The sequence below is a fragment of the Somniosus microcephalus genome, chromosome 2, assembly GCF_052327205.1.
Source record: "Somniosus microcephalus isolate GS21.2 chromosome 2, FLI_Smic_1.0, whole genome shotgun sequence".
Lineage (NCBI taxonomy): Eukaryota > Metazoa > Chordata > Chondrichthyes > Squaliformes > Somniosidae > Somniosus > Somniosus microcephalus.
In genome coordinates, this window is record NC_140988.1 from 59,852,802 (window position 1) to 59,996,980 (window position 144,179).

At 45.5% G+C, this 144,179-nt stretch overlaps 2 protein-coding genes across 7 annotated transcripts; one reads left to right on the plus strand and one right to left on the minus strand.

The window, feature by feature from the left end:
- Positions 1–27,504: 27,504 nt before the first annotated feature.
- bbs12 (Bardet-Biedl syndrome 12) lies at positions 27,505–52,170 on the minus strand. 5 transcript variants are annotated; one of them, XR_015081460.1, is made up of 4 exons: positions 52,002–52,170; positions 51,784–51,892; positions 34,763–37,379; positions 27,505–34,674 (listed from the first exon to the last, which is right to left on the minus strand). XR_015081460.1 is itself a non-coding variant. In XM_086009689.1 (3 exons), the coding sequence occupies exons 2-3, from the start codon at positions 51,814–51,816 to the stop codon at positions 35,226–35,228; spliced, it is 2,187 nt and encodes a 728-aa protein (XP_085865815.1). In that variant the 5' UTR covers positions 51,817–51,887; positions 52,002–52,170; the 3' UTR covers positions 27,505–35,225. The 5 variants fall into 5 exon arrangements, 4 of the variants coding, with proteins under 4 accessions (XP_085865815.1, XP_085865782.1, XP_085865805.1 ...); XM_086009689.1 differs by having other exon boundaries at positions 27,505–37,379; positions 51,784–51,887; XM_086009656.1 differs by having other exon boundaries at positions 27,505–37,379.
- Positions 52,171–52,180: 10 nt separating this feature from the next.
- Positions 52,181–111,148, plus strand: cetn4 (centrin 4). Of its 2 annotated transcripts, XM_086009700.1 has the most exons (6): positions 52,181–52,422; positions 94,806–94,961; positions 96,353–96,481; positions 96,607–96,744; positions 107,508–107,654; positions 110,089–110,258. In XM_086009700.1, the coding sequence occupies exons 1-5, from the start codon at positions 52,420–52,422 to the stop codon at positions 107,616–107,618; spliced, it is 537 nt and encodes a 178-aa protein (XP_085865826.1). In that variant the 5' UTR covers positions 52,181–52,419; the 3' UTR covers positions 107,619–107,654; positions 110,089–110,258. The 2 variants fall into 2 exon arrangements, with proteins under 2 accessions (XP_085865826.1, XP_085865835.1); XM_086009709.1 differs by lacking the exon at positions 107,508–107,654 and having other exon boundaries at positions 52,190–52,422; positions 110,089–111,148.
- Positions 111,149–144,179: the final 33,031 nt, after the last annotated feature.

Consider the following 144,179-nt stretch of genomic DNA (forward strand, 5'->3'; position numbering starts at 1 on the left):
CATGCATCTGCCCAATCACCCAACCTGTTCAAATCGTACTGGAGTTTCTCTGCATCCTCCTCACAGCACACACGCCCACCCAGCTTTGTGTCGTCTGCAAACTTGGAGATATTACATCTAGTTCCGTCGTCTAGATCATTTATATATATTGTGAATAGCTGGGGTCCTAGCACCAATCCCTGTGGTACCCCACTACTCACTGCTTGCCACTCCGAAAAAGGCCAGTTTATTCCAACTCTTTGCTTCCTGTCTGCCAACCAGTTCTCCATCCAAGTCAGTACCTTACCCCCAATCCCGTGTGCTTTAATTTTGCATGCTAATCTCTTATGCGGGACCTTATCGAAAGCCTTTTGAAAGTTCAAATACACCACATCCACTGGTTCTCCCTTATCTATTCTACCAGTTACATCCTCAAAAAATTCCAGTAGATTAGTCAAGCATGATTTACCTTTTGTAAATCTATGTTGACTTTGTCTGATCCTGTTACTGTTTTCCAAGTGCTCTGCTATTACATCTTTTATAATGGACTCTACATTTTCCCCACTACCGACGTCAGGCTTACCGGTCTATAATTCCCCATTTTCTCTCCACCACCTTTTTTAAATAGTGGGGTTACATTAGCTACCCTCCAATCCATGGGAACTGTGCCAGAATCTATAGAATTTTGGAAGATGACCAGCAATGCATCTACTATTTCTAGGGACACTTCCTTAAGTACCCTAGGATGTAGATTATCAGGCCCTGGGGATTTATCGGTCTTCAATCCCATCAATTTCCCTAACACCATTTCCCTACAAATACTGATTTCATTCAATTCCTCCCTCTCATTAGACCCTATGTTCCCCGACATCTCTGGGAGGTTATTTGTGTCCTCCTTTGTGAAGACAGAACCAAAGTATGTATTTAATTGGTCTGCCATTTCTTTGTTCCCCATTATAAATTCCCCTGATTCTGACTGCAAGGTACCTATGCTTGACTTTACCAATCTTTTTCTCTTCACATATCTATAGAAGCTTTTACAGTCAGTTTTTATGTTCCCTGCAAGCTTACTCTCATAATCTATTTCCCCCCTCTTAATTAATCCCTTTGTCCTCTTTTGCTGAATCCTAAACTGCTCCCAATCCTCAGGTTTGCTGCTTTTTCTGGCCAAATTATATGTCCTCTCCTTGGATCTTATGCTATCCCTAATTTCCCTTGTTAGCCACGGTTGAGTCACCTTTGTTGTTTTATTTTTATGCCAAACTGGGATGAACAAATTCTGTAGTTCATCCATGCAATTTTTAAATGTTTGCCATTGCCTATCCACCGTCAACCCTTTAAGTAACATTCCCCAATCCATCCTAGCCAACTCGTGCCTCATACCATCGCAGTTTCCTTTATTTAAATTCAGGCCCCTAGCCTCTGAGTCAACTACTTCACTCTCCATCTTAACGATGAATTCTATCATATTATGATCCCTCCTCCACAAGGGGCCTCACACAACAAGATTGCTAATTAATCCTTTCTCATTACATAATACCCAGTCTAAGATGGTCTGATCTGTAGTTGGTTCCTCGACATATTGGTCCAGGAAACCATCCCGTATACACTCTAGAAATTCCTCCTCCACAGTATTGTTACTAATTTGGTTAGTCCAATCTATATGTAGATTAAAGTCACCCATGATAACTGCCGTGCCCTTATTGCATGCGTCTCTAATTTCCCATTTAATGCCATCCCCAACCTCAGCATTATTGTTTGGGGGTCTGTATACAACTCCCACTAACATTTTCTGCCCCTTGGTATTTCTCAACTTTGCCCATACAGATTCCACATCATCAGAGCTAATATCCTTCCTTACTATTGTGTTAATCTCCTCTTTAACCAGCAATGCTACCCCACCTCCTTTTCCTTTTTTCCTGTCCTTCCTGAATATTGAATACCCCTGGATGCTGAATTCCCAGCCTTGGTCACCCTGGAGCCATGTCTCCGTAATCCCTATCATATCATATCCATTTACATCTATTTGCGCAGCTAATTCATCCACCTTATTACGAATGCTCCTCGCATTAAGACACAAAGATTTCAGGCTTGATTTTTTAACACTCATAGTCCTTTTAGAATAATTATTTACTGTAGCCCTGTTTGATTAACAGCCTTGATTCCTCTGCCTTCCACTTTTGCTTTTCTCCTTCCTGTCTTTTGTTTCAATCGTTGCTTCCCTTTCCTCTGTCTCCCTGCACAGGTTCCCAACCCCCTGCCATTTTAGTTTAAACCCTCCCCAACAGCACTAGCAAACACTCACCCTAGGACATCGGTCCTGGTCCCGCCCAGGTACAAACCGTCCAGTTTGTACTGGTCCCACCTCCCCCAGAACTGGTTCCAATGTCCCAGGAATTTGAATCCCTCCCCCTTGCACCATTCCTCTAGCCACGTATTCATCTGAAATATCCTTCTATTTCTACTCTGACTAGCACGTGGCACTGGTAGCAATCCTGAGATTACTACCTTTGGGGTATTTATTTTTTAATTTACCTCCTAACTCCCTATATTCAGCTTTTAGGACCTCATCCTGTTTTTCACCTATATCGTTGGTACCTATTGTGACGAATGGAACTTGGTGAACCCAACTGCAGGAAGGCAAACTGAGGCAGAGGTTGGGTTGCAAAAACAAAGATAGACTTTACTTGAAATAAACAAAATAACAACAGCACAGATACAGGCTAGCAGGCCGGCAAGAGGATCACAAGGCAGTGAAACTCAAGACTGAGCAATGAACATAAACTAAGCACCACTTAAATAGCAGGCATATAACCATGCACAGGTGAGTACAATTAGGAATAAAGAAGGAAACAATTAAGAGTTCATGGTGCCCTCTGGTGGCGAGGCGAGGCAGAACCTGGGTCATTCCTGACAGGGCCCCCCCCCCAGGAATGGCCCCTGACGTTCCTCCAGAAGGTCCATGGCGACGACGAAGAAAGTTCTGCACTAAATCGCGATCCAGGATGTTCCGGTCCGGGACCCAGGAGCGTTCCTCCGGACCATATCCCTCCCAGTCCACCAGGAACTGGAGGCCCCCGCGAACCCGGCGAGAGTCCATCAGGCGACGGACCGTGTAGGCAGGCTGGCCTATCTCGGACAGCTTGGGTCTTGCCAGGGTCCATTTGGATGTTGCCGCTGGAGATGATGAAGCCCAGGAATGAAACCGTGGAAATGTGAAACTCACACTTCTCAGCCTTGACAAACAAGAGGTTATTAAGCAGACGTTGCAGGACTTGCCTTACATGCTGGACATGATCGTGAAGAGTTTTGGAGAAAATGAGAATGTCGTCCAGGTAGACAAAGACAAAGCGATTCAGCATGTCTCGGAGGACATCGTTGATGAGCGCCTGGAACACAGCAGGGGCATTGGCCAATCCAAAAGGCATGACCAGGTTCTCATAGTGCCCGGTAGGTGTGTTGAATGCCGTCTTCCACTCGTCCCCTTCACGGACGCGGATGAGGTTGTAGGCGTTGCGGAGATCCAATTTTGTGAAGACTGTGGCTCCCTGTAATAGCTCGAAGGCCGTCGACATGAGCGGAAGAGGATAACGGTTTTTTATAGTAATCTTGTTAAGGCCACGGTAGTCGATGCAGGGGTGGAGACCTCCATCTTTCTTACTCACGAAGAAAAAACCGGCACCAGCAGGAGAGGTGGACGGACGGATGAAGCCAGCGGCGAGGGTGTCATGGATGTAATCCTCCATGGCGGCGGTCTCTGGAGCCGAAAGGGAGAAGATCCTACCCCTAGGTGGGCATGTCCCAGGCAGGAGGTCAATGGCACAGTCATATGGCCTATGAGGGGGAAGTGATGTGGCTCGAACCTTACTGAAGACTTCTTTTAAATCATCATACTCGGGAGGCACTCGGGACAATTCAGAGTGCGATGGGGGCTCCTGGGGCTGGGAAGGAGACTTGGAGCGAAGACAGGTGGTATGGCAGGCAGAGCCCCATTCTGTAAGCCGGCCGGCGGCCCAATCCATGCGTGGATTATGGCAGGCCAACCAAGGATAACCCAGAACTAATGGAAACTCGGGAGAGTGGATAAGGGAGAATTGGATGGTCTCGAAATGTTGTCCTTCCACGCCCAAACACAGGGGGGCAGTAAGATGGTGAATAGTTCCGGAGCCCAGGGGTCTTCCATCCAGGGCGATAACAGTGAGGGGGTTAACTGGATGGGTCAGGGGAATCTTGAGCTGTTTAGCTAAACCCAGATCCATGAAGTTACCATCGGACCCAGAATCCACCAGGGCCTTAAGATCATGTTGTTGTTTACCCCAGAAAAGGGAGGATGCCAGCAGCACCCTAGAAACAGTGGGGCCGGGAGGGACGGTTACGCTCATCTCAGGGTCCTCCGTCCTGGACGAGCCCTGGCTTTTCCCACCAACTCTGGGCAAGAAGAGCGAAAATGGCCCGGTTCCCCACAATAGAGGCAAGATCCATCTCTCATTCGGCGATCACATCCAGGCTGCGAGAGACGAGTTACTCCCAACTGCATGGGCTGCTCTGAATCAGTCAAAGATGGACTCGGGATGGCTCGGAGGTTCTCGGATGGCTTCGAAGCAGGGAAGGCTCTTGTCTCCGGAAGTGGGGTGAAAAAGGAGAGGCGTTCTCTTCGCCTCTCACGGAGACGATTATCCACTCGAATGGAGATATCAAAGAGAGACTCCAAATCACTCACTGGATCTCTGGAAGCCAGTTCGTCCTTGATTTCATTCATGAGACCATGGCGAAAAGTGGCGATGAGCGCCTCCGAATTCCATTGGCTCTCCGCAGCGAGAGTGCGAAACTCAATAGCGTAGTCCGCAACGCTACGAGTCCCCTGGCGAAGCCGAAGCAGTTTGTTAGATGCCTCTCTCCCACTGACAGGATGATCAAAGACCCTTCTCATTTCCTCAGAGAAAAGTTGGTAGTTTGAACATGCCGGAGTTTGCTGTTCCCAGACGGCCGTAGCCCAGGTAAGTGCTTTGCCGGTGAGCAGCGAAATGATGTAGGCTACTTGGGAACGGTCACTGGGAAATAATGAACCTTGCAGTTGGAAAGCCAGGGAACACTGAGTTAGAAAGCCTCGACATCCTCCCGGGTTACCGTCGTAGCGCTCGGGTGCAGGTAATCAGGGTTCTTTCAGAGGGGGAGGCGAAACCAGAGGAGTGGGTAACGGTGCTGGAGTAGCTTGGGTCGCCTGACTCTGGCTCTGATGGAAAGCAATGAAGAGGGCATCCAGCTGTTTCTGGCTTCGGGAGAATGACGTGGCGAGGCACCGCAGTTCGTCCAAGACCAGTTGTAGCTGTTCAAAGACTTGTCGTAGCCATTGGTCCTTCTCTGCTGGGTCCATGTTTGGCTCAGTCTTGATGTGACGAATGGAACTTGGTGAACCCAACTGCAGGAAGGCAAACTGAGGCAGAGGTTAGGTTGCAAAAACAAAGATAGACTTTACTTGAAATAAACAAAATAACAACAGCACAGATACAGGCTAGCAGGCCGGCAAGAGGATCACAAGGCAGTGAAACTCAAGACTGTCAAACTAAAGAGTAGTATAAATACTCACCTGGCCATACTCACCCAATCAGCTGGTTCTTCTTGCTCGCGTCCCTTTTTGAATCGTGACGTGGCTCTAGAACACCGCCGCCAGTCTGTGAGATTGGTAAGCCTCTGAAAAAACCCGCAAAAGTGAGTTTAAATACTCACTGGCTTCTCCTGACACTGGGACTCTGAAAAAAGCCCGCGAAACTGAGTATAAGTACTCACCTTCTTCTCCCGACACTGGGTCTCTGAAAAAAAGCCCGCGAAACTGAGTATAAGTACTCAGCGGCTTCTCCCGACACTGGGTCTCTGAAAAAAAGCCCGCGAAACTGAGTATAAGTACTCAGCGGCTTCTCCCGACACTGGGTCTCTGGAAAAAAAGCCCGCGAAACTGATTATAAGTACTCAGCGGCTTCTCCCGACACTGGGTCTCTGGAAAAAAAGCCCGCGAAACTGAGTATAAGTACTCAGCGGCTTCTCCCGACACTGGGTCTCTGAAAAAAAGCCCGCGAAACTGAGTATAAGTACTCAGCGGCTTCTCCCGACACTGGGTCTCTGAAAATAAGCCCGCGAAACTGTGTATAAGTACTCAGCGGCTTCTCCCGACACTGGGTCTCTGAAAAAAAGCCCGCGAAACTGAGTATAAGTACTCAGCGGCTTCTCCCGACACTGGGTCTCTGAAAAAAAGCCCGCGAAACTGAGTATAAGTACTCAGCGGCTTCTCCCGACACTGGGTCTCTGGAAAAAAAGCCCGCGAAACTGAGTATAAGTACTCAGCGGCTTCTCCCGACACTGGGTCTCTGGAAAAAAAAGCCCGCGAAACTGAGTATAAGTACTCAGCGGCTTCTCCCGACACTGGGTCTCTGGAAAAAAAGCCCGCGAAACTGAGTATAAGTACTCAGCGGCTTCTCCCGACACTGGGTCTCTGGAAAAAAAGCCCGCGAAACTGAGTATAAGTACTCAGCGGCTTCTCCCGACACTGGGTCTCTGGAAAAAAAGCCCGCGAAACTGAGTATAAGTACTCAGCGGCTTCTCCCGACACTGGGTCTCTGGAAAAAAAGCCCGCGAAACTGAGTATAAGTACTCAGCGGCTTCTCCCGACACTGGGTCTCTGGAAAAAAAGCCCGCGAAACTGAGTATAAGTACTCAGCGGCTTCTCCCGACACTGGGTCTCTGGAAAAAAAGCCCGCGAAACTGAGTATAAGTACTCAGCGGCTTCTCCCGACACTGGGTCTCTGGAAAAAAAGCCCGCGAAACTGAGTATAAGTACTCAGCGGCTTCTCCCGACACTGGGTCTCTGGAAAAAAAGCCCGCGAAACTGAGTATAAGTACTCAGCGGCTTCTCCCGACACTGGGTCTCTGGAAAAAAAGCCCGCGAAACTGAGTATAAGTACTCAGCGGCTTCTCCCGACACTGGGTCTCTGGAAAAAAAGCCCGCGAAACTGAGTATAAGTACTCAGCGGCTTCTCCCGACACTGGGTCTCTGGAAAAAAAGCCCGCGAAACTGAGTATAAGTACTCAGCGGCTTCTCCCGACACTGGGTCTCTGGAAAAAAAGCCCGCGAAACTGAGTATAAGTACTCAGCGGCTTCTCCCGACACTGGGTCTCTGGAAAAAAAGCCCGCGAAACTGAGTATAAGTACTCAGCGGCTTCTCCCGACACTGGGTCTCTGAAAAAAAGCCCGCGAAACTGAGTATAAGTACTCAGCGGCTTCTCCCGACACTGGGATCGATTTTCCTGGAGCCGTCAGGCGGGGTTTCAGGCGTGTGGGGGGGGGGGGGGAAATCCCGAATTTGGGGGTCCCAACACCATCCCGCCCAAAACCCCGCCCCACGCAAGTTTCAGGGGCGGCGGGTACCCACCCCGCACTGGGACCCGCCGAAACCAGGCGGGAAGGGATTAGTGCCAATTAACTGCCTGTTAACAGGTAGTTAACAGGCAGTTTTTAGCCTAATCCCTATTTTGGGGGGTTTCGTGTGGGTTTCCCGACGGCTCCAAACCACGCCAGGTTAGAGCAGGCGGGCCGTCGGGTTGAAGGAGTTGGAGGGGTCGCGATGTCAGTGCTCAGGCGAGTGATGGGTGCATGAGTGCAAAGGTAAGTGTGTTTGCTATGTCTAAAGTGTGTAAAGAACTTTTACTTACCTGTACTTACCTTAACAGCCTTTCTTCCTGTAGCCATCGGGAGCCCATCACTCAGCCGGCACTTAAGGCTGAACGCTGCGATCTGTGAAAAGTGACAGCCTTCAGCTTTGAGTGCTGCTGAGAGTTCTAACTGAGTCTGTGCAGAAGGACTCATGTTAGAACTCAGACTGTCAGTGTTTCACAGCCTCCTATCGGAAATTACGGGCCAATAAGTTTAACAACAGTCAGGTCAGAGCAGTCTGCTTAAGCAGCACTCCTGCCACTGGACTCAAATGTAAACCCACTATTTAAGTAAGGAGGGAGAGAGAAAACAGTGAACTACAGATCAGTTAGCCTGACATCAGTAGTAGGCAAAATGCTAGAATCTATTATTAAGGACATGGTAACAGGGCACTTAGAAAATAATAATAGGTTTGAGCAGGGTAAACACGGATTTATTAAAAGGAAATCATGTTTCACGAATCTGTTAGTGTTTTTTGAGGTTGTAACTAGCAGAATATATAAGGGGGAACCAGTGGATGTGGTGTATTTGGATTTTCGGAAGGCATTCGATAAGGTGCCACACAAGAGGTTATTAAACAAAATTAGAGCTCATGGGATTGGGGGTAATATACTAGCATGGATTGAGGATTGGTTAACGGACAGAAAACAGAGAGTAGGAATAAACGGGTCATTTTCGGGTTGGCAGGCTGCAACTAGTGGTGTACTGCAAGGATCAGTGCTTGGGCCTCAGCTATTCACAATATACATCAATGACTTGGATGAGAGGACCAAATGTAATATATCCAAGCAACTTTCTAATTCTCTTTTTAAAAATAAATATGGACTTGGTTCAACAAAGGTTTGTGGCAGAGCATTCCACATTTAAACTACCTTCTGTGCATGGAATTTATTTTTCTAACCTCCTCCTTAATTCTTTTTGCGATTATTTCAGATTAGTAAAATAAAAACCTGAAAATTTTGGAAATCTGAAATAAAGACAGAATTTGGTGAAAATACACAGATCAGATCAGTCAACATCTTTAAAGACAAATATCAGGTTATGACATTTTGGGTGTGTACCCTTCATCAGCATGAAGGCATTTTATTAAGGTTGGAAAAATAGAGAGATAAGGGGCTGGAGGAAGAGGGCGAAGAGGAGGAGGAGAGACCAACACTGTGGGAGTTACTGTGTTAAATGACATTCAGATGCTAAATTTGTGTCTTCTCACTACCATCTTGCTGGCCAGTGGAAGCTATCATTATGTATCTTACCATAACCAGAAGAAGCCATATGCTTAAGAGATGTGTGCACATTTCATCACAAGAGTATCAAACAATATTCTTGAATTTCTGTAGTGCTTTATCATATTTGTTAGAAATATCTCAAAGCACTTCATAGAGAATGACAGGACCGCCATAAACAGCAATGAAATGAATGACCAATTAATCTGTTTTTGGTGATCTTGGTTGAGGGAGGAATGTTGGTCAGGATAACAGGTAAATGCCCTGCTCTTCTTTGAAAAGGGCTTTGGGATTTTTAACATCCACCTAAACAGGCAGACAAGGCTTCGGTGTAATGTCTCATCTGAAATATAGCACCCTCACCAACCCCAGAACTGCATTGGAGTATCAGCCTAGATTATACACTCACGGTCTGAAGGGGAGCTTGAACCGAACATGACTCAGACATGAAAGTGCTACGAACTGAACCAAGCTGACACTTTATTTTAGTGAAGCCAGAAAGTGTTCACTACTAAACTACTTGGTGTATTAACCTGTTAAACTGTATACAATAATCTGTATGGAAATTGACTTGAATAGTTAACTCAGTGCAGGTATTGTGGAATAAGTCTAGTATTTATCTTAGTACTTCTCAATCATGTTGAATATTTCAAATAAAGAACAAACTTTTAATTCTATGCACTATAGTACTTTGTAGCAGAGGGAACAGCAGGAATGATTATGTGATCACAATAGTAAAATCAATTCAATTACAACGTGCATTTATGTAATGTTCATGTGCAGGAAAACATCTCAGAGCACTTTATAAGGAGGATAAGAATACTAATCATGGTTGTCATCGTATTGTATCTTTACACTCTTCCCTGTCACAAGACTACATGTGCCTTGGCACATTATCATTGTATTTGGCAAGGCCAGTAGCATTACAAGATTCAGACAGGCGTTGGCAGTGGAGCAGATGGTCAATCGTTTGCAGCTCATCATCACAGTTACACATCACTGAGTTACTGTTATTGTAAGCCCATTCCTGCATCACTACTTTTGAATGACCGGTACCAGTGCGTAAGCAATTGAAGGATTGCCTTATTGGCCATGGTTCAGAGGTCCCAGTTGAGAGATGCTCATTGCGTTCAATATCCAGACGATGTGGCTTATTCTGTACATATGTTCTCCAGACGTTAATTCTCCATTGTTGCACACTGGAATCAAAAGGGTTGACAGAGTGCAAGAAGGTGGAATGCACAGACCTTTGTCTTATCCGGAGTGACCCTCAGTTGATTGGAGGTATAGTATTGTGTCAGGCCAGCTAGGGCATTGCTCAGTGTTTTTTCAATCCTATCAAAAGTCTGACTTTGGGCCATTACATAAAGATAATCTGCATATAGGAAACTTCTGGGACCTGGATGGATGGATTGGTCATATAGGACCAGCCAGGTCAGGAAAAAAAAATTAGGATAGGATGGGGAACTGAAGATACAATGAAAGAGAATAATTTTGAGGAGGATTTTGAAAGCACAGAGGAAAGCAGCAGTGAAGAGATCTAGATGAAGCATTTCAGAGGCCATGGCATAGAGTCTGAAAAAGTGGCAGCCAATGGTGGAGTGGAGGAAGAAAGAATGGAGTGAGCAGCAGCAGAGACATAAAGCAGAAGATCACAAAGATAGGGTGGTGCAATGTCATTTGAAAACAGGGATTAACATTTTTTGTTTGAACTATTTTGACATGTTGGGGCATGGAGAATCATTGGAGCTTCAAAAGAATGAGGAGACGGAAGTATGGGTGGGGAAACAGGCTGCAGTGTTTTGGATGAATTAAAACTTGTGAAGGGTTAAGAGAGGTTGATTGGCGGGTTTCTGTCCCGCTGCCGATTTAATCCGCACTGCATTAACTATTTTCCCTCAACTGGGCTTATTAAACCCATCGTGCGCGTTGCCCGGCCCAATCAGTGGGTTCGGGTCTGCTGTTTGCTTCTGCTGATGTCTTCCATTCAGCTGCATTTAAGGGGCCCATGCAGTCTTGTGGTTTTTCATTCATTATCTGATGCTTCTCAGTGTGGCAGTTAAAGAGATGAGTGGTTCAAGATCAAAGGCCTCTCTAAGATTTGATGATGACTCCCTCCATGCTCTTGTGGAGGGAGTGACAGGGCGCAAAGAGGTTCTGTTCCCCTCAAATGGACGGAGGAAGCCTCCTCAACAATTGGATGCAAATTGCTGAGGAGGTGAGCGCCAGGTCTTTGTGCTCACGCACCTGGGTTCAGTACCGCAAAAGGTTCAATGATCTGCTATGCTCAGCAAAAGTGAGTATAACATCACACTTACCTTCAATCTGCTCCCCATCCCCTCTCATCACCAGCACTCTGCATTCTCAACCTAATCCTGCACATCCCAACTTACCCTTACATCCCTTGCACCCTTAACCATTCCTCTCTCTCTATGTACAGAATCACTCCACCTTGCTACTATGCACCCCTCACATTCGCTATCACTGTTTTGCAATGGCAACAACTAACAATGCACAGGGAGGGCCCTTGGTATTGACACCTCACTCCATCTTTGTCTCCCTCTAAACATCTATACTATGGATTCTCTACACTCACTCGAACATTCTCACTCAAACTCCACTTGTGTCCCTCATTGCAGAAAAAGAGAGCCCACAATAAGAGGGAGGTGTTGAGGAGCTGGAAGTGGGGGGACGGAGAGACGGGCGCAGTAGAGCAAGCTAGTGAGAGAATAGATTTGCAACCCTCTCATTTAGATTGCATGAGAGTGACTGATATGGCATCTGATGTTCATACAGATTGAGTTCTGATCATCTGCACAATGGGATGTGTCTGCTACGTTAATATCACATGTCTAACTCATGCCTTTACACCCCCATAGGACCATCGAGAGCCCCCCCTCCCCACTGTCCAGGAGGAAGAGCCGGAAGACTCCTTAGAGGAAGCTGCAACCTCTGAGGGTGCAGTGTCAGCAGAATTGAGCGCACCCAGCACCAGCGCAGAGACGCGCACCTCGGTGGGTCATTCGTGAGATAGTTTTGTGTTGTCACCTGGTGTATCACAGCTCACAAGTGAGCATCAGCAGACGGTGGGGACAGCAGTGGAGAGTCCTTGTCGGAGGGCGCGGGACGCTCCTAGCTCTGCTCAGCTACATGTGGACGCTGTGCCTCTGGGGCCATCCAGAAAGAGAGCGGTCCTGGAACTTTAGGAACAAATGCAGGAGGCTTTGACAGGGTTTGCAACCACTGTAACTGCGAGTGTGCAGAGAATGGAGGAGTCCATCTCAAACATGAGCAATGCCGCGGAGCACTCAATGGCGAGTGTAAGTGCTGCCATGGAAAGGATGGCAACCTCCATGGAGGACATAAATCGTCAGATATAAATGAACATGGTGACTCTTCTAAATAAATGGTCTGCTATGGAGGATAGATGGGCATCTATTGAGGAGAGGAACCAGAGGTACATGAACATCCCCATTATGAGAAGTGTCAGTACAGAGACAGGTCCTCATGGTCCCACTGATGTACAGCAAGGTGCTCTCCATCTACTTGCTAGCAGTGAAGTGCGGGTGACCCATGAGAGGGATGTTAGTAGTCGACATCAAGGAAATGTGGGCTTCTCTCCAAGCGCTCACACTCCCATGCCACTGCGGAGCCCTCAGTCAGAGCCCCAGATTCCTCACCCAACTGAGATGGACGTCTCAGCCCCTGCACAGCCGCAGGAGGTGCAGACTGTTGCAGAGCCCTCCCAGGCTCCCAAACCCAGAGGACGCCCGCCAAAGGCATCGAAGCAGGTGCAGCATGAAAGTGAGCAAGGTGCCTCAACATCTGCTGAAGCCACAGGGGAAGCACGCGTAAGAGAAAGTTAACACACAAATAGTCACAAGGGTAGTCACAAGGGTGCTTTGATATAATACAAAGTGAAGATTTTCATCATTATTTCAATTGTAATAAAGAGATGCGATGGCAAAGATTCAAAGAGTTGGCCTATGTGTGCTCAGAAATGGAAGTGTCACAGTGAGGGGTCAGGGTGCCTTTCATCTGTAATTATGGTGCTGAGAGTGATAGGACCCCATAGTTTATTGTACAGATGGTGTATGGTGTGTTAAGAAGGTCGGCCAGACACTCATTTCCATGTGCCAGCCACATGTTTGCTGCGTAAACTTATGCGAATCTGGCATGGATTAGTGTATCCCTTGCCTCACGGCCAGCAATGTGCTCACATGCTGGTGGAACTGGCACACGCGCCTCCGCAAGTTCCTCATCTGTATCCTCCTCCTCCGAGGAGGAGGCTGTGCGCTGAGCCACTGGTTCCTCAGGCAGCGGTAAGCTATGCTGCTGTGCGATGTTGTGCAGTGCACAGTAGACCATGATGATTCTGGAGACCCTGGCTGGTGAGTACTGTAGGGCTCCACCAGATCTGTCAAGGCATCTGAATCGCATTTTGAGCAAGCCGATGGTGGAAGTGTGGCTCACATTGTAGCGCTCCTCAGCTTCGTTTGATGGCCTCCTCATCGGTGTCATTAGCCACATCTTCAGGAGATAGCCTTTGTGTCCAAGTAGCCATCCAGAAAGTTGTCTTAGTGGATTGAAGAGCTGAGGCACTGTAGACTGCCGCAGGATGAACGAGCCATGGCAACTGCCAGGGAACTTGGCGCAAACGTGCATAATGTTCTTCCTGTGGTTACAGACCAGCTGGACGTTAAGGGAGTGTAAGCCCTTGCGGTTGACAAATATAGCTGGGTTGTGATGGGGTGCCCTAATGGCCACGTGAGCAGTCTACGACGCCCTGCACCCTTGGCAAGCCTGTCATACTTGCAAAGCCAACCGCACGTGCAGTTATACTTGCTTCATCCGTGGAGAAGTGGATGTAATTGTGCGACTTTACAAAGAGGGCATCGGTAACCTGCGTGATGCAAGTGTGTGCGGCCAACTGGGAGATGCCGCTGATGTCTGCTGCTGATCCCTGAAAGGACCCTGAAGCAAAGAAGTTGAGTGCGGTGGTGACTTTGACAGCCACTGGTAAGGAGTATCCACCCACTCCTCTGGGCTCCAGGTGTTGGTGCAGCATTGTGCAGATGTCAGCGACTACCTCTTGCGGAAGTCTCAGCCTCCTTTGGCACTGCTGCTCACTCATCCTCGGCTTGTAAACCCTGTGTTGGGGGTATCTCCTGCAGCGCGGAGCAGCCCTGTGCTGACGCCCTCTGCCCTGTGCAGCATTAGGTGGCTGAGGAGAAGGTTGGCGCTCCTGTTGCTGCTGATGCTGTTGTGCCTGGTTCTGCTGCTGCCGCAGCTGCTCTTCCTCCAATTCTGAGGACCAGGATGAGAGGGTATAAATGGTTCCCATCCCGCTGGTATATATCTCAGTTGAGGAATAGATGTTATAAGCACTCTGTCAATGTGGGGAGAAGGCTTTCAATAGACCTGCAAAATGTGTTCCAAAACCTCAAAACACAAAGTTCTGGCATCTGAAAGTCAGCCATGTTACAGGCCCGTTTTTATGCTGCAGGTGCAGCTGTCAAGAATTCAGGTAGTTGCTGAACCCGGCACAATCAGCTGGTGTGTTTGTCGCACGATGTGCAACACACTGAAAATGTAGTAAAAATGGGAAGAGCCTGTAAAAATGGAATTATGTGGACAGTTAACAAGCTGTTAACTGCCTTAAGAGCCTCTTCCACCGTTTGGTGTCGGGTCTGATCATGACTCGCAGACCCGACACTTTGCAAAGTTGTATGGAGGCGGGATGGCGGCAGGTTTGCAACCCACTGTCAATCATTTAGATTTTCACTACTGACCCGCCTTCAAACCTACCCTCTGAGCGCCGGCAAAATCGCGGCCTACGCGTGGAAACAGGAGACAACCATGCCTCAGATGTAGACTGCAGGGCAGACAGGAGGAGGAGATATAGGAAGCCATGGTCCAGTTTTACAGGATGTCATTTGTTACTTTGACCAGTACGGTCTTGTTATTGTAGGCAGAAGAACCCAAATTGGAAGTAAAGAGAGGTGAGAGAGGTAGTTGTAAGGTAATAATGCTATTACAAGATTTACCAGTAGGCCTATCAATAAATTATTTACCTCCAGGGTGTGGGTTTAAAGAAAAGACCTCCTGCTATTCTTGATTAAGGGTCATCCTGGCTTAATGGCCCAGGATGAAACAATTGATTCTTTTTCTATCAGTTTGAAATAGACTGGGAGTTGCAACATTCTACAACTTGGCTCATCTGGCTTTAATACATATCTTGAATGCTTGCTGCTTGTGGTGCTTTTTCATTAAAATAAACTTGTGCAAATTCTCTTTGTTTTAAAACACATTTAAATATACTCCCAAATTCTTTTCTGTGAATGTGACAAATGCATTTCAGCACATAGGACAGGAAGGGACATTTGAGATAGTGTGGTTGTTTGAGAGAATGAATCGGTTTCTCAAGGAGGGGAGTGAAAATGGCAGTTATAAAGGAGACGGAGACAGTGTTGGACAAGAGAAACAGGTTGATGATGGGGTTGTGGAGGTGACATTAGCTGGTCAGGAGCAGGAATGGGAGGGGATTGAGGGAGCAGGTGGTAGGCTTCACAGAGGGAATTGGGGAGAACTACAGAGAATGGAAAGGGTAAGGGCATAGTTAAGTGGAGGAAAGATGAGAGAGCAGAGTTTGGGGGGAGTGGGATGGGGTTGGGGCAGTTAGAGAAAGCAGTGATTACTATGTGAATGGTCTCGATTTTGGACACAAAATAAGTCTGACTTCCTCGCATTTTGAGTGACGGTATGGATAGGGCTGGGGATGGTCTTAGGTGGTGGTTTATGGTGTGGAAATGGAATTGTGTTATTTCTGCTCTCCAAGACGTACTTACTACTCCAGGAGTAGCAGGTGGTATTGGCTTGGGAGAGTTGGTTCAGTTGTTGCTGTTCATTTTTGGGATGTACAACAATGGCAAAGCAGCACAATAAAGTTGGAAGTGACACAGAAATGTAGAGAAATGCTGATTAGCAAAGGTAATGAAGTCTATCACAACACAGATGCACTTAAGGAGAAGCTAGAGAAGTACATGAGAGAGAAAGGAATAGAAAGATCTGTTGATAGAGTGAGATGAAGCAAGGTGGGAGTGAAAGGATAATTACAGTCCTAGCCATTTTGGGCTATCCCAGATCAGGCGTATTCCCCAGACGTTCACCCTCAACTTAAGTTAGAGATAGCCAAATTCTATAAAATGCTTAAATGGGTCTAAAGATTCAGGCTATCTCTCCCTAAAGGAAAGGAACGACTAAAGATGTTACCGTCCTCCAGATAGTACTTTTAATAAGTTGAACTAGACTGTAACCTTCTGGGTATTATGAGGGTCTGGAATACCCCCCAGAATTCTGCAACTCCTTACAAAAGAGTGTACAGAATGTGGGTTTGCGAGTTTATACAGAATTACTCTGAAACAATTCCAAAAATATAGTTTTATTTAAGAGCCGACATTCAGTTAACATCTGTTGAATCAGTCGCAACATTAACAATTCAAAATACAATTAGCTTACATTTCTTATTTCTCAGAGATCCTTATTCTCAAATCTTTACTTCGTTACATTTCTTATTTCTTACTTATTTCTAAATCCAGAACATCCACCAAAATCAACCACTTTGACTTCCCGAGACTCATAGTTAAAGACTTGCAGAGATACCTGTGAAGAGTTGAGAAACGCTTTGCCCGTTCAGCTAGTTCTGACTTTCTATTAGAGGTTTTATTTTTATACCCTTTTGGCAGTGGTTTCTTCTTTGAAGTTCTCTGCTGATGTTAGCTAATTGTCTTTATTGATTCCTCTGTTTGAATGCTTTCTATTCTTACTGTCAATTCAACTATTGCATGCATAATTATTTCTCTACCTTTAGGTGTTCCAAAAACCATCATAAAAACAATGACAGCTATGGTTTCTGTTTGATGTCATTCCTACAAAATGCTTTCATTCAATTCTTAATATTGGCTTTACTGGTTTTTTGCAGACATTGTGACTCTGTTCTGCTCCAAGTTTAATACAAACACAATGTAATTGCTTGGTGTATCTATTGAAGTTATATCTTCAAAGTGTCCTTGTTGGTATCATATTTACTATGTCTATAAATTAAAGACACTTCAACTGAATGTTTCATGCATTTCTAGCTATCTCAACTGGTTGCATATTTAATCGTGTTTCCTGTCATCCAAGTTTAACATAAAACTATTTGACCAGCAGGTGTTTCTTTACTTGATGTCATGTTTCAAAGGCACATACCTCTTTTAATGTTTGTATTTCTGTTTTACGCGTTAGTTCTTCACACTTTAAACTGGACATTTTCATTGTGTTCATTGCAAACCGTAGACCTTTCGGAAGCACCAATGGTTTGCTTCAATCTTATATTGTTTTAGTATATTTAACTAATTCCCATTTCAAAGCTTGTTTACAACTTTGTTATCAACTGATCTTATCTCAGAAGCCTGTATTTCTGTTCACAGCCTTGTCTACTGAGACTTTAGATTTTTAAACCCAGTATATTCTGTATTAATATCAGAATTCTGTTCATAGTATCATGTATTTCTCTAAATCATGGCTATTCCTTCACAGGAGGAGGCTCGTGTGGAGCATAAACACCGGCATGGACCTGTTGGGCCCAATGGTCTGTTTCACAACTCAAATACTTCACAACAGACAGAACTTTTGTTGTTTGAAAACTTTGGCTGCAAGTATATTTGTAATGCTGCTGTAAGTTAAGAAATTTCATTTATAGTCTTTTAGTAATTAAAAATGTTAACAACGTTTAGAGTTGTGACATGGCTTGAACACATTAGGCCAGATTTTGCTGTGAGCGGTGAACGGCTAATGACCTGCTGCTCATTAGACTTGTACTTGCCCATAGACGCTCTATGGTGTTTTGCATGGCAATTTGCTGTCAGCCAAACAATGTAGGGCCCTCTATAGGGCATCTGGCACCTGCAAGAACAGGGCAAGCATCTGTGCATCTCCTTAACCAATCAGATTGAAGAATCTTTAATGAGCAATGCAGAATCTGAACCAGGTTAGAATAGTGAATTCAATGTTAAATCAGGTACAGAAAGCGCAATGAGGAGGGAAAGAATGATTGGATTAAGAGAGATAAAAGAGACAGAAAGAAAAATACAGTATATATATTTTTTTAAATCTCCAACAATAATTAAAAGCTGAAGGAATGAGACTCCACATTTGTAAACGTTAATTTTCAGTGCCAGAGTGGTTGTTTGGCAGTAATTAAGACTTACCACACCATTAAAAGGGTACTTAGACTGGAATGGACAAGCCCTAACTTTTTGTGGTGAGTTTAGTCTCTATCGACAATGTCAGTACAGGAACTTCATGCCGTTCAATACATTTAAATGGGGAGCCAGTCAGCAAGATGCCGTTTTTCGCGCAGCTTACGGAAGGGCAGCGCATCTCGGACAGCAACTTATGAATTTTTGCGTTTAACTGCATGTGCACTTGCCGGAAGTTGCTGTCTGATTTGTGCATAAATAGCGGTGAGTGCGGTTATCCTCACTGTTATTTTCACAGCAAAATCTGGCCCATTATAGAATGCTCCATAAATAATCACATTCATTGACTCCACTCTATTTTTGGCAACATCAAATAAAGGTCCCAAAAACATTATGCAAAGGTAAAATTACTACTACTTTAAAATTAGGAGGCTGCTTAATTTTCATTTTTGTAATTATCCCCCCTTTTCACTTTGTGTATTCTCTCCCCTGCATGCTGTGTTTTCTCTAGCAGAGTGCACAGCTGGGGACCTCGTCCTAGGCCTCAGTCAGTGCATCTATAGCTGACAGCTAGGAGATGTGCAAGAGCATCCCAGGCTAACTGTTCCTGTAAACACGCCACTCCACCACGACTGAAACATGGATTGGAGATTCAGGCATGGAGTCAAAGTGGCTAATTTGCATCACTCCCACTTTTCCAGTCAGTTGGTAGCACTCTTGCTTCTCAGTTGAAAGGTCATGGGTTCAAATGCCATTTTAGGTTTTGAGCACATCATCTTCAGTGCAGTGCCGATGGAACGCTACAATGTTAGAGATGCTGTCCTTTGAATTAGACATTAAACTGAGGCCCTGTCTACATGTTCAGATAGATGTAAAAGATCCCATGCGCCACTAATAGAGCAGGAAGTTTCCCTGGTGCCATGCCCAAACTTCAGCTCCCAAAACGACACCATAGAAAACACAGATTAACAACCCATTCATCCCATTTGCTGTTTGTAGGATCTTTCTGTGCATAATTGAATCCGTGTTTGCATACATTGCAACAGTGACCGCAGTTCAAAAGTAGTTCATTGGCTGTGAAGTGCTTTGAGATGTTCAAAGGACATAAGGTGCTATGTAATAGTGCTTTCGTTCTTAAGCCCATCTCACATTAAATCATTTTGTCTAAAAGCCTCGATATTAACCACCCCACGACAGGCAGGAGGGTTGGGGGTGTTAAAAATGAAAAAAAAACATGGACACGACCCCAGCCCGTCGTGCACCGTTTTTATGCGGTGTATTTTGAGGCTTCCAAGGGTCCCGTCGTGGAGAAGCGGGACACTTCATTAAGCACTTTGGGATGTCCTGAAAGGTGCTATATAAATGCAAGTCTTTCGTTCTATTAACATATTTAACCTGGGCTCCCACAGTGTCATTGAAAGCCCAATTTAACTTTTACAGATTCTGCACGAGTTTCCCAGGGGTCGGGAAACCTGGCATTGAAAGGGAGGCAGGAGCTGCCAACTCCACAAAGTTAGTGACTTTTACAGCACTCATTGTGGGCCAGGAGGAGCCGATTGTGGCCTCTCTCTACCCCCTCTCAATTGATACTCTCCCTCCAGGCCCCGATCACTTCTCTTCACACCACCCTCCTGCTGTGATGTCTTCTCTTCCATCCCTCCCCCGCTGCGATGTCCTCCCTTCCCTCTCCCTGCCATGATGGCCTCTCTTCCTCGCCCAGCCACCACTGGTTTTCCTGCCCGGCAGTCAGCCAGGCTGTCAATTTGTTCGGCTGCCATGTGGCAAATGGAAGAAAATGTGTTAATGAGGTACTACTGTTAAATTCGGCAAGGCCTCTGTGAACCAGCCTTGTCAGGTTCTTATACCGCTTTCGCTGTCCCCCGCAAATATTGGGACTAAAGCATCAATTTTATTTTTCTATATATCTGGCAAAAATTATGCTGGAGACCAATGTTCCCTTAATTTTTTTTTTTTGTGCGTGGTCCCTTTAAATTGCTGCGTGACCCATTCAAAATGTTGTGCATGCGCGGCTTTTACAATGCAAAAGCCAGTGAGCGGGCTGCACGGGGCCTCAGACACTGCGCATCCACGCAACCTCGAGGGAATATTGCTGGAGACTTATTATGCTATTTACATACAAGTAACTCTCACAGACATGTATTAATGGGCCGGATCTTGCTGGGGTGGGGCAACTCCCAGTATGCACAGTTAGTTAAGACTTTTTTCTGCACCCTTCAGCTTGAAAAATTTTTGCGCTGTAACTTGCTGGAAGTGCAAGCTGATAATTGAATGGCAAGGACAACGGGACCTCTGGGGCCTTAGTGACTGGCATGATCAACAGTGTATCTCCTTACCCAATCAGATTTAAGGAAAAGGAAAGAAGTAGAGAAACAATGGTGGAGGAGGATAAATTAGAGTGGGTGAATTAGAGTCAAATCAGGAGCAGAAAGGGAAAGAAAGATTGGATTGAGAGAGGGAAAAGAAATAAAAAAAATAAAAAAATTTAAAATGACATTTTAAAATCCCTAACAACAATTGACTACATGAAGGAATGAGATGGAACAGTGTAAATTGTTCCCTTTCTGGGCCAGAGGGGTTGATTGGCATTGCATTAACGATAACGCGCTGTTAAGTTCCAGCCTTAACTTTCTGCAGCAAGTTTAATGGGCAATTAATGTACAAATCCAGCAAGTTCGTAAGAATAATGGGCAGGTAAGGGCAAGATGCCAATCTGGAGATTCGCAACTCATGGTGGATTTGCGCATTAATAACGGCATGCATCATTAACATGCTATTATTTTTCCAGCAAGATCCAGCTCATTAGCATATTTGTGACATTCATGCTCTATGTATAACAGTTATGTTGCGAAATACTGGAGAAAATAAATATCACAGTACATGCCAACTGCATTCATTCCCAGCAACCAGCTGTAACTGCAGCATAAGTTCATCAAATGTCAACTGTTCATCCCCCAGTGTGGACATCTTCACACTTTAACATGAAAAAGGTCGTGATTGATGTCTATCAGAGTATGTGCAGTTGGCAAAGAGAAAAGCACCCAGTGAGAATAAAACTAACCCCAAACTCTGCAGTATATACATTATAAAAATCAGATACATTGCAGAGATTTCAAGGCATGAATCCAATTCTATCAAGACTCACTCATCAAAAGTGAAACTTACTCATTTTGGTTTAAAATGTAAATTATTTTGATGCATCTCCTAAAATTAAACAGCTCCAGGTTTTTAAATGGATTTGTTATCTATCAGCTCTTCCTTAAATCACAGATTTTACTAATAACATTTCCATAATATTAACAGTTCTAATTAATCTCATCTTGGATTCAGGTAACAGTCACAAATTTCAGGAGTTTACAATACCATTTAAACCCCAACATGAGATGACTGCCTGTGGTCAGTTCCGGGTACCCATTATTCTCTGGATTCCCACGTTTCAGCCGATTTTTTTTTGGCTTATATTTTTTTAAAACCTGAAATCCTCTTACAGCAGTTATAAATGATGTACATGTTTTGTAGTGTATGTACCTTTAAGAGCCCCTGTGTACTATAATACCGGTAGTGACCACTCGGGTATATAAGCCTGTATAGTGTCTTGTATCTTTTAGTTCACCTCCAGACTTTGTTCAGCAAACACCTGTTAAACCAACTCCTGCATTCCGTGTCTCCATTAATACACGGATACAACAGTGGCGACGAATTGGAAATGGACTTACCTGCAATTCGGCAGCACCTCAAGGAGATCGATTCCTCAGACGAAGGTCGAAGAAAAAAAACAAGAAAAAAACTGTGGTTTCACCAGCTAGCCGGGCTGGTGGCAGGTACTGCACTAATCCTTCCTGGGCGGCGGGCTGGGGCTCGATCGGGTGGCTCTGCAGCGGGGCTGAGCAGCGAGTAGGAAGGCGGAGGCAAACAGAGACGGAGGGTGGAGCACTCGGGAGACGGCCGGCGCTGCAAAGCAGGTCGGCGTTCGGACCAAGCAGAGGGAGGGAAAAATCCCAGAGAGTCCGGCAGGAACGAGTCTCCAACTATTAAAAATATCTGTGTAAATAAAAACCGCGGAGAACAGCGTTGTCAGCAACGGCAGCGGCGGGAGGCACCATTTTTTCCTTGGCAGGGAAGGAAAGCGCGGGAGGTGCCATTTTTGATTTTCAGGATGCCTAAGACTGGCAATATTACTGCTTTCGATAGTAATATAGAGGATTGGACCACATATGTGGAAAGAGTGGCACAGCGAATGAAGTAGAGGATGATAAAAAGGCATTGGTACTTCTAAATCTGATGGGCGCAAGTACATACGGGCTGTTACGAAACTTAATCACTCCAGTCAAACCGATGGACAAGAATTTTAAGGAGATTGTTGATACCTTACAGGAGCACTTCAACCCAACACCGCTGCTGATAGCGGAACGATTCAAATTCTTCAGGAGGAATCAGCACAAGAATGAAAGTAACGCTGATTACCTCACCGAATTAAGAAAGCTGTCAAAGCACTGCCAATTCGGGGCAGGACTGGCAGATTCTCTACGAGACAAATTCGTCTGCGGTCTCCCAAGTGAAGGAACACAGAAAAGGCTACTTTCTGAGAAAGATTTGACACTGGACAAGGCTTTCAGTATGGCTGTATCATACGAAGCAGCAGCAAGAGGAGCTGCAGAGATACAGCAAAAGCCACAGGACTTCAGCACCCATGAAATGACACGAGGTTTCGAGAGATGTTATCGCAGCGGCAGATCCACCCATGACCAGAGGGACTGCTGGTTCAAGGACAAAGCATGCAGGCAATGCAGAAAGATGGGACACATTGCAGGTGTATGCCGATCTGGAAACAAAAAATCCACTGACAGAAAAAAAATCAATAAGGAAAAGTACAGAAAGGTACAAATGATGACGGACAGTAGCTCCGAAGACCAGAAGAGCGATAGCGACTCCGGAAACAAGAGACTAAGCTGTCTCAAATTACATAATGTAATTGCCAAAGAAGATTACCAGACCATTTGGGTTACCCTCACGATAGCGGGGTCCCCAGTTAAAATGGAGCTAGATACAGGATCAGCTCTGACCGTCATAAGTCGACGGGATTACGAGCGGCTATTTCCGCATATACTTTTGAAAGACACATCCATTATCTTGAAGACATATACGGGGCAGAAAGTATACCCCAGAGGGAAAATAAGAGTGCCTGTTGTATACAACGGCAAGGTAATACAGAAGTTGTATTTATACGTTCTGCAAGATGGTGGTCCACCGCTGTTGGGACGTGAATGGATCAGGAAGATACGTTTAGACTGGCACTCCATTCAGGCACTGACGGTGACCAATAAGAAAAAATGATGATGACGTCATACCTGAACGATTAAAAGACATCTTGGCCAACGCCAAAGAAGTGTTTCAACAGGAACTAGGAACCTTGAAAGGTGTCACCGCCTCAATAAAAGTGGAAGATGCGGCAATTTCCAAGTTTTTTTAAGGCAAGGCCGGTGTCATACGCAATTCATCCAGCAGTTGAGGCAGAGCTGGAGAATTTGGAAAAGGCAGGCGTATTATCCAAGGTAGATTGGAGCGAGTGGGCAAAACCCATCGTCCCGGTCATGAAGAAAACGTTGAATAATGATAAATCTGAAGAAGAGAAAAATTCGCATCTGTGGGGACTTCAAGGTGACTGTAAACCCGGTCCTTCACACGGTACAGTATCCTCTTCCGAGGATAGAAGATATTTTCGCCTCACTATCCGGAGGGAAACGTTTCACCAAAATTGACTTGGCACAGGCATATCTACAGATGGAGGTTGAGGAGGCCTCTAAAAAGTATCTCATGATAAACACACACAAAGGCCTGTACTAGTACAATCGACTGGTTTTCGGAGTAGCATCAGCTCCAGCTATCTGGCAAAGAGCTATGGAGCAAGTCCTCCAAGGGATTCCGGGGACTCAATGCTACCTAGACGACATCCTTGTAACAGGAGAAAACGACAACGAGCACCTTGCCAATTTGGAGCAGGTGCTCACTAGACTGAGAGAACGGGGCCTACGAGCAAATCGCCCCAAGTGCGAATTTTTCCAGAAACAAATATCATATTGTGGCCATATAATTAACGAAGAAGGGTTGCATAAGTCACCTGAAAAAATTGAAGCGGTCATAAAAGCCCCAGCACCTGAAAATGTTTCACAATTAAGGTCGTTCCTGGGATTGATAAATTACTATCATAAATTTTTACCGAACTTGTCAACTGTTCTGCACCCTCTTAACGCACTGCTACAAACGGGAGTGATTTGGAAATGGAGCGAAGACTGTAAACGTGCCTTCCATAAATGCAAAGGCTTGATCACATCCAAGGAAGTGTTGGCTCATTACAACCCATCACTGCCAATCAGACTGGCGTGCGATGCATCCCCTTACGGCGCAGGAGCGGTATTATCGCATAGATTCCCTGATGGCTCGGAGTGGCCGATAGCTTTTGCGTCACGCTCATTGAACTCAGCTGAGCGTAACTACGCCCAGATCAACAGGGAAGCACTCAGCCTGGTGTGGGGAGTGAAGAAATTCAACTATTACCTACACGGACAAAAATTTACCTTATTGACTGACCATCAACCCCTCGTCTCCATATTCAACCCTAAAAAGGGCGTTCCCATTATGACAGCGCAAAGGCTACAGAGGTGGTCCCTTTTCCTAGGGGCACACCAATATGACATAGAATACAAAGGATCAAAACAGCATGGGAATGCTGACGGTTTATCGCGCCTACCGTTGCCAACGGTAGAAGAGGCACCTACAGTGGACCCAGTGGAGATGTTCCACTCAACCATAGTGGAATGTCTACCAGTAACAAATTCTACCATTGAAAAGGAAACGAGAAATGACCCGACTCTCTCACGAGTCTACGATTTAACGGTGAAGGGATGGCCAGCACATGGCGAACCACTGTTGCCAGCGTTCTCGCAAAGAAGAGAGCAGCTGTCAGTGTGCCGAGGAACCTTGATGTGTGGATCCAGAGTGGTGATTCCACCCAAACTCCAGGATAAAGTGCTAAAGGAGCTTCACGAGGGGCATCTGGGTGGAGTGAAAATGAAGAACCTAGCCAGAGCATTTGTGTGGTGGCCAGGTATCGATGGAGACATCGAAGAAATGACCAAGAGCTGTCTAGGATGCCAGAAGGTCCAAAACGCTCCACCACAAGCCCCTCTACATCCATGGGAGTGGCCCTCATCTCCATGGCAAAGGGTACATATCGACTTTGCTGGTCCATTTATGGACTCAATGTTCTTAATCGCGGTTGATGCACACTCCAAGTGGCCGGAGGTAATAAAGATGTCCTCCACCACCACGGAAAAAACCATCACAGTATTAAGGACCATATTTGCCAGGAATGGGCTGCCTGAACAGATCTGTTCTGATAATGGACCGCAATTTGTGTCCGAAGAATTCAGGAAGTTCTTAAAAAACAATGGGGTTAAGCACTACACGTCCGCCCCATACCATCCCGCCACCAATGGATTAGCTGAAAGGTTTGTCCAGACCTTCAAGAAGGCCATAAAGGCCATGGGTAATGAAGACATAAATCTACAACATAAGGTAGATAACTTCTTGTTTACATACAGGAATGCAACACGTGGTTACAAACCAAACTCCCGCCATGATGTTTTTCAATAGAAGACTAAGATGCCGGCTGGATTTGATCAAGCTAAACATCAGAAGGGACGTAGAGAACCGGCAATTTCAAGGCATGAATGAATGAAAGGCCAACTCGAACCTTCCAGATAGGTCAACAAGTTTTGGCACGGGACTACCGTACCGAGAAATGGCAGCCTGGAACTATTTGCACACGACTAGGACCGCTGATGTATACCGTGGACATTGGAGAAAGCATAATAAGGCGCCATGCTGACCAGATCATAGAGTCATCCGAAAAGGGACAACCTACACCACAACTCTATACACCTAATGATGAAGCAGAGATACCCATAGTATCTACCTCCGATCCGGTGATACTGGAACCAGATGAACCTGACACTGGCATTCAAGCCGAATCGACCTTGCCAAAAGAACCTACTACACCACCGAAAACTACTACACCACCGAGGCGTTATCCGGACCGAGTCAGGAAGCCTCCAGAGAGACTGACTTATAATTGATTAACTGCAGCAAATGTGTAGATTATTGTTCTTGTAAACATGTTAATTAATGATTACTTAAAATGTTATGTTCTAATTATCTAAAAGGGGAGGAATTGTAGTGTATGTACCTTTAAGAGCCCCTGTGTACTATAATACCGGTAGTGACCACTCAGGTATATAAGCCTGTATAGTGTCTTGTATCTTTTAGTTCACCTCCAGGCTTTGTTCAGTAAACACCTGTTAAACCAACTCCTGCATTCCGTGTCTCCATTAATACACGGATACAACATGTTTCACAACCATGTGATGTGATAAATACCACCAAACAGATGTAGCAAATCTGCTGAGATGGAATTAGATATAGCCAAACGTGGTGATACTCTGCAAGATTGCTCCTAACTAGTTATCCTTCATTCACAGCTCCTCCTTCTGGCCAAAATGTAGTATTAAACGACAACCACCCTTTTTAAAAATGTGAAATGTATACATTTATTTTAATTATCATCAGTACATAGAAATACTAAACATAACCTCAAACAAAAAATGCACAAAACCCTCCATACTACTTAAAACTACATTTTGTGGAATTCCTTGCCCAAGTAAATGTGGTAAGTTTTTGTTTTGAATTAAACTTCATTGATTTCTCCACACATTTCATTTATTTTTCCCTTCATTAAAATTAAAACCTAATATCAGATAAACACCATGTCATGCATATTTCTGTGATAATTTTTAATGGATTAAAAAAAATCAAATCAATTGATTTAAGGTTTGACATCTGGGTTTTGCAGATAGGTCATTAATTTGTGTTCAGAACAATTTTAAGCCATTATGACATGAGATTATGTACAGGACATGGAAGTGATTGAAAAGTGACATAGTGTCACTTTCATAGCTCAACCTCGCAAAACCCAATTTCAGATGTCAAGCATGTTACTTGTGATTGTTCAGAGGGACTCCATCACGATTATCGAATTGTAAATAAAAATAGATTCATTCATGTTTTTTCATATTGTATTAAGTGAAGCAAACATGAGATTGTTAAAATAAGATCAGAAATATACAAACACTAGGCTGGTGCTGACTCTCATGACAGATAGGGTCGGGGCCTGAGAACCTCTATCTCAAGTACCTCCTTACTGACTGCGATCTGGCAGACCAAACTGCAGTTCACTAGCCAGGCTCGAGTGCGGTTAACTACACCAATAAATCGATTAGTCTAAAGAACTAATTGTTTATTTAGCATCAGGTTTCTCCATATACATAAATATCACTTCAGGTGACTTCGTTCAGCAAAGATAGGCGCATAATAGAATAGTTTATGTACAATATAGCCAAAAATATATTAGATCACCAACAATCAATCTATTGCCCACCAAGCAGGCAGTTGCAGATCATCGGCCCATGGTCATTAACAGCACAAGGGTCGTCAACCCCTAAGGTTCATCGCCCCAGTCTGCCACAGCCATTTGGTTTATATCCCATTCTAATTCCCAGCAATGTCCTATCATATCCGGCAATGCAACCGCATTATTAAATTTGCCCAATCTTCTCTAAGTAAGGTGTGGTTTACTTGCTTATTGGTTTAACCTCATTCATCCCTTACAAGTTTGCTCCCTCTATCATTATCCAAATCCACCAACTATTTGCTTCTATAATCTAATCAGGCTAGGATTGGAGGAGTATTTTCATTATCTATATTTTCTTGTCAATGTGATTTTGTCCACTGCTTAGCATCTGGCTAATTCTAAGTGGAGGGCCCCATTGTGGTCAAACAGTTGTCTGTTTCACGAGGAAATGGCCAATTCGAAGAAGAAAGTGGTCCCATTCATCCACGACACTACACCCTCCTGCTTATGCTCAGTCCTCGTCGTTGTCCTGGCCTTTGTCATCAGAAATGGAGATGGTCTTCTTGCTCCATGTGTAGTCCCTGTTGCTCAGTAAAGTTGTGCAGAATGCAGCATACACCCACACTGCGAGACTCTCCGTGGGCTGTAGTGCAGAAAGCCCCCAGACCTGTCCAGGCAGCGAACATTGTTTAAGCAGTCCGATGATGTGCTCAAGCCCTCTCCGAGCTCATCTTGTCCAAGAGACCCACCTCCTGCTCTCAACCCTCTTCCCACTAAACTGCTGACCAACCAACTTCCTGTCCAGGCCCCTCCCTTGCAAAACTTCATCACCCCACTCCTCAAAAAACCCAATCTCGACCCTTCTGTCCTTGCTACCACCCCATCTCCAACCTCCCTTTCCTCTCCAAAGTCGTTGAATGTATTTTCATCTCCCAAAATCGTACCCATCTTTCCCGCAACTCCATGTTTGACCTTCTCCAATCGTTTTCTGCCCCTGCCACGCCCGAATCAACGTCACAAATTACATCTTCTGTGACTGTCACCATGGTACAATATCACTCACCATCCTTCTCGACCTGTTTGCAGCCTTTGACACAGTTGACCATGGACATCCAACTCCAACAGCTCTCCTTCATTGACAACTTGGTTCCACGCTTACCTACCCAATCACACCAGAGAATGATCTGCAATGGCTTCTGTTTCCACCAGGCATCATTACCTCTGGAGTTCCCTAAGGATCTATCCTTGGCCACATCCTATTCCTCATCTACATGCTGCCCCTCAGCAACATCATCTGGAGACATGGGGGGTAAAATTGGCTTGCGCCCCGTTTGGGTCGATAACTTCACCGGGGTGCTAAAAGTTGCCACTCCCACACCCAAAATTCAATGGTAGCGCCCCAAGCAGGAGGCGGGGTGCTACTGGAAGCACCCCCCCCTCCCTCTTAGGGCGCTCCCATTGAATATCGCGGCGCTATGTGCAGCAGCGCCACACACGCCGGCACATAGCACCGTGGTACTGCAGGCCTCCCTCCCCTGATTAAAGGGGAGGGGCCTAGCGCAGTGCACACTGGGGCCCTGCTGGACCACCGGGGAGCGGGGTGTCAGCAAAAGAACCCGGCACTCAAGGGGAGTGCCGGGCTGATGGATCGCGGCCAGCACCCCGCAGGAGGAGGCTACAGGGGGCAGGTGATGGCAGGCGGCCCAAAACACAGATGGCCACCCGGCACTTGCCCTTTAATTATCACCGCCCCAGCCGCAAAAACGCCACCCTGACCCTGTCGAACATATTGTCCGGTGGTAGGTCAGGGGGCACGAGCCAAGTTTGCAGCCGGGGCCCGAGGGGGTGCTAACGGGAGGCACAAAGCAACTGAATTTTTCCCCCATGATGTCACATTCCACATGTATGCTGATGACACCCAAGACTATCCCACCACCATGCTGTGACCAGAGTTCTAGCGAATCGAATAACTAGGGAGTTAGATAGGGCTTTAAACTAAATAAGGGGGGGCAGGGTCCCGGTGGAGAGAAATCTAGAATGCTAAAAAGACAAGGAAGCAGTGCAGGAAAGTGATTGGGGTAAGGATAACCAGATTGTGTCAGGAAGGGACAGAGCGTACAAACAAAGGAGTGCACTAACAAATAGGGTCCGGGTAAGAAAAAATGTTAATAAGACAAATAGGGCCATAGTACAAAAAAATGTTAAGATGTCTAAAAATGTTGAAAAGGCAAATCTAAAGGCACTGTATCTGAATGCACGAAGCATTCGTAATAAGGTAAATGTATTAACAGCACAAATAGATGTAAAAGGATATGATATAATTGCAATTACGGAGACATGGCTGCAGGGTGACCAAGGCTGGGAGCTGAATATCCAAGGATATTCGATATTTAGGAAGGACAGGCAAAAAGGAAAAGGAGGTGGGGTGGCCTTGTTAGTAAAGGATGAAATCAGAGCAATAGTGAGAAAGGATATTGGCTCAGAAAATCAAAATGTAGAATCAGTCTCGGTGGAGCTAAGAAGCACCAAGGGGCAGAAAACATTGGTGGGTGGTATCTATAGGCCTCCAAACAGTAGTGGTAATGTAGGGGATGGCATCAAATAGGAAATTAGAGATGCTTGTAACAAGGGTACTACAGTAATCTTGGGTGACTTTTGTAATGTATATACCTTTAAGGGGGGAACTACTTTTTACAGCTCATGTATACTGCAGTACCGGCAGTGACCACAACTGTATATAGCACTGAGTAGTAATCTGTACAGGCAGTTCCAGTGTGAGCCACGTTTAGTAAACACCTGTTGTACCATTTCTCCTGCAATCTGTGTCTTATTATACACAAACACAACAACTTTAACCTACATGTAGACTGGCCAAACTAAATTAGCAATAATACTGTGGAGGATGAAATCCTGGAGTGTGTACAAGATGGTTTTTTAGAGCAGTACGTTGAGCAGCCAACTAGGGAACAGGCTATCCTAGATTGGGTATTGTGCAATGAGAAGGGGTTAATTAATAATTTTGTTGTGCGGGGTCCTTTAGGGAAGAGTGACCATAACATGATAGAATTCTTCATTAAAATGGAAAGTGAAGAAGTCCAATCCGAAACTAGGGTCCTAAATCTAAACAAAGGAAACTACGATGGTATGAGGAGTGAGTTAGCTATGATAGATTGGGGAGCTTCATTAAAAGGCATGACGGTGGATAGGCAAAGGCTAACATTTATGGAACAAATGCATGAATTGCAACAGTTATGCATTCCTTTCTGATGCAAAAACATAAAAGGAAAAGTGGCCCAACCATGGCTAACAAAAGAAATTAAGGATAGTATTAGATCCAAAGAGGAGTCATATGAATTTGCCGGAAAAAGTAGCAAGCCTGAGGACTGGGAGCAGTTTAGAGTTCAGCAAAAAAGGACCAAGAGATTGATTAAGAGGAGAAAAATAGAGTATGAGAGTAAACTAGCAAGGAATATAAAAGTGGATTGTAAAAGCTTCTACAAGTAAAAGATTAGTGAAGACAAATGTAGGTCCCTTAGTTAGAAATGGGAGAATTTAAAATGGGGAACAAGGAAATGGCAGAACAATTAAACAAATACTTTGGTTCGGTCTTCAAAGAGGACACAAGTAAGTTTTCAGAAATGCTAGGGAACTAAGGGTCTAGTGAGAAGGAGGAATTAAAGGAAATTAGTATTAGCAAAAAAAGTGCTGGAGAAATTAATGGGACTGAAAGCTGATAAATCCCCAGGGCCTGATAATCTGCATCCCAGAGTACTAAAAGAGGTAGCCATGGAAATAGTGGATGCATTGGTTGTCACCTTCCAAAATTCTATAGATTATGGAACAGTTCCTGCAGATTGGCGGGTGGCAAATGTAACCCCACTATTTAAAAAAAGGGAGAGAAAACGGGGAACTACAGACCGGTTAGCCTAACATCAGCAGTAGCGAAAATGCTAGAGTCTATTATAAAGGATGTCATAACAGGACACTTAGAAAATATCAACGGGATTAGACAAAGTCAACATGGATTTATGAAAGGGAAATCATGTTTAACAAACCTACTGGAGTTTTTTGAGGATGTAACTGGTAGAATAGATAAGGGAGAACACCAGTGGATGTGGTGTATTTGGATTTTCAGAAGGCCTTTGATAAAGTCCCACATAAGAGGTTAGTGTGCAAAATTAAAGCACATGGGGTTGTAATGTACTGGCATGGTTTGAAAATTGGTTAACAGACAGGAAACAGAGAGTAGGAATAAATGGGTCTTTTTCGGGGTGGCAGGCGGTGACTACTGGGGTAACGCAGGGATCAGTGCTTGGGCCCCAGCTATTCACAATATATATCAATGGTTTGGATGAGGGAACCAAATGTAATATTTCCAAGTTTGCTGACGACACAAAACTAGGTGGGATTGTGAGTTGTGAGGAGGATGCAAAGAGGCTTCGAGGCGATTTAAACAAGTTGAGTGAGTAGGCAAATACATGGCAGATGCAGTATAACGTGGATAAATGTGAAGTTATCCACTTTGGCAGGGAAAACAGAAAGGTATATTATTTAAATGGTGATAGATTGGGAAATGCTGATGTACAAAGGGACCTGTGTGTCCTTGTACATCAGTCACTGAAAGCAAACATGCAGGTGCAGCAAGCAGTTAGGAAGGCAAATGGTATGTTGGCCTTCATTGCAAGGGAATTTGAGTACAGGAGCAAGGATGTCTTACTACAGTTATACAGGGCCTTGGTGAGACCACACCTGGAGTACTGTGTGCAGTTTTGGTCTCCTTACCTAAGAAAGGATATACTTGCCATAGAGGGAGTGCAGCGAAGGTTCCTGGGATGGCAGGACTGCCTTTTGAGGAGAGATTGGGTCGACTAGGCCTGTATTTACTAGAGTTTAGAAGAATGAGAGGGGATCTCATCGAAACTTATAAAATTCTGACAGGGCTAGACAGACTGGATGCAGGGAGGATGTTTCCCCTGGCTGGGGGGGGTCTAGAACGAGTGGTCAGTCTCAGGATACGGGGTAGGACATTTAGGATCGAGATTAAGAGAAATTTCTTCACTCAGAGGGTGGTGAACCTGTGGAATTCTCTACCACAGAAGGCTGTAGAGGCCAAGTCACTGAATATATTTAAAGGAGAGAGATAGATTTCTAGACACAAAAGGCATCAAGGTGTATGGGGAGAGAGCAGGAATATGGTATTGAGATAGAGGATCAGCCATGATCATATTGAATGGAGGAGCAGGCTCGAAGGGCCGAATGGCCTACTCCTGCTCCTATTTTTTTATGTTTCTCTTGACACCTCCACTGCTTGTGTGCTGATGGCCTGCTTATCAAACATCCAATCCTGGATGAACCACAATTTCCTCCAATTTAAACACTGGGAAGACCAAAGCTATTGTCTTTGGACCCCAACACAAGCTCTGCTCCCTCGCCACCAATGCCATCCCCCTTTTCCAGCCACCATCTCAGGTTGAACCAGACTGCTTGCAACCTCGGTGTCCTATTTGACCCCGAGCTTCTGACCCCATATCCTCTCCTTCACAAACATGGCCTACTTCTACGTATGTAACATTGCTCATCACTATCCCTGCCTCAGCCCATATGCTCCCAAAACCCTCATTCATTCCTTTTGTCACCTCTTGACTCGACTACTCCAATGGTCTCCTGGATAGCCTCCCACTCGCCATAAAATTAAGCTTATGCAAAGCTCTGCTGCCCGCATCCTAACCCATACCAAGTCACACTCACCCATCACCTTTGTGCTCGCTGACCTAAATTGGCTCCTAGTCTATCAATGCCTCTAATCAAAAATTCTCATCCTGGTGTTCAAATCCCTCCATGGCCTTGCCTCAGTATCTCTGTAACCTCCTATAGCCTTACAACCTCAGAGAACTCTGCAATCGTCCAACTCTAGCCTCTTATGCACTCACTCATTGGTGGTCGTGCCTTCAACTGTCTAGGCACTAAGCTCTGGAATTTCCTCCCTAAACCTCTCCATTTAAGACTCTCTCTAATACCTACTTCTTTGACCAATGTTTTGGTCACCCCTCCTAATGGGGTTTATTTTGACTTGGTGGCCCCCGTGATTTTGAGGCTCTGTCCTCATTTATATTGGCCAGGCAAGCTTCAGGGTGCCAAACAGACGTGTTGACACAGCTCATCAGATTCGGCAAAGGAAAACAGGCTGAACTACCGCCTGGAATGTAATTCGCAGGGGGGCCCCCTGAGGTGGCAGTGACCCAGATTATTTTTGGGCCCCGGAGGTGCGCAGGCTCCAACTAGTTCCTACCTAAAAATGGCAATCGGGGTCCTATATAGATCACAAAACCACAATTTCCATATTAAAAGGGGTCTATTGCCTGAAACAGGTGCGCTCTTTCGGCACCCAGAGGTTTTAAAATGGCGCTGGCCGCATCACCAGTGTTTCTGGGGCAGTAAGGCTACCAACGCCATTTTGAAGCCCCAGGTGAAGGGAGCGAAACATTGACCCAAATATCATCATCTTTGGCTCAGTGTCAATTTTTAGCTGATTACGCATTTGGGAAGCACCGTGGAACATTTTCCTATGTTAAAGGAGCTATATAAATGCAAATTATTGTTGTTGTAAAGAGTATATTTGTTGATCAGATATGTTTATAACTAGTACTGTATTGTGAACATTTTAATAACATTAGTATTCTGCGCATTTACAAGAAAAAGAAAAACTTCCAAGATTAGGAAATATAAAACTAAATTACATCACTAATCACTGGAATCAATTACCAATCCCTTGCCTATCTCCATTTGGTATTAAAAATGTTATCTGCAACCATCAATACAGTAGCAATGGTTAAAAACAGTAGTATATTCTTTTGCATGTTATCCATCACTTCCCAACTACATGACAGCATGTACATCTGTGGAATTGTGGCCTTTCATATACACAGTCACCTTCTCATCCAAATCAACTGTTCCATTTAGAAGTAAGGAGCGGAGATAATTACTTTTAAAAGGAAGAATAAAATGTTGTCGGTTTGTTGTCATCTGTACTGGTAAATAAATCTGTCAATTAAAACAAGTTGGCAAATTTAATGAGTTGTTCATTGTTTTATTTAAAAAATATATATTTAACAGCAGAAAAAAAACTTACAGGGTTCAGCTTCCTGTAGTTCTTGAAACATCTCCTGCGCAGTGGAGCAGACCGCTCAATGAAGCAAGTATCTGCTTCCTTTAAGGAAACACTATCAAAAGAATATCAGAGTCTTTGTGTGGATGTACCACAGAACAATGCTACACAGTATAGTGTTCTTTGCAAAATGAATTCCAGCAGTCAATATTTTTATTATATCCAATTATTAATCAGAGTGTTTTATAACTGCATGTGCAGAGGTGTTGGCAACCCAATAACCAAACTACTGGCAGTGGGTTCAGAGGCACCAAAACCCTCTTGGAATGTGCCTTTGGTGACAAAGGCAAACACCTACTGTCATCAGCACTTGCTGTCCACCTTCATGAGTGGGCTAAGCAGTCAACCTGCCTGTACAGACCTACCTACCTTCCATATTGGGCAAGGTCCTGGCCAAACTGCACATTCGCTGATCTTGCTATTTATGTTATAGAAATGTTCCTTTCCTTAACTGGTCTTCAGCAGCTGTACAAGTTTTAGCTCTGCTGCCAGTGATTATTTCAGCATCTGCCCGGAGTACCAGTAACACTAGATTCAAAGCCCTTCGCCAAGCTTCTAGTTTGACTCTTACATTATCGTAGACCTCATAGTCAACGCAGTCTTCATTCAGACTTCTACAGGAAGGCCTGCATGATACACCAACTTTCACACATTTCTCTGAAATGATAGGAAACACACCAACACCTTTGTGAAGACACTTTTGCACTTCTGACAAAGCATCTAGTGGTGTTCCATACATGCCAGTATTAAACATGGCAGTCACAAGGTACTCAGCCAAACCATCAGCCAAGGACTGCAGGACTTGTGATTTGTACAATACTGCAGTGTCTACAAGCCATGAAGAACAATGTGCACCAATGCAACTTGCTGCATTAATTCCTGGTTTTAAAGCATTTTTTTCTAATATTAGCTGTTTTAGATGATAGAGGCATACAAGTTCAGTGGCTCCTGCACCAGGAAAGAGTCGTCTCTCACTAAGGGCATGGTTTAGACGATATGCACAAGTCCAGAATTGGTCTGCTATTGTCTGCAACTTGCAACTTAAGGGGCTACAAAGCACTATTGTGATCACAGCAGTTTTAAAGGTGCTTATCTGCACAGCAACTCTTTCTCCCAAGTTTGGTATATTTCCAATTCCCGTTTTCCAGAAACAGAGATGTGCTCCAGTTCCCACACAATTTTCCTTTACTTGTGTAATGTAAGTTACAAGGATGGCTCCCATAGTCTCTGCAAACCTTCGAAACACAGGGTCTTTCACTTCTTGAATTATTAAAATATTTTCTTGCACACACTTATCCATTAAACGTGGAGATGTTATTCCCCTTACCAGAATTAAATTAATGTGAAACTTATGAAGTATATCCATTGCTGTATTTAACCACTCTTCTTCTAAACTTTTAGAAATGTCCTTAACAGTCTGAGAGACCATTTTAATATTTGAAATTCTGTTGAACCCTGGATGATGGTACTTATCAGTCAAATCTCCATTTATAAATATAGTATGAAGAGGCAAAGTTGCCAAATGCTTGACAATCATAGACTGCTCTCCTGAGATTAATGTGATGAAACCAGGACTAACACAGGAATAGTGCTCAGGCAGTCCCGGCAGAAAATACGTAACCAACTTACCAATGTCAAATTCAGGGAGAGTTCTGCAAGAATCATTTTCTGCTGAAAAACTTTGAGTCTGAATTTTGTAGGCATCTACTGCTAACTTCATCATCCACTGGTTTCCATGGCTCAGTGATAAAGCCAATGCTGTAAAACTGGCATAATCAGCTGCAGTGGCAAAGGAATCCTCTTGAAAACTATTCGACAAATCCGGCAAAGTTTCTTCTTCTCTGTCTCTATCAGGATTCCTGAAGTGTCGGCTCAGATTTACTTTTGGTTTTGCTTGGTTGCATGTGGAGCTTGGTCTACCTTGGCCAGAAGAGGCATGCGCCATTACACTACTTGAAAAAGACCACATAAAGGAGCCACTCTCATTGTTAGCACAGCAGTTTTTTGTGGAATCCCCTTTTATTGATGTACTTGTCCGAAATCGAGTGTGTCCCTTTGCTACTGAATACATTTCATTAATCATATGGATAGGAGAGCTGGTTAAAGCACATGATAATTTTTCAGGTTTACTTATTTGTGGATTTTGTTTCCACTGTGAGCTTTTTAAAATGCTATCAATGGATATCTGATGTGATTTTAGTACCTCAAAGCAATGTTCTAGGCCTTCATACATCACAGATACTATAGTAGGAATGGGAATCTCTTGCTTTATACAATTTAGAACAGCTTTACTCCATGCTCCAGCAAGGAATAGGAGGGTGGATGTTCCAGATTTGTATTGTTTGTAGTGTGCTTGTATTGCTTCATTCAACAACTGTCCTACTGGACAATCCAACTGCAGATTCTCTAGAAGTCTGAATGCAGAGCAAATCACAGCTGTTTCACCAGTGTTGTCATCTACAATGAACTTGTAGCACTTTTTGGAGCCAAGCAATGTTCTGCCTGATGCAGCCACTGCGGAGATCTGCTCCAGGCCTACGTGGGATTTCCTGTTTAGTAATCCGCACTGTATTCCAACAGACTGTAAATAGAAGAGAGAGAAAGTTAAAAAATACTATTACTTTAGACATAATTTTGTAAATTTAACCCTTTTCCTCACACTCTGTTTAACGAAAAGCTGGAAACCTGTGTCATGGGCATATTCACTGTAGTGATACCAATATGCTCTCAGAAAAATTGCACTTAAGCCAATCTACTTTAATACTCTTAATTCGTCATCTAAAATTGCTTCCACCACCTGTGGTGGTCTTAACCATCCAAGAACTTTGTCCTAATATTGTAGGTTTAAAGTGAGAGAAATGATTAATAAAAACAAATTAAATTGCCTGTATAGCAATGTGCAGAGCATCCAAAACAGTGGAACCGGAGGCAATAATTCATTATGAGGAACCAGATGTGAATGGTAGCATAGTGGTTATGTTACTGGACTAGTACTCGATACCTGGACTAATGATCTGGAGGCTTGAGTTCAAATCCCACGACAGCTGTGGAATTTAAATTCAGATTAATTAAATAATCTGGAATAAAGTATCAATAATGGGGATCGTCATAAAATCCCATCTGGTTCACTAATGTCCTTTATGGAAGGAAATCTGCTGTCCTTACCTGGTCTGGCCTATATGTGACCCACAGCAACGTGGTTGACTCTTAACTGCCCTCTGAAATGGCAGTTGTACCAAACCGCTACAAGAAACAATAATAAGAATAAAACCGGACAGACCACCCGGCATCGACCATGGCACCGGCTTTGGGCACGACAAAGGCACACCTTGTCCAGTTGACCCTGCAAAGTCCTCTTCACTAACTGCCAAAGTGGGAGCAACTGCCAAGCAACAGCCTGACATTGTCATACCTTTCAGCCAATGTCCATAGTCCTCCATCACCTATCCCACCGGCAGGTCAGAGGTGGCAGCACAGCGGTATACAGTTGGGAGTCCTCACCATTATCCAGACCCCATTAAGTCTCATGGCATCAGGTCAAATCATGGAAACCTCCTGCTGATTACCACCAACCACCCTCAGCTGATGAATCAGTACTTCTTCATGTTGAACACCACTTGGAAGAAGCACAGAGTAGCAACGGCACAGAATGTCCACCAAGGGTGACTCGGTAGCACCACCACTGACTGAGCCCTGAAGGACATAGATGCCAGACTGGGCCTGCAGGTGAGAGAACCAACACGAGGGAAAAACCTACTTGACCTCGCCCTCACCAATCTACCTGTCGCAGATGCATCTGTGGAGATGAAGTCCCGTCTTCACTCCATCGTGCTGTGTGGCACAACCTCTGTGCTAAATGGGATAGATTCAGAACAGATCCAGCAGCTCAAAACTGGGCATCCATGAGGCACTGTGGGGCAGCAGCAGAATTGTATTCCACCACAATCGGTAACCTCATGGCCCAGCATATCCCTCACTCTACCATTAACATCAAGTCAGGGGACCAACCCTAGTTCAATGAGGAGTGTAGAAGAGCATGCCAGGAGCAGCACCAGGCGTGCCTAAAAATGGAGGCGCCAACCTGGGGAAGCTGCAACACAGAACTACATGCACGTTAAACAACGGAAGCAGCATGCTATAGACAGAGCTAAGTGATCCCACAACCAAAGGATCAGATCAAAGCTCTGCAGTCCTGCCACATCCAGTTGTGAATGGTGGTAGACCATTAAACAATTGACGGGAGGAGGAGGCTCCATGAACATCCCCATCCTCAATGATGGCAGAGCCCAGCATGCAAGTGCAAAAGACAAGGCTGAAGCATTTGCAACCATCTTCAGCCAGAAGTGCTGAATGGATGATCCATCTCGGCCTCCTTCTGGGGGTCCCTATATCACAGAATCCAGTCTTCAGCCAATTCGATTCACTCCACATGATATCAAGAAATGGCTGTGCGCACTAGGTACAGCAAAGGCTATGGGCCCCGACAACATTCCGGCTGTCGTGTTGAAGACTTGTGCTCCAGAACTAGCCGCACCTCTAGCTAAGCTTTTCCAGTACAGCTACAACATTGGTATCTACCTGACAATGTGGAAAACTGCCCAGGTATGTCCTGTCTAGGGTGGAAAGATTCCGGTAAATTTCCAGAAATTTTCCACGGGAAATTTAACCAAAAAAGCACATGCTAGCATAATTTTTTTTTTGTATTTCTTTAATTATTTTTCCAAAGGTCCTCTCTTAAAATTACTAACAGAGATGGAATCTTAATTAAGGAATTTCTTAATCAATATATGTTTATCTTCTTACTTGGCTTGTTTTAATAATTATACGTTTTGTGTGTGACTGTGAACAAATGTGTCCGGATTGGTTGGATGAGTGATTAGCTCCCTCTATTGGTGATGTAGCGTCGTGCGTGCACAGGTCATGCTTCCATCACATGGAGCATCAGGAAAAATTTACTCACCCTGTTGCAATCGTGCTGATCGACCGCAGTTCGACACAGAGATGAATGCCCTTTATTTCTCTGCATAGAACAATGCCACGTTTTCCGTCGGATGTGTGGAAGCATTTTACCCCAGGCATTAAAGATGGAAAGACTGTATACATGTGCAAACACTGTACAAAGCCATATGTAAAGAATGCCACAAAGATGCAGCAGCATTTATCCAAATGCAACAACTTCACTCAAAGCTCATAGCAGTCAGCCCAGAGTTCCTCTGCTTCCATTCAAGAAGATGATGGTTCACATTCAGCATCAGGCTCCTCATCATCAGCAACTCCTGGCCCACTTGGGGGAAGGTTCTTTGATACAATGGATAACCATAGCCAGAAGAATGCAGATGAGTGCCTTGCTCGAGCTATATATGCAGCAGGCTCACCCCTCATGCTCACAGCCAATGTGTACTGGAAGAGATTTTTCATGTTATTCGTCCTGCATACTGTCCTCCCACCAGACATGCTTTGTCTACTTATTTGCTGGAGGCTGAGTATAATAGAGTCCAAGGAAAGCTCAACAAAACAATAGAGATGGCAGACTATGTTGCAGTTATCTCAGATGGGTGGTCAAATGTACGAGGGGAGGGCATCATAAACTACATCGTCTCCATTCCTCTCCCAGTGTTCTTCAAGAGCACAGACACGAAGGCACATACATTGCTGATGAGCTGAAAGCGGTCATCAATGATCTTGGATCACAAAAGGTCTTTGCAGTAGTTACTGACAATGCTGCGAATATGAAGGCTGCTTGGGCTCAAGTGGAGGAGGCCTACCCTCATATTACGTCTATTGGGTGCGCAGCTCATGGGCTCAACCTGCTCCTCAAGGACATCATGGGTTTGAGAACCATGATGTTAAGTATGTCAGGGGAAAATAGGTAGTTGCAGCAACCTACAACTCCAAGCAAACGACAAAGAACAAGAACACCACATTGAAGTTGCCTAGCAACACTAGATGGGGTAGCGTTGTCATAATGTACAACAGCCTTCTGGAGGGTAAGGAGTCGCTTCAAGAAATGGCAATATCCCAGTCTGGGGATATGGAAACCACCATCAAGAAAATACTGCTGGATGATGTGTTTTGGGAGAGAGTGGTTAGCAGCCTTAAACTACTCTCACCAGTAGCATCTGCAATTGCTCAGATTGAAGGAGATGATGCTGTCTTGTCAGATGTTCTCAGGCTTTTTGCTGATTTAAAAGAACAAATCAGAATTGCCCTACCCACATCCCTGCTGCTCAAAGCAGAGGAGAAGTCAATTGTTCAATTCATACAGACGTGTCAAGGATTTTGTGTCAAGCCGATTCATGCTGCAGCATACATGCTGGACCCAAAGCATGTTGGGAGACCAATACTTTCTGGAGAACAGACCAACAGCGCTTACAGTGTGATTTCTACCCTCTCACGCCACCTCAATCTGGACGTGGGCAAAGTTCTGGGAAGTCTGGCAAAGTTCTCTACCAAGCAAGGTCTTTGGAATGGGGACAGGATATGGGAATCATGCAAGCATATCAGTGCACATACCTGGTGGAAGGGACTTTGTGCATCGGAGGCCCTGTTACCCATTGCATCGGTGATACTCCAAATCCCACCTTCATCAGCGGCCTCTGAACGAAACTGGTCACTTTTTGGGAATACGCATACAAAGGTGCGCAACAGGCTGACTAACAAGAGTGAAGAAACTGGTGCCTATCCGGGAGAACCTACAACTTATTGAGCCAGATACAGAAGTGTCCACTACACAGCTAGACAGTGACACAGAGGAGGAAATGGACACGTCAGAGCCAGAGAATCAGGAGGAGCAATGATGAGTAGAAGACTCAGAAGACTCATGAGTAGAAGACTCAAAGGGACAAAATAAGGACAAATTACAGGCTAAATAAGCTGACGCTCTTTTTATTTTATTTTAGATGGGTCTTTTTTGTGGGGGTTCAATAAAGTTCAAAATTATAACCTAAATAAAGTTTTGAAAGCCTGTTTTTATTTGTGTGGAACAGTATGTCTATTTTGATGACAAAGATAATATAAGGGTCAGAGACAAAAACCATCAGTGTGCAAAAAAACTCTAAATTCCCATGGAAAGTTTCCTCGTTTAAAAATTTCCAGAATTTTGCAACCCTAGTACTGTCCACAAAAAACAGGACAAATTCAATCCGGCCAATTACCGCCCGATCAGTTTACTCTCAATCATCATCAAAGTGATGGAAGGTGTTAAGTAAGTGCTGCTTGTTAGCACTGTCGACACCAATAACCTGCTCACTGATGCACAGTTTGGTTTCTGCCAAGACCACTCAGCTCCAGACCTCATTACAGACTTGGTCCAAACATGGACAATGGAGCTGAATTCGAGAGTTACTGCCCTTGACATCAAGGCAGCATTTTACTGAGTGTGGCATCAAGGAGCCCTAGTAAAATTGAAGTCAATGAGACTCAGGGGAAAACTCTCCACTGGCTGGAATCATACCTAGCACAAAGGAAGATGGTTGTGAGTGAAGGTCAATCATCACAGCCCCAAGACATCGCTGCAGGAGTTCCTCAGGGCAGTGACCTAGGCCCAACCATCTTCAGCTGCTTCATCAATGACCTTCCCTACAACATAAGGTCAGAAATGGGGATGTTCGCTGATGACTGCAGGAGTGTGATGGAATACTCTCCACTTGCCTGGATGAGTGCAGCTCCAACAACACTCAAGAAGCTCGACACTATACAGGACAAAGCAACCCGTTTGATTGGCACCCCTCAAACATCCACTCCCTCCACCACCGGCGTACCATGGCTGCAGTGTGTACCATTTACAAGATGCACTGCAGCAACTCGCCAAGGCTTCTTCGGCAGCACCTCCCAAACCCGCGACCACTTCCACCTAGAAGGACAAGGGCAGCAGACGCATGGGAACACCACCACCTCCAAGTCACACATCATCCTGACTTAGAAGTATATCACTGATCCTTCATCGTCGCAGGGTCAAAATCCTGGAACTCCCTACCTAACAGCACTGTGGGAGTACCCTCACCACACGGACTGCAGCAGTTCAAGGCGGCGGCTCACCACCACCTTCTCAAGGGCAATTAGGGATGAGCAATAAATGCTGTCTTTGCCAGTGATGCCCACATCCCAGAAAAAAAACGAATTAACAAAAGAATTCCTCAGGGCTGTGTCCTAGGCCTAAACATCTTCAGCTGCTTCATCAATGACCTTCCCTCCATCAGAAGGTCAGAAGTGGGGATGTCCGCTGATGATTGCACAATGTTCAGTTCCATTCGCAATTCCTCAGATAATTAAGCAAGACCTGGACGACATTCAGGTTTGGGCTGATAAGTGTCAAGTAACATTTGCACCACACAAATGTCAGGCAATGACTATCTCCAACAAGAGAGCATCTAACCACCTCCCCTTGACATTCAACGGCATTACCATCGCAAATCCCCCACCATCAACATCCTGGGGGTCACCATTGACCAGAACTTAACTGGACCAGCCACATAAACACTATGGCAACAAGAGGTCAGAGGCTGGGTATTCTGCAGCGAATGTCTCACTTCCTGACTCCCCAAAGCTTTTCCACCATCTAGAAGGCACAAGTCAGAAGTGTAATGGAGTACTCTCCACTTGCCTGGATGAGTGCAGCTCCAACACTCAAGAAGCTAGACACCATCCAGGACAAAGCAGCCCGCTTGATTGGCACCCCATCCACCACCTTAAACATTCATTCCCTCCACCACCGACACACCGTGGCTACAGTGTGTACCATCCACAAGATGTACTGCAGCAACTCACCAAGGCTTCTTCGACAGCATCTCCCAAACCCACGACCTCTACCACCTAGAAGGAAAAATGCAGCAGGCGCATGGGAACACCATCACCTCCAAGCTCCCCTCCAAGTCACACACCAGCTTGACTTGGAAATATATTGCCATTCCTTCATAGTCGCTGGGTCAAAATCCTGGAACTCTCTCCCTAATAGCACTCTGGGAGTACCTTCACCTCATGGACTGTAGCAGTTCAAGGTGGTGGCTCACCACCACCTTCTCGAGGGCAATTAGGGATGGGCAATAAATGCTGGGCTTGCCAGTGACGCCCACATCCCAGGAACGAATATAAAAAAGATAATTGATAGACTAGTCAAACATAGAAAAGATAAAACCCCTGGTCTGGATGGATTGCATCCACGCATACTAAAAGAAGCTAGGAAAGAGATAGCAGAGGCACTATCATACATATATATAAAAATTCATTAGAAAAGGGAATAGTGCCGGAGGACAGGCAGACAGCAAATATTATTACTATATTTATAAAGGGAGAGAGAAAAAGTCCATGGAACAATAGACCAGTGGTAGAAAAGATAATGGCAACTTTACTGAAAGAGGCAATTAAAAAAAAAAATCTAGAAACTGATAATATAAAGAATAGTCAGCATGGATTTCAAAAGGGAAAGCCATGTTTGACCAACCTTTTTTAATTTTTTTGAAGAAATAACAGAAAAAGTAGATAAGGGTAATGCAGATGTAATATATTTGGATTTTCAAAAGATCTTTGATAAGCTACTGCATAGACGACTCAAGACTAAGGTCAGTGCATGTGGAGTCAGGGGACAAGTAACAGAATGGATAGCAAGCTGGCTACAAAACAGAGTAGGGGGATAAAGGTAGTTATTCAGACTGGCGGAAGGTGGTAAGTGGTGTTCCGCAGGGATCGGTGTGTAGAGATTGATCGAATAAAACAACTGAAAAGAACTGTTGAACGATAGCATACTGGTGTATTATGGGTTATTTGACCAATGTGAGCTCAACTATGTTAAGCAAGAGATATTCTTCGTAAATTCAACAGTAACCTTGTCTTCGAGCTATCCAATGGAAACTTAATATGAGACAGAAGAGCAAAGGATATGACTGTTAAGGATAATAAATGTGGCAAAGGTGTGAGAACAGAACACACAGTGTGATCAGCCTGCAGATCATCAAAGAGCAGGATAGGCTGATAAGGAAAAATGTGCGGAACGAAAGAACAGACTTAAACGACGTTAAATGTAAAAAAAGAGATCACAAGACCCCTGAAGCACCACTGGCTGACGCTCCGTCACCAACGACAAGGGAACACACACCCGGAGACAGGATGGGATTGGCAGATTTGAACAACGCAGGGAAACCAAGAAACAAGTAGTGAAAGTGGGTGGATAAGGAGACCTGTGGGCCCACGCAAGTTGTTAACCGATGGTAGAGATGAAGAAACCGTCTCCGAGGAAGAGATCGACAGAGTTGATCACTTCATGATTCTGGGTGCAATACAGTCCAAACAAAGGTTGTATGTATTTGGCTACTGAATTTTATAGTCAATTGAGTTACTAAGCTTTGTAACCTCTGTGGTAAAAATTGGGATTGTGTAGTGAGTATTTATTTTTGTTTTAATAAAGTGAAGCCGCAAGCCTACATTTCGTTGTTAGTGCACAAGTGCAGTACAATGACAATAAAAGTTGATTTTGATTTTTTTTTTTTTTTTTTTTTTGGAACAAAAAAGGGAACTACTCTTTTTGTCTGAGGCTAAGTTTATCACTCCCATTGAGTATCTTGTTTAAGCAGAGCCTCACAGGTTAACAAGAACATCTTACAGGTACTGGAACCAATGTTCACCATTTACATAAACTATTTGGACTCAGGAATCAGAAGTACAATTTCATAATTTGCAGAGGACTCCAAATTGGGAGTGTATAGTTAATACCGATGAAGACTGCAACAAAATTAAAGAAAACTTAAGAGAATGGGCGTGTAAATGGCAAATGAAGTTCAATACGGATTAGGTGAGGTGGTGCATTGTAGTAGGAGGAATAAGAAGGTCACATGCCCATGGAAAATAAAGAATCTAAATGAGGTAGAGGAGCAAAGGAATCTGGAGGTACAGATTCACAAATCATTAAGAACAAGGCCATATAAAATGCAAACAAAGCACTGGAGTTCATTTCTAGAGGAATAGAATTGAAAAACAGTGAAGTTATGTTACACTTGAAGTACTGTGCACAGTTCTGGTCTCCATATTACAAAAAGGATATAGGATATGGAGAAGGTGCAAAAATTATTTACAAGGATGACACCAGAACTGAGGTTATAACTATCAGGAAAGACTGAACAGGCTGGGGCTCTTTTCTCTAGAAAGGAGAACACTAAGGGGTGACCCAATAGAAGTCTGTAAAATTATGAAGGGGCTTGATACGGTAGACAGAGATGTTTCCACTTGTGGGAAGATCAAAACTAGGAGACAGAAATATAAGACAGTCCTGATATATCCAGTAGGGAATTCAGGAAAAACTTATTCACCCAAAGTGGTTAGAATGCAGAACTTGCTACCACAGGGAGTAGTTGAGGCAAATAGCATAGATGCATTTAAGGGGAAGCTAGATAAGTATTTGAGGGAGAAAGAATATGCTGATCGGGTTAGATGAAGTAGGATAGGAAGAGGCTTGAGTGGAGCATAAAAAACATCATAGACCAGTTGGGCCGACTGTGCTGTAAATCCTATGTAATTCTATGCTCTGTCCAGCCACAACTCAATGTTTGGAAGGACAAAGACTGTAATTGTATGGTTCATTTTTCATAGTTCACAGAAGAAAGTCTTGCATTTATATAGCACCTTTCATGACCACAGGACATCCCAAAGCGCTTTACAGTCAATGAGATACTTTTGCAGTGTAGGAAAAATGGCAGCGAATTTGTGATAATGACCAGATAATCTGTTTTTAGTGATGTTGATTGAGGGATAAATATTGGCCAGGACACCGGAGATAACTCCCTTGCTTCGAAATACCGCCACAGGATCTTTTACGTCCACTTGAGAGGGAAAACATCGGTTTAACATCTCATCCGAAAGACAGCACCTCTGACAGTGCAACACTCTCTCAATACTGACCTGGAGTGTCACCCAGATTTTTTGTGCTCAAGTCTTCCGACTCAGGCGAGCATGCTATCCACTGAGCCATGGCTGAGCAGCCATGAAAGTTTCACAAATCATCATTATGCTTTACTGAAATCCTCGTGACAATGCTAGCTGAATTCTCATTACCAAAAGTTGTTGTGAATCCACAGTGAGGGAGGTGAATACATTTAGATTACAATAAAAAACATTTGTCATTAATATTTATACAGCAAAATCTGCCAGCATTTCCGAAAAATATATACCATTATGGTGGTGGGCAACAGCAAAATACCATTTATTTTGCCACTGTTAGCTTGACCTAGTAACTCAAGTGAAGAAGTCACAAGTTAATTAGCTGGCCAAATGCTAGTTCAAAATAAAACCTGTAGAGATAATTGGTACTAAATGATAACAGTGTCAGCTGTGGCTCAGTGGGTAGCACCCTCGCCTCTGAGTCAGTAGGTTGTGGGTTCAAGTCCCACTCCCACTCCAGGGATTTGAGCACATAAAGCTAGGCTGACACTTCAGTGCAGTGCTGAGGGAGTGCTGCACTGTCGGAGGCACCGTCTTTTGGAGACATTAAACCGAGGCACACTCTGCTCTCAGATGGACATAAAAGATCCCATGGCACTATTTCGAAGAAGAGCAGCGGAGTTATCCCCGGTGTCCTGGCCAATATTTATTCCTCAATCCACATAACAAAAACAGATTATCTGGTCATTATCACATTGCTGTTTGTGGGAGCTTGCTGTGCGCAAATTGACTGCCGGGTTTCCCACATTACAACAGTGACTACACTCCAAAAGTACTTCATTGGCTGTAAAGCACTTTGAGACGTCCAGTGGTCATGAAAGAAACATAGAAGATAGGAGCAGGAATAGGCCATTCAGCCCCTCGAGCCTGCTCCGCCATTCAATGCGATCATGGCTGATCATCCAAATTCAGTACCCTGTCCCTGCTTTCTCCCCTATCCCTTTAGCATTAAGAAATATATCCAACTCCTTCTTGAATATATTTAATGAATTGGCCTCTACTGCCTTCTGTGGTAGAGAATTCCACAGGTTCACCACTCTCTGGGTGAAGAAATTCCTCCTCATTTCTGTCCAAAATGGCTTACCCCTTATCCTTAGACTGTGACCCCTGGTTCTGGACTCCCCGACCATCAGGAACATCCTTCCTGCATCTAGTCTGTCTAGTCCTGTCATAATTTTATAAGTTTCAATGAGATCCCCTCTCATTCTTCTAAACTCCAGCGAGTATAAGCCCAACCGACCCAATCTCTCCTCATACATCATTCCTGCCATCCCAGGTATCAGCCTGGTGAACCTTCGCTGAATTTCCTCCATGGCAAGAACATCCTTCCTCAGATAAGGTGACCAAAACTGCACACAATACTCAAGATGTGGTCTCACCAAGGCCCTGTACAACTGCAGCAAGACATCCTTGTTCCTGTACTCAAACCCTCTCGCTACGAAGGCCAACATACCATTTGCCTTCTTAACCGCCTGCTGCACCTGCATGCTTACCTTCAGCGACTGGTGCACAAGGACGCCCAGGTCTTGTTGCACTTCCCCTTCTCCCAATCTATTGCCATTCAGATAATAATCTGCCTTCCTGTTTTTGCCACCAAAGTGGATAACCTCGCATTTATCCACGTTATATTGCATCTGCCATGCTTCTGCCCAATCACCCAACCGGTCTAAATCATCCTGGAGTTTCTCGGCATCCTCCTCACAGCACACACGCCCACCCAGCTTTGTGTCATCTGCAAACTTGGAGATATTACATCTAGTTCCCTTGTCTAGATCATTATATACTGTGAATAGCTGGGGTCCAAGGACCGATCCCTGTGGTACCCCACTAGTCACTGCCTGCCACTCGGAAAAAGACCCGTTTATTCCAACTCTTTGCTTTCTGTCTGTCAACCAGTTCTCTATCCAAGTTAATACCTTGCCCCCAATCCCATGTGCCTTAACTTTTCACGCTAATCTATTATGCGGGACCTTATCGAAAGCTTTTTGAAAGTCCAAATACACCACATCCACTGGTTCTCCCTTATCTATTCTAGCAGTTACATCCTCAAAAAATTCCAGATGATTAGTCAAGCACGATTTACCTTTTGTAAATCCATGTTGACTTTGTCCGATCCTGTCACTGTTTTCCAAGTGCTCTGCTATTACATCTTTTATAATGGGCTCTAGCATTTTCCCCACTACCGATGTCAGGCTTACTGGTCTGTAATTTGTTGTCTCTCTACCACCTTTTTTGAATAGTGGGGTTACATTAGCTACCCTCCAATCCATGGCTACTGTTCCAGGTTCCATCGAATGTTGGAAGATGATCAGCAATGCATCTGCTATTTCTAGGGCCACTTCCTTAAGTACCCTAGGATGTAGATTATCAGGCCCTGGGGATTTATCGGCCTTGAATCCCGTCAATTTCCCTAACACCATTTCCCTACAAATACTGATTTCTTTCAGTTCCTCCCTTTCATCAGACCCTATGTTTGCCGACATCTCTGGGAGGTTATTTGTGTCCTCCTTTGTGAAGACAGAACCAAAATATCTATTTAATTGGTCTGCCATTTCTTTGTTCCCCATTATAAATTCCCCTGATTCTGACTGCAAGGGACCTACGCTTGACTTCACCAATCTTTTTCTCTTCACATATCTATGTAAAAGCTTTTACAGTCAGTCAGTTTTTATGTTCTCTGCAAGCTTACTCTCATATTCTATTTTCCCCTTCTTAATTAATCCCTTTGTCCTCCTTTGTTGAATCCTAAACTGCTCCCAATCCTCAGGTTTACTGCTTTTTCTGGCCAATTTATATGTCCTCTCCTTGGATCTTATGCTATCCCTAATTTCACTTGTTAGCCACGGTTGAGTCACCTTTTTTGTTTTATTTTTATGCCAAACTGGGATGAACAAATTCTGTAGTTCATCCATGCAGTCTTTGAATGTTTGCCATTGCCTATCCACAATCAACCCTTTGAGTGACATTCCCCAATCAATCCTACCCAACTCGCACCTCATACCATCATAGTTTCCTTTATTTAAATTCAGGACCCTAGTCTCCGAGTCAACTACTTCACTCTCCATCTTAATGAAGAATTCTATCATATTATGATCGCTCTGACCCAAGGGGCCTCATACAACAAGATTGCTAATTAATCCTTTCTCATTACATAATACCCAGTCTAAGATGGCCTGATCTCTAGTTGGTTCCTCGACATATTGGTCCAGGAAACCATCCTGTAAACACTCCAGGAATTCCTCCTCCACAGTATTGTTACTAATTTGGTTAGCCCAATCTATATGTAGATTAAAGTCGCCCATGATGACTGCTGTGCCCTTATTGCACGCTTCTCTAATTTCCCTTTTAATGCCATCCCCAACCTCCGTATTACTGTTTGGAGGTCTACACACCACTCCCACTAACGTTTTCTGCCCCTTGGTATTTCTCAGTTCTACCCATACAGATGCCACATCATCAGAGCTAATATCCTTCCTTACGATTGTGTTAATCCCCTCTTTAACCAGCAATGTTACCCCACCTCCCTTTCCTTTTTGCCTCCTTCCTGAATATTGACTACCCCTAGATGTTGAGTTCCCAGCCTTGGCCACCCTGGAGCCATGTTTCCGTAATCGCAATCAAATCATATTCGTTTACCTCTATTTGCGCAGCTAATTCATCCACCTTATTACAAATGCTCCTCGCATTAAGACACAAAGCCTTCAGGCTTGTTTTTTTAACGCTCTTAGACCTATTAGAATTATTATTTACTGTGGCCATGTTTGATTTAAACCGTTGATTTCGCTGACTGCCACTTTTGTTTTTCTCCTTCCTATCTTTTGCTTTTATCCTGATTTCCCTTTCCTCTGTCTCCCTGCTATATAAATGCAAGCCTTTCTTAACCAGTTTGGTTTTTTACATTTATGTCATAACTAATGAGCTAACACAAATGTGATTTTAGGATTCATATTTTATCTATTATACAGAGATGAGATATGGTGAGCTGATAGGCTTCTCATTTCGGGAATTGCAAAATAAATGGTCTGAAACACAACACCCCATAGCAACAGCTTTTGTGGGCTTCCATTATTATCACAAGATACCAAGGCCGGGGAGGAGGAAGGCAATTTGGCCCATCATAGGTTATCAAACCAAAGAAACATCTTCTCACCGCCTGCATATCACAGCATCCAGCCAGTTATTTAAGGGAGGTGCTCCATAACTTGTGGTTAAATTTTAGCCCTACGCAGGCTTGCTCCAGCTGCCTGCCTCTCTTCCGCGGTCTTGTCCTTGCCCAGGTGGCCCTGAAAAGGGAGCGAGGGGTGACCACTGGTCCGCTTGTGGCCTTGTCTGACCAGTGGTCACCGCATGGAAAAGAGTTGTCTGCTAGACACAAATAATAATGATTTACGTTTGTAAATTTTCCTTTTGTCTCAATTAGACTTTATATTTGGATTATTATATTAGTGGTGCCTCCTCATGAGGAGGGACACACTGGCACTTGCAGATGTTTTCCTGTTGAGCTGTGGCTCAGTGGATAGCACACTCGTCTCAGGTTCAGAAGGTTGTGGGTTCAAGTCCCACCCGAGGGACTTGAGCACATAAATCTAGACTGACACTCCAGTGCAGTGCTGAGGGAGTGCCGCACTGTCGGCGGTGCCATTTTTCACGAGACGTTCACCTGAAAGAGCAGACTCAGTTTGACGTAGAAGAGCCCATGGCACTATTTAGAAGAGGAGCAGGGGAGTTATTCCCGTTGTCCTGGCCAATATTTGTCCCTGAACCAACATAACAAAAACGGGTCATTGTCACATTGCTGTTTGTAGGAGCTTGCTGTGCACAAATTGCTGCCGTGTTTACATTACAACAGTGACTCCACTTCAAAAGTACTTGATTGGCTGTAAAACGCTTTGGGACATCCAGTGGTCGTGAAAGGCGCTATAGAGATGCAAGTCTTTCTTTCTGATGACACTGGGGCAGGCCAGAGTCACTCTCATTGGTCAACTAAAACAGGAATCCTGAGCGGAACCCGCGCTTTCACCAAATGCAGGGAACGCTCGCCGTGCTGCGGCTAATATTACCTGCGCGTAGCCGGTCTCCTGCTCCATCTGCATTGGTGCCACCAACACAAGCTCTTGTTGAACTCGAGTAGCTGTCAGGACGGAAACCGCCTTCCAGCCGAGAGCTGCCCTTTTAAAAAAACGGAAATGACGCAAATAAGCTTTTTATCTTCCAGTTAGTCGCCAAAGTACTAATTAATTAAAAAAACAATAAAAAAAACTGCTACCAAAAGATAAACCTTATCGTTTTCGGTGTTTAATTGACTAGGCCCCAACGTGTCTGTTCGACCACGCATTCGGACTGCGCCAGGCGACAGTTTGAGCGGGTTGCTGTGATACCGAACGCGCGGCTCCTCTCCCGCCCAGCCCAATCCGACGTCATGGCTCACTCTCGCACATAAGTGGTTGGGAAAGGTGCGTCATCGTCGTTTCATAACAGACCCTTGCCGCCGGATGGCCAGCCGAAGTGTCAGTCAAACCGACGTCGGTGCCCGTGCCCCCGCCCCGGTTGTCGACGAGTGAACGTGTAATGATTTGTCTGGGAAACTAAGTGTTCGAGAGTTTGTTTACGTTGGAGAGAAAAAAATCCAAACAGTCGGTGGAAGATTTCAGCGTTACAGTTTGTTTAATAACAGTTTAATTGCTTAACTTTGGACAATGGTAAGACTTTTTTTTTAAATAATTCCTTTTAATCCGTTATTTATTGAGTGTAAAAATGTATTTTTTAATTCATTTGATGCCTGTGATTGGTTATTTCCCTGTCTTCCACGTTAATATCTCATCTCATCTCATATCTATAAAACAAATCGTGTGTGTAAGGCGCCCACTAAGCGCCCCACAGAAATGTCTGTTAGGAAGGAATTCTGACTCCAATAAGTGGTCCCTCTACTTGTTCCCGACAAGCAGCGGTGTGTGTTATTTAGGGTGATTTACTTGTCAGGTAAGACCACACGCAGTCACAACTTGAGAACACCGTTCTTCACTGGACGCAGTGTAGGTCTAAGACGGCGTTTCTACATATTACAATAATATCACAATGATAAAGTTACTGCACTAAGTAGGTTCAACTGATATTTCTGGGCACTATTTAAAAAAAACACGTAGGCTTTCAACTGGTTTAAAAATAGTGTAATTATCTTGGCCAGCCATGACATGATAGACGGGGGTCTCTATAATTCATCTTTTAAATCTGCAACTGCGGGTTTTATGTCAAGCAGAGTCAAAGTCAACATTTAGCTAGTTTTAATCGTCTTTAAAAAAAATCTGATTCATACTGTAAAGAGAAATAAATCATATCGTCAGTTTAACAATCCAGGATTTTGGATATATTCTCCAGTTTGTCAGACCCAATCCAGATCGAATAGACATGTTAAATATCAGTCTCTGTCGAATGCTACCTGGCTTTTTAGCAAGTTGAGGCCACATCAACCATGTGCTATGAATCCCAACTACAAAACTCACACATGTTCTAATGTGCATATTGTCATTGTGCATGATGCTCCTCTCTTTTTTCAACTTCAGAAATCAGTGGTTTTAGTCTTTTGCTGAACTTAACTGATGCTAGACAGTCTGCCACATTATTCATGTAACAGATTATAATTATTTTATTGGACTAATAATCCAGAGAATGCAGTCATTTGAGAATTTGAATTAAAAACTTTTTTAAAAATCTGGAAATAAAAAAAATTGACCTTGAAGCTGTCGAATTGTCGTAAAATCCCAACTGGTTCACTAATGTCCTTTTAGGGACAGAAACCTGCCATCCTTACCTGGTTTGGCCTATATGTTGCTCTTAACTGCCCTCTGAAGTGGCCAAGCAAGCCACATAGTTGTATCAAACTGCTAGAAAGCAAAACAAGATCAAACCAGATGGATCACTTGGCTGCAACCTCGGCACCGAATCAGAATACGACAAAGGCACACCCAGCCTAGCCGACCCTGCAAAGTTCTCCTCACTAACATCTGGGGATAAGTGCCAAAGTTGGGAGAGCTGTCCCATAGATTAGTCAAGCAACAACTTGACATAGTCATACTCACAGAACAGCCAGCATCCCAGACTCCTCCATCACAATTCCTGCCTATGTCGACCCAGCAGAGATGGGAGCACAGTGGTGTACAGTCCATGGGGCTAGGACAGACATGGGCAAGGAAACTTTCTGTTGATTACCATCTACTACCTTCCCTCAGTTGATGAATCAGTACTCCTACATGTTGAAAACCACTTGGAAGTACCGAGTGGGTGATCCTTCTCGCCCTCTTGTTGACATCCCCACCATGATAGATGCCAATCTTCAGCCAATTCGATTCACTCCACATGACATAGGAACAGGAGTTCCAGATTTCCACCAGCCTTTGTGTGAAGAAGGGCTCTCTGACATCACCCCTGAATGGCCTAGTTCTAATTTTAATTTTAATTTCAACAAACAGTTGAGTGCATTAGACACAGCAAAGTCTACGGGCCTCAGCAACATTCCGGCTGTAGACTTGTGTTCCAGAACTAGCCGCACCCCTAGCTAAGCTGTTCCTGTACAACTGGAATACTGTTATCTACCTGACAATGCAAAAAATCATCCAGGTATGTCCTGTGCAAAGAAAAGCAGAACAAAATCCAACCCAGCCAATTACCACCCTATTAGCCTACTCCCAATGATCAGCAAAGTGATTAAAGGAGTCGTCAACAATGCTTTCAAGCGGCATGTACTCACTAATAACCTGCTCACTGATGCCAGAGCCACGAGCCACTTGGCTCCAGATCTCATTACAGCCTTGGTCCAAACATTGACACAAGCTGAATTTGAGACGTAAGGCAAGAGTGACTGCCCTTTACATTCGACTGAGTGTGCCACCGAGGAGAACTGGTAAAACTAAGTTCATGGGGATCAGGGGAAAACTCTCCAGTGATTGGAGTCATACCTCGTACAAAAGAAGATGGTTGTGATTAGAGGCAAATTATCGCAGCCCCAGGACACTTCTGCAAGAGTTCCTCAGGCCAGTCTAACCAGCTCATCCATGACATTTAATTGGTATTGCCATTGCTAAGTCTCCCACCATCAACGTCTTGAGGGTCACCATTTTGACCAGAAACTCAACGGGATTAGCCAAATGCAGTGGCTACTACAGCAGGTCAGAGGTTGGGAATCTGTGGCGAGTGGCTCACCTCTTGGCTACCCAAAGTCCACCACCTACAAGGCATTAGTCAGGAGTGTGATGGAATACTCTCCACTTGCCAGGTTGGGTGCAACTGCAGCACTCAAGAATCTCTGCACCATCTGGGACAAAACAATCCGCTTGATCAACTTCACCCAGTAGCCTAAATATCCACCATCGACATTTTTTTATACGTTCCTGGGATTTGGGCGTCGCTGGCAAGGCCAGCATTTATTCCCATCCCTTGAGAAGGTGGTGGTGAGCCACCTTCTTGAACCGCTGCAGTCAGTGTGGTGAAGGTACTCCCACAGTGTTGTTAGGGAGTTCCAGGATTTTGACCCAGCGATGATGACGGATCGGCGATATATTTCTAAGTCAGGATGGTGTGTGACTTGAAGGGGAACTTGGAGGTGGTGGTGTTCCCATGTGCCTGCTGCCCTTGTCCTTCTAGGTGGAAGAGGTCACGGGTTTGGGAGGTGCTGACGAAGAAACCTTGGTGAGTTGCAGCCAAAGTGTGCTGTTGGAGGGAGTGAATGTTTAAGGTGGTGGATGGGCTGCCAATCCACCGGGCTGCTTTGTCCTGGATGCTGGCGGGCTTCTTGAGTGTTGTTGGAGCAGCACTCATCCAGGCAAGTGGAGAGATTTCCCCCTGATTCCCAATTACTTCAATTTTACTAGGGCTCCTTGATGCCACACTTGGTAACATGCTGCCTTTATGTCAAGAGCAGTCACTCTCACTTCACCTCTGGAATTCAGCTCTTTTGTCCATGTTTGGACCTAGGCTGTAATGAGGTCTGGAGCTGAGTGGTCCTGGCGGAACCCAAACTGAGCATTAGTGAGCAGGTTATTGGTGAGTAAATGCCGCCTGAAAGCACTGTCGATGACACCTTCCATCACATTGCTGATGATTGAGAGTGGACTGATGGGGCGGTAATTGGCCGGACTGCATTTGTCCTGCTTTTTGTGGACAAGACATACCTGGGCAGTTTTCCACATGTCAGGTAGATGCCAGTGTTGTAGCTGCACTGGAACAGCTTGGTTAGAGGCGTGGCTAGTTCAGGAGCACAAGTCTTCAGCATGACAGCTGGGATGTTGTCGGGGCCGATAGCCTTTGCTGTATCCAGTGCGCTAAGTCGTTTGTATATCATGTGGAGTGAATTGAATTGGCTGAAGACTGGCTTCTGTGATGGTGGGGACCTCAGGAGGAGGCCCATATGGATCATCGACACTGCACCTCTGGCTGAAGATAGCTGCAAACGATTCAGCCTTGGCATTTGCAATCGCGTGCTGGGCTCTGCCTTCATTGAGGAACGGGATATTCATGGAGCCTCCTCCTTCCGTTAGTTGTTTAATTGTCCACCACCATTCACGACTGGATGTGGCAGGACTGCAGAGCTTTGATCTGATCTGTTGATTGTGGGATTGCTTAGCTCTGTCTATAAAATGCTGCTTCCGCTGTTTAGCATGCATGTGGTCCTGTGTTGCAGCTTCCCCAGGTTGGCACCTCATTTTTAGGTACGCCTGGTGCTGCTTCTGGCATGCTCTTCTGCATTCCTCATTGAACCAGGGTTGGTCCCCTGGCCTGATGGTAATGGTAGAGTGAGGGATATGCCAGTCCATGAGGTTACACATTGTGGTGGAATACAATTCTACCTCATGGATGCCCAGTTTTGAGCTGCTAGATCTGTTCTGAATCTACCCCATTTAGCACGGTGGTAGTGCCACACAAAACAATGGAGGCTGTCCTCCGTGTGAAGACGGGCCGTCGTCTCCACAAGGACTGTGCGGTGGTCACTGCTCCCAAGGCTGTCATGGACAGATGCATCTGTGACAGGTAGATTGGTGAGAACGAGGTCGAGTAGTTTTTTCCCTCGTGTTGGTTCTTTCACCACTTGCCGCAGACCCAGTCTGGAAGCAATGTCCTTCAGGACTCGGCCAGCTCAGTCAGTAGTGGTGCTACCGAGGCACTCTTGGTGATGGACATTGAAGTCCCCCACCCAGAGTGCATTGTGTGCCCTTGCTACCCTCAGTGCTTCTTCCAAGAGGTGTTCAACATGGAGGCGTACTGATTCATCAGCTAAGGGAGGGCAGGTTTCCTTGCCCATGCTTGACCTGAAGCCATGAGACTTCACGGGGTCTGGAGTTGATGTTGAAGACTCCCAGGGCCACTCCCTCCCGACTGTATACCACTGTGCCGCCACCTCTGGTGGATTTGTCCTGTCAGTGGGACAGGACATACCCAGCGATGGTGATGGAGGAGTCTGGGACATTGGCTGAAAGGTATGATTCTGTGAGAATGACTATGGGCCAAATTTGCGACCCCTACTGGTGCATACAAGGTGTGCAAGTGCCCATAGGGGCCGAGCAAGTTCCGGGTTTAGGCGTGCGAAGCGCATGCGCGAAAACCCGGAACTTGCGATCTGTCAAGAATCTTCTTGACAGATCCTCCGCATCCCCGGGAAAAGGGCCTCCGCGGGCGGAGAGTTATGCTATTTGCCCAGCGAATGTCTGAAATCCTTATGTCTGGTAAAAGCAGGCGTAAGGCCTGCTTTTACCAGCGTAAGAGTTTTAAAAAACATATGTACAATAAGGTAGCTTATTTTTAGACCATTTTAAATATGTAAATTTATTTTTCAATTTTTTTTTCTGTTTTAATGTTTAATTATATTGTATTTTAATTAATTTTAAATATGTAATTTTTTTCATATTTATTTGTTATGGTAAATCTATTTTTAATGTCATCCCCATTCATGCTTATGGAGGTTCCGTACAAACCTGAATGGGGATCCCCCTTGTTTGGTTGGACCAGCCCATGTGATCCCAGGGGCGCTTGCGAGCCGCTTGCGCCCTGGGATACGTGGGTCTCTATGCAGGCCTACGCATAGAGGCCCAGGAGCGCAAGTGTCCGAACCTCCGGGACCATTAGGTAAGTTCGTAGATTTTTTGCTGGTCGGAGGCATCCGTCCACAGGAAGCCTCCGACCGCAAATTCAGCCCCAGTGTCAGGCTGTTGCTTGACTGACCTGTGGGACAGCTGTCCCAATTTTGGCACAAGTCCCCAGATGTTAGTGAGGAGGACCTTGCAGGGTCGACTGGGCTGGGTGTGCGGTTGTCATGTCTGAAGTCGGTGCTTTGGTCAATGCTGGGTGGTCTTTCCAGTTTTATTCTTATTATTGTTTTTTGTAGCGGTTTGTTACAACTGATTGGCTTGCTAGACCAATTCAGAGGGCAGTTAAGAGTCAACCACATTGCTGAGGGTCTGGAGTCACATATAGGCCAGACCAGGTAAGGATGGCAGATTTCCTTCCCTAAAGGACATTAGTGAACCAGATGGGTTTTTACAATAATCCGATAGTTTCATGGTCACCATTACTGATACTAGCTTTTTATTCCAGATTTATTTAATAGTACACACTGCAACCACATACCTTGGTTGCAATGTGTAATGTTTACAGGATGCATTACAGCAACTCACCAAGGCTTCTTCGGCAGCATCTCCCAAACCCACAACCTTCACCACTCAGAAGGACAATGGCAGCAGGTGCAGAGGAACACCATCACCTCTTAGTTACAACACCCTGACTTGGACTTCCTTCATTGTTACTGGGTCTAAATCCTGGAACTCTCTACCTAACAACAGTATTGTGGGAGCACCTTCACCACATGGACTGCATTGATTGAAGAAGGCCCACCGCCACCTTCTCAAAGGGAACTATGGATGGTCACTAAATGCTGACCTTGCCAGTGATGCCCACATCATAAAACGATTAACAAAAAAAAATCTTTAAAATGTCAATTGTCCCAGCATTCACAGGCATTTGGGGGATAGAGTTGCAAATTTCCACTGCCTTTGCGTGGAAAAAGTTGTAGGGTAAAGAGATTTAATCAGAGGTAAACTTTTCTAACAATTGGTTTGATTAGCACGGTGGCATAGTGGTTAGCACTGTTGCCTCACAGAGCCAGGGACCCGGGTTCGAATCCGGCCTCGGGTGACTGTCTGTGTGGAGTTTGCACATTCTCCCCGTGTTTGCGTGGGTTTTCTCCGGGGGCTCCGGTTTCCTCCCACAGTCCAAAGATGTGCGGGTTAGGTTGATTGGCTATGATAAATTGACCGTTAGGGGGATAGGGTGGGATATGTGTCGGTGCAGGCTCGATGGGCCGAAATGGCCTCTATCTGCACTGTGGGGTTTCTGTGATTCTGTGATTAAAACACACCAGGTTACAGATGGAGATACATACAACCAAAGTAGTACAACTCAATTCAGTGATCAAATCCTTCAGCTTCGAGAGACTGAGGGGTTAATTCCCGGTTGACATCTTTCCTGGTGTTCTTGTGGACTGTCTCCTACTTTCATTTTAGAATGGCTGCTCTGATACCATGGATGAATAAAAAACTAAAGAACTAAAGGGAAAATTGAATCTAAAGAAAAAGACAGAAAGGGAGTACTTGGATACTAAAGGAGAGGAGGACAAAAGGGAATACGAGGAACTTAGGCGAGAAGTTCAAAAAACCATCAGGAAGGCAAAGACAAATTATGAAATCAAATTATCAAGGAATATTAAAATAAATAATGAAGTGTTCTATGGACACATAAACTTCAGGTAGGGATAGGACCAGTAAAGGATGAGCAAGATAAACTCACAAGCAACGACAGAGAAATGGCAGAAGTATTGAATAACTACTTCGCCTCAGTTTTTACTGAAGAAGATACTACTTCACTAGAGAATGAGCGTATAAAGAATATTCATACAGTTGGGATAGAAAGGGAGAAAATATTTGATAAACTAGCAAATCTAAATGAGGATAAAACCCCAGAGCTAGAACAAAACCTGGGAACTATAGACCAGTCAGCTTAACGTCGGTTATAGGAAAGTTACTGGATAACTTAATAAGGGATACGAAAGCATCTAGAGACTGAAAATATAGTCAAAAATAGTCAGCATGGATTTTGAATGACTAAATCATGCTTAACTAACCTGATAGCATTCTTTGATGAGGTAACGGAAAGAGTAGACAAGGTCATATAGTTAGATTTTGCAGTCAGTGTCATATAGTTGGATTTTTAAAAGGCTTTCGATAAGGTACCACTCGGTAGGCTTACGACAAAGGTTAGGGCCTGTGGAGTCGGGGATAAATAACTGAATGGATAGTAAATTGGCTAAAAATGGAAAGCAGAGAGTCGGGATAAATGGTAGTTATTCAGATTGGAGGAAGGTAGAAAGTGGTGTTCCACAAGGATCAGAGCTGAGACCACTGTTATTCATAATTTACATTAATAATTTGGACTTGGGAACAAGTAACGCAATATGACATTTTGCAGATGATACCAAACTGGGGTGTATAGCTAACACTGAGGAGGAATGCAACATAATACAAGAATACATTAGAAAACTTGCAGACTGGGCAGTTAAGTGGCAAATGAATTTTAACATAGATAAATGTGAGGTGATGCACTTTGGTATGAAAAATAGAAACATCTCCTACATCTTAGAAAATAAAAAAATTGAATAGGGTAGAAGAGCAAAGGGATCAAGGAGTACAAGTGAACAAATTAAAAGCAGTATCGCAGGTCAGCAAAGCAATTAAAAATGCTAACTGGGATTTATTTCTAGGGGTATAGCATTCAAAAGTCATGAAGTTATGTTCAACTTGTATGGGACCCTGGTCAAGCTGCACTTGGAGTACTGTGCATAGTTCTGGTCTCCATACTATATAAAAAGGACATAGAAGCACTGGAGAAAGTGTAAAACCTTTTTTACAAGACTGGCACCAGAACTGATAGATTACAGCTATCGGGAAAGATTGAACAGGTGGGGGCTTTTTTCTTTAGAAAAGGGAAGAGTTAGAGGTGACCGGATAGAGGTCTTTAAAATTATGAATGGGTTGGACAGGGTAGATGTGGAGAGACTGTTTCCACTTGTGGGAGAATCCAAAACTAGGGGCCTTGCATACAAGATAGTTACTAATAAATCTAATCGGGAAATAAGGAGAAGATTCTTTCCTCAGAGTTGTTTGAATGTGGAACTTGCTACCACAGGAAGTGGTTGAGGTAAATAGCTTAGATGCTTCCAAAAGGAAACTAAACAAGTATATATGAGAAAAGGGACTAGAAAGATATGCTGAAAGGCTGAGATGAGGCAGAGTAAATGGGAGGAGACTGGTGTGGAGTATAAACACCAGCACAGACTAGTTGGGCTGAATGGCCTGTTTCTGTGTTGTATATTCTATGTAAGACTCCTTACTGAGGCATGCAGAGTCTGAACCGGGAAGTGTAAGTTAGAATAGTTAATTCAGTGCCAAATCATGTACAGAAAGCAAAATAAAGAGAGGGAAAGAAATATAGAATTAAGAGAGAAAGATAAGAGACAGAAAGAAAAAGTTTAATATATATATTTAAAATCTCCAACAATAATTAAAATCTGAAGGAATGAGACTCCACACTTGTAAAGCTTAATTTTCAGTGCCAGAGAGGTTATTTGGCAGTAATTAAGACTTATCATGTCTTTAAAAAATTACTTGCACTGGAATGGACAAACCCTAACTTTTTCTGGCGTGTCTAGTGGGTATCTAGCAGGTAAGTACCGTAACTTCACGCCCTTCCATGTATTTCAATGCCGAGTCGCTCGGCGAGATACCATTATAGCGAAGCTTCTGGATGAGCAAGGCACCTTGGATCGCAACATTCTGATTTCCACGTTTAACTGCGCATGTACCGTTGCCGTAAGTTGCTGTCCAAATTTACTTTTTAATAATGGTGAGCGCTGAGCTCATGAGAATAGATTGTGTTCGAGTTGACAATTTGTTCCAATTAACTAAGTTAGGGAGGACCAGGGATCACAATTTTAAGTTGTACAGAGCCAGATCTAGGTTAGATGTCAGGAGGTGGTTCTTTTCCCAGAGAATAGTAGACCTTTGGAACAGGCTTCCGGCTTGTGCGATGGGCGCCGATTCGCTGAATTCCTTCAAGCGAGAGCGGGACCTGTTTCTGGCTGGGGCGGAGATCAGCTCTTAGAAAAGGTAGATACTGTAAGGAATTATCTGGGCCAGTGTGATCTCCTGGAATAGTTTCGAATGCAATGAAAGGCCGGAGAGGAATTTTCCAGGTTTTTTCCCCCCCCCAAGTTGGCCTGGGTTTTTATCTGGTTTTTCGCCTTTCCGAGGAGATCACATGGTTTTAGGGTGGGGTGGAGAGTGTACATATTGTGATACAAAAGGTATCCAGTTTAAGTGGTCCATGTTGGGACCAGTGAAATGGGGATAAAATGGAGGAGGTCCTGCCAAGGGGATATCAGAATTTAGGAACTAAATTTTAAAGAAAAAACAGGATCTTACTGGTGGTAAATTGGGATTACTACACGAGGCATGTGCTAATTGGCATAGGGATAGAGAGATCAGGAAGGTGAATGCTTGGCTCAAAGACTGGTGTGGAAAGGAAGGGTTCCATTTCACTGGCACTGACACAATGGGCCAAATGGCCTCCTTCTGTGCCATAAATTTCTACGACTGTCACCAGTACTGGGACAGAAAGGAGCTGTACCGCTGGGACGGGCTTCACCAGAACCGGAATGGGACCACTGTCCTAGTGGAAAGGTTAAATAGGGCTGTGGCTAGGACTTTAAACTACAGTAAACTCTTTCTTATCCAACACCTATGGGACCAGGATGGTGCCAGTTGATGAAAAATTCTGGATAACAGAGAGGTATACCTACCAAGGCAATTTTTAACACAAACAAAAATAAAAACCACTGACTAACTCAGCCACCGCGGGAGACTCGGACTCAGCAAAATGAGTGCTGGATGGATTCGGCAAGATTGATCTATTTTGCCGGTTATTAAAGTATTCCGGATGATTAAGCGCAGTTTAAACAAGAGTTTACTGTAGGAGGAGGGGTGGGGGGCAGTTCTGGTGAAAATAACATAAGTCTGAAGATAAAAGAAATAGTGATTAAGAGTAAAGGTCAGACCAAGGTAAGGACTAAGGGTAGCATAAGCGCCCATGGAAAAACTACAGTTCTAGAATATTAAGTATAATAAAGTGAGGGGAGCAATTGATAAAAACAAATTATATTGCCTGTACAGCAATATGCACAGCATCCAAAACAAAAGGGGGGAACTGGAGGCAATAATTCATAGCAAGGAGCCTGATGTAGTGGGGATAACTGAAACATGGCTACATAAAGAATAGGACTGGCAGTTAAATATTGCAGGATAGAGCGTATTTAGAAAGGATAGGGAAAGAAGATGAGCGGTGGGGTGTCTGTACTAATTAGAGATGACATAATGGCAATAGAAAAAGGGACATAACTGCTAACATTAAGATAGAAATAGAATCCATATGAATTGAGACAAAGATAAGAATGGATCAAGTATATTAATAGGTGTATTCTACAGGCCACATAATAGTGGAAGGGAAGTGGAGGAAGAAATATGTAGGTAAATCTATGAAATGAGTAAAAAACATTGAATAATAATCTGGGGAGACTTCAACTACCCTTAAATAAACTGGCAAGAAGAGGTTGGGAAAGGGGTAAAGGGAATGGAGTTTCTACAGTGTGTTTAGGACTCCTTTATTACCCAGTAGGTAAGAAGTCCAACAAGAGAGGAATCACTGCTGCATCAATAATGGGAAATGAACCAAAGCAGATAAGAGTATAAGCGTAGGGGAACATCTAGGCAATAGCGATCATAACATAATAAGGTTTAAAATAATGATTGATAAAGACCAAAGTAATAAATTGGAAAAAAGCTCATTTTGAAAGGATGAGAATGGAACTAGGGAAGATAAACTGGAAAAAAGATTGACAGACAAAGAGATAAAACAGCCACGTGAAATATTGGAAACGTTGATCAATAGAGTTCAGGAGAAATGTATTCCTCTTTTATAAAGAAAATAACGAGCAAACCAGCCAATAATGAAACACCATGGATGAATAAAGTGATATGGGTAAAATTGAAACTAAAGAAAAAGGCATACACTAAGCCCATAGAAAGTAAAGGAGAGGATGACAAAGGGAATATGAAGAAGTTAGGAAAGCAAAGCAGAACTACAAAATTAAAATACCAAGGAATAAAAAAAGAAATCGCAAAGTATTCTACAGGAAACTTTGTGCTATCCGGCACCGACGGGACCGAGCTGTTGCCGTTCCCTCAAAACTGCCGGACACACCAGCGTTAATGTTGAAGCATGCGGAGCTTTTCATCTCCGTATCTGACAACAAACACTGTTGCTTAGCAACAGCTTCTAAACAGTCGGCCCGTACCTTGGAAGCGTCTCTCTGAAGCTGTTGCTAAGCTACAGAGACTTTGCAGAGCCTGACTGGGGGGGGAAAAAAAGCCACGTGAAGAAGAAAAAAAACCTAACAAAACGGCTCCTGATTTTTGCCGGTGGCTCGAGCTTGCCGGACATTTAGCCTCCGGATAACACAAAGTTTCCTGTACATACATACAAATAACAAAAGAAAGCTCACGATAGGGATAGGACCACTTAGGGATGCACAAGCTAAACTCACAGGTAATGACAGTGAAATGGCAGAAATATTGAATAGTTAGTTTGCCTCGGTATTTATCAGGGAAACTAACAAGGTGGACATGACATTAGAAGAATAGATCAAAAAAGATATAAAGACATTTAAGATAGAAAGGGGGAAATAATTAATAAACCAATCAAACTTCGAGAGAAAATTATTAGAATCTATAATTCAGGATAGGGTGACTGAACACCTCAAAATTTTTCAGCTGCTCAGAGAGAGCCAGCATGGATCTGAGAAAGGTAGGTTATGCCTGACAGACTTGATCGAATTTTTTGAGGAGGTGACTAAAGTGGTGGACTGGGGGGGATGTCTATGGATGTTATTTATCTGGACTTCCAGAAGGCATTTGATTAAGTCCCTCATAAGAGACTGTTAACTAAGGTAGAATCCCATAGAATTGAAGGCAAATTATTGACCTGGTTAGGAAATTGGCTGAGCGGCAGAAGACCGAGAGTAAGGATAATGGGCAGGTACTCTAATTGGCAGGAGGTGACTAGTGGTGCCCTGCAGGGATCTGTGTTGGGGCCTCAACTAGTCACAGTATTTATTAACGACTTAGATGATGGCATAGAAAGCCACATATCCAAATTTGCCGATGACACAAAGATAGGCGGCATTGTAGGCAGTGTAGATGAAAGCATAAAATTACAAAAGGATATCGATAGATTAAGTGAATGGGCAAAACTGGTGAATGGATTTCAATTTAGGCAAATGTGAGGTCATCCACGTTGGACCTAAAAAGGATGGAACAGGGTACTTTCTAAATGGTGAAAAGCCATAAAACAGTGGAGGTCCAAAGAGACTTGTGTGTTCAGGTACATAGATCATTAAAATATCATGAACAGGAACAGAAAATAATCAAAAAGGCTAATGGGATGCTGGCCTTTATATCTAGAGGACTAGAATACAAGGGGGTAAAAGTTATGCTGCAGCTATACAAAGCCCTGGTTAGACCACACCTGGAGTACTGTGAGCAGTTCTGGGCACCACACCTTAGGAAAGATATATTAGCCTTGGAAGGAGCGCAGCGTAGGTTTACCAGAATGATACCTGGACTCCAAGGGTTAAATTACAAGGAGAGATTACACAAATTAGGGTTGTATTCCCTAGAATTTAGAAGGCTGAGGGGTGATTTGATCGAAGTTTTCAGGATATTAAGGGGAACAGATGGGGTAGATAGAGAGAAACTATTTCTGCTGGTTGGGGAGTCTAGGACTGGGGGCAGAGTCTAAAAATTAGAGCCAGTCCTTTCAGGAGTGAAATTAGGAAACACTTCTACACACAAAGGGTGGTAGAAGTTTGGAACTCTCTTCCGTAAATGGCAATTGATGCTAGATCAATTGTTAATTTTAAATCTGAGATTGATAGATTTTTGATAACCAAAAGTATTAAGGGATATGGGCCAAAGGTAGGTATATGGAGTTAGGTCGCAGATCAGTCATGATCTCATTGAATGGTGGAAAAAAACATAGAAAAATAGGAGCAGGAGTAGGCCATTTGACCCTTCGAGCCTGCTCCGTCATTCAATATGATCATGGCTGATCCTCTATCTCAGTACCATATTCCTGCTCTCCCCATATCCCTTGATGCCTTTTGTGTCTAGAAATCTATCTCCTTCTTAAATATATTCAGTGACTTGGCCTCCACAGCCTTCTGTGGTAGAGAATTCCACAGGTTCATCACCCTCTGAGTGAAGAAATTTCTCCTCATCTCAGTCCTAAATGTCCTACCCCGTATCCTGAGACTGTGACCCCTCATTCTAAACCCCCCAGACGGAGGAAACATCCTCCCTGCATTCAGTCTGTCTAGCCCTGTCAGAACAGGCTCGAGGGGCTAAATGGCCTACTCCTGTTCCTATGGTCTAAGGATAAAACCCCATGTCCAGATGGATTGCATCCACGCATATTAAAAGAAAGTAGGGAAGAGATAGCAGAGGCACTATTACATATATATAACAATAAATTAGAAAAGGAAATACTGCCAGAAGACTGATGGACAGCTAATGTTATTCATCTATTTAAAAAGGGAGATCGAGTAAGTCCAGCGAACCATAGGCCAGTTAGCTTAACATCGATGGTTGGAAAGATAGTGGAATCTTTACTGAGAGATGTAATTTAAAAAATCTAGAAAACAAAAATATAATAGAGTAGTCAGCATGGATTTCAAAAGGGAAGGTCATGCTTGACCAAACTTATAGAATCATAGAAATTTACAGCACAGAAGGAGGCCATTCAACCCATTATATCTGTGCTGGCTGAAAAAGAGCTATCCAACCTAATTCCACTTTGCAGCTCTTGGTCCTTAGCCTTGTAGGTTACGGCACTATCCAAGTACTTTTTAAATGTGATGAGCGTTTCTTCTTCTACCACCTTTTCAGGCAGTGAGTTCCAGACCCCACCACCGTCTGGGTGAAAAAATTTCTCCTCAACTCCCCTCTAATCCTTCTACCACTTACTTTAAATCTAAGCCCCCTGGTTATTGACCTCTCTGCTGGGGGAAATAGGTCCTTCCTATCCACTCTATCTAAGCCCTTCATAATTTTATACTGTGGTAAACCACTGTTTGTATTCCTGTTTGTCCTGTTTGTATTCCACTGTGTACATGCCTGGACATGCCTCGGCTGACTCCTCCCACAGGTCCTAGTATAAAGGTGACTGCTCCCCAGCCCTTGGTATCCTGGACCGGTCGACCACTCGAGGCAGACCTCCATTCTGTTGTTAATAAAAGCCTTTAGTTACTCTTCTAACTCTCAGTCTTTTATGAGTAATTGATAGCGCATCAATTTTATTAACAACATTTTTATAATGGAGAAGATCCTCACACCAGCATGCCTGGACTTAGATCATCGGGAGGCGGACTCATCCACCAAGTTTACTCACTGGCTTAAGTGTTTCGAAAAATTCCTGACCGCCTCCGAAGCAATCAAATCGGACGAGGACAAACTGGATGTCCTGACCTCCAAAGTGAACCACCGAGTGTACTCGGTCATCCAAGACGCGACCTCGTACGCGGATGCTATCAAGCTCCTCAAGGACCAGTACACGCGCCCAGTGAACGAAGTGTACGCCAGGCACCTCCTGGGGAGTCGTAAACAACAACCTGGGGAATCGACCGTGGAATACCTTCAGGCACTGTCTGTGCTTGGCCGGGCCTGTGGTTGTAAGGATGTAAAGGCCGCCGTGTACACAGAGGAACTTATCCGGGACGCTTTTGTAGCGGGCCACAGATCCAATTACACACGACAGCGACTGTTGGAGCAGAGTAACCTCGACCTCAACAAGGCCTCTGAACTCGCACTATCGTTGGATGCAGCCTACCAGGGCATGGATGCCTACTCCTCTGCACCGTGGACGCCGCGGGGAATGACAGCCTGGGACACGGTAGGACCGCCTCATAGCGCCGTGCCACCCCAGCCACACCCCAACAACGGCCCAACTACCGCAGCAGTGTCCCAAGGCCAGACAGCAGTGCCCCAAGGCCAGAAATGCTACTTCTGTGGCCAGGCAAAACACCCCAGAGCGCGCTGCCCGGCGAAAAACGCGATCTGCTCGGGCTGCGGGAAGAAGGGACACTACGCTAGCGTCTGCAGGGCCAAAGCCACCCCGAACCCCAGCAGCGCCGCGTGTGGGCCATGCGGGCCGCCATTTTGGACCTCCCCGGCCGTGTGCGAATCACCGGTACAGCAGCCATTTTGGACGCCTCCAGCCACATGGGGATCATGGACGCCGCCATCTTGGACGACAGCCGGGACGCAGCAGGCCCCCGACACCGCCTCATCTGATACCCACAGCGACACACCGACCCTACGCTGGCATCTGTTACACTGGACCAAGCGAGACCGCACCAACTGGCCAGTTCCACAATGGACATTAAGGTAAATGGTCACGATACAATCTGCCTTTTTGACTCTGGGAGCACGGAGAGCTTCATCCATCCCGACACGGTGCGGCGTTGCTCTCTCCCAGTCCTGCCTGCGCAACAGCGAATTTCTATGGCCTCCGAGTCCCAGTCGGCGGACATCGGCGGCTACTGCGTGGTGACACTCGTAGTAGACGGGACCGTGTACGATCATTTTAAACTTCTGGTCCTGCCTGACCTCTGCGCTGCCGTCCTGCTGGGGTTAGATTTTCAGTGCCACCTTAAAAGTGTTACGATGGCGTACGGTGGACCCCTACCCCCACTCACAGTCCGCAGCCAGCAGCTTCCAAATTGCCCGCCGCGCACCAGGTGCAACCTCTCCACACTCAGAGTCACCCCCCCACCACTGTTTGCTAACCTCACCCCCGACTGTAAGCCCATCGCCACAAAGAGCAGGCGATACAGTGCCGGGGACAGGGTTTTCATTAAAACCGAAGTGGAGCGGCTCCTGAAAGAAGGGATTATTGAGGGCAGCACCAGCCCCTGGCGAGCCCAGGTTGTGGTCGTTAAGACCAGCGAGAAGCAGCGCCTGGTCATCGACTACAGCCAGACAATAAATCGCTACACCCTGCTGGACGCCTACCCACTCCCCCGTATAGCTGATATGGTCAACCAGATCGCGCAGTACCGCGTCTTCTCGACCATTGACCTGAAATCAGCGTACCACCAGCTCCCCATCCGCCCTGAGGACCGCCAGTACACTGCCTTTGAGGCAAACGGCCGCCTCTATCACTTCCTTAGGGTTCCCTTTGGCGTCACCAACGGGGTCTCCATCTTCCAAAGGGAGATGGACCGGATGGTAGATCAAAATGCGTTGCAGGCCACTTTCCCATATCTGGACAATGTGACCATCTGCGGCCGTGACTTGCAGGACCATGACGCAAACCTCGAAAAATTCCTCCGCACCGCCCAACTCCTAAACCTGACATATAACAAGGAGAAGTGCATATTCCGCACAAACCGCCTCGCCATCCTTGGCTGTGTTGTGGAACACGGAGTCATCGGCCCCGACCCCGACCGGATGCGTCCCCTTATGGAACTCCCACTGCCTCAAGGCCCTGAAGAGGTGCCTAGGGTTTTTCTCCTATTACGCCCAGTGGGTCCCCTACTATGCGGACAAGGCCCGTCCGCTGATCAAGTCCACCTCTTTTCCCTTGACGGCAGAGGCCCGCTTAGCCTTCCACCGTATCAAGGAGGACATTGCCAAAGCCACCATGCACGCAGTGGATGAATCCATCCCCTTCCAGGTGGAAAGCGACGCGTCCGACTTTGCCCTGGCCGCTACCCTCAATCAGGCGGGGAGACCCGTGGCCTTCTTTTCACGAACCCTCCAAGGCCCGGAGACCAGACACTCCGCTGTTGAGAAGGAGGCCCAGGCGATTGTGGAGGCTGTGCGTCATTGGAGGCACTACCTGGCCGGAAAACGATTTACCCTGCTCACTGACCAGCGTTCAGTTGCTTTTATGTTTAACAACAAGCAGAGGGGCAAAATCAAAAATGACAAGATCTTGAGGTGGAGAATCGAACTTTCCACCTACAACTACGAGATCTTGTACCGGCCCGGGAAGCTAAATGAACCCCCGGATGCGCTATCGCGTGGCACCTGCGCCAGCGCGCAGATCGATAGACTACGGGTCCTCCACAATGACCTCTGCCACCCGGGGGTCACCAGGTTCTTCCACCTCATCAAGGCCCGCAACCTGCCTTACTCTATTGAGGAGGTCAGGACCATGACCAGGAACTGCCAAGTCTGCGCTGAGTGCAAACCACACTTTTATAGACCAGACAGGGCCCACCTGATAAAAGCCACTCGCCCCTTCGAGCGCCTGAGCGTTGATTTTAAAGGGCCTCTCCCCTCCTCCGACCGCAATGTGTACTTCCTCAATATTATTGATGAGTACTCCCGTTTCCCGTTCGCCTTCCCCTGCCCGGACATGACCAGTGCCACGGTCATTAAATGTCTGAACAACCTCTTCACCCTGTTCGGCTTCCCCAGCTATATCCATAGCGACCGGGGCTCATCGTTTATGAGCGACGAACTCCGTCAGTACCTGCTAACTAGGGGTATTGCCACAAGCAGGACCACCAGTTACAACCCCCGGGGGAACGGACAGGTGGAAAGAGAAAATGCGACAGTTTGGAAGGCCGTCCTGCTAGCCTTAAAGTGTAGGGGCCTTCCAACCTCCCGCTGGCAGGATGTGCTCCCCGATGCGCTCCACTCTATTCGGTCACTGCTCTGCACTGCCACTAACGCCACCCCTCATGAGAAAATGTTTGTCTTCCCAAGGAAGTCCACATCAGGGACATCGCTACCGCTATGGCTGACGTCCCCAGGGCCGGTCCTACTGAGAAGACACGTGAGGACCCATAAAACGGACCCCCTGGTCGAGAGGGTCGACCTCCTCCACGCCAACCCCCAGTATGCTTACATCGCATACCCGGACGGGCGGGAGGACACAGTCTCCATAAGAGACCTTGCACCCTCGGGGACCACAGTAACCCACTACCCACTACCACCCCCCCCCACGATCCGATATCCAGCCCCAGCAGACGGCAGGCCTGGGCCCCGCGACCTGCTCGACATCTACGAGGACGACACGCCTGTGCCACAGCCTACGCTGAACTCGACGCCGGAAGCTTCACTACCCCTGCCGTCGCCACGCCGATCACAGCGGCAGACAAGACCTCCGGAGAGACTCCAATACACTAACTTTTAATACACTTCACCCCGCCGGACTCAATTTTAAACAAGGGGTGAATGTGGTAAACCACTGTTTGTATTCCTGTTTGTCCTGTTTGTATTCCACTGTGTACATGCCTGGACATGCCTCGGCTGACTCCTCCCACAGGTCCTAGTATAAAGGTGACTGCTCCCCAGCCCTTGGTATCCTGGACCGGTCGACCACTCGAGGCAGACCTCCATTCTGTTGTTAATAAAAGCCTTTAGTTACTCTTCTAACTCTCAGTCTTTTATGAGTAATTGATAGCGCATCACCGACAAGGGCCGGGCTGTTGCTCTGCTGGCAGGCCAGTGAAGCGAAAGTTGCTGCGTCGATCAGGCGCCTGTCGCGGACATCGACCAGGAGTCCGTGTGCGCAAAGAAAATTGGCGCCCAGCAAGGGATGTGCCACCGAGGCCGTCATGAAATCCCACGTAAATCGCTGGCCATTGAAACAAACCTCGGCCCGTCGCTTTCCAAAAGTAGCGATGGCTGCGCCATTTGCCGCCACGAGGGGTGGGCCGCTGCAGCCTGCCTAGATGTCGAGCTGGGAGGCAGGAATTATGCTGCATTGGGCTCCGGTGTCGCAAAGGAATCTGCGTCCTGAAAGGGAGTCGGTTATGTACAGCAGTTTACCTGAGGTGCCGATGGCCATCGTGGCGGCGGGGGTGCGGTCGAGCGGGCCTAGACGGCAGCGCAGGGCTGGCGCGTTGGGCCGGGCGGCCATCTTGGTTTGATCCAAAGAGCAGGGTGCTCTGCAACGTTGGGCCTTGTGGCCGAAACGCGCGTGGTAGTAGCATAGTTCTGTGGCCTGGCGTGGCGGCGCGCGCTCGGTGGTGTCGGGGAGCCTCGCTGCTGCACAGCCGAGTTGGGCGACGGCGAAGACTTTGTCCGCGGTGGCTGCCAGTTGTATGCAGTCCGTGATCGGGGACCCCGCGAGGGCAGTCTGTACCTGCCGAGGAAGCAGGCTGAGGAAAAGGGCCCGAAACAAGAAGCAATGCGGTTCAGAGCCCAGGGGCGTGAGCATCCGGCTCATCAACTGGGTCGGGGTAGAGTCGCTGAGGCCTGGTAGTGAAAGAAGCCTGCGGGCCCTCTCCTCCCCGGACAGGCCATAAGCCTGCAGCAAGCTGCCCTTAATGGTTGAGTACTTGCCGGTCTGTGGTGGGTTCCCCAGCAGGTCGAGAACTTCAGCGGCGGTGGAGCTTGCTAGTGCTGAGACTACGTGGAGGTACCTTTCTTCATCGTCTTGAACCCTGCGAAGGGTGAATTGGGCCTCCGTGTGCGCGAACCAAGCCGGTGCTTGGTGTTCCCAGAAGGTGGGGAGCTTCAAGGACACGGCGCCGGCCGACATCGGGCTGCTGCTCGTTGCCGTCGGGTCGTTGCTGGCCTCTGTAGGGCTACGTGAGTCGGGGGCTTCGGCCGCCGACATCCGGGGTCACGAGTGTGGGAGACTACAGTCTCCCGCGTAAAGAAATAGGCAACACAGCGAGCTACAAGAAATTGGTCTTTACTCCAACTCTCACAATACAGTACTGAATTCGTACAGCCCGCGAACCTGTGATGACTCACGGATTGGTCACCTGCTGGAACCTGATTGGTTTTCCTTCTCTCAGCAGCAGGCAAGTCTGAACATGCCTTATTCCTCTCAGCTTGCAACTGTCTTGCGGGGGGAGGGGAATACAGCAGTTAAAAGGGGATTATACAGGTTTATCTACATACACACAGTGTTTCCCCAATGTGGCAACGCCACACTGGTTCCTTTTGTGGAACTTAAATCTTTCTGCTATCAGCAGCGGTGTGGGGTTTAAGTGGTCCTGTAGGATTTCCACTATGCTTTCAAAATTCTTATCCACTGGCTTCTCTGGGGTTATTAGGTTTCGCAGTAAGCCATAAGTTTTTGCACCCATAGAATTCAACAAAACCAGTGCTTTCCTAGCATCTGGCACTTCATTCGCCTTGCAGTGCAATTCAATGTGTTCCACATATGACGCCCAATCTTCGACTTCATTGTCGAATGCAGTGATACTGCCACTCTTCGGCATCCCTGGGTGTGATTAAACTGTCTAAAATGGCGTCCCCACGCTCTCCCTTCTTCTCCACGGCTTAATGGCATCTCCCGCGCTTCCTTTCTTTCCCCCGCGAACGCTTTTCAGCCCTTGAGCCCTGGCTGTGCTCTGCGCGTTCTCCTGTGCGCCTCTATCATTGCCGCCGCTCGGTCCTGAACCCGGCTGCTGCTTTACCCTCTCTTTTTGTTTTCCGTCGACGCCACTCGGTTTTCAACCCCTGGCTGCGCCCTTTGCGCTTCACCCTCTCTCTTACCCCGTCGACGCAGCTCGGCCTTTTCTGTGCCGTCGGTTGGCTCCAGCCGTCGCTGTCCGGGAAGGGTCTGCGCTGTACCTGTTGCCAGTCTGTTGCTGGATCGTCGTGGCTGGAGAACCAAGCCCAGCTCTCAACAGCCTCCCCTGCGATGTTCACTCTCTGCCGGATGACTGGGCGGTTGCTCGTGGTCGACGCCCGTGCTTCTGCCCTCGACTTTCTTCCACCGTCCTCCCGGAGCGAATCCTTGAAAGGAAATGCAGAGTTGCAGGTAGATTCGAATCGACCTCATCGCCACTGTTGAATCCGTGATTCTTAAAGTATGATGTTTTCCAATAACTAGACAGAGGCTGTAAATTAACAATCAACAGGTGTTTACTGGAGGAGGAATGCTCAAGGCTTATATACAGGTGTGGTCACTGCCGGTACTACAGTATACCGGAGCTGTAAAAGTAGTTCTCTCTTAAAGGTACATACACTACATTTACCATCTGAATGATTTCACTAGCCAAGCTTCAAACGCCAGTTTATTCGTCATGGGCACCGCTAACCATTCTTTGAACGCCAGCTTATTCTTTAACCGGGCTATTACTGTCCATGTGACAAACGTCAGCTTATAACTAGGCTGCATGTCTCGGTTCTTCTACCCATCCTTCGAATGTCAGCATTTTCTTAAATTGGGGTTACACTATACGTCAACTTATTCACCAAACACCAGCTTATAACTGGGCGTTGGTCCCCAAATGCGTCTTTCCACTGCCCTTCTTTGCCTTTGCCGGTTTACCTTCTTCTTCGTCTCATCTCGTCTCGTCTGCCCGTTTGTGGCCTGTGTGTCCTGTGTGGTTTTGAACTCAGGACTCGTTCTCCCGCATTTGGCCCCAGTGTAATGGGCGTCCTTCATTGTTGAGCGGTGCGGGGAGCGAGAAGAGAACCCGCCACGAGGCCAGGGTGCGAATACGAGAGGCAGCAGGCCAAGGCCACAGGCAAGCGATAAGAGCGATAAGCATCAAGAGAGCGATTGCTACTGATGGGCCTACAATTATACCCGTTCTTCAACTCCTTATCTGCGCGCCAAATCAGGTCAGTGCATTGTTTAACTTTTGGCGAGTTTGTTTAAATGATTCAGCCATTTATTTTAACGACTTGTGGAGTGGTTGTCCAGGTCTAATGGCCCCGATGTCCTGGTTGTTTGTCATGGATGAAGCTTAATTGTCCCCATCCTGACTTGATGACTACTGTGAGCTGTTACTGATTAAATAAGCAGAAACCTAATGGCCTTGATTCTAGGCCCATTCTGGCTTGATCTATTTCAAGTCGAATGATGCGTCTTCTGTGTTTACTTTGGCTGTCTGGCCCCAGAGAGTCCTTTTCACAGATTCCTGCATTTTAAGTTTCGTCTCTGGGCCTGCCTGTCTGCAGAGCCCTGTTTTAAAAATCCTGTCGGTTTTGGCCGCGAGGTTACAGAAGCCATTTTGGGTGCCCTGTTTTTAATAACATGTCCAAACAGGGTCCCTCAATCCATAATTTGGGGAGTGCGGGAATTTTGAGAACTTTTCTGCCCACCTGACCAGTCCATTGATATCTTCCTGCAGTCTATGGCTTTCTTCTTCACTATCAACCAGGCAGTCAATTTTTGTATCATCTTCAAACTTCTTAATCATGCCCCCTACATTGAAGTCTAAATCATTGAAATATACCACAAAAAGCAAGGGACCCATACTGAGCCCTGCGGAACTCAACTGGAAACAGCCTTCCAGTCACAAAAACATCCTTCGACCATTATCCTTTGCTTCCTGCCACTGAGTCAATTTTGGATCCAACTTGCCACTTTCCCTTGGATCCCATGGGCTTTTACTTTTCTGACCAGTCTGCCATGTGGGACCTTGTCAAAAGCCTTGCTAAAATCCATGCAGACTACATCAAATGCATTACCCTCATCAGCCCTCCTTGTTACCTTCTCAAAAAACGGAATGATTATCTGAATGAACACTTTTACGGCCTTCTGCGCATGCGCGCGGTATCCCGGAGCCGCACATGTGTACCCGATCCCCTTCTGCACATGCGCGCCGTGTACTGAGGCCACGCATGTGCAGTACCCAACAGTAACGGACTTCAGTGGGCCACGCTTTCCTTGGCTCCGTGTGGAGAACGTCACTTGGTCCGTTGGTGGCTGGGGGAAGAGAGAGGATTGAAAGGGGAGAGAGAGAGAGAGAGAGAGAGAGTGGACCGGGGTGGGCGGGGGGGGGAAGAGAGCGAGAAAGACGGGGGGGGGGGATCCGATGGGGGAGAGAGTGTGGGGTTCGGAGCGGGGGAGAGAGAGAGAGAGAGAGGATTGGACGGGGGGGAAGAGAGGAGATTGGTGGGGGGGGGGAAGAGAGAAAGGGAATCTGAGGGGAGAGAGAGAGAGAGGGAATCTGAGGGGGGTGCGAGAGGGGATTGGAGGGGGAGAGAGAGGATCGAAGGGGGAAGAGAGAGGATCGGAGGTCAGGAACTCGGTGGGAGAAGGTCAGGAACTCCTGGGTGGGGGGGGGGTGGTGGTGAAGAGCACGGAGATCCAGGTCTAAAGGGGAGGGGGAATGAGAGCGAGAACGTGATCCAGATGGTAAGACGGATCACACTCTTCCAACCCCACCCCCTGTACACCCACACCACATTCTCCTCCTACCCCGAGACACGGTTGATTTCTCGGAAACCTCGGTGCGTGTGTGCCAAGTGATGTCATTGGACTAGACGAAATCCAGAAGTCATGACACTGTTACTATTCACTTCATACCCAATAAACCTGTTAACAATCTGTGACCCACACACAATGCCCTATCGGGGAGGGTCAGGAACTTGTTGCGGGATGGGGGAGGAAGGTCAGGAACCTGGGTGGGGGAGGAGGTCAGGTACTTGAAGGGGGCGAGAAGGGCAGGAGCTCGGGAGGGGTTGGGGGCAGGCAGTCAGAAACTTGGAACTTGGGTGGGGGGGGGGAAGTCAGAAACTCGGGCCAGGAACTTGGGTGGGGGGGGCGAGGTGGAGGTCAGGAACTCGGTGGGGCGGGGAGGTCAAGCACTTGGGCAGGGGGAGAATGTCAGGAACTTGGGTGGGGTGAAGGTCAGGATCAGGAACTTGTGGAGAGGGAAAAGGTCATAAACTCTGGGTGGGAGGAAGGTTAGGAACTTGTTTGGGGATGGGAGTGGGTCAACCCACGAGGGTGGGCCCTGTCTGTTCTATGAGTTCCATTCTGTCTGGAGCCTGGCGGTCAGAATGGCTCGAATTACACTTTGCAAAGTAATTGATTACTTAGGCAGGCAGGATCTAATTACACAGTCCAGAGAAACTGCTGGGTGTGCCTTGTTCTCCAAGGTGACCAATCAGAAATCTGCTGTTAGAAATAAACATGACCCTCAAAAATTTAGTCAGACACGACCTTCCCTTAACAAATCCATGCTGACTGTCCTTGATTAATCCGTACCTTTCTAAATGACGATTGATACTGTCCCTCAGAATTTTTTCCAACAATTTGCCCACCACCGAGGTTAGGCTGACTGTCCTTTAATTACTGGTAATCAGTGGTCTGCACAGAATGATCTTAAACAGTGTGCTTCTAAACAGAGTGTTAAACTTGGGAATTTGGAGAGAATGGGAATTTGGAGAGAATGGGAATTTGGAGCAGAGGGGGAAGGAGGTGCTGCTTTTTGCCTCCAATACTTGGAGTGCTTTGTGTTGCAGTTACAGTTTAATTTAATCTACCTAGCACTTAAACTAGATCTAGTAATTAGCTGAACTAAACTATAAGCTAAGTTAATTAAATACATACATTTTAATTAACGAAATAAATAAAACAAGGTTATAAAAGGATAGCAGTGCTGGTGGTGTGCCGCAATTGCAGCATGTGGGAGTTTGTGGCGAGCATCGCGATCCCGGACGACCACATCTGCAGTAAGTGTCGGCATCTCGAGGAACTTCAGCTCAGTGTTGTTGAGCTTGAGTCTGAGGTACAGACATTGCAGGGCATCAGGGAGGAGGAGAGTTATCTGGACACTTTGATCAAGGAAGCAGTCACACCCCTTAGGTTAGGTAGTGGTACAAGTCTGGTTAGTGGTCAGGGACAATATGGTGTGATTGCAACTCAGGCAGGTAAGGGGATCCTAGGTGCAGTGCTGGAGGAGTCTCCGACTTTGCCCTTGTTCAGCAGGTATGAGGTTCTCGCTGCCTGTGTGGATGAGCAAACTGACCACGGCACTGTGGTACAGGAGGCCATTCAAGTGGGGGGAGTGAAAAGGAATGTTGTAGTAGTAGAGGACAGTATAGTCGGGGATAGATACTGTTCTCTGCAGTTCTAAAGGTTGTGTTGCCTGCCTAGTCCAGTGCCAGGGTTAATGATATCTCCTCACGGCTGGAGAAGAATTTGGAGTGGGAGGGGGAGGATCCAGTTGGCGTGGTCCACGTAGGAACCAACGACATAGGAGGAACTAGGAATGAGGTTCTGCTGAGAGAGTTTGAGAAGCTAGGGTCCAAATTAAAAAGCAGAACCTCAAAGGTAATAATCTCTGGATTGTTACCTGAGCCACGTGCAAACTGGCATAGGGACAAGCAGATCAGAGAGTTAAATGCGTGGCTCCAAGAGTGGTGTGGGAGGAAGGGGTTTCAGTTCATGGGGCACTGGCACCGTACTGGGGAAAGAGGGAGCTGTTCCGTTGGGACGGTCTTCACTTAAACCAGGCTGGGACCAGTGTCCTGGCGATTCTAAATACTAGGGCTGTAGATAAGGCTTTAAGCTAAAAAGTTTTTTTTTTGGTGGGGGGAGGTGGTCAGGTGAGGTGAAATTTAGAAATCTAAAGAGAATAGTCAAGGTAATGGAGCAGTATAGCGATTTGGGTAAAGATAAGCAGAGTGTGACAGGAAGTGACAGTTTAACAGTAAAAGTGCGTCAGCAAATAAGGTGAAAGCAGGGAATAATGGTTAAAAAGTTAAAATTAAAGGCTCTTTACCTGAATGCATGAGGCATTCATAACAAGGTAGACGAATTAGTGGCAGAAATAGAGATAAATGGTTTTGATCTAATAGCCATTACAGAGATGTGGTTGCAAGGTGACCAAGGTTGGAAGCGAAATATTCCAGGGTACTTGGGCCTAGAAATTGGGTTCTGGTCTTGCCAGGGCTGTAGCGCCAGAAAGTTTGCGCCAGCGGTAATGCGGCAGCGCCCGACGAAAATTCGGGTGCGCCGGGCCCAGACGGCGGCGGGCGCTAAAACCCTCCTTTAGCGCCTCAAAACGGGCGTCAACTTGGGTTTCCCGGCGCTAATCCCCCGCTGCGGCACCCGATGCGGTGCGGCAGGCGGGGGAACTGCAGGCCTCCTCCTCCTGTTAAGGAGGAGCTGCCTGCAGCCGACAACTGTCCGGCGGATTGACCCGACATCTGAGCCCGGCACCTCAGGGAAGTGCCGGGCTCGCATGAGACACTGATCAGGGCCGCGGGGGGGGGAATGCAGGAGTCCGGGAAGGGAGGTGCGGGCAGGCGGCCGCCGGGAACGCGGCCGGCCGCCGCTCCACCTTTATGCGCCGGCGCACACTGGGGGAAGACTCTGTTGCCAGAGTCTTAGTTGCGCCTGCCACGGGCGAGGCGGGCGCAACTGAATTTCGGCTTGGGGCCGGGTTACCACGGCAACCGGGACGCTGCGCACACCGATGACGTCATCGGTGCCGGCGCAGCGCTACCGGTCTACCGCCGCGGAAGGGCCCCAGGCAATTTAGGAACCGGCGCCAATTGCAGCGCTAGGCCCTCTAGCGCCGCAAAATCGGTGCTAAGGGCACTGAATTTCTAGGCCCTGATGTTTAGAAAAGACAGGCAGAATGGAAAAGGTGGGGGTAGCCCTGATAATAAAGGATGTCATAAGGACAGTTGTGCGAAAGGATGGGAAGTAGAATCCGTTTGGGTGGAGATAAGAAATAACAAGGGGCAGAAAACACTGGTGGGAGTAGTTTATAGGCCCCCAAACTGTAGCTGTACTGTTGGACAGAGTATCAATAAATAACGGGAGCTTGTAGCAAAGGTAATACAATAATCATGGGGGACTTTAATCTTCATATAGACTGGGCAAATCAAATTGGCAAAGGTAGTCTGGAGGGCGAGTTCATGGAATGCATTCGAGACAGTTTCCTAGAATAATACGTCATGGAACCAAGCAGGGAACAGGCTATTTTAGATCTTGTATTGTGTAATGAGACCGCGTTAATTAGTAATCTCATAGTAAAGGATCCTCTGGGGAAGAGTCAAATACTTCAGTTAGAAATGAGAGTCTTAAACTTAAATAAAGCCAATTACATAGGTATGAGGGGCGAGTTAGCTAAGGTAGATTGGAAAATTAGATTAAAAGGTCGATAAGCAGTGGCAAACATGAAATATTCCAAAATTCTCAACGAATATACATTCCATTGGGAAATAAAAACTCCATGGGAAAAGTGATCCATCTGTGGCTAACTAAAGAAGTTAAGGATAGTATTAGATTAAAAGAGGCTTATAATGTTCTGAAGAAAAGTAGTAAGCCTGAGGATTGGGTGAGCTTTAGAAACCAGCAAAGGATGATAAAAATTGATAAAAAGGGGAGAAAGTAGAATGAGAGTAAATTAGAAATAAATATAAAAAACAGTGTAAGAGCTTCTACAAGTAAGTAAAAGGGAAGAGAGTAAAGTAAATGTTGGTCCCTTACAGGCTGAGATAGGTGAAATTATAATGGGGAATAAGGAAATGGCAGAGACTCTAAACCAATATTTTGTATCTTCACAGTGGAAGACACAAAAAGCGCACCAAAAATAGTGGGGAAGCAAGGGGCTAATAAGAGTGAGGAACTTAAAGTAATTAATATCAGTAGAGGAAAAAGTACTTGAGAAACTAGTCATAGAGTCATAACGGCACAGAAGGAGGTCATTCAGCCCATCGAGTCCGTGCTAGCTCTCTGTAGAGCAATCCAGTCAGTCCCATTCCCCCTCTCTATCCCCGTAGCCCTGCAGGTTTATTTCCCTCAAATGCATATCCCGTCTCCTCTATTTAACAGTGTCTCCGCTTCCACCACTTCCGTCAGCAGCGAATTCCAGATCATCACTACTCGCTGTGTAAAAAAGTTTTTCCTCACATCCCCCCTGTATCTCTTGCCCAAAACCTTAAATCTGTGTCCCCTAGTCCTTGTGCCATCAACTAGTGTGAACAGCCTTTCCCCGTCTAGCCTATCCAAACCCATCATAATCTTGTAGACCTCTAACAACTCACCCCTCAACCTCCTTTGCTCTAATGAAAACAAATCCAGCTTCTCCAACTTGTCCTTGTAGCTAAGATCCCCCATCCCCAGAACTATTCTGGTAAATCTCCTCTGTACCCTCTCTAGGGTCTTCACATCCTTCCTAAAGCAGTACTCCAGTTCTGGCCTAACCAATGCTTTATAAAGGTTCAGCATAACTTCTCTATTTCTGTACTCAATACCTCTATTTATGAAGTCCAAGATCCCATATGCTTTGTTAACCACTCTCTCTCATATGTCCTGCCACCTTCAGGGACCTATGCACATTAACTCCCAGGTCCCTCTGTCCCTGCACACTCTAAAACTGTGCCATTTAAGTGTCTCCCTGTTCCTTCTGCCAAAATGCATCACCTCACACTTCTCTGTATTAAATTCCATCTGCCACTTGTCTGCCCATTCTACTAGCCTTTCTATGTCCTGTTGCAGTCGATTGATATCATCATCACTGTTTGCCATGCCCCTAAGTTTGGTGTCTTGGGTAAATTTAGAAATTCTACTCTGTACTCCAATATCCAGGTCATTTTTTAATATATATGTATCAAAAAATGCAGTGGCCCCAGCACTGACCTTTGGGGAACACCACTGTCTACCATCCTCCATCCTCCAGTGAAAAACAGCCATTTACCACAACTCGCTGTTGTCTGTCCTTAAGCCAATTCCTTATCCAAGCTGCCACTGACCCACCTATTCCATGAGCCTCAATGTTGTTAACCAGCCTTCTATGTGGTACTTTGTCAAACGCCTTCTGATAATCCATGTAGACAACATCCATTGCATTCCCTTCATCAATCCTCTCTTGCTTCATCAAAAAATTCAGTTAGATTAGTCAAACACGATCTGCCTTTTACAAATCCGTGTTGGCTCTCCTTAATTAGCTTAAACCTCTCCAGGTGCCCGTTAATTTTTTCCTTGGTTATTGTTTCTAAAACTTCACCCACCACTGATGTTAAACTGACTGGCCTGTGGTTACTAGGATTGTCCTTGCACCTTTTCTTGAACAATGATGTCACATTTGCCACTTTCCAATCCTCAGGCACCTCCCCCACATCTAGGGAAGATTGGAAAATTATGGCAAGCACTTCCACTATCTCCTCCCCCAATTCCCTTAGCAACCTGGGATGCAGGCTATCTGGACCAGGCGACTTGTCCACTCTATGATAGTATATCCTGTCTATCAATTTTCACCCCTTCCACTGCTTCTACCTTTTCTACTTCTACCGATATTTTGTCAGCATTCACCTCCTTAGTAAACGCCGATACAAAGTATTCATTGAGTATTCTAGCCTTGCCCTGCACCTCGAATCATATATCACCTTTTTCTCTACTAGGCCCCACCCTGCCTCCTACTACCCGCTTACTGTTTACATGCCGGTAGAATATTTTTGGGTTCCCTTTTATGTTAACCGCCATTCTACTCTCATATTCTGTCTTTGCCAATCTTATTTTCATCTTCACATCCCCTCTCAACTTATTGTATTTGGCCTGGTTCTCCCTTGAAGAATTCACCTGACATGCATCATACACTTTTTTTTTTGTTTCATCATCTTCTCCATCTCCCTTGTCATCCAAGGAACCCTGATTTTAGTTGCCCTACCTTTCCCTCTTCTTGGAATGTACCTAGCCTGTACTTGGAACATCTCCTCCTTAAAGATCACCAATTGTTCCGTTAAAGTTTTTCCTGTCAGTCTTTGGTTCCATTTTACCCTAGTTAGATCTTTTCGCATCCCATTGAAGTTAGCCCTATTCCAGTTTAGAAGTTCCACTCTAGATTGTTCCATGCTCCTCTCAATTGCTAATCTAAATCTTACGATACGATGATCACTCGTAGCCAAGTGTTCTCCCACAGACACTTGGTCAACCTGGCCCATCTCATTCCCCAGCACCAGATCCAGCAATGCCTCCTTCCTAGTTGGGCCAAGAACATATTGGCCAAGGAAATTCTCCTGAACACATTTCAGAAATTCCTCCCCCTCCTTTCCCTTTACCCTAGCATTATCCCAATCGACATTTGGGTAATTAAAGTTCCCCAATATCACCACCCTATAGCTCTTGCATATCTCTGCGATTTCCCTGCAGATTTGCTCCTCTACATCCCTCTCACTATTTGGAGGCCTATAGAATACCCCCAATAGCGTGATCATACCCTTTTTGCTCCTGAACTCTAACCAAATGGATTCTGTCCTCGTCCCCTCAAGAACATCCTCCCTTTCCAACACTACAATGTCTTCCTTAATCAGCACTGCCACCCCACCTCCCTTTTTTACCTTCCCTATCTTTTCTGAACACCATGTACCCTTGAATATTCAGTGCCCAGTCCTCACTGTTTCTGTTATTGCCACAACATCATATTGCCACACAGCTAATTGTGCTTGTAGCTCACCAACCTTATTCACCACACTTTGTGTGTTTGCGTACATGCATTCTAAACCCATTTTTGAATTTTTCGTAGTCTTTCTTAGTCTGCTCCTATCTAATATGGTACTACTACCACCACTAGTACTAGCTTCTCTAATACGATCCAACACAATCACTCTTTTATGCACCTTATTCCTCTTTTCTACTCCTATATGCTGGTGCCCATCCCCCTGCCAAGCATGTAGCAATTTGTGCCTTCAACTCACCAACCTTATTAGTTGCACTGCAGACTTTGACGTACATACAATTTATTATCTCCTTCGTCATGTTTGCTATTCTCCTCAATCTGGTCCATGTTATTTTTGGAATATTTCTAATTTTACTGTTGTTTACTCTGTCCTCTGATCTATTTTCTGGTTCCCCTCCCCCTGACAAATTAGTTGAAACCCTCCCCAATAGTACTAGTTACCCTCTTAGCGAGAACATTGGTCCCGGCTTTGTTCAGGTGCCCCTTCCCCCAGAACCAGTCCCAAATGCCCCAAGAATCAGAAGCCCTCCCTCCTGCACCACTTCTCCAGCCATGCATTTAACTGCACATCAATGGATCTTGAATGTTGCAGCTTTTCACATGCTCAGATTTAACCTATTCAGAGTCATTTGTTATTTTCCAAGGCAGATTGCTTGAGGGGGGAAGATATAAGACTTACATCCAAACATAATTGCAATCACTTCTGTCTCCTTTGTAAAACCACCAAGCCTGGGCATAATTTGTATGTGAAATTAAAATTGATTAAATAAATATAAGTTGCTGTTCAATTACTTGAGAGGAGAAATTTGTCTGAAGTTTAACCGGATAGTCAAATTTTATTTTTGTAAATGTCAAGTCTAAGTGGTTCCTGGCCAATACTGTGTATTAAAGACGCCCGCTTTTTTTTTTAAGAGGAAAGTGTAATTCAACATTGACAAGTCCTGTCAGTCCAACATTATTTTTTGAGGATGTAACTGGTAAAATAGATAAGGGAGAACCAGTGGATGTGGTGTATTTGGATTTTCAGAAGGCTTTCGATAAGGTCCCGCATAAGAGATTAGCGTGCAAAATTAAGGCACATGGGATTGGGGGCAAGGTATTGACTTGGATAGAGAACTGGTTGGCGGACAGAAAGCAAAGAGTTGGAATAAACGGGTCGTTTTCCGAGTGGCAGGCAGTGACTAGTGGGGTACCGCAAGGATCGGTCCTAGGACCCCAGCTGTTCACAATATATATTAATGATCTGGACGAGGGAATTGGATGTAATATCTCCAAATTTGCAGACGACACAAAGCTGGGTGGGAGAGTATGCTGTGAGGAGGATGTCGTGAAACTCCAGTACGATTTGGACAGGTTGGGTGATTGGGCAGAAACATGGCAAATGCACTATAATGTGGATAAATGTGAAGTTATCCACTTTGGTGGCAAAAACAGGAAGGCAGATTATTATTTGAATGGCAATAGATTGGGAGAAGGGGAAGTGCAAAGAGACCTGGGTGTCCTTGTGCACCAGTCGCTGAAGGTAAGCATGCAGGTGCAGCAGGCGGTTAAGAAGGCAAATGGTATGTTGGCCTTCATAGCAAGAGGGTTCGAGTACAAGAACAAGGATGTCTTGCTGCAGTTGTACAGGGCCTTGGTGAGACCGCTCCTTGAGTATTGTGTGCAGTTTTGGTCGCCTTATCTGAGGAAGGACGTTCTTGCCATGGAAGGAGTGCAGCGAAGATTCACCAGGCTGATACCTGGGATGGCAGGAATGACGCATGAGGAGAGATTGTGTTGATTGGGCTTATACTCACTGGAGTTTAGAAGATTGAGAGGGGATCTCATCGAAACCTATAAAATTCTGTCAGGCCTGGACAGACTAGATGCAGGAAGGATGTTTCTGATGGCCGGGGAGTCCAGAACCAGGGGTCATAGTCTAAGGATAAAGGAGTAAGCCGTTTAGGACTGAAATGAAGAGGAATTTCTTCACCCAGAGAGTGGTGAACCTGTGGAATTCTCTGCCACAGAGGGCGGTGGAGGCCAGTTCATTAAATATATTCAAGAAAGAGTTGGATATATTTCTTAAGGCTAAAGGGATCAAGGGATATGGGGAGAAGGCAGGGACAGGGTACTGAATTTGGATGATCAGCCATGATCACATTGAATGGCGGAGCAGGCTCAAGGGGCTGAATGGCCTACTCCTGCTCCTATCTTCTATGTTTCTCCCCATATCCCTTGATCCCTTTAGCCTTAAGAAATATATCCAACTCCTTCTTGAATATATTTAATGAACTGGCCTCCACTGCCCTCTGTGGCAGAGAATTCCACAGGTTCACCACTCTCTGGGTGAAAAAATTCCTCCTTATTTCAGTCCTAAATGGCTTACCCCTTATCCTTAGACTATGACCCCTGGTTCTGGACTCCCCGGCCATCGGAAACATCCTTCCCGCATCTAGTCTGTCCAGGCCTGACAGAATTTTATAGGTTTCGATGAGATTCCCTCTCAATCTTCTAAACTCCAGTGAGTATAAGCCCAATCGACACAATCTCTCCTCATACGTCATTCCTGCCATCCCAGGTATCAGCCTGGTGAATCTTCGCTGCACTCCTTCCATGGCAAGAACGTCCTTCCTCAGATAAGGCGACCAAAACTGCACACAATACTCAAGGTGCGGTCTCACCAAGGCCCTGTACAACTGCAGCAAGACATCCTTGTTCCTGTACTCAAACCCTCTCGCTATGAAGGCCAACATACCATTTGCCACCTTAACCGCCTGCTGCACCTGCATGCTTACCTTCAGCGACTGGTGCACAAGAACACCCAGGTCTCTTTGCACTTCCCCTTCTCCCAATCTATTGCCATTCAAATAATAGTCTGCCTTCCTGTTTTTGCCACCAAAGTGGATAACCTCACATTTATCCACATTATAGTGCATTTGCCATGTTTCTGCCCAATCACCCAACCTGTCCAAATCGTACTGGAGTTTCACGACATCCTCCTCACAGCATACCCTCCCACCCAGCTTTGTGTCGTCTGCAAATTTGGAGATATTACATCCAATTCCCTCGTCCAGATCATTAATATATATTGTGAACAGCTGGGGTCCTAGCACCGATCCTTGCGGTACCCCACTAGTCACTGCCTGCCACTCGGAAAACGACCCGTTTATTCCAACTCTTTGCTTTCTGTCCGCCAACCAGTTCTCTATCCAAGTCAATACCTTGCCCCCATTCCCATGTGCCTTAATTTTGCACGCTAATTTCTTATGCAAGAGGCATAGAATACAAGAGCAGGGGGATTATGCTTCAACTGTATAAGACACTAGTTAGGCCTCAGCTAGAGCACTGCGTGCAGTTCTGGTCACAACATTACAGGAAAGATGTGATTGCACTAGCGAGGGTACAGAGGAGATTTACGAGGATGTTGCCGGGAGTAGAGAATCTTAGCTATGAGGAAAGACTGGAAAGGCTGGGTTTGTTTTCCTTGGAACAGAGGAGGCTGAGGGGAGACCTTATTGAGGTGTATAAAATTATGAGGGGCCTAGATAAAGTGAATAGAAAGGACCTATTTCCCTTAGCAGAGGGGTCAAAAACCAGGGGGCACAGATTTAAAATAATTGGTGGAAGGTTTCGAGGGGATTTGAGGGGAAATTTCTTCACCCAGAGGGTTGTAGGGGTCTGGAACTCACTGCCTGAAAGGGTGGTAGAGGTAGAAACCCTAACCACATTTAAAAAGTACTTGGATGTGCACTTGGGATGCTGTAACCTGCAGGGCTACGGACCAAGAGCTGGGAAGTGGGATTAGGCTGGATAGCTCTTTGTTGGCCGGCACGGACACAATGGGCCGAAATGGCCTCCTTCCGTGCTGTAACTTTCTATGATTCTTTCTATGATTCTACTTTTTCCTAAATCACATCTCGGCTTAGAAAAATTGGCCTTTCCCCATTTGAGAACTTTTACTCCTGATCTATCTTTGTCCTTTTCCATAACTACGCTCAGTCTAACTGAATTATGATCACTACCACCAAAATGCTGTCCCACTGATGCCCCTTCCACCTACCCAGCTTCATTCTCTAAAACTAAGTCCAGAACTGCCGCCCCTCTTGTTGGGCTTGCTACATACTGGCTAAAAAAGTTCTCCTGAATGCATTTTAAGAATTCTGCGCCCTCTATATGTTTTACACTGATTCTATCCCAGTTAATGTTAGGGGAGTTGAAATCCCCTACTATTAGTGCCCTATTGTTTTTGCACTTCTCAGAAATTTGCCTGCATATTTGCTCTTCTAACTCCCTCTGACTATTTGGGCGTCTATAGTACACTCCCAGCAGTGTAATTGCCCCTTTTTTGTTCTTCCGTTCAACCTATATGGCCTAATTTGATGATCCTTCTAACACATCATCCCTCCTCACAGCTGTAATTGTTTCTTTAACCAATATTGCGATCCTCCTCCTTTTTTATCCCCCTCTCTATCTCGCCTGAAAACCCTGTAACCAGGAATGTTGAGCTGCCATTCCTGCCCTTCTTTCAGCCATGTTTCTGTAATAGCTGTGATATCATACTTCTACGTGTCTCTCTGTGCCCTCAGCTCATCTGCCTTATTCACTAGACTTCTTGCATTGAAGTATATACCATTATAAGCACTGTCAAACCCCATTGTCTATATTCTAGCCTTTGTTTCCTCTGCCTTCCAAACTCACTTACTAATTTACTGCCTTCCATTTCCAGCTTTGCTTCTCTCCCTTCTGAATCTACACTCAGGTTCCCATCCCCCTTCCAAGCTAGTTTAAACCCTCCCCAACAGCACTGAATTCTGTTGAAGAAGTAACAGAAACAGTAGACAAAGTAATGTAATATATTTGGATTTTGAAAAGGCCTTCGATAAGGTACCACATAGTAAACTCATAACTAAGGTCAGAGTATGTGGAGTCAGGGAAAAGGTAGCAGAATGGATAGCAAGCTGGCTACAGAACAAAGAGTAGGGGTTAAGGGCAGCTACTCAGAGTGACAAAAGGTGGAAGTGTTGTTCCACAGGGATCGGTGCTGGGACCACTGTTAACAATTTACATTAATGATTTGGAATCGGAAGTAACATTTCTAAATTTGCGGACGACACTAAATTGGGGTGGGTGTAGTTAATACAAAGGAAGAATGCAACAAAATACAAGAAGACACAATAAACTTGCAGAATGGCTGTTTAATTGACAAATGAATTTCAATATACAGTACTGTAGATAAGTGTGAGGTGTTGCATTTGGAGGGAAGAATAAGGAGGCCAAATACTGCTTCGATAATAAGGGGGAAAAATCGGTTGGTTAGCGCCTCCGGGGGGGCGCTAACGAGGTACTAGGAACTTAGCGCCCGAGCGCGGCAATTTTAGCGCCGCTCGCAAAATTGACCAGTCGTTCTGCGGTGGCACTAAACACTACCGCCACGATCTCCTGCACCCGCAGATTGTGACGTCAGTCAAGCGTGCAACGCCCCGGAAGTGCCCCGGACCATATATTGAGTCACGCCCCCTGCCTTAGCGCCTGTCGCTAGGAAGGACAGGTAGAGGGGAACGTTTTCAAGTCTGGAAGGGGCTGGGGGAGCGCTATTTAAAGGCGGGCGCTTCCTGCCTTTTCTTGTTGGCAAAATGTTTGGTTTTAACGCTGTCCTAAGGAGTTTTGGCTCTCAGCTCCACTTTTGAGGTTCCTAAGTGCTGAGCTCTTTCTCTGGGCCTATCCATTAGTGCTTCCACACAATTGCTTTTGAGGTTTCTCCAGGCCAAGATACAAGGCTGCAATGAGCAGGGTGTGGCTAGCCAGCAAGATTGCCCCTCCTCTTTAAGAACTGGACGGCGCCAGTCTGGCTTCCATGGTAATTGGCAACGTCTGAGCTTCGGTAGCGTTCTGAGGTAGCGCCTTGCTCTCTGACGTTTGCACCTTAAGAGAGGTGTGTAGCACCTGAATTAGCGGTCAAATCACCTCCGGGGCGATAGGGGCGAATTTTGCAGTTGGAGGCGATAATTAGCGCCAGGCGCTAAACTTTGAGCCCGGCCGATATTAGCGCCCAAAATGGGCGATACCGAATTTTCCCCCTAAGAATCTAAATGGGATAGAGGAGCAAAGGGATCTAGGGGTACAGATACACAAATCACTAAAAGTAGCAACGCAGGCTAATAAATCCATAAAAAGGCAAAAGGAGGGATAGAATTGAAAAGCAGGGAAGTTTATGTTCTACTATTACAGAATCTTGGTTAGACCACACTTACTGTGCACAGATCTTTACTCTATTATAAAGGGGATATAGAGGCAAAGGTGCAAATACTAAAACTAGAGACCATAAATATAAGATAGACAATAATAAATCCAATAGATAATTCAGGAGAAACTTCTTTACCTAAAGAGTAGTGAGAATGTGGAACATGCAACCATAAGGAGTAGTTGAGGCAAATAGCTTAGATGCAGTTAAGGGGAAGCTAAATAAGCACAAGAGGGGGAGAGAGAGAGAAAGCAATAGACAGTTAATGCTGATGGGGTTTGATGAAGAAGAGTGGGAGTAGGCTCATGTGGAGCATAAACGCCAGCATCGACCAATTGGGCTGAATGAAAAGAAAGACTTGCATTTATACAGCGCCTTTCACGACCAACGGAAGTCTCAAAGCGCTTTACAGCCAATTAAGTGCTTTTGAAGTGGAGTCACTGTTGTACTGTGGGAAAAGCGGCCTGTTTCTCTACTGTAGACTTGATGGAAGGACAACCCTCCCTAACAGCACTATGGGAGTACCTTCACCACACGGACTGCAGCGGTTCAAGAAGGCAGCTCACCACCACCTTCTGAAGGGCAATTAGGGATCGGCAATAAATGGTGGCCTTGCCAGCGGTGCCCACATCCCATGAATGAACAAAATGTAACTCGTTGTAAACTGTGTTACTTATGTGGGTAAAAATAGCAGTACAGGCTTAATGGGGGGATTTATAACCCCAGAAAACGGGTGGATTGGGGTCAGGTGGGAGGTTAAAGTATTAAAGTACATCCCGACCCCAACCCGCCACTTCCGGGTTTAACGGGAGTGGGCAGCCAACTCGCTCACAAGAGGCAGGCTGGCACTTTAAAAATTATAATGAGGCTGGAAGCCTCTGATTTAACTCGGGGATCGGACCTCCCCAACCCTCCGGGGTCAGTACCCACACCTACCTGTGGTTGCGGCCTCTTGTCTAGTGTTCCCAGCCCGACTGGAAGCCAGCCTGACAATCGGGCTGACTTCCGGGTGGATAACCTTTCTGTGACTTCCGGGTTTCCCGCGCTCTGCTGGGCCCCCACCCTTTGTGTGTAAAAATGTAAAATTCTGGTCAGTGGGCCAAATTGCTTGTGTTTTTTATTCGTTCATGGGATGTGGGCGTAGCTGGCAAGGCCAACATTTATTGCCCAGTCCTAATTGCCCTTGAGAAGGTGGTGGTGAGCCACCTTCTTGAACCGTTGCAGTCCATGTGGTGAAGGTACTCCCACAGTGCTGTTAGGGAGGGAGTTCCAGGATTTTGACCCAGCGACGATGAAGGAACGGCGATATATTTCCAAGTCCGGATGGTGTGTGACTTGGAGGGGAACTTGGAGGTGATGGTGTTCCCATACGTCTGCTGCCCTTGTCCTTCTAGGTGGAAGAGGTCGCGGGTTTGGGAGGTGCTGCCAAAGAAGCCTTGGCGAGTTGCTGCAGTGCATCTTGTAGATGGTACACACTGCAGCAATGGTGTGCCGCTGGTGGAGGGTGTGAATGTTTAAAGTGGTGGATGGGGTGCCAATCAAGCAGGCTGCTTTGTCCTGGATGGTGTCGAGCTTCTTGAGTGTTGTTGGAGCTGCGCTCATCCAGGCAAGTGGAGAGTATTCCATTACACTCCTTGTGCCTTGTAGATGGTGGAAAGGCTTTGAGGAATTAGGAGGTGAGACATTTGCCGTAGAATACCTAGCCTCTAACGTGCTCTTGTTACCACAGTATTGATGTGGCTGGTTCAGTTAAGTTTCTGGTCAATGGTGACCCCCCAGGATGTTGATGGTGGGGGATTTGGCGATGGTAATGCCATTGAATGTCAAGGGGCGGTGGTTAGACTCTTACTTGTAGGAGATAGTCATTGTCTGGCACTTGCGTGGCGCGAATGTTACCTGCCACTTATCAGCCCAAACCTGAATGTTGTCCAGGTCTTGTTGCATGCGGCATGGACTGCGTCATTATCTGAGGAGTTATGAATGGCACGGAACACTGTGCAGTCATCAGCGAACATCCCCATTTCTGACCTTATGTTGGAGGGAAGGTCATTGATGAAGCAGCTGAAGATGGTTGGGCCTAGGACACTGCCCTGAGGGACTTTGCAGCGAAGCCCTGGGGCTGTGATGATTGACCTCCAACCACCACAACCATCTTCCTTTGTGCTAGGTATGACTCCAGCCAGTGGAGAGTTTTCCCCCCTGATTCCCATTGACTTCAGTTTTACTAGGGCTCCTTGATGCCACACTCGATCAAATGCTGCCTTGATGTCAAGGGCAGTCACTCTCGCCTCACTTCTGGAATTCAGCTCCTTTGTCCACGTTTGGACCAAGGCTGTAATGAGGTTGGGAGCCAAGTGGTCTTGGCGGAACCCAAACTGGGCATCAGTGAGCAGGTTATTGGTGAGTAAGTGCTGCTTGATGGCACTGTTGATGACACCTTCTATCAGTTTGCTGATGATTGCGAGTAGACTGATGGTAATTGGCCGGATTGGATTTGTCCTGCTTTTTGTGGACAGGACATACCTGTGGATGTAAAAGATTCCATGGTACTTTTCGAAGAAGAGCCGTGGGAGCTCTCCCAGTGTCCTGGCCAACATTTATCCGGAGGAAAATCAGCAAATCAGGAGGAAAGTCCAGGTCACTGTGTTTAACTAAGTACTGTTAACATTTGTGTCAGATTTGGCCCATCATGATTACTTAGCCCTGTGAGCCCAGGGTATGAAATATACTTTCTCACCCAGCTGAAATGTAGAGCAGACAACTTGCTGTGTAACTGGCTAGCTGGACACAAGAGTGGGAGACTCCTTTATTTATTTCCCATTCTCGCCCTCCATTGGTGGCAGCGCTTGATCTCTGTCACTTAATTTGTGTCCACTCGTCACCTCCACTTTTAACCTGCCCAGGGATGTCATGGATTGTATGAATGGCATGGTTTTTCTTCAACGAGGTCATAGATTTGAATCTGAACATTATCAGATTTTAAACTTCCCATTGGAAAAATTCAGACTACAGTTCAGGAGCCTTCCCTGTTGTGAGAGAAAATAATTACCTCAGGCCATTACTTGGACTACCTCAGATGAATTAGCTAGTGAAATTGACAGTCTGATCATGCACCTGTCCTTTCAGCCAGTAAATGGTACAAATTCAAAGTAACATTAAGCTCATATTAGAAATTCAGGCTGTGATCAGCATCCAGTGTTTGTGCTCTGACTTTACATTTGTAAATATGCATAATAGCCATATGGTAACGAAATCAGAGTAACTGTAAACTCCCAGTACTAGTTTCTGAGTCCTGATTGAGGATGATCTTTAAACAGGCAAGATGACCTTATGTAAGTGGAATGAATAAGTTGTTTACACTATAGATTATATTCAATTTGGATAAAGTTAGTGTAAATTAAAGTTATTTGTAGCGTAGACTCTGCTGACTTGTACAAGTCTACCACATGTACTGTCTTGTCAAGCATGAGTCTACAGCAGTGTTGTTCCAAAAGCAAGGATAAGGCAACACATTTTTAACCACATACACTAATTTTAGTCAAAATCATCTTGCGCACAATACAAGTTCGTAAAATGTATTGCACGTGTATATTTATTTAACAAACATCTACCACCATTCAGTGCGGAACTTTGCAGTCTTTCTCTTTTACCAAAGTTTGGAATTCTGGCATGAATTTATCAGGCACAGTACATCTTAGTGCGACTTCTAGGTTTTTGTCCAGCAGTTGCAAGTGGTACTTTGACTTCGTTGGAGTGATTGCTGAGAATGTTGACTCTCACAACAGGACATGCAAGATCCACCCCAGCTCTCCATCCAGAACCTGGTTGGATGCTGCTTGCCCTTTGCCATGACGTGCCCTGTTGGAGCTGCTCGTTATTGGTTGGGCTTGCTTTCTTCTGGCCTGGGGCTGTTATTCCAATTGGTCGAGCTGACCACAATAACAGCAATCCTCTTTATACAATGTTGCTGGTGCTTCCATGGTGCTGAGTTCTGGTGTTTTCACCCATGTTACAAACCATTGTAACAGATAACCAATAAACAGTTCTCAAAGAAGTAAAGCATACACAACGATCAAAAAATACTCGTCCACTCTTTTTGTCTTGCCAACAAAATCCCAGAAAGGTTAAAGTACAGTATACACGCTTATGCTGTGCGAATGTGTATTGAGATCACATACCCAACAACAGTGGCTATTACTTATTTTCATTTACTAATCAAAAATGCAATTGGGCACATCTGGATTCTCAATTAGTGACATGTGGCTAGTAGCTAATGTATTTGACAACACAAACAAGGACTTAGTTGTGCATTTTGCACTATCTATTTCAAAACATAAGAACATAAGAAATAAGAGCAGGAGTAGGCCATACAGCCCCTCGAGCTTGCTCCGCCATGCAATAAGATCATGGCTGATCATCTTGTTTCAGCTAATAATGTATAAGAGTTAGTTTATTCCAAATTGCTTTTGAAGTAAAGTTGATATTTTCCATTTAAATACAGCATTAGGATGGGGGAACCAATCCAGAATTTGTAATTGACACAATAATAATAATAATGCAATTATACTTGGAGAGAACACTAACTAAAGAATACAGTACATGATGAATATGCCAAAGATGGCAAACTATAGTTAATAGTAGAGACTTGAGATACTAGGACTATTTAAGCAGGAGCAGAGAAGGCTAAGGGAAGATTTAATGCAGATTTTTAAAAATATGAAGAGATTAGATAGAATGACTAGGGAAGGACTATTTCCTGTGATTGAGGAGTCAGCGATGAGGGATCATCCACTTGAAATGATCACAGAGTGAGGAGAGACGTCAGAAGAAATGTCTTTACATAGTGCTTGTTGGGGCATGGAATGCTTTGTCACAGAGAGTGTTTGAGGTAACAGATCGCTGCCTTTTTAAAGGAAAATTGGGTAAATATTTAGAATCAATAAAGTTGTAAAGCTTTAGGGAGAGAGCAGGGCAGTGTGCTTAGTTTTGGATTGCTCTAGCAAAGAGCTGGCAGAGACCTGATGGACTGGAATGGCCTCCTTCTATGTTATAAACCTATATGGTTCTATTAAACAAGGTGGTTGGAAGTACAGGAAACACTTTTTTTTATCCGGGACCGGCGTGGTGCCGGTTTATCAAAAAGTCCGGATTACAGAGAGGTATAGTAAAAGGTACGAGAGCCCCATACACAGCAACAGATCCAGGCGTCCCTGTTGCTTAGCAACAGGTGCAGGAACCCCGGCCACAAGATCCAGGCGTCCCTGTTGCTTAGCAATAGGTGCAGGAACCCCGGCCACAAGATCCAGGCGTCCCTGTTGCTTAGCAACAGGTGCAGGAACCCCGGTTACACAGCCACAGATCCAGGAACGGCCACTAATATGAAGTAAAACTTACCTGAACCTACTCCTGAATTTTGCTGGTTATTTAGGTGCCGGTAAATCGAGAGTTTCCTGTAAGTGCTGTATGCACAAATATTCTTAACCATTTAAAAGTATATGTCCGTCATTAAGTTTTTTATTTTTCTTTAGGCATCAAACTTCAGGAAAAGTGCCATGGGATCTTCACAGCGCAAAAAATCTGGGTCAAAACCTGATCTAACAGAGGAACAAAAGCAAGAAATCCGGGAGGCTTTTGATTTGTTTGATACTGATGGTTCTGGAACTATTGATGTAAAGGAAATCAAGGTGCTGTTAAATAATACCAACGTCAATGTTATGCTACATTGTATGCTTTTTAACGTTTTTAAGTTTTAATTCTTAGAGGTTGCATTAGAAACAGAGTATTCGCAGTTCTTGGAAAAATCCATTCAAACAACAATCTAAAACTTAAGTTTATATTTTTTTTAAAATGAGTTGCATTTATATTGTGCCTTACCGCACCTCTCGGTGCTTTACAGTCGATAAATTACTAGTCGGTAAATACTGCAGCCATTTTTATGACAAGATGCCACAAACAGCAGTGGGATGAATGACCAGTGATCTGTTTTTTTTTGATGGTGGCAGTAGAAGAATATTGCCCGCAACACCAGGAGAACATCCTGCTTCTTGTGGAATAGTCCAATGGGATTTTTAAGATCCACTATTCTCTTAAGCAAAGGGACAGCGTTTTGATGATGCAACCTCATAAAATTGTGCTGCAGTGTCAATTAAAATTATATGCTCAATTCCTGGAGTTAGCCTTGAACTCACAACCTCCCTGAGCCAAACTGATATGCTAAAGAGTAAGATGGTGTATTTTAGTATAATTTCTAATATCCATATATAGAGTTTAAATACGCTTTAAATCAAACAAATCTGATCCTTTAAAAAAAATGTTAAAGTTTAAAAAACTTTATAAAAGAATTAAAACTAAATATTCACTCTTGCTTGATAATCCTCATAGTCAGACATTAGGTGGATGCTGGAAATGTAGCTAATTAAATAGTGCATTCTGTAAATTTAACGCAAACAGAATTAGACTGATTACTTACATTACTTTTTTTTTAAACGGAATAGTTATACGGGGTGGTACTTGCGATGTAAAGTACTTAGCACATTTTTTTCAATAGCAGAAGCTTAAAAATCTCTCCATGCACCTACTTATTTTGACTGCTGTTCCCTCACCGTGAAGATCGATCATCTTTCCCTACATTATGACAAGTGACTACACTTCAAAAGTACATCATTGGCTGTAAAGCGCTTTGGGACGTCCTGAGATTGTGAAAGGTGCTATATAAATGCAAGCTATTTCTTTCTTTTGACAAGCCTGATGGTAAAGTAGGTGTCCAAACTGGGGAAACTCGTTACTCAGTCAAGATTGACACTTACTACCTTGGGTGCCTCTTGTTCAGCATCCAAAACTGTAAAGGACGCCGATGTATAGGATTACTCATGCAGCAACACGCTAATGTTTCCGTAATAGATATCAACCAAATTGGCTCCATGTTGAGAGTGGAGACATGAAGTGCATATATATTGTCCTTCTCCTTTTAAAATCACATTTCTTTCCACCTTTATCTAAGTACAAAAGCAAGGCTGGTCAATTGCATCCATAATATAAAGTTGAATGAAACAACATGCCAACACTTTTTTTTTAGGTTGCCATGCGTGCATTGGGGTTTGAACCTAAAAAAGAAGAAATAAGAAAGATGATTTCAGACATTGACAAGGAAGGATCTGGTAGCATTGATTTTAATGACTTCCTAGCCATGATGACTCAGAAAATGGTGAGATGCCGTATATACATGTGTATAAAGTTTAAAACCAAGAATTGTTTTTGCGATATTAGTGGTAATGAAAAGTTAATCAAGGACTTGATAATGATTCCAGTGTATCACCACTTTTATCCCAGAGTGAGAAAGACTCCAAGGAAGAAATTTTGAAAGCCTTTCGGTTGTTTGATGATGATGGCACAGGCAAGATATCATTCAAGAACCTTAAGAGAGTTGCTAAAGAATTAGGTGAAAATTTAACAGATGAAGAATTGCAGGTGATTTTTTTGGTTTGTTTTTCTCCGGATAGGAATGTTGTACTTGTATTAACTTCTTGGTCGCAGTATGTAAGAGAGCATCAAGGTTGGCAGCTCTTGTTTTTTTGAAACTTTGATAATTTCAGATTTTTTTCATTTGCTACACAGACCATGCAGGCTGATGGCTACCAATTATATTTGACTGGAAGAATGACCTAATTACTTGTGAATAATGAAATATAGCACATCCATGAACCTAAAAATGTATGACATTTTTCTCTTTTTGCTCAGTTTTCTCTTAGATTTCTCTCACTTTCTTACACGCTCTTCCCCCTTCTCTTTTCTCTCTTTCTTCCTCTCTCTTCTCAGCCTCTCCTTTTGCTTCTCTCTTCATTGTGCACAATTTCTCTCTTGGTCGCTCTCCCTAGCATGCGCTCTCAATATCATTCTTTCGTTCTCGGTTTCTTTTTCTGTTTCATTTCCCCCTCTCTCTATCTCACTCTCTCCTTCCCTCTTTCTCTCCCCTCACTCTTTTTCTCCACCTTTTTTCTTTCACCTTCTATCTTTCCTATTTTACTCCTCTCAATTTTCTTTCCTCCACTCTTTCTTTCTCTACCTCTCTCCTCTCATTCTTTCCTTCTTTCCTATCTCTTTCTTTGCCTTACCTCTCTTTTTCACTCTTGCTCTCCAGCTGACACACTGGGCTGGATTTTAATTCAGGGGCGGGCTGGGGTCGTGTAATCTGCATTTCGTGTTCTCCACCCGAATCTAAATCAATGTGGGAGATTGATGCGATTTTAACTTAATTGGCCAATTGAGTTCTAACGTGTGGGAACCCATGGCAAATGAGTTTTTCCAGTCTGAAAGTCGCTTCCAATGACGTCATCATTGCTGCTGCATTTAAGGTCTGCAACAAGCCTTGCTTCTTCTGCAGACTGCCAACCTTTTGGCCTTTCATGCTACAGGGACCTGGAGGCAGAATGACCAGCGAGAGACCTAGGGCTGCTCCCAGGTTGATGACGTTGCCTTGCAGGCTTTAGTTGAGGGAGCAAGAGCTCATAAAGAGGTGCTCTTCCCTTCAGGGAGGAAGAAGCCTCCCCAGCAGACCAAGGCTGTGTGGATCCAGGTGGCAGAGGAGGTCAACTCATTATCAGTAACCCACAGAACCTGGATTCAATGCAGGAAGAAATTTCATGACCTTCTGCGCACTGGAAAAGTGAGTATGAATTTCCCATCACCCTCAATCTGATCCCCATTGCCTTTCCTCACCAGCACTCAGCTTTAGCAATCTCTTCCTCCATAACCCACTTGACATGGACATCCATGCACCCTTACCCATTCCCTCTCCCTCTATGGTCACATTCACCTAACTATTCGACTATGCAGGAAAAGTGAGCTCACAATAAGCGAGAAAGAGAGCGAGGACAGGAGGAGGGCCACCCTCACTAGCCCACCTCAACCCCTGGGAGGAGGCGGTCCTGGAGATCGTAGGAGTGGAAGAAGATTTGCAAGTGGGGGACGGACAGAGGGGTGCATCACAGCAAGCTGGTGACAGAATAGTTTTCTATCTCTCTCATTGACATTGCATGAGTCACTGATAATGATTCTGAAGCTCTAACAGATGGACTAATGATCATCTGCAATATGCAATGTGCATGTAACCTTGGCATCACATCTCTGACTCTTTCCTTTACTCCCCCACAGGACCATCGCAAGCACCCGTCCCCACTAGCCAGGAGGAACAGCATGAGCCTCAAGACTCCTCAGAGGAAGCTGCAACCTCTGAGGGCGCAGCGTCAGCAGAATTCAGCGCACCTAGCACCAGCGCAGACACTCGCACCTCGGTGGGACCTTCAGGACATAGAGTAGTGTTGTCACCTGGTGTATCACAGCTCACAAGTGAGCATCAGCAGATTGTGGAGACGGGGACAGCAGTGGAGAGTCCTAGTCCTAGGGCGCAGGACTCTGCCAGCTCGGCTCAGCTGCATGTCGACCCTCTGCCTCTGGGTCCATCCATAAGATCAGCGGTGCTGGAACTCCAGGAACAGATGCAGGAGTCTCTGGCAGGTTTTGTCTCTAGGGTCGCTGCGAGTGTGGAGCGAATGGGGGAGTCCATAGCGAACATGAGCAGAGCCTTTGTGGAGTCATTGGCGCATGAACGCATCACCATGGAAAAGATGGCAACCTCCATGGAGGTGATAAGTTGCCAGAGTGCAGAAAACATGGCGAGTGTTCAGAATAGAATGACATCTCGAGGAGCGATGGTCATCTATTGAACAGAGAAACCAGACTTTCATGGAAGTCCTTCTGAGTAGGACTGCCAGTGCAGATATGGGTCCCCATGGCCCCCCCTGATCTGCAGCAAGGTGCTCTCAAGCCACTTGCAAGCGCTGAAGGGGACCTGACCCATGAGAGGGAAGTTGGTGGCAGAGATCAAGGAAGTGGGGGCTCCTCTCCAAGCGCTCACACTTCCATGCCACTGCAGAGCCCTCGGTCAGAGCCCCACCAGAGTCCACACCCATCTGAGATCGGCGTCTCAACCCCTGCACAGCCGCAGGAGCAGCAGACTGTTGCCGAGCCCTCACAGGTTCGCAACCCCAGAGGACGCCCGCAAAAGTTGTCGAGACAGGAGCAGCAGGAAAGTGAGCAAGGGGCCTCCACATCTGCTGAAGCCACAGGGGAAGCACCACGTAGGAGCATGCGTAAGAGAAAGATACTGCACAAATAGTCACAAGGGTATTCACTTCGGTGAAATTTGATATTTTCTGTGAAAAAGCCATCAGATGAATAATGTAAATAAAAAATCTGATGGCTACTGCTGTAGTTGTTGCATGTGTCATTTCGCAAATGGGACTTTCACATTGAGGGCTTAGGATTACTTGCAATTGTCAGTATGGTGGTCAAATTGCTAGGACTCCGCTGGTCCTTGGCCATTGTCGATGCTCAGGTAAGAAGCTGCGAGGCAAAAGTGCTTGATTGGCTAGGCTAAGCAAATCTGGCCAAGATGAATGCGTTCCTTGCATCCCGGGCAGCAATGTTCTCGCGTACTGCTGCCGCTGATTGATGGGCCTCTGCAAGATGTTCGTTTTCGCTCTCCTCCTCCTCATCTGAGGATATGTGACGAGCCACTTGGTCCTCAGGAATCTGCAAGCCATGACGCTGTGCCATGTTGTGAAGTGCACAGCAAACCACGATGATTCTGGAGATCCTGGCTGCTGAGTACTGCAGGGCTCCACCTGATCTATCCAGGCATCTGAAGCACATCTTCAGCAAACCGATGGTTTGCTCGATTATGGTTCTGGTGGACATGTGGCTGGAGTTGTAGCTCTCCTCCGCTTCGTTGGATGGGCTCCTCAACGGTGTCATTAGCCACGTCTTCAGGGGATAGCCCTTGTCTCCAAGTAACCATCCGTTAAGTTGGTCTGGCGGACTGAATAGCGGAGGCACACTAGACTGGCGCAGTATGAAGGAGTCATGGCAACTGCCAGGGTACTTGGCACAAACATGCAAAATTTCCTTCTTGTGGTCACACACCAGCTGAACGTTAAGGGAGTGGAAGCCCTTGCGGTTGACAAAAACACCTGGATTGCGATGGGGTGCCTTAAGGGCCGCATGTGTGCAGTCAACGACGCCCTGCACCCTTGGAAAGCCTGCCAGATTAGCTAATCCAACTGCACGCGCCGTGACACTTGCTTGATCCTTGGTGAAATGGATGTGATTGTGCGCGATGGCAAAAAGGGCATCGGTTACCTGCATGATGCAAGTGTGTGCGGCCGCCTGGGAGATGCCACTGATGTCTGCTGCTGATCCCTGGAATGAGCCTGAGGCAAAATAGTTGAGTGCGGTGGTGACTTTGACGGCCACTGGTAAGGCTTGTCCACCTGGTCCTCTGGCCTGCAGGTCTTGTTGCAGCATTGTGCAGATGTCACCCACTACCTCTCGCGAAAGTCGGAGCTGCCTTTGTTACTGTTGAGGTAGATGAGCCTGTGTCTGCAGACCCTGTTTGGGGGGTATATCCTGCGCCAACGGGCTTCCATGCTCTGGCCCCTTCTGGCCTGTGCAGCTTCAGGTGGGTGAGCAGCAGCTTGGCGCTCCTGTTGTTGCTGCTGCTGTTGGTGCTGCTGTTGTTGATGGTTCTGCTGCTGCTGCGGCTGGTCTTTGTCCTCATCTAATGTCCAGAAGGGAAGGAAATAAATGGCTCCCATGCTTCTGGTATATACCTCAGTTGAGGAAGCGCTCAGTGAAGGTGGCGAGAGGGGTTACCCAGGAGGTCACACTGGAGATGGTTGTCAGGCTCCAAACTTCCACAGCTGTGGTTATGCCTTCTAAAAGTTGCCCCAGGCCTGAGACAACAAAGTCCTGCCACCTGCAAATGATGGCTGATCAAATCTCCTCTTTAATGGTTGAGCTGCAGCTGATAGTCAGCAATCCAATTGTGCTCCCGCCAGGTTTCACCGTCGTGTTTCAGAACAGGTGTGTTTCACGTGGGAAAAGGGTTAAAATCGCAAAGGCCTTTCAAAATGGCATTATAGAGGCAATTTAGTGCTTGTTAAAGGCCTTAACGGCCTATCCCGCCTCTTGGAGGCAGGACGGAGACGGGACCATTAGACACGAATTAATGAAAATTGCTTGGAGGCGGGGTTGGGCCCCCACGCCAGTTTTTGTAATTTTAACCCCCCCACACGCCTCCAATCCCGCCTCCACGGCCCAATGAAAATCCTGCCCACTCTCTTTTTCTGATCAACTTGCATTTTTCCCATTGGTGTGCTTTTTTTTGCTTTCCTTGCATCTCCTCCCTTTTTTGTCACTTTCCTTTTTCCATGTGTTCTTTCCCTCTGTTTTTCTCTTGCCCTCTTATCTCACTCTTTCTCTCTCTTACTGCTTGCTTTTGCTGTTTCTCCTCGCACGCTCATTTTTATTTTTCAATCACTCTTTCTCTTTATGTATGCCACTGTGACTATATTCTAGAAGATGAGCAATGAGTGCTCTGGGGTGATTTCCTCTTCATGTGAGCACCTCCTGTGCCACTGCAGCTCCTGCAATTGCATGAGTCACTATTAGGTGGCGACATTTACTTTCTTTAGTTTTCCTCCATTCGCCCTCCCCGCTTGCTCCTCAATCATTTGACTACTGGTAAGCTAAAGTTCACTATTTGGGGAATTGTGGTTGGTAACCCACATCCTGTTGCTTCATGCACAGTGTACCAACATACTGTGCCGTGATTCCACTTTAGCCTTGTATTTTATATTCACTTTTTCAAAATTGTTGTCTTCATAGAATCATAGAATAGTATAGCACAGAAGGAGGCCATTCGGCCCATTGAGTCTGCGCCGGCTCTTTCGAAGAGTAATCCAGTTATCCCACTCCCCCGCTCTTTTCCCATATCCCTGCAATTTTTTTCTCCTTCAAGTATTTATCCAATTCCCTTTTGAAGGCTACTATTGAATCTGTATCCGCCACCCTATCAGACAGTGCATTCCAAATCCTAACCACTCGATGCGTAAAAAAAATGTTTTTCCTCATGTCGCCTCTGGTTTATTTGCCAGTCACCTTAAATCTGTGCCCTCTGGTTATCGACCCTTCACCATTGGAAACAGTTTCTCTTTATTTACTCTATCTAAACTCTCATGATTTTAAACACTCCTATCAAATCCCCGCTTAGCCTTTTCTGCTCTAAGGAGAACAACCCCAGCTTCTCCAGTCTATCCATGTAACTGTAATCGCTGAAGCCATTCTAGTAAATCTCTTCTGTACCCTCTCCAAAGCCTTCACGTCCTTCCTGAAGTGTGGTGCCCAGAATTGGACACAATACTGCAGCTGGGGTTGAACTAATGTTTTATAGGTTTAGCAAAACTTCCTAGATTTTTGTACTCTATGCCTCTATTTATAAAGCCTACGATTCCATATGCTTTATTAACTGCTTTGCTTTGTTTAACCTGTCGTGTCACCTTTAAAGATTTGTGCACAAGCAGCCCCAGGTCTCTCTCTTCTTGCACCCTGGTGTTTGTGTTTATTGGGCACTTCTCATATGTGAGGCTGAAGGGTTCCTGGAATACATATCCAGGAACTAGTCACAGAGTGAGTTATTGAGGAAAATGAGTGAGTCCCTGTCATCAGGGCGGGAACTGGAGGCAATGTAGAGATCTCCTGAGAATGCTGAACTGACAAGTATCCAGTCCTGAATAATTGCAGTGGAAAAGCTCGAAGGAGGCCAACCTTGAGCAATCCCATGGCACTGCAGAGCAAGTGGTTGCTGAGGGGGTCAGGTATGAAATGCAAAATCACTATAGTAATAGAGGAATCCATAGTAAGGAGCATAAACAGGTAATTTCCTACCACGGCGAAGAGTCCACATGGTTTGTTGCTTTCCAGGTTCCAGTGTAAGGGATGTAATGGAGCAGGTGTAAACTATATTGGGAAGGAATAGATTTGTGGTCCTACAAAGGGAGTTTCAGGAATTAGGAGATAAATTAAGAACAGGACCTCAAGACAAATAATCTCAGGATTACTCTCAGTTTCATGCACTAATCAGTATAGGAATAGTAAGATAAGGAATGAATGCTTGACTGGAGAAATGGTGTAGGAAGGAAGAGTTCAAATTCCTGGACATTGGGACTAGTTCTGGGACAGGAGTGACATGTACAGGACAGATATGCTTCACCTGAACAGGCCTACAACTAGTGCTGCTAACTAGTTGGAGGTATTCCTGGAGGTCTGATCAGCACCAGAATGTAAGGATCATAGGTAATGGTGAAAAAGACTGAGGGCTGGATTTTCATTCAGAAGTCGGGAAGGAGGCGGGACTACAACTTTCGGGTTGTAGTCCCGCCTCCATCGAGATGCAGCCAATCCACGCGTTTTTCACTTGATTGACCTTGTTGAGCCTGCCCAGCGGGCTCAGCAGGCCAATTAAGGGCCACCCGGCAACAGGTGACGTCACAGACTGAAATTTCATTTGTCAAGACGTTTTGACAGATGAGATATCAGTGTTTCACAGCTGTTTGAAACTGTCAAACACTGACAGTCTTACTTCTAACCTGAGTCCTTCTACGCAGACTCAGTTAGAAATCTCGCCGGCACTGAAAGCTGCAGGCTGTCACTTTTGACAGATCGCAGCCATTCTGCTTTCTGTGCCGGCTTAATGATGGAAGGAAGGCTGTAAAGGTAAGTACAGGTAATTTAAACTTCTTTACACATTTTAGACACACCAAACACACTTACCTTTGCACTCATGCACCCATCACTCACCTGAACACCGACATCTCGACCCCTCCAAGTCCTTCAACCCGACGGCCCGACTCCTCTAACCTGGCGTGGTTTGGAGCCGTCGGGAATCCCACACGACAGCCTTCAAAATAGGGATTAGGCTAAAAACTGCCTGTTAATTGGCACTAATCCCTTCCCGCCTCGGGTCGGCGGGTCCCAGTGCGGGGCGGGTACCCGCCTCCTTTGAAACTTACATGGAGGTGGGTTTTGGGCGGGATGGTGTCGGGACCCCCGAATTCAGGATTTTAGCCCCCCGCACGCCTAAAAGCCTGCCTCACGGCACACTGAAAATCGACCCCTGAATCTATTTGGTTAGAGTTAAGGAACATGAAGGAAATAGTTACTCTATTGGGAGTTTATTATACACTACTGAACAGGTAATGGAGATGGAGGAAGAAATATATGGATAAATTGGAGAAAAAGGCAGAAATAAGAAAGCTTTAATAATTATCCAAAGATAAAAGTAATATAAGTAGAAAAAAAGCGGAGACCTTTCTACAATAAGGTAAACTTTACAAGGCCAGTGCTGGGGCCTCTGACTACAATTTTTCAATATTCACTGGCTGGAAGTGAAGCCCCAGCAGTTGTACAAGCCTCACAAAATGTACCCTTCTGCCTCCAGGACTGGTTTCTAGATCAGTACGTTTTAGTCTAACAACGAAAGAGATAGTGCTAGATCTAATTCTATGAAATGAAGTAGGGTAAGTAAATAATTACATCGAATTTTACAGTACAGAAACAGGCCATAACTGCCCAATAAGTCTATGTCAGTGTTTATGCTTCATACAAATCTCCTCCCACCTTACTTCATCTCACCCTATTAAATAATGTACGGGTAGGAAAAAATCTAGGCAACAATGACCATAGTGTAATTAGGTTTGTTGTAAAAATTGAAAAAGAGATGGAACAGATGAGGATAAATGTACTTGTCTGGATAAAAGTCAATTTCAGCATGATTAAAAGGGAACTAGTCCAGGTAAATCAAAGAAAAGTTGACAGATAAGACAGTGGACACACATTTGGAAATGTTCAAACAGGAGACAATTAAGGTACAAACTAGATATATTCCCACGAGAAGTGAAGGAGGTACAGCAAAAGCTGGAGCTCCTTGGATGAGCATAGAAATTTAAATGAAACTGAAAAAGAGGCATATGACAAATGTAGGGCCAATAATACAAAAGAGGCAATCAAAACGAATATAGCAGACATAGAAGGGAACTTAGCGCCCAAGCGTGGCGCTTTTAGCGCCGCTCGCGAAATTGACCAGTTGTTTTGCGGCAGCGCTAAACACTACCGCCACGATCTCCTGCGCCCACAGATTGTGATGTCAGTCGAGCATGCAATGCCCTGGTATCGCCCCGGAACAGAAATTGAGTTGCGTCCCCTGCCTTAGCGCCTGCCGCTAGGAACGACAGGCAGAAGGGAAGGTTTTCAAGTTAGGAAGGGGCTGGGGGAGCACTATTTAAAGGTTGAGAGGGAGAGACACATCTGGAGGGATTTAACGCTGTTCTAAGGAGTTTTGGTCCTCAGCACCACTTTTGAGGTTCCTAAGTGCCGAGCTCTTTCCTTGGGCCTATCCATTAGTGGTTCCAACACAATTGCTTTAGAGGTCTCTCCAGGCTGAGATTCAAGGCTGAAATGCGCAGGGTGTGGCTGGCCAGCAAGATGGCCCCTCCCCTTTAAGAACTAGACGGCGCCAGTCTGGTTTCCATGGTAACTGACATCGCCTGAGCTTCGGTAGCGTTCTGAGATAGCGCCTCGCTCCCCGACATTAGCGCCTTAAGAGAGGTGTGTAGCGCTTGATTTAGCGCTCAAATCACCTCCAGGGGCGATAGAGGTGAATTTTGCAGTCTGAGGCGATAATTAGCACCGGGCGCTAAACTTTGTGCCCGGCCGATATTAGCGCCCCAAAATGGGCGATACCCAATTTTTCCTCCAATAAGTATAAAGAGTAGTTAAAGGAAGAGTAGTCCTGATTAGTGATGAAAAAATTCAATTTAAATTTTTCACTTTCAATTTCAATTTTATTGGTCACATAACTAAATACAAGAAGTGTAATCTAGTCAGTGAAATGCTTTTTTCTTGACGTGCCGAGAGCACCAAGCAGCAAGAACACTTAGCTGCCTGGTACGCACGGAGCTCACAAGGACGGCAGCCATCTTCATCGGCGCCATCACAAAAAAACACATACCGACATATACACGCATACATACTTTAAATAAATATAAATAAAGCAGACATAAAATAAATAAAAGACATAAAAAAGACAGCACATAAAATGAACAAGCAATAATGTAAAAAAAGTAATTTCTACAATAATTACATTGATATTTCTACCCAGGCTTCTAGAATAATCTCTGGCTACAGGGTGGCCGCACTGGGAGAGCATCGTGAGGAACTCACAACTTATAATTAAATACATTTAATTAATTAATTAATTAATTAAATTAAATAAATAAAGTTCCCCCTCAGTCTTTCTCGATGTTTCCATCTTGGTCTCTCTTGATGTTTCCCCTCTCTCTCTCTCGATGTTTCCCCTCGGTTTCCTCCACACACCTGGTCTGCACATTACCCCTGGCTGTCCAACTTGGCGTCCTGGTAACCGGGTTCCGCTCCAGCTCTCGTCCTTCAAACTGTCTCTCCAGCTCTCGTCCTTCAAACTGTCCACTCCAGCTCTCGTCCTTCAAACTGTCTCTCCAGCTCTCGTCCTTCAAACTGTCTCTCCAGCTCTCGTCCTTCAAACTGTCTCTTCAGCTCTCGTCCTTCAAACTGTCTCTCCAGCTCTCGTCCTTCAAACTGTCCGCTCCAGCTCCCGTCCTTCAAACTGTCCGCTCCAGCTCCCGTCCTTCAAACTGTCCGCTCCAGCTCCCGTCCTTCAAACTGTCCGCTCCAGCTCCCGTCCTTCAAACTGTCCGCTCCAGCTCTCGTCCTTCAAACTGTCCGCTCCAGCTCTCGTCCTTCAAACTGTCTCTCCAGCTCTCGTCCTTCAAACTGTCCGCTCCAGCTCTCGTCCTTCAAACTGCCTCTCCAGCTCTCGTCCTTCAAACTGTCCGCTCCAGCTCTCGTCCTTCAAAATATATTTCTCATGGAGAATGAAGAATATTAAATGGACTGTTTTTTTCAGTGGAACATCAGAAGAAAGTAAAGCATGAATTCTTAACATATACAAAGTATATGTGCTAGCTTATATCCTGCAACTATTTTTTTTAATGCAGCCTCCTTACAAAGGGGGCCGATGGGGCACTGTTGCTGCCTTTCTTTCGGAGAGAGCAACATCCCCTTTGACCGGCAACTCTTCCACCACAGTGGCATGAAAAATAAGGGTATACCATGAACAGTTGTATCCGTGTAGGTTCTAGACTGTGCTTATTCGCTTTATCTCTGTCCTGTTTCTTTGTCTTTCTTTGTTTCTTTCTCTCCACTATCTTTCTCTCCTATCTCTCTCTTTATCTGTCTTACTAGCTGTCTTTCTCAATTAAAAATTAAGCAGTTAGTAGCATGAAAAATTCATTCTGCAGCTTGTTTGCAAAGAACTTAGAAAATCTCAAAGAAACGAAAAAATCCTTTTAAATCATGATGTTCTTGTGTCTGTGCCTGGATGCATTGGATCACCTGGATGCGGTGCATAGAGGAAAATTAAGGGAAGAGGATCGCACATCTTTAAGGTAGCCCACTCAATTATCCGTCCATGAATTTAAATGGACAGAAATCAGGCTGGCTCCATTACAGGCTGCCTGCACATACCTCTCCCCTTTCCTGGGTTGAGCTAGTGGTCTTTTCACCTCTCACTACTTTCACCTCTGGCTCTGCAACCCCTCCCCCAACTCCCCTTGAATGCCAGTGACCTTTCCCACGTGCCCAGAACAACTCTATCACCATGTTGATGGTTGTGACCTGGCAATCTGCTTTAAGTTCTTTTAAATGCTTCCTAAGATATTAAATGCACAGTAACCACAATTCCCAGGTCAGTGCTAGGAAACCACTTTTGAAAAATCTTTTGAGGAGGAGTAAATGCATAAAGGTTTAGAGCATCCATTCTCCTTCACCACCACCCACCAAAACCCATCTTATAAAAATGCTCCCCCTCTCAATCCTCCCAGAATTCAAAGCTTCCTCCCCATCATCTCCAAACCTTTCATTCTCTTTCCCGGTACGTTCGCATTGCATGACCACCCCAGCCCCTATTTCCACATATCTCTATCCCACTGCTAATGGTTCCCCACCCCGTTCCTCAATACTTCCAAAGACCAGTATCCCATCTGCTCCCAAACTTTACCATCTACCTCCCAGTTCTCCTTATCCCTGCAATTCCCTCCCACTGCCTGGGATTTCCCTCCCAGTATTCCCATTCCCACCAAACCCCTTCTCCAGTGCTCCTAGTGCCCACCATTGCGACTTCAGTGCTCTCACACCCAAATCCACCTCCTGCTGTTAAAGAAAGACTTGCATTTCTATAGCGCCTTTCACGACCACTAGACGTCCCAAAGTGCCTTACAGCCAATAAAGTACTTTTGAAGTGTAGTCACTGTTGTTATGTAGGAAACGCAGCAGCCAATTTGTGCATAACAAGCTCCCACAAACAGCAAGTGATAATGACCAGATAATCTGTTTTAGTGATGTTGATCGAGGGATGAATATTGGCCAGGACACCAGGAATAACTCCCCTGCTCTTCCTCGAAATAGTGCCATGGGATCTTTTACGTCCACCTGAGAGAGCAGATGGGGCCTCCGTTTAACATCTCATCCAAAAGACGGCACCTCCGACAGTGCAGCACTCCCTCAGCACTGCACTGGAATGTCAGCCTAGATTTTTGTCCTTGAGTCTCTGGAGTGGAACTTGAACCCACAACCTTCTGACTCAGAGGTGAGAATGCTACCCACTGAGCCACAGCTGTTGCCATACCGAAGTACCCCACTCCCAGTACTGCTACGCATCTATCTACATACTTACAACCTGGAACATCTTCCTGTGTATTTTTTTAAGTAATACATAAAATAGTTTACATAGATAAACAAACATAATAAAGTGCGCTAACTTACAATATGGGTATTATTGTATAATTTGTATCCAAAATTACCATTAACACTCCCTTACTATATCATAATAAAAATGTAATCACCATAAATGAGTGGCCTGATATATTGGGTTGAATCTTGTTGGAAAAATAATGGTGTGTGAACAATGCACACTTATTATTGTGCAAATAGGCCAGCAAATTCAGGGGATTAAGAGATACACCGTGAGTTGTGAATCTCCAGAACCTGCTGGTCGATTTACACCACTCTGCTGTTTGCTTCGCTCAAACGGAATCATGCCCTTAGCCTCCCTGTTTTTAAGGCCTTACTGGATTTGCACTATAATTTCACAATAAACTCACCGCAGAAAGTTAGGGCTGAAACTTAACAGCGCAAGTACCTTTTTAGCGATGTGATAATTGATAATGCAATCCCAATCAACCTGTCTGGCCCAGAAAGGGAACAGTTTAAACTGTTCAATCTCATCCTGCATGTAGTCAATTGTTGTTAGAGATTTTTTAAATGTAGAATTTAAAATGTTTACATTTTTCTTTTTCCTTTTTGTTTATTTTTTCTCTCTCTCAATCCAATCTTTCTTTCCCTCTATTTCTCTTTCTGTACCTGATTTGACTAATTCACCCACTCTAATTCACCCTCCTTCTCAGTCATTACTGTGTTTCTTTCTTAATCATTGAATCTCATTGGTTAAGGAGATACACTGTTGGTCCCACCATTCACTAAGGTCCCAGGTGCCCTGTTGCCCTTGCCATGCTGTTATAAGCTTGCACTTCCAGCAATTTATGGCACACAAAAATTAAACGCTGAAGGCTGCAGGAAAAAGTCCTAACGGCGTACGCCGCAAGATGCCCTGCTCTAGCAAGATCTGGTCCATCGCGTTACCTCGCATAAAGCAGAATATCCTCACACTTACTGTAAGCAAAACTACTTGCAATTGTGTGCTAGTATGTATGTGTATACTGTTAAAATATATTTCTCAATGCGTTTACAGTTTCATGATCCTATAGCAAGAAATGCCACTTCAAACAATGTGTTTAAAGATTTTTTTTTTCCATTCATACGCAGGAAATGATTGATGAAGCTGACCGTGATGGTGATGGTGAGATAAATGAACAAGAATTTTTGCGGATCATGAAAAAAACAAGCCTCTATTAATTTCTATCATATTGTCCTACCGTCCCAAAGTAGAACTAGTTATGACTTGTTTTTATTTAAGTAATAAAGAATGAAGAAAAGCTGTTGAGTTTTGGTATATCTGAATACAATATCATTTATTTAAAATAAACCCAGAAAATACAAATTCAAGCAATTGCTACACACTATCCTTCATTACTATCAATAGTTTACTCATTTCCGTGGAAGAGATCTATAAATTATATTTCTGCTCATCCTTGAATTCCCCGTTGCCCCTAGAAGATGTTGTGTATTCCCCGTTGCCCCTAGAAGATGTTGTGTAGTTCAGTTTCTATAGTATTCTGGCCACTCATATTCTCAAGTAACAGTTAATAGTAACATTCCCAATTATTACATTCCAGTTTCTATTTATAGAGCATGTGCCTTGAAGTGCCACAAAAGAATAGTTCCGGTAAAGATGATGACACAATTAGGATTTATTGCAGTACACAGAGTGCACAGTCAGCTGGTACTGTGTTTAAAAAAAAAAATAAAAAAAAAATAAGTGTGTTACATTCTGATAATACTGTGGTGCTTTTATGTCAAATATTAAATGGAAATGTTTGTGAATATTTGAAATTATTTTTTCCAGTGGTGCTGTTCACTCCAGCTTGTCTTTTTTTCTTAAATCTTTATTGCACTCTGTCTGTGGGTTAGTCTAATTTTTCTTTTATAAATGGATTACAAGTCCCACGTTCAATATTTTATCTGGTGTTTGGTGGAATTACTGGGCAACGGGGAACTGCCAGTTGGAGTAAATTTAAGTATGCAAGCATTTTTTTTAACAAAGTTGTTTTTATTTTTGCCTTTTGAATATTGAAAAGTAATAAATCTTTATTAGTGTTGATTTTTGGGAAAAGCGAACTACCCAGCTTTAACAACACAGATGTCAAATTGTGACTTGAAATTCTTGCATGCACTAATAAAATGATGTGTTCATTGTATCAGAAAAGGCTTTGAAAGGTATTATTAGTTTTCTTTTGTGAGATACATTGGTATGGTTTTGAAGCTCAATACATTTTATGTATTTCCCATCATTGAGATGAGATGAAAATCAATTTTTTTTTGTGTACGAGCTTAAGTTGTGAGATATTCGTGCTGGAAAATGGGAAAACATTCCATTTCGGGCATCCAGTATCCGTACCACGCATTCATGGCTCAAATATAACCTGGATTAGATCGAGTAAACTCCCCTCTGTTCTTCCTCGCTGATGTGACTAAATTTGAACCTTGGAGCAGCACTCCCCTACTCCAGTTTTGTCCAGGTGGCTCATGCCCAATAGGACCTCCGTTAGATTCACTTTACATAAGATTCAAACTGAGGTCACAAGGGTGAAAGGACAGTGTCCTAACTCATGGTGCCACCCAGTTCTGCAGAAATTATCTTGAGTGATTTGTAGTCCTCTATCGTTACCCCTAATGTTTTATTTGTATTTTTAATTTAAAGAAGAAAGCATTCTTGATGGTCCAGATAGTGGTTGTACTACCAGGTGTGGTAATGAGCCACACAGATCAGGTTCTGTCCCTGGTCTGTGCTGAGCTAGCTGATCTCAACCACTGGCAGGGTGTTAAAACTTGCCTCAGCAACCCTAGGCTAAGGAGAGAAAAAGTGCCCAAGGTTCCTGCTTCTGATTGTGATTCAGTGACTAATGATGGAATGTGCAGCTGTGTGTAGATATGAGGTTAAGATAAGATTAGCTCGAGTGTTGTTTCCCCTTCCCCATTGCTTAAATACACCATTGACACTTGTTTAAGCTTGCACATTAAAAAAAAGTTGCTTGGATGAGGTATGGGGAGTTGCCAGTGCCCATGAGAATGTACCCAACCACTAGTCAGTGCCTTCAGAGGAGGAGTAAGAAAAAAGAATTACTTATGAAGCGATGACAAATCCCATTAACAAGGTATGGATGGAACTTTCCCTTGCTTTGCAAAGGTGAGGGAAAAATTCTATCTTGGGATTTCAAATCATTTCCATTGGACTGATGGCCAACAGAAGGAAGCTGGTTAGCTAAATTCTAAAATTTGGTTGTTTCAGATGTGAAACCTTTGTCGATATCAGCTCATTTACACTTAATCTTTTGTGTCAATAGTTCATAAAAGTCATCTAAAAGGGAAGGTCTTAAAAAGTGATTAATATAATTCTTTAGATCATTTTCAGGAGTTTAAAATGGCAATACAAAATTGGTGTGACAATTTTTAACCATAATATGAACCCAAACTAATCATTTGATTTTTTAATATGGAAACGGAGAATGGTGACATTTGCAGACTGATACAATTTAAGCATTTTATTACAGTTATGACACAAAACAAAAAGTATCTGCCACAGGTCTGTTCACCGCTTCTTTGCGAATTTTGTGTGGGTGGGTGGTTGGGGGATTTTTTGTGGTCAGGTTTTTTTTGAGTTGAAATGCTTTGTCTTATTAAGAACTGTAGATATGGAGGTTTCGCAAAAGAAGTTGCATCAGAGAAAATAAAATTTGCCCAGCTGATTGCCCCAGTTCTAGGAAACCTGGGTAGAATTGCTTTTGCGTTGAGAAACCCACTGCTAAAATAGGAGTTTCTGCAGTGTGGCTGTGACCACCAGTCTATTCTGAAGGTGAATTTTAAACAATGACAGGGTAGTGCCCGTACCTTTTTTAACGTGGGAAATGTAGGTTATAGTTTGGCCAGCTGTGGAAATACATATAAATTATAATCAACTCAGCGAGTCCTGGTTCGTGTCCACCTCAAGCATAATATTAATTCTATTTCATGGCTTGTAACTTGTCTTGCCATGACTTTCTTTTATTATGTTTTTAAAGCATTTTTTAATAATAGATTGTTATGAAGACCTAAAGCCTTTTTAAAATCTAACTGGCCTAGAAATTGCTGAGGAAATAATGGTGAGTTCATACCACTTGTCATTATTAGTTGTTTAACAATCCAGCCATTTGTGGTGAAGAAGAGGGTACGCCATGAGTTCCGATTCGCCACAAATTGCTGGACGATTTACGCAGCTCCGCCATGGGTCTCGACAAAACCAAAAAAATTGCAACCTCGCCATGCGTTATGAAATAAATTGCATGTCATGTAATTGCTGGATTTACACCATTAATGTGAATTAATCTTGCCGCAGCCATTTAGGGCTGGTAATTCATGTCATAAGGACCCTGTTAATGTCGTGATTTATGGTCCTGACATTGGAGGCCCAGAAAGGGAATAATGAAACTGAAATCTCACTCCCGCAGGTAATAAATTGTTCCTAGAGGTTTATTACAATTTTTTTTATCTATCTTGGTTATATATTTGTGCCAGTCTTGCCATCCACACTCCTGTTAGTGGCGGAAGGCAATCATTTTCAAGATGCAAAGCTGTTTTGATGCTTAAATGCAAATTAGATAGATTTCTTTCAGAAAACAACATTTTGGGATACAGTATATGAATCATTTGAGACATGACTTGGTAAGTGTAGCATGCTTGGGAGGTAAAAGGTGGCTTTGGACCTACAGTTCCCGAAGCGCTCCACCACTGGGGTTTTCCTAACCTCGTGTGAGTCTGTTGTAGAGTAATTGATAATTATAATACATATTATAATTAATATCATCATTATTATGATCCTACAACTCCATTGTTATTGTAATATGCAAATACCAGGATGGTAGAATGCGAACTAGATGGATCTTTGTCTTTTTTCATCTAGCAATTCCTACGGTCCTATGAAAGCAGTTCCACTTTCCTTATCAAGATGATCATGCAAGTTCAACACTTGGTGGTTCAATAATGTTTGTACATTTGTACCTACCCTGCCATTCACTCAATCAATAAAATAATTCCCAAACACAGCTGGGTTACAATGCCCACTTCTGCTTGTTTTTAATTATTTTCCTCCTTTTCCTTTCTGTCTCTTTTTCATTCTCTTAATCCAGTCTCTATTTCTCTTTCTGTCTTTAATTTGACTCTAATTTACGCTATTTCCTTCTTGGTCGTTTGCTCTGTTTTGTTTCTCTATCCTTTGTCTTATTGGTTCCGGAGATAGACCATTGGACTCGTTGTTTGAGGTCCCAGATGCGCTGTTGATATTGTGCCGTTGTATCAATTTGTATTTCCAGCAATTTGTGGCACATAGTGCGATCTCAAGATGAGATTAGAAGTCCTGTGAGATATGCCATTCTCGTAATTTCTGGGCCATTATGATATATGAACTACCTTTTTTTCCATTTGGGAATGACTGACAATTCCAGAATTTAAAAATTAAGGCAAATACAACCCCAGAATATGTAATGATGGACTTTAAATTTGTTAGATGTCCAAAGTTAAGATAGTGGTTTTGCACTACCTTAATTTCATTTAATGATCCTCACCACAGTTCATCATGACCATCAGCTTTTCCTAACCTGAATACAAAATTAGAGCAGGAGGACAAATGCTAGAAAAAAAGTCCAATCAGAGGGCATTATGGGATAGAGATTCAACAGAGCTGTTAGAAAACAGAACAGAAAAATAGGAGCAGGAGTAAACCATTCGGCCCTCCGAGCCTGCTCCGCCATTCAATATGATCATGGCTGATCCTCTATCTCAATACCATATTCCCGCTCTCTTCCCCATACCCCTTGATGCCTTTTGTGTCTAGAAATCTATCTCCTTCTTAAATATATTCACTGACTTGGCCTCTACAGCCTTCTGCGTTAGAGAATTCCACAGGTTCGCCACCCTCTGAAGAAATATCTCCTCCTCTTAGTCCTAAATATCCTACCCCGTATCCTGAGACTGACCCCTTGTTCTAGACCCCCCAGCCAGGGGAAACATCCTCCCTGCATCCAGTCTGTCTAGCCCTGTCAGAATTTTATACACTTCAATGAGATCCCGTCTCATTCTTCTAAACTAGTGAATACAGGCCTAGTCGACCCAATCTTCTCTCATACGACAGTCCTGCCATCCCAGGAATCAGTCTGGTGAACCTTTGCTGCACTCTATGGCAAGTATATCCTTTCTTAGGTAAGGAGACCAAAACTGCACACAGTACTCCAGGTGCGGTCTCACCAAGTCTTGAACTCTAGTCCTGAACTAGGCAATTTCATTCACTTTGCCTCCAATTTCCACCCTTCCCTCACCTTCACATGGTCCATCTCCGACTGTTCCCTTCCTCGACTTCTCCATCTCTGGGGATAGGCTATTGACCAACATTCACTACAAGCCCACTGACTCCCACAGCTACCTGGACTACACTTCCACCCCACCTCCTGTAAGGACTCTATTCCAGTTTCTCCGTCTCCGCCGCATCTGCTCCGACGATGCCACCTTCCACACCAATGCTTCCGACATGTCTTTTTCCTCAATCGAGGATTCCCCTCTACCGTGGTTCATACGGCCCTCAACCGTGTCCGTTCTATCTCCCGCAGTTCTGCCCTCACCCCTGCCCCTCCCTCCCGGAACCACGATCGGGTTCCCCTTGTCCTCACTTTTCACCCCACCAGCCTCCACATTCAACGGATCATTTTCCGCCACCTCCAAAGTGATCCCACCACCAAACGCATCTTCCCTTCCCCTCCCCTTTCAGCATTCCGTAGGGACCGCTCCCTTGGAGACACCCTAGTCCACTCCTCTATCACCCCCAGCACCCCTTCCCCTTCACCCGGCACCTTCCCGTGCAAGCGCAGGAGATACAACAGCTGCCCTTATACCTCCCTCCCTTCCCACTGTCCAGGGCCCCAAACGCCCCTTCCAGGTGAAACAGCGATTTACTTGTACTTCTTGCAATCTAGTATACTGTATTCGCTGCTCACGATGTGGTGGTCTCTACATTGGGGAGACCAAACGCAGATTGGGTGAGCGCTTTGCGGAACACCTCTGTTCAGTCCGTAAGGGTGACCCCGCGCTTCCAGTCGCCTGTCATTTCAATTCACCGTTCCATTCCCACTCAGACCTCACCGTCCGCGGCCTCTTGCATTGTTCCACGGAAGCTCAGCGTAAGCTCGAGGAACAGCACCTCATCTTCCAATTAGGCACTTTACAGCCTTCCGGACTCCATATCGAGTTCAACAATTTCAGATCATAACCTCGGCCCCTATTATATTTTTATATTTTTTATCCACACCTTTGGTTTGTGCCTTTTCCTTTTTTTCTCTCCCACATGGCAGCTGTCTTTCATTCTGCCAGCGCATTTCACACTTCATCTAGAGCTATCTTTTGTCTCTTTACCTGTCCTATTACCATCTTGTCTCGTCTTGAATATCTCTTAATGTCTCTTCACCTCTCAGACCTTCCCTTTTGTTCTTTCATTCCCCTCCCCCATTTCCCAGCCCTCAAACTGGCCTTTTAATCTGTTTCATTTCCTGCTTTTTTCTCAGTTCGGAAGAAGGGTTTCGACCTGAAACGTTAACTCTGTTTCTCTCTCCACGGATGTTGCCTGGCCTGAGTTTTTCCAGCGTTTTCTATTGTTATTTTGTGGTCTCACCAACGCCCTGTATACCTAGTAAGACATCCTTGCTCCAATATTCAAATCCTCTTGCAATGAAGGCCAACATGCCATTTGCCTTCCTAACTGCTTGCTACACCGGCATGTTTGCTTTCAGTGACTGGTGTACAAGGACACGAAGGTCCCTTTGTACATCAACAATCCTAATCTATCACCATTTAAATAATATTCTGCCTTTCTGTTTTTCCTACTGAAGTGGATAACTTCACATTTATCCACGTTATACTGCATCTACCATGTATTTGCCCATTCACTCAACTTGTCTAAATCGCCTTGAAGCCTCTTTGCACCCTCCTCACAACTCGCAATCCCACCTAGTTTTGTGTCGTCAGCAAACTTGGAAATATTACATTTGGTTCCCTCATCCAAATCATTGATATACAGTATATTGTGAATAGCTGGGGTCCAAGTACTGATCCCTGCGTTACCCCAGTAGTCACCGCCTGCCACCCCGAAAATGACCTATTTATTCCTACTCTTTGTTTCCTGTCTGTTAACCAATTTTCAATCCATGCCAGTATATTACCCCCAATCCCATGTGCTTTAATTTTGCACACTAACCTCTTATGTGGGACTTTATCAAAGGCCTTCTGAAAATCCAAATACACCACATCCACTGGTTCTCCCTTATCTATTCTACCAGTTACATCCTCAAAAAACTCCAGTAGGTTTGTCAAACAGGATTTCCCTTTCATAAATCCATGTTGACTTTGTCTAATCCTGTTGATATTTTCTAAGTGTCCTGTTATCACATCCTTTGTAATAGACTAGCATTTTCCCTACTACTGATGTTTTCTCTCCCTTTTTTAAATAATGGAGTTGCATTTGCCACCCACCAATCTGCAGGAACTGTTCCATAATGTATAGAATTTTGGAAGGTGACAACCAATGCATCCACTATTTCCATGGCTACCTCTTTTAGTACTCTGGGATGCAGATTATCAGGCCCTGGGGATTTATCGGCTTTCAGTCCCATTAATTTCTCCAGCACTTTTTTTACTAATATTAATTTCCTTTAACTCCTCCTTCTCACTAGACCCTTGGTTCCCTCACATTTCTGGGAAGTTGTGTCCTTCCGTGAAGACAGAACCAAAGTATTTGTTTAATTGCTCTGCCATTCCCTTGTTCCCCATTATAAATTCTCCCGTTTCTGACTGTAAGGGACCTACATTTGTCTTCACTAATCTTTTTCTTTTTACATACTTGTAGACGCTTTTACAGTCTACTTTTATGTTCCTTGCAAGTTTACTCTCATACTCTATTTTTCCTCTCGTAATCAATCTCTTGGTCCTTTTTTGCGGAACTCTAAACTACTCCCAATCCTAAGGCTTGCTACTTTTTCTGGCAACTTTATATGACTCCCCTTTGGTTCTAATACTATCCTTAATTTCTTTTGTTAGCCATGGTTGGACCTCTTTTTCCTTTTGTGTTTTTGCATCAGAAAGGAATGTATAACTTTTGCAATTCATGCATTCGTTCCTTAAATGTTAGCCATTGCCTATCCACCATCATGCCTTTTAATGAAGCTCCCCAATCTATCATAGCCAACTCACTCCTCATACCTTCGTAGTTTTCTTTGTTTAGACTTAGGACCCTAGTTTTGGATTGGACTTATTCACTTTGCATCTTAATGAAGAATTCTATCATATTATGGTCACTCTTCCCTAAAGGACCTTGCACAACAAGATTATTTATTAACCTATTCTATTTGCACAATACCCAATCTAGGATAGCCTGTGCCCTAGTTGGCTCCTCAACATACTGGTCTAAAAAACCATTTCGTACACACTCCAGGAATTCATCCTCCACAGTATTATTGCTAATTTGGTTTGTCCAGTCTAGATGTAGATTAAAATCACCCATGTTCCTGGCATATGGCAGAAATGTATACTGAGGAATTGCACACTCACAATCCATGGTTTTGCATCCATTCTTGCCCTAGCCTTGTTATAGTACAGTTCAAGGAATTATGGAGTGCTGGGAGCAGGTCGCTGAGTTATTACGTGGCTATAGGAGACTAAGAGGGATTGGTGAAAAGTTGGAACAATTGCATGCCTTCATTAAAATAATTTGAAATGTAGGTTTGTGTATCTATCACAAATGCAGGGAAAGAAAGAATGGCCCTGATATTAATTGGGAGATGCGCTGGGGAGGGGGGGTGCGATGTCGCGCAGGAAACCCGGAAGTAAGTTCAGTGTGTTTGTCAGTGGCTTTTTAATGCAGCCACCTCATTATCATTTTACTTCGGGGTTTCCCATCCAATCAGCAGCAGCGGGCGTGATGGGCGCTCGCATGATACGATCTCAACTCCAGTATTTAAAGGGACAATCCAAAGATGCAAGTTGGAGGAGTTGGCAGGAAGAGAACAGGATGCCTCGCAATGGCGTCCAAATGCTCAAAGGCTGTGTCTCGCTTTACTGCCGCCTCGATGAGCTGCTGGGGGTGGTGAGGAGCAGGAGAGAGATACTCTTCCCTAGCAACGGAAGGAAGAAGTCTGCAGCTGAAACCAAGAAGGTGTGATTGAGTGCCACGCTCCTGGATTTGGAGTAGGAAGTGGTTTAATAACATAAGCAGGTTAGGAAAGGTGAGCACAGTGGTACATTCACCTACATGCTGCTGTACGCATCACCCCATGCCCTTGCTCTACCCTCAAGCCTACTCCATTACATCACTCCTCACACCCACTTACGTTGCAGCGCACTCATCCTCTTTCTATGCACTTCCTCACATCCCCATCTATCCATCCACCAGTTTCATTCGCCCTCATCCTCATGCAATTTCATGCCTCCCCCTCATAGTCATCCTCAACAAATGCACCGCATCCATCAGCTGAACACATGCCATTACACTCACTCATAGGTCTGTTCTTTTCCTCCTTGCAGGAGAAGAGAATACAGAAGGGTTAAGGATATCTCCTTGTGGCTGGAGAAGAATTTGGAGTGGGAGGTGGCGGATCCAGTTGTCATGTAAGAGCCAACGACATCGGTAGAACTAGGAATGAGGTTCTGCTAAGAGTTTGAGGAGCTAGGGTCCAAATTAAAAAGCAGAACCTCAAAGGTAATAATCTCTGGATTGTTACCTGAGCCACGCACAAATTGGCATAGGGACAAGCAGATCAGAGAGTTAAATGCGTGGCTCAAAGAGTGGTGTGGGAGGAAGGGGTTTCAGTTCATGGGGCACTGGCACCAGTACTGGGGAAAGAGGGAGCTGTACCATCAGGACGGTCTCCACTTAAACTGGGCTGGGACCAGTGTCTTGGTGAATCGAATAACTAGGGCTGTAGATAGGGCTTTAAACTAAAAAGTTGGGGGGGGGGGGAGATGGTCAGGTGGGGGAAATTTAGAAATCTAAAGAGAAAAGGCAAGGCAATGGAGCAGTGTAATGATTTGGGTAAAATTAAGCAGTGTGTGACCAGAAGGGACAGAGAGTTCAACAGTAAAAGTGCATCAACGAATAAGGTGAAAGCAGGGAATAATGATAAAAAGTTAAAATTAAAGGTTCTTTATCTGAATGCACAAAGCATTTGTAACAAGATAGATGAATTAGTGGCACAAATAAAGAAAAATGGATTTGATCTAATAGCCATTACAGAGATGTGGTTGCAAGGTGACCAAGATTGGGAACTAAATATACCAGGGCATTTGAAGTTTCAAAAAGACATGCATAATGGAAAAGGCGGGGTGGGGTAGCCCTGATAATAAAGGATTAGATCCCCAGTTTTTTGAGGATGTAACTAGCAGGGTAGATAAAGGGGAATCAGTGGATGTAGTATACTTGGATTTCCAAAAGGCATTCGATAAGGTGCCACATATAAGGTTGCTACACAAAATAAGGACTCATGGGGTTGGGGGTAATACATTAGCATGGAGAGAGGATTGGTTAATGGACAGAAAACAGAGTAGGGATAAACTGGTCATTTTCAGGTTGGCAGGCTGTAACTAGTTGGATGCTGCAAGGATCAGTGCTTGGGCCTCAGCTATTTACAATTTATATTAATGAGTTAGATGAAGGGACCGAGTGCAATGTATCCAAGTTTGCTGATGATACAAAGCTAGGTGGGAAAGTAAGCTGTGAGGAGGTCACAAAAGGCTGGATTTTCTCAATGGGGAGCATTTGGAGGTGGGACTCCCACTTGTCAGGTTTTAGTCCCGCCTCCATTGACTTGTGGCCAACCCACGCTATTTTCCCTTGATTGACCTTGTTAAGCCTGCCCAGCAGGCTTAGCAGGTGAATTAAGGGAAAGCCGATTACAGGTGACGTCAGCGAGTGATGTTTCATCTGTCAAGAGCTTTTGACAGATGAAATGTCAGCATTTGACGGCTCTGTGAAGCTGTCAAATACTGACAATCTGTCTTTTAAGTTTAGCCCTTCCACTGAGGCTCACTTGCTCTCTCCTGAGCAGAAAGCAGAAGCCTGCAGCTTTTGACAGTTCAGCGGCCATTCTGCTTTCTGTGCCAGCGAGAAGCGGGACTCCCGAGACCTGAAGGCATGAAGTAAAGGTAAGTAAAACTTATTAAAACACTTTAGACTCACCTCACACACTCACCTCTCCACACTTGCATCCATCACTCACCTGCACACCGGATATCTTGACCCCTCCGGCCCCCGCTTACCGACGGCCGGCTTCGCTGACCTTGTCGTGGTTTGGAGCCGTCAGGAAGCCCACACTTCAGGGCTGAAAATAGGGATTCTCCAAAAAACTGCCTGTTAACTACCTGTTAACAGGCAGTTAATTGGCACTAATACCCTTCCCGCGTCGGGGAGGTGGCTCCCAGCGCAGGTCGGGTACCCGCCTCCTGGGAAGATGGCACAGGGGCGGGATGGGTACCCGCCCCCAGATTCTGCCATTTCCCAGCAGTCCCGCCTCCTTACCTGCCTCCCCAGGGCTGGCAAAATCGCCCCCAAAGAGTCTGCAAAGGGATATAGACAGGTTAAGTGAGTGGGCAATAAGGTGGCAGATGGAGTATAATGTGAGGAAATGTGAGGTTATTCACTTTGGCGGGAAGAATAGAAAAACAGAATATTTTTTATATACTCTGGAGTTTAAAAGAATGAGAGGTGGTCTCATTGAAACATAAGATTCTGAGGGTGATTGACAGGGTGATTGCTGAGAGGTTGTTTCCCCTGGCTGGAGAGTCTAGAACTATGGGGCATAGTCTCAGGATAAGGGGTCAGCCATTTAAGACTGAGATGAGGAGGAATTTCTTCACTCAGAGGGTTGTGAATCTTTGGAGTTCTCTACCCTAAAGGGCTGTGGAGGCTCAGTCATTGAGTATATTCAAGGCTGAGATAGATAGGTTTTTGGACCCTAGGGGAGTCAAGGTAATATGAGGATTGGGCGAGAAAGTGGAGTTGAGATTGAAGATCAACCATAATCTTATTGAATGACGGAGCAGGCTTGAAGGGCGGTGTGGCCTTCTCCTGCTCCTAATTCTTATGTTCTTGTGTAGAACACCAGGGAGAGGGAGAGAACCAAAAGTGGCCCTCCACAGATTTCCCAATTGGCAAATGCAGAGGAGGAGGCAATGGAAATCACTGGAGTTTTGGTGCCCCTGGCTGTCGGAGATGCGGAGCTCCCAGCTACCTGGTGATATAATTAAATAAAAGCCATCCACATGTCATACGGCACTCAGTAATGTTGATGTCAACAGCGAGTGAAATATGATCATCTTTATAATGATAAATTTGCAACAAATTCTTACCTTGCCAGGATTAATTCATGTCTTTTATCTCCGACAGGGCTTTCACACGTGCAGCAGAAGACAGTGGAGGTGGCCGTTGACGAATCCGCAGAGGAGCTGAGTCCTTCTGAGGGTTCATCATCACAGGACTCAACAGACCATGCACCAGCTCAGATACTTGCACTTCGGTGGGACCAGTAAGGCAAATAGTTGGGTTTTCACCTTATGGCTCACATTTCACAAGTGAGCAAGAGCAGATGGTGGTGACAGGGACAGCAGTGGAGAGTCCACATCGGACGATGCAGCCCTCTACAAGCTCTGCTCAGCTGGACACACATACTGTACTCTGAGGGCTGTCGATGAAAAGGAGAATCATTGAGCAGCAGCAGATAATGTATGATGCAGTGACAGGCCTTCAAAGTAGGCTCAGCACGATTGCAGAGAGAATGGAGGAGTCCATCTCAACCATGAGTGGATTGATGTCTCAGGCCAATGAGATGATGTGTTCTTCCATGGATAGAGTGGGCAGCGCCATGGAATATGCAAATGAGTTCATACACACTTTGACCACTGTCGTGCAGACTGGATGCCAACTTGTCTGCTACCATAAATAGGTTGATTACAGAGCCACACTGATCTGCACCACAGTGTTCTTTAGCACAGTGGTAGCAGCGAAGTGCAGCTGAGCCACGAGAGGGAAGACGGCAAAAAGGGCCATGGAAGTGGGGACTCCACTCTAAGCGCTTCCACTTCTCACCCACTGCCCCCCTCTCAGTCTGTAGCCCACATGATGCCTCGTCGTCCGATGGCTGAGTCGGCCCCTGCACAGGGCCCTCACTGGCTCCAAACCCAGAGGACATCGGCCAAGAGCATCTCAGCAGTCACGGCAGGGATCTGTGCAGCCTGCCTCTACCTCTTCTAAAGCCACAGCGGTTGCACCATGTAGGAGTAGCAGGAAAAGGAAGAGTAAGATTTTGTAGTTGCACAAGGGTATGCACATGGGTCTCTTTGAAAATGTTGTGTTGATAAGTTTCTGTTACATAAGAAATAGGAGAAGGAGTAAGCCTGCCCCGCCATTCAATAAGATCATGGCTGATCTTTTACCTCATTTCCACTTTCCTGCACTATTCCCCATATCGTTTGATTCCCTTAATATTCAAAAATCTATCGATCTCTGTCTTGAATATACTCAACGACTGAGCCTCCACAGTCCTCTGGGGTAGAGAATTTCCAAAGATTCACCACTGAGTGAAGAAATTTCTCCTCATCACAGTCCTAAATGGCCGACCCCTTATTCTGAGACTGTGACTCCTGGTTCTAAACTCCCCAGCCAGGGGAAACATCCTCCCTGCATCTACCCTGTCAAGCCCTGTAAGAATTTTGTATGTTTCAATGAGATCACCTCTCATTCTTCTAAACTCTAGAGAATATAGGCCTAGTCTACTCAATCTCTCCTCATAGGACAATCCCCCCATCCCAGGAACCAGTCTGGTGAAACTTCGTTGCACTCCCTCTATGGCAAGTATATCGTTCCTTAGGTAAGGAGACCAAAACTGTACACAATACAGGGTCTCACCAGGGCCCTATATAATTGCAGTAAGATGTCTTTACTCTTACACTCAAATCCTCTTGTAATAAAGGCCAACATATCATTTGCTTTCTTAATTTCTTGCTGTATTTGCATGTTAATTTTCAGTGATTCGTGTACAAGGACACCCAGGTCCCTCTGAACACCAACATTTCCAAATCTCTCACCATTTAAAAAATACTCTGCTTTTCAATTTTTCCTACCAAAGTGGATAACTTTGCATTTCTCCACATTATATTCCATTTGCCATGTTCTTGCCCACTCACTTAGCTTGTCTATATCCCCTTGTTGTTTATTTAGCTCACATAAATGTTCCTTTTCACCTCTTTCCCATCTTGCCCATTCTTGGGTGCTGAGTGGTAAGTGGCCTTTTAACTTGTTTGATGATGAATGGGAAGACATGAATTGATGGGGATCAATTGGGGGAGGTTCAAGGGGTGGTTGGTTGCTTGCAGGACTTCTTTGTGTCAGTGGCATTGGGGGCAGTGTGGACAGGAAGATTGGCAGTTGCATTTCTTTGTGACATGGGTCCACTGGTGCAACCTAAGTCAATCTTGCATTAAATAGGGCATCCCAGGCAGCAGTGTGAGCAGCTGGTGGTGCATTGCCCTCATTACCCTGCTCCTCCTCCCCTTCTTCCTTCTCCCCTTCCGAATCATCCGAGGAGGCTCTGAGCTCTTTGCCTTGTTCCTCCTACAGGTCGAAGCCTTGCTGCTGCGCAACAAACCACAACCATTCTGGAGACTCTGGCTGGCGCGTACTGCAGGATGCGTCCAGATCTGTCTAGGCACCTGAAATGCATCTTCAGCATGCCGATGGCCTGCTCAATCACACATCTGATGGTGATATGGCACTCACTGTGGTGTTGTTGGGCTTCAGTGGTCAGGTTTCTGACGGGTATCATGAGCCAAGTTTGAAGTGGGTATCCCTTGTTGCCTAGCAGTCATCACTTAAGTCTGCTTGCATCAAAGAGCAACACATCAAAGAGCTTGGACTGTCACAGGCCAAAAGCATCACGGCAGCCTCCTGGGAATCTTGCACACACCTGCATAAAGATATTTTGTGGTTGCACACCAGCTGCACATTAATGGAGTGGAAGCCCATGCGGTTAATAAATATTCCTGGTTGTTCTGGGGATTGCCGGATTGCCACGTGGGTGCAGTCAATGAAGCCAGCCAGAGCCGCAAACCCAAGCACCCGCTCATTCTGACTGACATCATCGCAGGCAAATTTGACATAATTGCCGCCTCTGGCAAATAAGCCATCAGTCACCTGTCTTATGCATTTGTGGGCCGCCAACTGGGAGACACTGGATATGTCTGCGGCAGAACCCTGAAAGGCTCTGGAGGCAAAAAAGTTCAGGGCGGTGGTGACTTTGAGAGCCACTGGTAACGCGTGGCCACCCAGTTCAGAAGGGAGCAGGTCTTCTTCCAGAGGCTGCAGATGTCTGCTACCACCTGATGCAACAACCTGAGCCTCCTGAGACACTACTGTTCAGAAATGCCAAGGAAACTTGGCTTCTGCCTGTATAACCTGTTTCGCAGGTAGTGCGTCCTGGGAGCTGCACCACTCTGCTTGTCCCCTCTGTGCTGCTACACTCTGTAGTATGCAGCTACAGTTCTGTGACCAGCAGGGTGCTGGTGCTACTGCTGGCCATGTTGCTCCTAATCTGAGGTCCAATCTAAGGCAGCATAAGTAGCACCCATCCTGATTGATAGAATAAACCTCCAAAGTGTAGATCAAACCTCCAAAGTGTTGAAAAAACCTCTAATGTGTAGAAAGTCAACTCTCAGCAAAAGTACTGTGGACTGAGAAGTGGCAAGTAACATTTGTGCCACACAAGTGCCATGTAATGACTATATCCAACAAGAGAGAGTTTAACCACCTCCCCTTGACATTCAACGGCATTACCATCATCGAATCCCCCACCATCAACATCCTGAGGTCACCATTGACCAGAAACTTAACTGGACCTGCCACATAAATACTGTGGCTACAGGAGCAAGTTAGATGGTGGGTATTCTGCAGTGAGTGTCTCACTGCCTGACTCCCCAAAGCCTTTCTACCATCTACAAGGCACAAGTAAGCAGTGTGATGGAATACTCTCCACTTGCCTGGATGAGTGCAGCTCCAACAACACTCAAGAAGCTCAACACCGTCCAGGACAAAGCAGCCCGCTTGATTCGTATCCCATCCACCACCGTAAACATTCACTCCCTCCACCATCGGTGTACCATGGTTGCAGTGTGTACCATCTGCAAGATACACTGCAGCAACTCGCCAAGGCACCTCCAAAACCCACAACCTCTACCACTTAGAAAGACAAGGGCAGCAGACGCATGGGAACACCACCACCTCTAAATTCTCCTCCAAGTCACACACCATCCTGGAAATATGTAGTTCTTCCTTCATTGTCACTGGGTCAAAATCCTGGAACTCCCTCACTAACAGCACTGTGGGAGTACTTTCACCACAGGGACTGAAGCAGGTCAAGAAAGAAGCTCACCACCACCTTCTCAAGGGCAGTTAGGGATGGGCAATAAATGCTGGCCTAGCCAACGATGCCCACATCCCGTGAATGAATAAAAATAAAAACCCTTTCCCACTAGCAGGTAAGAAAGCAGTTGTGAGTACTGAGTATTTATTGCCATATTTCCCTGAGATTGATTCAGCCCCCTCAATTGCCTCTGTGTACTTATCTTGCTTTCACTGGTGAGTTTCAGGAAGCTTGGGAAGCCCGTGGACCTGATGTTAAACTCAGAAATTTGTGTAAATAGTGCTCTAATTGAGCGATTAACTTATGTTAATTGGCAACCTGCCTCTCTCTCTCTCTCGAGGGGGTTGCGTGCACACAGCCTAACACGCTGGAGTGAAACCCTGAAGTTGGCAGGTTGGAGCCGACTACCCGGCACGTTGTCAATTTCCCTGGTTTTCACTTCCCACCTGTACCCAAACCCACGCGCTCCACCACGTTAACATTCACTCCATTTCCAAAATAAAAGGCTTTGACATGAAGATCTAAAAAATTTTGAAAATTTCTATCAGCTTTTATTTGAAACATTAAACTGTCACTTTTTTTAAACAACGTGGCTTCAGTGTTTTACTACACAACCTACTATAAGAGTAAATCACTTAATAGGTTTTTTTAAACCCCATTTTTTCACCTCCATAGAACTAATAGCGGCATTGGTAATGAGAAGTTGCCTGGATGAGAGCAGCTCCAACAACACTCAAGAAGCTCAACACCATCCAGGACAAAGCAGCCTGCTTGATTGGCACCCCATCCACCACCTTAAACATTCACTCCCTCCACCACCGGCGTACCGTGGCTGCAGTGTTTACCATCTACAAGATGCACTGCAGCAACTCGCCAAGGCTTCTTCGACAGCACCTCCCAAACCCGTGACCTCTACCACCTAGAAGGACAAGGGCAGCAGGCGCACGGGAACACCATCAACTCCAAGTTCCCCTCCGAGTCACACACCATCCTGACTTGGAAATATATCGCCGTTCCTTCATCGTCGCTGGGGTAAAATCCTGGAACTCCCTCCCTAACAGCACTGTGGGATTACCTTCACTGCACGGACTGCAGCGGTTCAAGAAGGCGGCTCACCACCACCTTCTCAAGGGAAATTAGGGATGGGCAAAAAATGCTGGCCTTGCCAGTGACGCCCAGATCCCATGAACGAATAAAAAAAAATAAGCCACTTAATTAATCCTTTTATTTTGCCGTATGCTCCTTTCTTAGATATTTCTACGCTATATGCTGTTCCATTGCTGAGAGGTTGCCGAGATGACATGCTCCCAGGCATCTACTAAAATACCTTTTTAAGCGACTTTAGGCTGTGCTAGAACTGCTCTGACGACTTGTGCTCTTTTCTCCATTTTGCTTTACGAGCTGAGAACCGAAATAACTGGCTGTGCCACAAGATTGAATTTACTTTTGTATTTTCATTGCAAATGGGGGAGGGAGTGAACAACCCGCCTCCACAAACTACAGCATTTAAGTGTGTAAGTAACTATATTCATCTATGAATTATACTGCACCTACTGACTGCTTCAGAGTAGAGGAAATGATTCTTTCTAGGGTGGAGAGGTTTGATTTGTATCTTGTAAAGGCAAAGCCAGATGGGGTTAGTATCTATACTCAACTTTTTAAAACTTATTTTCAGACCACAGGAAAAGTCAAGTGATGAAAGAAGCAACTACAGTACTTTGAAATGCAAATTGTATCGCTCCTGCTTCTGCTGCAATTCCAGCCACCTTTCCTGGTGTCTTTGTCATCTGAGAGAATAGGGTGTCCAGACTTAAGACCTCGTCATGAAGAGGGACATCAACATTTCAAAGTAGTTGCTCCTTTTATAATTTGGCTTTTCCTGTGGTCCAAAAATACTTTTAAAAGGTTGAGCACAGATACTAAGTGCCTCCTCTGTTTTTGCCTTTTCCAATGCAAGTCAAACCTTTCCATCTTTTTAAGATTAATTTCCGCTACCGAAAAAAACTGATGAAAATATATTGGACTAGCTATCAATTCCTCTCTGACATTGACTGCAAATAAAATGTTAAAGAAAGTACATTTTCCTAAAAATGTCTTTCATTTGGAATCGGGGGGTGGGGGGGGGTGGAAATGCTCCACTGGCTGGAGTCATACCTAGCACAAAGGAAGATGGTTGTGGTGGTTGAAGGTCAATCATCACAGCCCCAGGATATCGCTGCAGGAGTTCCTCAGGGCAGTGTCCTTGTCCAACCATCTTCAGCTGCTTCATCAATGACTTTCCCTCCAACATAAGGTCAGAAATGGGGATGTTCGTTGATGACTGCACAGTGTTCAGCGCCATTCACAGCTCCTCAGATAATGAAGCAGTCCATGCCCGCATGCAACAAGACCTGGACGATGCTCAGGCTTGGGCTGATAAGTGGCAGGTAACATTCGTGCCAAAGAAGTGCCAGACAATGACTATCTCCAACAAGCGAGAGTCTAACCAAGCGAGAGTCTAACCATCTCCCATGACATTCAACGATATTACCATCACCGAATCTCCCACCATCAACATCCTGGGGGTCACCATTGACCAGAAACTTAACTGGACCAGCCACATAAATACTGTGGCAACAAGAGCAGGACAGAGGCTAGGTATTCTGCGGCGAGTGTCTCACATCCTGACTCCCCAAAGCCTTTCCACCATCTACAAGGCACAAGGAAGGAGTGTGATGGAATACTCTCCACTTACCTGAATGAGTGCAGCTCCTACAACACTCAAGAAGCTCGACACCATCCAAGACAAAGCAGCCCGCTTGATTGGCGCCCCATCCACCACCTTAAAAATTCACTCCCTCCACCACCAGTGTACCATGGCTGCAGTGTTTACCATCTACAAGATGCACTGCAGCAACTTGCCAAGGTTTCTTTGGCAGCACCTCCCAAACCTGCGACCTCTTCCACCTAGAAAGACAAGGACAGCAGGCACATGGGAACACCACCACCTCCAAGTTTCCCTCCAAGTCACACACCATCCTGACTTAGAAGTATATCGCCGATCCTTCATCGTCGCTGGGTCAAAATCCTGGGACTCTCTACCTAACAGCACTGTGGGAGTACCTTCACAACACGGATTGCAGCGGTTCAAGAAGGCAGCTCACCACCACCTTCTCAAGGGCAATTAGGAATGGGCAATAAATGCTGGCCTTGCCAGTGATGCCCACATCCCATAAAAATGAATTAAACATTTTTTTTAAAATTTGCTCTTATGGCGTAAGCTTACTGCCAATGCCTTCACTTAATGGTGATATCTGGTATATTTAACAAGTCAGTTAATAGTAGTAGATGTGTATAAGACTAAATGTAATTTCCGCACACAGAGTCTAATTTGTGGTTTATGTACTTGGATGATTCCTTTGGCTAAGATGGGGCAAATTTAGCCTCTAGCTTTCTAAAAAAAAAATTGCAGATTTTTGTTAATTTGTTCATCTTTTCTCACTTTGTAAATGCAACAGAAATATTATTCAAGGTGGGACTACAATAGAAGCATTGAAGTCTTTAGGTTTACAAATGGAGCTAATGCAGAAGAAGATGCATAAACTGCTGTGTTGCACAACAAACACCAGAGGTCTCTATGATTATGTTAGTAATGGATAGATCATTCATAAGCATGTTCTTTTGCAGATGGAATTGGAATCAAATTCTATTGAAGGAAAGCTTGCCACACAAAACTATAAAATTGGCTATACACGGAGAAGTTTGGGCCTAGGGGTAAATCATTTTTAACCACTTTTATAATTAACCTGCAATTATGCAAGCCAACACGGATCATTCTCTGCCATTTCTGCCACCTCCAACGTGATCCCACCACAAAACATATCTCCCCCCCACTTCAGCATTCCGAAGGGACCGCACCCTCCGCGACACCATGGTCCACTCCTCAAACACCCACAACACCCCTTACTCTTTGCCCGGCACCTTCCCGTGCAAGCGCAGGAGATACAACACCTGCCCTGTCCAGGGTCCCAAACACTCCTTCCAGGTGAAACAGTAATTTACTTGTACTTCTTGCAATTTAATATACTGTATTCGCTGCTCATGATGCGGTCCCCTCTACATTGGGGAGACCAAACGCAGATTGGGTGATCGCTTTGCGGAACACCTCCGTTCAGTCTGTAAGGGTGACCCCGAGCTTCCAGTTGCCTGTCACTTTAACTCTCCGCTCCACTCCCACTCTGACCTCTCCATCCTCAGCCTCTTACAATGTTCCAATGAAGCTCAACGTAAGCTCAAGGAACAGCATCTCATCTTTCGATTAGACACTTTACAGCCTTCTGGATTCAACATCGAGTTCAACAATTTCAGACCATTACCTCTGCCCCAATCATTTTTTTCTCTCCCTCACATGACAGCTGTTGATCATCTTGCCATTGCCATTTACACTTTGGCCCAGAAATTCGGGTCGAGGGCTTCCTGCGGGTGTAAGCCCCCGACCTGCACTTACCTTGCGCGCCAGCCGTTGAGCTGTGGGCCCCCGTGGAATTCCGATCCTGGGCGTGCTCCAACTGCCGGCGCGCAGTGCTTGCGTATCCCAGGGGCGCAGTTAGTTCGATGCGTCCCCTGGGATCACGTGGGCTATGGGGAGCCAATCGGAGCAGGGAATACTTCATTCATAAGTTTGCCAGGAAGGGCTGTCAAACTTATAAATACTACAAGCCCCAAAACATCACTAAATCTTCAAATAAATTAAAAAAAAACATTTTTTAAATAAACTATGAATTACATGAAATAGCTATTTTAAACAATAATTTAAATTTTTGAAAAAAATAATTTTATTTTCTAACGGGGCTAAAAATAAACTTACCTTTCTTTAAAGTATTTAAAAATAATAAACCCATGGAAAAAATGTTTTAATTTTAATTATTTCACCACTTACCTTGTAAAAAGCAGGCCTTGCGACTGCTTTTTATATGTGTAACTTCTGGAGACTTACCCTCCCGGGAAAACCTGCAATAAAAACGTAAGTTTGATGCGCACGCGCAGCCTCTCCCGCGCACGCGTTCGAACTCTGAACCCCTTCTTTCAGGGGAACAGAAGCATCGGTTTCCCGCGCATGCGCAGTGCATGCAGGAAACCGGCATTTCCATTGGGCTGACGGGTGAGTACCCCATGCGTACTCACCCGTGGAGACCCGGATTTTGTTCTTTCCTCCCCTGCCCCCTCTCCCTGCCCCTACACGTGTTTAAAAACCTGTTACATCTCCAACTTTTCCAGTTCTGACGAAGGGTCATCAACCTGAAACGTCAACTCTGTTTCTCGCTCTACAGATGCTGTCTAACCTGCTGAGTATTTCTGGCATTTTCTGTTTTTATTTCTGATCATTTTCTCTAGATTTATTTAGATATTCTCAAATGATTTTCATTATTTTATCAAATTTGTTTTTGTTGAATGCTTACTAAGTTTAGCATTTTAATGGTAAAACATTTGGACAGATGCCCTTTTATAATTGTAGTTTGCTTGAAAAAAGTGGAACACCTACAATTGTCTGTCACAGATCTGCTGATAGTTCTCTAGTTATTATGGGCATATATTTCTGTGGGTGGAAGTAGGTCTCCCAGCCCCACTCATACCTGTATGTAGCTGGCTAAAGCTGGGTCAACACAGTACAACCTTTCTGTTGCTACTTCGTCAAAATACTGTAGCAGCAGCTCTGGTGCCTTCATATGTATCCATCTACTGTATCTCTTTCTGCATGTCTGTAAGAATCATAGAATCTTATAGCACAGAAAGAGGCGATTCAGCCCATTGAAGTTTTGCCAGCTCTCTGAAAGAGCTATCCACTTTGTTGCAATCCCTTCCTTCTCTTTTTCTCATACACTTTCATTTTTTTTCTCTTTCAAATTTTTTGATGAAGTAACAGAGAGGATTGATAAAGGGAATGCAATGGATGTTGTCTACATGGATTTTCAGAAGGCGTTTGACAAAGTACCACATAGAAGGCTGGTTAACAAAATTGAGGCTCATGGAATAGGTGGGTCAGTGGCAGCTTGGATAAAGAATTGGCTTAAGGACAGAAAACAGCGAGTTGTGGTAAATGGCTGTTTTTCAGACTGGAGGATGGTTCCCCAAGGGTCAGTGCTGGGGCCACTGCTTTTTTTGATATATATATATAAATGACCTGGATATTGGAATACAGAGTAGAATTTCTAAATTTGCCGATGACACCAAATTTGGGGGTGTGGCAAACAGTGATGATGATATCAATCGACTGCAACAGGACATAGAAAGGCTAACAGAATGGGCAGACAAGTGGCAGATGGAATTAATACAGAGAAGTGTGAGGTGATGCATTTTAGCAGAAGGAACAGGGAGACACTTAATGGCACAGTTTTAAAGAGTGTGCAGGGACAGAGGGACCTGGGAGTTAATGTGCATAGGTCCCTGAAGGTGGCAGGACATATTGAGAGAGTGGTTAACAAAGCATATGGGATCTTGGGCTTCATAAATAGAGGTATTGAGTACAAAAGTAGAGAAGTTATGCTGAACCTTTATAAAGCGCTGGTTAGACCACAACTGGAGTATTGCATCCCGTTCTGGTCACCACACTTTAGGAAGGATGTGAAGGCCCTTGAGAGGGTGCAGAGGAGATTTTCCAGAACGATTCCAGGGATGGGAGATCTTAGCTACAAGGACAGGTTGGAGAAGCTGGATTTTGTTGTGTCCATCAGTAGTAAGACACAAGACTGCAGGAGAACGGTATAACAGGTGTTTACTCAACGTGGCTCACTCTGGAACTGAACTGTACAGATTACTACTCAGTGCTATATACAGGTGTGGTCACTGCCGGTACTACAGTATACATGAGCTGTAAAAAGTAGTTCCCCCCTTAAAGGTATATACATTACAGATTTGTTTTCATTAGAGCAAAGGAGGTTGAGGGGTGATTTGATAGAAGTGTACAAGATTATGACGGGTTTGGATAGGCTAGACGGGGAAAGGCTGTTCCCACTCGTTGATGGTACAAGGACTAGGGAACACAGATTCAAGGTTTTGGGCAAGAGATACAGGGGGGATGTGAGGAAAACATTTTATACGCAGCAAGTGGTGATGACCTGGAATTCGCTGCCAATGGAAGTGGTGGAAGCGGAGACACTCAGGGGGTGATTTTAACTCAGGTGCGGGCTGTTGTCGTGTAATCCGAATTTCGTGTTTCCCACATGAATCTAAATGGATGTGGGAGATTGATGCAATTTTAACTCAATTGGCCAATTGATTTCCAACATGTGGGAAGCCTTTGCAAGGGGGTTTTTCATGACTGAAAGTCCCCTCCGATGACGTCATCATTGCTGCTGCATTTAAGGTCTACAGCAAGCCTTGCTTCTTCTGCAGGCTTCCAAGCTTCCTCCATTTGGTGTCAGAGGGACCTGCAGGAGAGATGATAAGCGGGAGGGCAAGAGCAGCTCCTCGCTTTGACGAGGCAGCATTTCAGGCATTAGTGGATGGGCTAGGGCCAACAGAGAGGTCCTGTTCCCTTCATCGGGGAGGAAGAGGCCTCCCACTCAGACCAAGGCTGTGTGGATGCAGGTGGCTGAGGAGGTCAACTCCTTGGGAGTCACCCGCAGAACCTGGACTCAGTGCAGGAAAAGATTTCATGACCTTCAGTGCACTGGAAAAGTGAGTATGAATTTCCCTTCACCCTCAAGCTGATCCCCATTGCCTTTCCTCACCAGCACTTAGCTTCATAAATCTCTTCCTCCACATCCCACTTGACACTTACATCCATGCACCCTTACCCATTCCCTCTTTCTCTATGCTCACATTCACATAACTATTCCACCATGCAGCCCTCACACTCCCTCTCACTCTGATGCTTTGCACATTCTCCCCGTGTTTGCGTGGGTTTCCTCCGGGTGCTCCGGTTTCCTCCCACAGTCCAAAGATGTGCGGGTTAGGTTGATTGGCTATGATTAATTGACCCTTAGTGTTAGGGGGATTAAATACGTGGGGTTACGGGGATAGGGTGGGATATGTGTTGGTGTAGGGGTTACGGGGATCGGGTGGGATATGTGTTGGTGCAGGCTCGATGGGCCGAAATGGCCTCTATCTGCACTGTGGGGTTTCTGTGATTCTGTGATTCTGTGATAACACACAGGGAGGGCCCTTGGTCTTGCAACCTCACTCCATCTTTGCCTCCTTCTATGTATCTATGCTATGCAATCTCTACACTCACTCCTTCATTCTCACTCAACCTCCACTTGTCTCCCTCATTGCAGGAAAAGAGAGCTCACAACAAAAGAGAGCGAGCCAGGACAGGAAGAGGGCCACCCTCAATAGCCCACCTGATCCCCTGGGAGGAGGCTGTACTGGAAATCATTGGCATTGAGGATGATTCGCGCGTGGGGGACGGATAGACGGGTGCAACACAGCAAGCTGGTGACAGAAAAGTTTCCCATCTCTCTCTTTGACATTGCATAAGTCGCTGATAATGATTGTCAAGCTGTGACAGATGGACTTGTGAGCATCTGCAAAAAGCTATGTGCATGTAGCCTTGGCATCACATCTGTAACTCTTTCCTTTACTCCCCCACAGGACCATCACAAGCATCCGTCCCCCCTAGCCAGGAAGAAGAGGCTGAGCAGCCAGACTCCTCAGAGGAAGCTGCAACCTCTGAGGGTGCAGCGTCAGCAGAATTCTGCACACCCAGCACCAGCGCAGACACTCACACCTCGGTGGGACCTTCGGGACATAGAGTAGTGTTGTCACCTGGTGTATCACAGCTCACAAGTGAGCATCAGCAGATTGTGGAGACAGGGACAGCAGTGGAGAGTCCTAGTCGGAGGGCACAGGACTCTGCCAGCTCAGCTCAGCAGCATGTCGACCCTCTGCCTCTGGGTCCATCCATGAGATCAGCGGTGATGGAACTCCAGGCACAGATGCAGGAGCCTCTGGCAGGTTTTGTCTCTAGGGCCGCTGTGAATGTGGAGCAAATGGAGGAGTCCATAACGAACATGAGCAGAGCCTTTGTGGAGTCATTGGCGCATGAACGCATGAACATGGAAAGGATGGCTACCTCCGTGTTAAGGCTGGCTACCGTGCAGGAGAGGATGGCTATGGTAGAGGAGAGGAGGACTACGGCCATGGAGGAGCTTAGTCGCCAGGGTATGGAAAACATGGTCATTGTTCAGAATAGAATGACATCTCTTGAGGAGCGATGGGCATCTATTGAACAGAGAAACCAGACCTTCATGGAAGTCCTTCCGAGTAGGACTGCCATTGTAGATACGGGTCCCCATGGCCCCCCTGATGTGCAGCAAGGTGCTCTCCAGCCACTTGCAGGTGCTGAGGGGGACCTGACCCATGAGAGGGAGGTTGGTGGCAGACCTCAAGGAAGTGGGGGCTCCTCTCCAAGCGCTCACACTTCCATGCCACTGCAGAGCCCTCGGTCAGAGCCCCACCGGAGTCCACACCCAAGTGAGATAGGCATCTCAACCCCTGCACAGCCGCAGGAGCAGCACACTGTTGATGAGCCCTCACAGGCTCGCAACCCCAGAGGACACCCGCCAAAGGTGTCGAGACAGGAGCAGCAGGAAAGTGTGCAAGGGGCTGCCACATCTGCTGAAGCCACATGGAAAGCACTACGTAGGAGCATGCGTAAGAGGAAAATTCTGCACAAGTAGCCACAAGGGTAGTCACTTGGGTGAAATGTGTTTATTGTAAAAATGCCATCAGTTGGTTCTTGTACATAAAATTCTGATGGCAACTGTTGCAGTTGTGGCGTGTGTCATTTCGCGAATGGCAATTTCACATTGAGGGCTTAGGATTACTTGCAGTTGTCAGTATGCTGGTCAAATAGCTAGGAATCCGCAGGGTCTTGGCCATTGTCGATGCTCAGGTAAGAAGCGGCAAAGCAAAAGTGTTTGATTGACTAGGCTAAGCAAATCTGGCCAGGATGAGTGCGTTCCCTCCATCCCGGGCAGCAATGTTCTCGCGTAATGCTGCTGCTGGTTGATGGGCCTCTGCAGGATCTTCATTTTCACCCTTCTCCTCCTCCTCCTCCTCCTCATCTGTGGAGGAGGAGGATATGTGAGGAGCCACTTGGTCCTCAGGAATCTGCAAGCCACGATGCTGTGCCATGTTGTGAAGTGCACAGCAAACCACGACGATTCTGGAGACCCTGGCTGCTGAGTACTGTAGGGCTCCACCTGATCTATCCAGGCATCTGAAGCGCATCTTCAGCAAACCGATGGTTTGCTTGATAATGGATCTGGTGGAAATGTGGCTGGAGTTGTAGCGCTCCTCAGCTTCGTTGGCTGGCCTCCTCAACGGCGTCATTAGCCATGTCCTCAGGGGATAGCCCTTGTCTCCAAGTAGCCATCCGTTAAGTTGGTCTGGCGGACTGAATAGCGGAGGCACACTAGACTGGCGCAGTATGAAGGAGTCATGGCAACTGCCAGGGTACATGGCACAAACATGTAAAATTTCCTTCTTGTGGTCACATACCAGCTGAACGTTGAGGGAGTGGAAGCCCTTGCGGTTGACAAAAATACCTGGATTGCGATGGGGTGCCCTAAGGGCCACATGTGTGCAGTCAACGACACCCTACACCCTTGGAAAGCCTGCCAGATGAGCTAATCCAACCACTCGCGCCGTGACACTTGCTCGATCCTTGGTGAAATGGATGTGATTGTGCGCGAGGGCAAAGAGGGCATCGGTTACCTGCGTGATGCAAGTGTGTGCGGCTGCCTGGGAGATGCCGCTGATGTCTGCTGCTGATCCCTGGAATGAGCCTGAGGCAAAAAAGTTGAGTGCGGTGGAGACTTTGATGGCCACTGGTAATGGTTGTCCACCTGGTCCTCTGGGCAGCAGGTCTTGCGCAGATGTCAGTCACTACCTCTCGCGAAAGTCAGAGCCGCCTTTGGCACTGCTGCTGAGGTAGCCGACCCTGTGTCTGTAGACCCTATTTGGGGCGTATCTCCTGCGCCAACGGGCTTCCAGGCGCTGGCCCCTTCTGGCCTGTGCAGCTTCAGGTGGGTGAGCAGCAGCCTGGCGCCCCTGCTGCTGCTGCTGTTGCTGGTGCTACTGTTGTTCCTGGTTCTGCTGGTGCCGCGGCTGGTGCTCGAGCTCCTCTAATGCCCAGATGGGAAGAAATAAATAGCTCCCATGCTTCTGGTATATGCCTCCGTTGAGGAAGCGCTGAGTGAAGGTGGCGAGAGGGGTTTCCCAGGAGGTCACAATGGAGATGGGTGTGAGGCACCAACCTTCCACAGGTGTGGTTAAGCCTTGTAAAAGTTGCCCCAGACCTGAGACCATGAAGTCCTGCCACCTGCAAATCATGGCTGATCAAATCTCAACTTTAATGGTTGACCTGCAGTTGAAAGTCACCAATGCAATAGTGCTCCCGCCAGGTTTCACATTCGTGATTCGCACCAGGCGTGTTTTACGTGGGAAAAGGGTTAAAGTTGCAAGGGCCTGTTAAAATAGGATTATAGAAGTCATTTAGTGGAAATTAAGGGCCTTAAAGACCAGTCCCGCCTGTTGGATGCGGGACGGAGTCGGGACCATCAGACACGCCTGAATTAAAATTGCTCGGAGTCGGGAACCAGGTGGTGGGGGGGTCCCGCCCGCCATGTCTTGCGATTTTAACCCCCCGCCCGCCTCCAAGCCCGCCTCACGGCCCAATGAAAATCGAGGCCTTAGTGTTTTCAAGGGGAGACTGGATAGGCACTTGAGGGAAATAAACTTGCAGGGCTATGGTGATAGAGCGGGGGAATGGGACTGACTGGATTGCTCTACAGAGAGCCGGCATGGACTCGGGCTGAATGGCTTCCTTCTGTGCCGTTATGACTCGATGGGGGTGATTTTGCCAGCCCTGGGAAGGCGGCTATGGAGGCCGGTCTGCCGGGAAAATGGCAGAATTTGGGGGCGGGTGCCCAAAACGCCCCCAACCCGCCTCCTTGCCATCTTCCTAGGAGGCGGGTAACCATAGCGCTCAGGGCCCCTTCTCCTTGGAGGTGGGAAGGGATTAAAGCCTATTAACTGCCTATTAACAGGTGGTTAACAGGCAGAAAATAGGATTATGCCCTTTTTCCAGCGTAAAAGTCCCAGGAAATTATGGCACAAGTGAGTTGCATAGAAACATAGAAGATAGGAGCAGGAGTAGGCCATTCGGCCCCTTGAGCCTGCTCCGCCATTTAATGAGATCATGGCTGATCATCCAAATTCAGTGCCCTGTCCCTGCTTTCTCCCCATATCCCTTTAGCCTTAAGAAATATATCTAACTCCTTCTTGAATATATTTAATGAATTGGCCTCAACTGCCTTTTGTGGTAGAGAATTCCACAGGTTCACCACTCTCTGGGTGAAGAAATTCCTCCTCATCTCAGTCCTAAATGGCTTACCCCTTATCTTTAGACTGTGTCCCCTGGTTCTGGACTCCCCCGCCATCGGGAACATCCTTCCTGCATCTAGTCTGTCTAGTCCTGTTAGAATTTTATAAGTTTCAATGAGATCCCCTCTCATTCTTCTAAACTCCAGTGAATATAAGCCCAATCGACCCACTCTCTCCTCATACGTCATTCTTGCCATCCCAGGTATCAGTCTGGTGAATCTTCGCTGCACTCCCTCCATGGCAAGAACATCCTTCCTCAGATAAGGCGACCAAAACTGCACACAATACTCAAGGTGTGGTCTCACCAAGGCCCTGTACAACTGCAGCAAGACATCCTTGCTCCTGTACTTGAATCCTCTCGCTATGAAGGCCAACATACCATTTGCCTTTTTAACCGCCTGCTGCACCTTCAGCAACCGGTGCACAAGGACACCCAGGTCTCGTTGCACTTCCTCTTCTACCAATCTATTGCTGTTCAGATAATAATCTGCCTTTCTGTTTTTGCCACCAAAGTGGATAACCTCACATTTATCCACATTATACTGCATCTGCCATGCATCTGCCCAATCACCCAACCTATCCATATCATACTGGAGTTTCTCGGCATCCTCCTCACAGCACACACGCCCACCCAGCTTTGTGTCGTCAGCAAACTTGGAGATATTACATCTAGTTCCCTCATCTAGATCATTAATATATATTGTGAATAGCTGGGGTCCTAGCACCGATCCCTGCGGTACCCCACTAGTCACTGCCTGCCACTCGGAAAAAGACCCGTTTATTCCAAGTCTTTGCTTCTTGTCTGCCAACCAGTTCTCTATCCAAGTCAGTACCTTACCCCCAATCCCATGTGCTTTAACTTTACACGCTAATCTCTTATGCGGGACCTTATCGAAAGCCTTTATTCACACTGTGCCATGATTTCCTGGGACTTTTGCAACAATTCGCCAATAACCTCGCCAAGATCATGAAAAGTTGTTTATCATAGCTCCTCCCCATTCAAGTCAATGGTGATCACGCTAATTTTCTTGCTGCAGCCACTGAGACTGAAAAGTAATGGCCCGGGTGGTATTGATGTGATTTAAGCTGTCACATGATTCTCAGCCTGGAAGGACCATAAAAGCTGTGGAGCTTCATCTCTGTATTCTGGAAACATGTGAATGGGCTTTTATGTAATATAATAAAAATAGGCATTGACATTTCACCATCAAAAATGTGATATTGTGCAGATCTCTCGAGGTAAGTGCAAAATTATTAAATCAATTTAATCGATCTGTTAAAGTATTTACATACTTATGTTCAAAATAATTGAAAATCTCTGCTTTTTTTTTACATTTAATTCTGAGCTAAAACCCATCAAAACATTTCTTCTTCATTGTGTGTTAGGTTTAGTGTATATTATGGCAACTGTGCCTTCAGTTGCCTAGGCTCTAAGCTCTGGAATTCCCTCCCTAAACCTATCCGTCTCCCTACCTTTCTCTCCTTTCAGACGTTCCTTAAAACCTACCTCTTTCACCAAGCTTTTGGTCACCTGTTCTAATTTCTCCTTACGTGGCTCAGTGTCAAATTTTGTTTGATAACACTCCTGTGACACGCCTTGGGATATTTTACTGCATTAAAGGCCTAAAAGTTCGATAAAGCCCGAAAACGGGCGGTGCGACCGCGGGGCGAGGTTCACTCACGCCCACAAAAAGAGCGCAGGCAGCACCGTTATTTTGGCGCTGCCTGCTGATTTGAATAATGACAGCGCAGAACCTACCGCGCAACACGCTGTTTCAGCCAGTGTGCTCAGCAGGACGCCAAAGGACGGGCCTAAACTATCTGTGCTGCATGATCAGGAAATCAAGATTTATGAAACTGAAGTGGAATGTTTCTGGTTATGTTTCTTGTGTTTTATAGGTTGACAGAGATGGTGTGCAAGATAAATCAAAGCCAAAAAATACACTAAACTGTCAGATTTTAAACAATGCAACCTATAGTTTAGCTGAAATCTATGTTTAATTCAACTGCTGACACTCTCAAATATTTAGCTGGCTAATTTGTCAAGTGCAATTATTAATCAAAAAAAGTCATCATTAACTGATTAAATGACTACAATTTGGGTGGAATCATTCTAGCAGTTTGAGGTTCTAAATACTTGAAGTTATGAAAACTCATGCTACATGCGTCATAAAATTCCTGATTACACCATCTCATGCAAACAATGTCAAAATTATTTGAAACTGATCAGTTAAGAATGCAAACCTGTCGCAGAGCCTGGGCTCGGTGGGACTACACATATTCTGCATAGTTATTGAAGATTGATAGATCTATAGATCTCCTCTGCTTTCTCCTGGGTCAGACACACACTGGCAATGGCTGCACAGATGGGTGTGCTTTGGAGATGGCATTAAAAGGAACGGCGATGTCCAAAATCGCTTAGCGTGTATCAATTCGGCGTTGCACACCCGATTGACGTCACAATCTTGGTCATTAAAATATTTGCGGCGAACGCAAGCAACGACAGCGCTGCCAACCTGCCCAATATGGCGGCTGGGGCGTTCCGCACCAGAAGTGGGTGGAAATGATGCGGCTGCTATTTTTCCTCAAAGCAGGCCTTAACGGCCGGCGCTAAAGATTCCAATTTCTAGGTCACTATATCAATGCAGGTTGTTTTGTACAGTGTAGGGCAATAAAGTGCCTACATGTACATGACATGGATGAAAGTGAGGGTTCGTTTAAACTGAAACTTTTTAGGTAGCTTAAATTACTAATGTCATCTTCTAAAGGGCGAGAAATTTGCAGCCTTAGCGCCACTCCATAGTGCCATTAAATTGCGCTTAAACGGCGGCAGCCACTCTTCCGCCAGCGCCTGGTGGGTACTGCAGCGTTTTGACTCTACCTTTGGACTGCCAGTAATTGGCAGCGCCATCTCCAACAAAATAAGTACAAACTTCGACCCTAGCGCTGAATTCAGCGCTGGGTCCTAAGCACGCCAGGCTAACCTGGTATGCAAGCAGACTGACAGTGGCGAAGTCTGCATCTCTTAAAGGGACACACACATCGTTCAGGTAAGTTTGGATTTATGGTTTTGGACTTTTTTTTAATGATTTTATTGAAGCAGTGGCTTGCTGCAATAGATGTGAAAAGATTTTTAAGTGTGTAGGGAGTGCTGCTGGACACTTGCAAGGACTCGGATGGTAAATGAAGGCCTTTGAGAAGACAGAACATGCTGCAAATACTCAGCAGGGCACGCAGCATCCGTGGAGAGAAAAACAGAATTCATGTCTCAGGTCGAGATGCTGCCTGACCAGCTGAGTATTAACAGCATTTTATGCTGTCATTTCACATTTACAGCATTCGCTTGCAGAGGGAAGAAGAAGTCACAGAAGAGGAGGAATCAGACAGAAGGATGCATCCTAGATAGCCCCTTTCTGGCCGGGATATCCAGGATGGAATCATCTGCCTGCGGTCCCAGTGACCACAACCCCAATTCCCCTTTCAACATTAGTCCCACACCTTACCTTCCATCTGTGACTGACCATCACAATGACCTCTTGGCCACGATGCTGAAATAAAAGCCACCACAAAGCAAACTTTCCAATCCACCTATATACGTCTATCCATCCAATGTGACATCAAGAAATCAGCTCATCAGCTGTATGCATTCTCTTAGTGACTGTCTTGTGTGTGCCTTTGCCTATCCTGCTGATGTCATGCAGTGCTACCCCAGTGACTGCAGCATGGCTGGTGGAAGGCTGCTGACTTTCAGCGGGGGACACTGCAAATGTTGGCCTTGAGGAGCTGGTGGCTGGGAGTTTCAAATCAATCATCTTCTTCTTGTTCTTCTTCACTCTCCTCTTCCTCTTCTTCATCACCCACTGGTTGGGCAGGCTGCATTTCTTGGGTGTGTGAAATGAGGAAGGCACAGGGGTGGATTTGTGGTGATGGGAGAGCAGGAAAGCATGAAGTGCATGCCAGAAGGAGGATAACATATGAGGAAACCAGTATCTTGTATCCTTTCAGCCCCGCCGCTGGCCCAGGGCTCAGCCATGCTCCTGCCAAGAATGGCCTGCACCGTCTCCTCCAAGGAGGTGAGGTGAGGGAAGATGTGCCTCGTGATTGGTGCAATTTGTTGGTAGGTGAGTGATTGGGGTGGGGTCGTGCATTGAGCAGTGTATGATGCTAATGGTGCAGTTGGTAAGAGACGGCTTTTGAAGATGCATTCACTGACCTTGACCAATAGTCTGAGGTCATGAAGCTTCTTTGGGCACTGGAGCCAGGTGGTGGGGGCGACCCTGCTGGCAGTGACGGGCTCGGTGATGTACCCCCACACCTTTCTTTCTGGAGGGCCTCATGGCCTCTGTGGGTAGAGGACCTGTCTTGACCTACTGCACAAAGCTGGAGAGCTGCTTGCGTGACCCTGGGTGCCCCTTCCCTGGCTTGCTAAGCCATTTGTTTTAATGCTGAGGCATTTTTCCCATTTTAAGAGCTGAATATTCACATTTAGGACTTCTTTTTAAAGTTAATTTTTTTTTAAAGGCATAAAGGGCTGAAAACTGCATTATTTCACTTCATTTTAATTTGTATTGCTTCAGTGTGCATGGCCCCTTTAATTCTCAGGCCTCTTCATTGCCCACAATTCCTTGGGAGCTCCACAGCCTCGATTTCAGTGGCTGTGCGAGGCTCGAACGCCCCACCTGCACACGAACGTCACCTCAGATGCCTCCAGCAACACCACCAGGACAGAGTTGCACGGCAGGTAATCGCTGCGCTGCGCCACCAATCTCCATCCCCCCAGATGAATTTTGCTCCATTAGCGTTGCGGCCATTTTCAGCAGCTGTTAACTTACTGGCTAACACGAATTTCTCCCCCAAATAGTTTTTTTTACTAACTTAGAATGTTCCTGAATACTGAAAGCTGAGTTTGTCAGCAAGTGATCCAAGAAATGTTGGTGTAGTTTTGCACTGGGAAGGTTGATGCACAAAATGCTGTAATTTATAGTGTACGTCACCAATTGTGCCATTCAAGGAGATTCTGGGCCTGTGTCTTTTTCTTCTTTCCTTTCAGGTGGGAGGTGGTTGTAATGGCATATTGTGGCAGGGAAAGGAACCATCAATGGATGAAGGCTGCATTTGGGGTGTAGGTTGTAGGGAAAATGTGGCTCTCAGTGGCTTCTTTTTGATACCTTTCTCCCCATTCACTATGTTGGTGTCCCACCCCATCACATCCCCCTACCCCTTCACCTCCCCATTCCCACTCACCCCAAAAGGTGAGTGGCAAGTGGCCAGAGGCTTTCTAACCCTCAACCAGCTTCCCTTTTCCCTTCTCCTTCCTGTACTCCCTTCCGAACTGTTTCCCCCATACAGGCTTTGTTTTAAAACAAAAAAAATCAATTTAGAATGAGGAAA

Excerpts from the sequence above, each read along its gene's own strand:
- bbs12 (XM_086009689.1), bottom strand. The coding sequence starts at position 51,816 with ATGCAGATGGAGCAGGAGACCGGCTACGCGCAG. Across the intron at positions 37,380-51,783 it reads AGGAGACCGGCTACGCGCAG|TCTGTTGGAATACAGTGCGG; the intron begins GTAATATTAGCC and ends TTCTATTTACAG.
- cetn4 (XM_086009700.1), top strand. Across the intron at positions 96,482-96,606 it reads CCATGATGACTCAGAAAATG|AGTGAGAAAGACTCCAAGGA; the intron begins GTGAGATGCCGT and ends CTTTTATCCCAG. Across the intron at positions 96,745-107,507 it reads TAACAGATGAAGAATTGCAG|CTTGTTTGCAAAGAACTTAG; the intron begins GTGATTTTTTTG and ends TTCATTCTGCAG.